Source organism: Mauremys reevesii, linkage group 3 (assembly GCF_016161935.1).
Source record: "Mauremys reevesii isolate NIE-2019 linkage group 3, ASM1616193v1, whole genome shotgun sequence".
In the NCBI taxonomy this organism is placed as follows: Eukaryota; Metazoa; Chordata; order Testudines; family Geoemydidae; genus Mauremys; species Mauremys reevesii.
The window spans coordinates 110654262-110790000 of NC_052625.1; the positions used below are offsets into that span (position 1 = coordinate 110654262).

A 135739-nucleotide genomic window follows, 5' to 3' on the forward strand; every position below is an offset into this window, starting at 1 on the left:
ATTGGGGAAGTGGCTGCAGCTGGGGGCCACGCCCCAAACTGAGGAACAGGGCCTTATAAGAACGCAGGGAAGCCAGAAGCCAGACAGTCAGTCAGTCTCTCTCTCTCTCCCCCCCTCTCCCTCCCTCCCTCCCTCCCGTCTCAAGCTCCTACGCAGCCGGGTCTCTCTCTCTCTCTCGAGAGAGAGAGATGGGCCCGGCTGCTTAGGAGCTTGAGACTAGATACCTGAGTGCAGCAGGGCTGGGGAAGGCTGAGGAGCTGGGGAGCTCCAGCCTAAAAAGCCCCAGGCTGCGACCTAGCAGTGGGCCAATAGGTACTGGGGGTTGCAGAGGGCAACCTAGGGGTAGGCCAAGGCAGCAGGTCCAAACCCAACTTTGCCTGTGATGAGTTGGCTGAGACTGCAGTCTGCCCCAGAGTGTGGGGCTAGACAATGACTGGCAGTAGCCGAAAACTGAGGCAAGGTAGGGATAGAGGGTGAGGGTTCCCTAAGGAGGGGAGACCGAGAGAAAGGGGTTACTGCTAGGGGGCAGCACCCCATGTAGAAGGGCACCGGGTCCAGGGAGGGACACGGGGGGGCCTACGAACAGGTGGATAACCACCCTGCAGAGGGCGCTCAGGGCTGGACTGAGCTAACTTCGCAGAGCAACCAGCGGGAGGCGCCGCAGGGGTGAGTCGACCCGTTTACACCATAGCAAAAATATTCAATATTACTAAATGTTTTTGAGCACCTTAAGATTCAAAATGATTTAGGAAATGATTCAGCCCATTCCTTTTTTTGTTAGCATTGGGCCAAATTCTGCTATCTCTTATACTGGTGTAAGTCTAGAATAACTCCTCTAAAGTAAATGGGAATCATTCTGATTTGATGTTCTTGAAACTGAGAGTAGAATAAGGCCCATTATTTTTAATGTTAGGTGTTAATCAACTAATCTGAAACACAGGTCTGCAGATGTTGCTACTGTTAATGTCACTTTGTTTATTTTTTCTTTTTCCCCAGGACTGGCTGTATTGTAATACTTTTGAAAAAGTTACTGTCGTTGATCTCAGATCATGAATTCATCCAACCTCTGGAGTCCACAGAATGTGCAGTATTGCTTTGACTCTGTTAACAATTCATGTCCTAGAAATGTAAGGTCTACAATAAGTCTTTGGGCTATGTACATTTTCATGGTGGGAGCAATAATGCTCACAATGGGTGGAAATATGCTTGTGATCATTTCCATCGCTCATTTCAAACAGCTTCACTCTCCAACCAACTTCCTGATCTGCTCCATGGCAACTACTGACTTTTTGCTTAGTTTCATGGTTATGCCCTACAGTATGATCAAGTCTATAGACTCATGCTGGTATTTTGGAGACCTCTTCTGCAAAATCCATACTTTTTGTGATATAATGCTCTGTACCACCTCTATTTTCCATCTGTGTTTTATCTCTGTTGACCGTTACTATGCAGTTTGTGACCCACTGCATTATGTCACCAAAATAACTATCCCTGTGATAGTACTATTTTTATTAATTAGCTGGTCTGTCCCATTCTTATTGGCTTTTGGCCTAGTTTTCCCAGAGTTGAATATTGTTGGCACTGAAGAATATGTGACTTCCATTGACTGCTATGGTTTCTGTGCCTTCATACTTAAGAAGCTCTGGGGAGTGATAGCTTCTCTTATAGCCTTCTTTCTCCCAGGCACAGTGATGGTGGGTATCTATGTCCACATATTTACAGTGGCAAGAAAGCATTCAAGACAAATTGCTAAAATCCCCAGTGCAATAAAATGTGTCTCTGCAATGAAAAACAACATCTCCACAAAAAAAGAGAACAAAGCAACTAAAACTTTAAGTATAGTTATGGGGGTGTTTGTTTTTTGTTGGCTGCCTTTCTTTAGTCTTACGATAGCTGATGCTTTTATTAACTTCTCAACACCTGAAGATTTGTACAATGCCTTCCTCTGGCTGGCATACTTCAATTCTACTTGTAATCCAATCATTTATGGTTTATTTTATTCTTGGTTTCGCAAAGCATTTAAAATGATTGTGACTGGTACAATCTTCAGACCAGATTCCTCTACTCTTACTTTATTTCCCTCAAATACTTAGTTAGCCAGGTAGGGCTTTTATGAATGGATTAACATTAATAGATGCATATGCTATTTCTGAAGATCTTTTAGAATAGGTCACATAGGGCCCTATATTGACAACATTTACAAAAATCTGCACATGCTTTTTGGAGAAACAGGGATGTGCTGGCTGCAGCTTCCCGCAGCTCCCACTGGCACAGGAATGGTGAACTACGGCCATGGGGACAACAATGATAAGATAAAATTTAAAAACTGGGAATAAATAAAAAACAGATAAAATATCTGGTATTTAAGGCCCTACTTAATTTGCGATATTGCGGAAATTGCAGATCCTGCAATATTAGGCTTCCCCTGCAATTTTATCAGCCACTGGGGGCTGACAGTGGGAGCCTCGGGCTGCTGATAGCCCCACTGTCAGCCCCCAGAAGCTGGTGACCAGTGTTCCTGTTGTCAGCTCCGCACATGGCAAGGCTTCTGTATAACTCCTCTCCAGAACATCCCCTTTTTTTCCCTGCTGCCCCCGACATGGCCCCTGACACTGGGGAGCTGGGAAGGAATGCAGTGAGGCTGGTTTTACTGGTCTTTCTATACTTAGACATGTAGGGCTTCATTAGAGATAAGACCCACAGGGAGTTGGCTGTAGCTCCCCAATCTGAAGTTGCCCATCTCCAATGCAAGTTTTTTCTGTACAGTGATATTAAGCCACTGGAAGATTGGACATAATGGATCACTGTCCCACCCGCACTGCATCCTCCCTCTCCTTAGGCCGGGCACTGTGGTGTGGGAGCAGTTGGTACAGGAGGCAGCTGTGCTACCCTTGCCAACTTTATGCCAATGCAAAATTTCCTTGTTTAAAGGGAACTCTAGGCTGGCCACTTCCAAAGGCTTTAAGGCCACTTTGTCCTGCTTACACTTATGGAGGACTAAGCAGACTGGAGAATCTGGTCTTTTAGTCTTTGTTATTCAGGAAGTCTACCATTTTGCCTTTAATGTGCCATGCTGCACAACATGTTAGCATCTTCTTTTTTTCCCAGATTCAAAGTGACTTTTTAAAATAATTTCAGTGTTTAGTTTATATAGGGAGTGTGATTTGACAGATGCTTAAACAATGTTTTAAAAAACCTTGAACACTGCGCAAGACATCAGACAGCGCTCAGGGGATAGACCTATGGAAGCTGTTTTTCTTTGAGGGTTCCCATGTGAGATTCACGTTCCCTCAGCAGCAAAATGCAGTAAAACAGCAAAGAGAATGAGTGAACTCTGGGGAGAGGATATAATGGGTCTCTCATTAACAAACATCTTTTTGCAGAGTTTTCATGATCTTAAACACCCATAATTAGTGTGACTCTTCTTAAGAGCTTTTTGACTAAAGCTGTTTCTGGCTCCTAAATAACTGACATAATGAGTACTTTATTATTATACAATAAGGCCTTAAGTCTCAAGAATTGCCTGCAAAAGAAAAAGAATGCTGTATGACAATCTCTCTCCCATATCTTTTGTATTTCCTCTGCTGGTCAGATTTCTGTTGTATTTGTCTAGCTGGTTGCACCCATAGCTGATGTGGAAGCTAACAGGCAATGCCAGTGCACTCATAGGCACCAACTTCCTCGCTCCCTCCCACCACCTGAAGCCCTCCCTCCCTCCACCTCTTCCCCCAAGTCCCCAGCCCCACCCTGCCTCTTTCCACCCCTGCTCCACCACCACCCTGACTGTTTCCGCCCCTCCCCCAAGCGCGCCCCATCCCCACTCATCCCCCACCCTCCCAGTGCTGGGGAACAGCTGATCACAGTGGGCGGGAAACACTGGGATGGAGGCAGAGGAGTTGATCAGTGAGGCCGCCAGCAAGTGAGAAGTGCTGGAGGGAGCGGGAGCCGCTGGCTGCAGGTGGATGCTAAGCACCTGCTAATTTTTTTCCATAGATGTGGAGTTGGAGCCTGTGAGTGGACCGCTACCTCCTCCGCTCTCTGCTTGCAGATTGTTATTTAAAATTGTACTGTTTAAACATACACAACTAAATTATCAACAGAGGGTGTATTGAAAGTGCAGGCAAAAATGTCCATGGATGCAATGCACTCACAAACCTCCCACTCCATTTGCTCAATTAAGTGGATATTTGCATACATAGATCAGGTGATGGCATATCCATGGGCATGATATTGCAAAAACTGTGTAATGTTCTGTTAGGTATTGTGCAGGTGTGTGCACATTTTTGTGGGTGCAGCAGCTGAATCACTCTTTGAAAAACTGACACAAAATGTGCCATATTGACTGCATTCGAAATCAGATGCCTCTATTTGCTCAAGCAAATAAAAAATATATATCAGAAAGTGTAGTCCAAGTCTCACCTTTTCCAGAACATAATGCGCATCTCCTTTTTTGAGAAAAGCTTCTCTCACTGATTAGATGGTTTCCTGTCACATGGCCAGTAGGTGATGAGGAAGCAGAGAGAGAGAGAGAGAGACAGACAGAAATAAAATGGGAGGAAAGAAAAAAAAACCCAAATGTATAATGGTGAAGTGGACAATTGAAGATGCTTTGGTCTTTTAAGACCTGTCTATAGGTTTTATATTTGCTACCTAAATACAATGGTGACAAACACTTTAGAAATATCATATATAGATAATGTGAGGGATCGCGAGCTGCAACACCAGGCCCATGGGCCCCCAGCCAGTACATAGATTGTGGTCACCACCCACCAGCTTATCAGAGCAGCTGAGAAGAGGGCCAGCCAAGCTCTAGCTCACAAAAAGTCCCACTCGTAATGCTCCTAAACTAGGGGAGATGTCTAGCCCTTCTGATTGGCTGGGAAGCACTACTTAACCAGACAGAGGCACGGGAATTTGTATAATCAACTAAGTGATTCACTTGCTGGGTCCTATTACAGACCCTGCTTCCCTGCCTTCCTCCTAAGCCCTTCCTTCCTGCCTGTTCCTGGTTCCTTCCCTCCTCATCCCTAAGCCCCTTCTGTTCCTGGTTCCTGCTTTCCTGCTTCACTCCAAATCCCTGATCATATGCCCTACCCCTGACGATGGCTTATGCCCTACCCCAGGCTTGACTCCTGACTTTGATGAACTGCTGATAAACGTTCATGATAGGTCCTTCTTATCCTCTGGGCCAGTGGACATGGAAATGGTTCTTCTTGAGGTTGATATCCAAGAGCATCGAGAGATTCTATAGTTCGGTGCCATCCATTCCCCACATTTCCCTCTGATTATGGATATTTCATGGCTGACCTGCCACAACCCCCTTATCAGCTGATGTGAACTAAGTTGAATTTTTCTCAGAACTCTGCACTGCTTGACCCCAGGAAATATGCAGTGCGCAGTAGTTCCCCAGCAGTTGCATGCCAGGGAAGCTGGCCTGGCAAAGTCATCTGGTGATGCCAGCACTTAAGTTCTGTCCAAATACAGTGACTACAAAGATGTCTTTAGCAAAAATCCACAGACACCTTGCCCCTACACAGGGACTACAATTGCCCAATCAAACTACAACTGGGGAAAACGTTCCACTCAGCATATATTTGCCATTTCTAGCTGTATTGTGAACCTACCTTCAGGAGAACCTATCCAAGGGCTTTATTCGTAAGTCCACTTTGCCTTCCAAGGCACCACTCCTCTTTATTAAAAAGAAAGATGGAAGCCTTGGACTATGTGTGGAGTATGGGTGCCATGAAGCAGGCCACCATGTCATAGAATCCTAGGGTTCATCGTGTCTCCTACTAGTATCATGATGGACCCACATAAGATAAAGACAGTCTTTAGTGGGCAGTACCATGGAATGTTCATAAACTATAATGTTTCCTGGGGTTCATGAACATTTATCACCGGTTCATCCCGAAATTCTTGGAGTGGATCACTCCTCTCACTGCCCTGCTCCATAAAGGCCCATCAGGTCTTGAGCAGTTAATACTCACATTTATCACTGTTCCCATATTGATCCACCCCAATACCATGCAAGTCTTCATCATTGAAGCAGATGCTTCCAACTTGGGGATCAAAGCAATGTTATCCCAAAAGGCACAGTCCCCAACAATGGCTACATCCATGAGCCTTCTATTCCAGAAAACTCACACCTGTGGAGCAAAATTATGAAAATTTGGACAAAAATCTCCTGGCAATTAAAAAGGCCTTCAAAGAGTGGTGCCACCATCTGAAAGGGGCCCAGTATCCCAGCCAGGTATAAACCAATCATAAGAACTTTGAATATCTGCCAAGACCCTCAATCATTGACAATGTTAGTAGCCATTATTCCTTTTGTATTTTGATTTTGTAATCTCTCATCATTCAGGATTCAAAAAAACAAGGCCGACACATTGTCCCAGAAGGGCAAATATTACGCTGGCCTAAATGACTTGAACCTTAAAACCGCCCGCATCCTCAAGCCTCATAACTTAATGGATATGTCTCCCTGCCAAGATCTTGTCATCCTCATACGATCAGCTTTGGACAATGGAATCCCTCTGTTAGGATATAGATATTCAGGCCTGTCTGCAAAGGCCTATACTTTAAGAATTTAGGTGTATTCTTATCACTTAGCTAGTTATAGAGATATAAAAGAAAGAATCGAAGATCACTGTCTGTGTAATGGCCTTCTCTTATTGTGACAGGCTAAGGCCTTCAGCTAAGATGTAGTTAGGCAGCCATAAGCTGGGAAATATATGGTCACATCCTCACATTCCAAACTAGTCACATTGAAATAAGATGCTATTGGGCTATTAGGAATACTATCCTGCCCTGATATTTCTATCACCTCCAGAGAAACAGAAGAGCCTAGAAAATAGCATCCTGTCTGGCAAGAACTCACTTATCAATAGACACAGCTGGAAAACCCTTATGCCTGTAAAGATGTAGTTCTGAAATCCTCACTTCTGTATTGTTTTGTATGTTTATTTGCATGGTTTCTGTCTGATTCTGTGATTGTTTCTGTCTGCTGTATAATTAATTTTGTTGGGTGTAAACCAATGAAGGTGGTGGAATATAAATGGTTAAATAACCATGTTACAATATGTTAGGATTGGTTAGTTACATTTCAGTAAAATGATTGGTTAAGGAGTAGCTAAGCAAAATTCAGGTTTTACTATATAGTCTGCAGTCACTCAGGAAGGTGGGGGGAATAGGAACAGGGACTGGGGATGGGGGAATTGGGATCATGTTTTGCTAAAGGAGGAATGGGAACAGGGGATGGGAACAGGAACAGGGACACAGGCAAGGCTCTGTGGTGTCAGAGCTTGGAAGGGGGACACTAAGGGTATGTCTACACTACAAGAGTAGTTCGATTTAACTTAGGTCGAATTTGTGGATTCGACCTTATGAATTCGAATTTGTGTATCCACACTAAGGACACTAATTCGACTTTGTGAGTCCACACTAACGGGGCAAGCGTCGACATTGGAAGCGGTGCATTCTGGGCAGCTATCCCACAGTTCCCGCAGTCCCAGCTTCCCATTGGAATGCTGGGTAGAGCCCCCAATGCCTGCTGGGGGAAAAATGTGTCGAGGGTGGTTTTGGGTAACTGTCGTCATTCAACCGTCACTCCCGCCCTCTCTCCCTGAAAGTGCTGGCGGGAAATCTGTTACCGCACTTTTCTGGTCAGTGACAGCGCGGACGCCACAGCACTGTGAGCATGGAGCCCGCTGCGATCATCGCTGCACTTATGGCCGTTGTCAACTCCTCGCACCTTATCGTCCACCTCTTCCACAGTCAGCTGCTGAGAAATCGGGCGAGGAGGCTCCGGCAGTGCGGTGAGGACATGAAGTGTCAGAGTGGCACAGACCTCTCACAAAGCACGGGATCCCGCGCTGCAGAGATCATGGTGGCAATGGGTCACGTTCATGCTATGGGACGGCGATTCTGGGCCCGGGAAACAAGCACGGACTGGTGGGACCGCATAGTGCTGCAGGTCTGGGATGAATCACAGTGGCTGCGAAACTTCAGGATGCGTAAGGGCACTTTCCTTGAACTGTGTGACTTGCTGGCCCCTGCCCTGAAGCACCAGGACACCCGGATGCGAGCAGCCCTGACTGTGCAGAAGCGAGTGGCCCTAGCCCTCTGGAAACTTGCAACGCCAGACAGCTACCGGTCAGTAGCGAACCACTTTGGCGTGGGCAAATCTACCGTGGGGGTTGCTGTGATGCAAATAGCCCACGCAATCGTTGACCTACTGCTCTCAAAGGTAGTGACCCTGGGAAACGTCCAGGTCGTCATAGATGGCTTCACCGCGATGGGATTTCCAAACTGCGGTGGGGCCATAGATGGCACTCACATCCCTATCCTGGGACCGGCCCACCGGGCCAGCCAGTATATTAACCGAAAGGGCTACTTTTCAATGGTGCTGCAAGCACTGGTGGACCATAGGGGACGTTTTACCAACATCTACGTCGGGTGGCCGGGCAAGGTTCATGACACGCGTGTTTTCAGGAACTCTGGTCTGTTTAGATGCCTGCAGGAAGGTAGTTTCTTCCCGGACCACAAAATAAGTGTTGGGGATGTGGAGATGCCTACAATGATCCTCAGGGACCCAGCCTACCCGCTAATGCCCTGGCTCATGAAGCCCTATACAGGCGCCCTGGACAGTGACAAGGAGCTCTTTAACTACCAGCTGAGCAAGTGCAGAATGGTGGTGGAGTGTGCTTTCGGACGTCTCAAGGGGAGATGGAGGAGCTTACTGACTCGCTCGGATCTCAGCGAAACCAATATCCCCATTGTTATTGCAGCTTGCTGTGTGCTCCTCAATCTCTGTGAGAGCAAGGGGGAGACCTTTATGGCGGGATGGGAGGTCAAGGCAAATCGCCTGGCTGCTGATTACGCTCAGCCAGACACCCGTGCGATTAGAAGAGCCCAGCGGGAAGCGCTGTGCATCCGGGAGGCTTTGAAAGTTAGGTTCCTCAGAGAGGGTAACCTATGACTGTCCAGTCTCTTTACAGAGAAGCTGAACCTGCCTCTGTTTCAGTTACTATTCACTTTTTTCAGCGGTTACATACCCCGTTCACCAGGTTTCCCCCCTTCCAACAGACATTTAAAAATAAAGTTATTGGAACATTTTTAATTAACAAAGTTTTCTTTACTATGGTGGGTACGGTGTGCAGTGATGTACAGACCGCTTCTACACTCAAGGACTGACAGGCTCCTGCTCCTACAGTGGTCTCTGGGGGGAGGACGGTTACAGGAGGGTGTGCAGGAAGGGGTGGGTTTGCAGGAAGGGGTGAGGGGTGTGTGGGAAGGGTGAGTAGGTGTAGGGGGATGATGGCTCTGGCTGGGGCTAAGGGCATCGGAGAGGTTCATGGCTAGGGTGGAAGGGCATGGTAAGGGCAGCCTGCCTTGCCATTTGTGGATGCCAGGCGCTCAGACCCTGGGACAGCATACACCTCCCAGACTGATCTGGGGCAGCAGACACCTCCCAGAGTGACCCGGGTGCCTAGTGACTGCACTCTGTGTGTGACCTGCTGTTGATCCTGCCCCCATGTCTGTACCCTGGTAATGGTGGCTGTCCTATGCAATTAACAAACCCCTATCTCCCCTTCACACAAAGTCTTCTGCAAAGAAACATGACGGAAACAGTAATGAACAGCAAACTATTTTTAATACTCAACTACACAGTTGGGGGATGAAACTGGGATTTTGGATCGGGTGAGCCAGGAAGGGAAGCAATTCTCATACTTTAGGGAATGAGAGCTGTTTGGTACATGAGCGCTCTGCTGGGGTGGAGTGACAGTTTTCACGGCCCCTAGCATCCCTCCTTCTTGTGATTTTGGGTGAGGGGGGACAGGACTTTGTGGCGGGGGAGGGCGGTTGCAGATACAGTTCAGGGGGGCTCTCTGCTCCTGCCTGCGGTCCTGCAGAACATCCACAAGGCGCCGGAGCGTGTCCGTTTGCTCCCTCATTAGTCCAAGCAGCGTTTGAGTCGCCTGCTGGTCTTCCTGCCGCCACCTGTCCTCCCGTTTGCTGTGTGAGCGCTGCTGCTGAGAGAGGGTCTCCCTCCACTGGCTCTGCTGGGCCGCCTCGGCTCTGGAGCAGGCCATCAGTTCAGTGAACATCTCGTCCCGAGTCTTTTTCTTTTGCCGCCTAATCTGCGCCAGCCTCTGTGAGGGGGATGCCGGGGCAGTTCGGGAAAGAGCCGCAGCTGTGTGATGGGAAAAAGGAAGTGATTTCCTTGCAAAGATACATGTTTGCGAACACTGAACACAGTCTACTCAGTTTCTGTGAACAAGACCATACAGGGCACCTATCTCATGTGCTCTCAGGACAAGTTTGAATTTTTGGCATTCGCTTTCATTGCCTGGGGTCTTGCACTGGAGATCGGACAAGCAGGGCAGGACAGCAGAATCCGTGTAGCAGCCAGGCCTGGTATGCCGTAAACTTTAGGCTGCTTAACAGTTAATGGATAGCAGTGCCCTCCTGCTGCAGGCAATCTGGAAAGCATAAAGTCTGGCCCTGTTCCAGCCCCTTGCGGCTGTCCCCGGGAAAGATCCCTGTATGCTTTCCCTCTGCAGCCTCCACCACGTGGCTGTTAAACGACGGTCATTGTTATGCAAAGGAAAAGTCAAGCATTCACAATAATAACATTACAGTAATTCCCCTAATTAGATGCAGCAGTCGCCGAGCAAGATCCCCCTGAGGCGGGTCACTAGGAGAGACAGAGAGCGCATGCTGCGTGAATCCCTGCACAGACCAGGGCCCTATGCTGCCATGCTGGTCGAGGCAATGCTCCCACTGTACCTCAGGATGGCCTGGCGCAGAAGAGTGTGCTTCCACAGAGCACCCAATAAGGCACCTCTCCCCAGGAACCTCCTGCGGAGGCTTTTCGAGTACCTCTACGAGAGCTTCGTGGAACTGTCCCAAGAGGATTTCTGTTCGATCCCTATATGTATTGACCTTCTTTTCATATAGTTTTTATTCCTGTTTTTTAAAAAATAAATGTTTACATGTTTATAGCACTTACCGACTGATCCTTCCCCTGATTCAGAGTCCGGGTTAACGGCCGGGGAGGGTTGGTAGGGGATCTCTCTGAGGCTGATGAAGAGATCCTGGCTGTCGGGGAAAGCAGTATTGTAAGCGCTGTTGCCTGCCTCGTCCTCCAGAAACCCTTCCTCATCTTCCCCATCCGCGAACATCGCCGAGAAACTGCCCGTCGACACTATCCCATCCTCAGAGTCCACGGTCACTGGTGGGGCAGTGGTGGCAGACCCACCGAGAATGGCATGCAGTGCCTCGTAGAAGCGGCATGTCTGGGGCTGGGCTCCGGAGCGTCCGTTTGCCGCTTTGATTTTTTGGTAGCCTTGTCTCAGGTCCTTGATTTTCACGTGGCACTTTGTTGCATCCCGGCTGTATCCTCTGAGTGCCATGGCTTTGGAGACCTTCTCGTAGGTCTTTGCATTCCGTTTTTTGGAGCGCAGCTCCGAAAGCACAGACTCATCGCCCCACACAGCGATCAGATCCAAGACTTCCCGGTCAGTCCATGCTGGGGCCCTCTTTCTACTCTGAGATTGCATGGACTCCTCTGCTGGAGAGCTCTGCATTGCTGCCGGTGCTGCTGAGCTCGCCCCGATGTCCAACCAGGAATTGAGATTCAAAATGGCCAGACAGGAAAAGGAATTCAAATTTTCCCGGGGCTTTTCCTGTATGGCTGATCAGAACATCTGAGCTCGGACTGCTGTCCAGAGCGTCAACACAGTGGTGCACTGTGGGATAGCTCCCGGAGCTACTAAGGTCGATTTCCGTCCACACATAGACTAACTCAACATAGCCATGTCGAATTTAGCGCTACTCCCCTCGTCGGGGTGGAGTACCGAATTCGAGCTAAAGAGCCCTCTCGGTCGAACTAATTAGCTTCCTGGTGTGGACGGTTGCACGGTTAAATCGAATTAACTCTGCTAAATTCGACATAAACTCCTAGTATAGACCAGGCCTAAGGAAGGAAACTGGAATCATGCTTGCTGGAAGTTCACCCCAAAAAACATCTAATTGTTTGCGCCTTTGGACTTCGGGTATTGTTGCTCTCTGTTCATGCGAGAAGGACCAGGGAAGTGAGAGGGTGAAGGAATAAGCCCCCTAACACCCTCCTGATGAGCAGGAAGCCATAAGTAAGGAACCCCACAACGTCCAAGATGGGGAAATCTATGTATTAGGGCATATATATGTTTTCCTACCAGGCCTCCAAGGCCTCTAACCCTAAAAATATGTTATGACTCCCACCAGGCAGTTTGGCTGCTTTAAAGCTCAGCTCCTAGTCTCTCATGTCTTCTGGTGGCCTCACATTCAAGCCACATTGCAGGCCTATGTGGCCTCTTGCAATGTATGCCCTGACTCCAACGTGTCACACAATAAACACTTCAGTCTTTTGCAATCCCTCAGGACTCCACCTGGATCCTAGACAGTTACTGCCTTAGATTTTGAAGTGAACTGCCTGAGTCCAGCGGGTTCACAACAATTCAGACAGTAATGGACCACCTCAGAAAGATGGCACACTTCATCCTTTGCACTGGCACCCACTCCTGCCTCTTTGCTGCCTAACATCCTCAGACAAATAGTCAAGTAGAGAGAACCAATGAGATTTGAGAGCAGTATTTTTGGTGCTTCATAAACCTCCACCAGAATGATTGGCCTTGCTTCTAGCTCAGGCAGTGTTTGAATACAATGGTTTGTGTACTAAGTTTGTGTACAAAGCAGAACACGTTTCTATGTGGCAAAACCCTTTTATTTCAAACTATGGGTTCTCCCCAGAGCTACCCACACCTTCCCACAACCCAGGAGCCCTAGACTAGACACAACAGACATGTCACCCCCAAGATAACCTAAAAGTTCACCTGGAGGATGCCAAGAAACCATGTAAGGATCATCAACGACAGGAGGGGTCCACACTTCTGGTAAGCCAGAAGGTATGCCACTTAATGAAAAACCTACACAAGAACAGGCCGTTTCATGCATTTGGTTATCAATCCCTTGGCAGCTATTGAATTTTCTGGCAAATTAACCCAGTTACCTTTGAACAGAAATTACTTCATTCTCTCCAAATACACTCAATTTTCCATGTATCACTCCTGAAGCCCACCATTCCCTCACCACTCCCAAACACCATCCCACCCTCCGCTGGTATGTTTTTAAGACCAGGGTGAGTATATCATCCATGAGATCCTCAGTGCCAGAATCAGGCAAGGTAGACTCTGGTATCGTGTAGACTGGGAAGGCTATGGTCCTGAAGAGTGCTGTTGGGAACAGGCAAGAATATCAAGACTCCTGATCTGGTAAAAGCTTTCCACAAAAAACACCATGGAAAACCCAGACCACTGCCCACATATTTGAAGAGGAGAGGGGTGATGTAAGAGTTTGCAAACCTCAAACCCCTGTGCTCAGACCATGGACGCCATCCAGCCACTCACCTGAGCCAGTGGAAGTCCGGCCAAGCTCTAGCTCACAAAGGCCTTGTCCACAAAGCTCATGACTGGGGGAGTCATCCAGCCTCACTGATTGGCTGGGACACACTACATAAACAGGTCCAGGAAGTTGCCTGAGAAACTAGATGAATCCCTGAATAGCTGCTTGATGGTTTCTGTATACTTGCCTGATTCCTAAGCCCTGTCGTCCAGCCTGGTTCTTGCCCTCCTTATCCCACTTCTGCATCTGTTCCTAGTTTCCGCTTTCCTGCCTTGCTCCACATCCCTGGCTTGACTCCTCACTCTGACTCTAGTTCTGACCTTTGATATGACTCCTGATTCCGTCTCTGGATCTGACCTTTGGGTTGGCATCTGACTCTGATCATGGTTCCAGGCTCCTGATTCTAACAATTAGAAGTAACTGTCCATGCCGTAGTCCCTACATATAGATAGATAGATAGACAGGATTATTATTCTGATGTAGATACATTCACACTTGGAATTGGAAAGAGACCTTGAATTCATTTTATATTAAAACCTAGAAGAATATGAAAATAGTGAAGATGACAAAACAACAAAGACAGATATATCCTATATTAGTAATCTGATAAGCCCATAAAAACCTTTGATAATCTATCTACCTATCTATCTATCTACACTTTTTTGATGAACACACATAAAAATGTCCATTGTTTGGATTGACATTGTAGCAATCTTTTTGTCTAGCAGTTTGTAAAGTTATGCAAAATTCACAGTTTTTTCACTATAATTTTTTATACAGAAGTTTTCATAATGTTGCTAAAACACAACTGTAACATTTTAAAAGACATTGAAAAAATTGTAAGGCCTTGGCCTTGTAGTCTTTATTTAAAAAGTTTTGGGGAAGATTTTTTTCCCACTCAGGTAGAGGACCTAGCATCACTTCTGGAGTTCTGCCATGGAATATGTGTACCAGTTGAAAAAGATAAGAACTGACTCCAACTTCAGCGTAATCCCTTCTTAAAAATCCACATAAAAGATGTGCCTTCCACCTTTGCCATGGCAATCTCTCTGTGGGACCTCTGCACTTCCTTTCCCACTTTTGTTTGCTCTGGCACAGAATGCACTTGGAAAACACTTGGCAGGAGCAGAGGGAATGAGAGGCAAGGGAGCATCAAGGAAATGGGAGATGGGTTCTGGTGAAGAAAGGCTATGTGCAACTGAAGGCGTGTTAGTAAGAAGACCAGACGTAGGGAGGAAGAATGGCAAAGATCTTGTTTAGGGAGCACATAAAGAACCTAGAGCTGCAGGTCAAGGAAGCAGATATTGTGAGGATACTACAGGTGAGAAAAGGTATTTTTGGGAGTCTGTGACAGATTTGTGAGTAGTGATGGGATTATGAAATTGTCATCAGGAGCAGGAAGGGATTCATGAATATGAAGGCTTTTGTCTGGGAGCCAGGAGCCTGTTTTAAAATTCACAGCTATGTTGTGGGAAGCCTGGAGCACATTGCTGGATAGTCTTGAGGAGAGTGTCTAGAGTCACATTAAACCAGGCTATTTTGTGGAACTGGGAGCTTACTCTGAGTCAGATAAAACCAAGAGACTGTCAGAACGTCTATGGGGAGGGAAGGTTATAATAATCACCTTTTCTGGGTGATGGGAAAATCTCAGTTTGCCAGGAACTTCTGAGTTTGAGGGCAAGGCACACTCTCACCAGGAAATATGGAAGATCCTAGGGCATTCTGATTTGTTGCTTGGATTTTGAGGTAAAAGGGATGGATATTGGGAGCCTGTTTGAGCATGGCGGAGGATAGGTCAAAGTGGGCCTGGAACCTGCAGGGAAGAATGGGGATGGAAGGATCCTTCCAAGTGAAAGCTCATCAGCGTCCCCTGAAAGGGGTCTAAAGATTTTATGGGCAAGTGAGCATGAGTGTGTTTAAGACTCATTGTTCTTTAAAAGCAATAATGTTTTCTTGTACAAATAATGTTTTGAGCACTCCCTCAGGCATGTTATTCATCTGAGGGGGACCAATCTCTCCATCTGGATTATATAAGGCATTGACTAATCTCCCACCTCTCAGGTATGCCAATTGATACATTACTAGAAGAGGGATCTACTCACTGTAATATAGATCACATGAGACAACAATAGGTGATTCTGTTTTACTGTCAGTACAAGTGATTTATAAACATAGTTTTATAATTATACTTTATTGAACTTAAGAGAGATCCAGTATCATTCTGTGTGTGTTTGTTCAGAAATTAACTAATTCTGGCTGCAACCTAAGTGATTTTGGAAAAAACAAACAGAAAGTATATATTTAAATACATCTATTATAATGTAGTTTTTAAAAACATAACTAATGTGTGTGTTTAAAATCATATTGGTTAATTATCTGATTCATTAAAATACTCTTTGAAAATTCTCATGTGTACATCTATATTTATTATGGTTACTTTTCCTATTGAATAAGGAGTTACATAGCAATGACATGGGAGAAAAGTAGTGCTAGTGTTTTAGGAAGTCTATTAGTCATTACAGTTGGTTACTTGAGTGTGGAATTTTCAGTCTTATACTGGTTTTCTACATTCATCTCTAACTGAAAGTATATAAAATGAACAATTTGCCCTTTGGAATTTTTCATCTGCCATATGACATAGCTATTTTCATAAGAAAAGATAATTTGTCCATAAGAATCAAACAGTTTGTAGTTAGACTCACAATAAAAATAATTATTTTCATTACCGATTGAAAACTTCTCAAAAACTACTTTAAGGAAACCTGCCAGTGGAAATTCACAAGAACTAATTTGTTATTTTATAGCGTCAGCTGTAAAGATCCATTCATACACCCCAGCTTGCAGAGACTGGGACTCAGTATACTTTTATGGCACAATTTTTGCTCTATCTCCTTTTGGGTTTAACTTTACTATATTTCCTTCATTCATTCCAAGCGATTGCATAAATAAATATTTTTGACTGAGAAAGTAAAGGGAAAATATATATGAAAAACTATGCCTTAAAAGTCATATGCAAATTATCAAAAAACTGGCCTTTTTCATTTGTATTAATAAACATGTGGTTTTCTTTCTTGCCTAACTTACTTTCTTATTATTTTTCGCATAGAAGATAAACTGTCTGAATCTCCGTTAAAAGTCGAATCATTTATTGGAAGTGTGGAAGAGCTGGAGAAGGTGGAGACAGCTAGTAAGGAAGAAATGAGCTCTGTCCAAAAGCCAGGTGCTAATGAAGTGGTGTCCACTCCATTGTACTATGAACGCTTCACCTCTTTGGCATCCAGATGGCCATCTACATGGGGAATCTGATGGTGGTGATTGCAGTTGTCAAAGTTAGAATCAAGACTCACAATTTGTCAGACCACTCTGTTTTTAGAATCAAGACTCACAATTTGTCAGACCACTCTGTTTTTAGAATCAAGACTCACAATTTGTCAGACCACTCTGTTTTTAGAATCAAGACTCACAATTTGTCAGACCACTCTGTTTTTATTAGCGCAGCGCTCCGCCAATAACACTCAGATAATGTGAGTACATGCAAGACACAAACTATCTTATTTATACAGATAAAAGGGTGAGAACTTAACAAGATAACAAAGGAAGCAGCATCAGATAAGTTTACCTGGGCTAGGCATGCATATCTTATTTCCTTACTTAACTATTACCCATCTTCTGTTAATGTTTCGCCATTAGCACCATTGTTTATGCCTAATGTTTCTTTTCCTGGCACCTGTATTTCAACATTTCTTATTTCTGCTTAAAGGTACATACAACATTTCTTTAATCCATTCTTATTTTTACAATATAATTCATTCTACTTTCACAATCCCTCCTTTTGGTCAAGCTCACGCCATGACCAAAATTTTACTGGGTTCCACATATTAACCGTTCTTTATCTTTGTTCATCAGCAATATTCAAAATTATCATATTAGCACTCTGTTCTGGGGCAGTCACCTGAGTGGCATGCCTTACACAATTTTGGGTACAACAGGAGACTAACTGAAAACATACAAAAATTATTAGGATTCCAAACAGGATAGTCAGGGCTCCCTGAAACAACCAGTTTCCTATGCCAGAGAATACTTAGCCACTTCCATAAAGAACTTGGCTCTTCATGGGGAAGATATGTGATTTGTTCTAAGTGGCTAGTGTGATCTATTACCTCATTGGTATTGTCAGGTATAAACACACACAACATTGTTTTCCAATGAGAGCACAGGTCCCTCCTTTGGCCGCCAGCACTATGTACAATGCCTGATGGTTTTGGAGGCCACCTGTCGGATTGCCCCTGTTTCTTTGGCCAGGGCTCAAACTTTCTCCAGTTTTATTTGCCATTATTTTAACTACTTCTTTTAACCTCAGGAGCCTTTTTTTTTTTTTTGCCTGGTGTATTACTCCCCCAAGGGGGTTAAAGGAACTGCCAATAGTCTCTTCCCAGGTGTCATTACTGTTCCATATTGTGTTAAACGGACAAGGTCCTCCAGTGAGGTCTGGGGAATTGAGTGGGATAGCCAGGACAGGAACATCAGTTTGAGAGTGGGCTGGGATGTGGCTGCAGACCCAGCATTTAGAAATATTAAGGGTCTGAGCTATCCACACTTGCTGCTGGATAAAAGAATTGTCATTGTGGACTCCCCAGACCTTCAGACACCAACAGCCGAGGAACAGGCACCACATGTTGGAGGCAGGGCCCTTCTGGTTCTGACAACCTCAACTGAGGGAACTGTAGTCACAGTTTTATGTCCACCAGGCAGCAGGCGCTAGGCTCACTACTGCTTTTTCTTGGGCCTTGCTTTAGGTAGTCGTCTGCTTCTGGCAACCCTTACGAGAACGTAGATTGTAAGGTATTGCAGGCTGTTCCTCTACGTCATCTTCTGGAGTCAAAATTGACTCTGCGTGGTCCTGAGGTGATGATTGGTTCGCTGGGGGTGGTGCATTCTTACACGGCAAAGCATGTATTCATGCTGCGGATGCCAGACAGTTTAACAGCCGTCTGGGTAGTAAGCAGTGCCTGTCTTTTTGCTTCTTTCCTTGACTCTGGCTATAACAATGGCCTTCACACCTTATCTTTTCCTGATGCATTCATTCCTCATTCACACAAACAGATTGAGAATACAAACAGTAGTATTTTATATTGAGCAAAAAGGCATTGCAAATTAAACCTTGCTAAGTTTTACAATTAACCAAGACAATTTACATTGAGACCCAGGCCCAATTTGTAATGCATATGGGAAAACAGAATCTTATAGTCCCAGAGGGTCATTTCTTTCTGCTATTCAAAAAGGGTGGCTGGTAGGATGAAATCAAATTATACATTATAAAGTCCCAGCTCCTACATATCCCCCTTTTGACACTAAGATTATGAATCGCCAGTGTCACTTCTTATGTAGTAAAATACTGGGAGGTGATTTGGGCCTGTGGCTCTAGCTTTGCATACATTTGTTTTATTCACCAGCATATTTTAAACATTTCAGTTAAACACATGCAATTTAAAACCAAAAACAATTAGGGGTAGTAACATTAGTATGCCAGTAGTTGTGGGAGTCCATCCAGATAATATGCATGGTTCTGTTTCCCACATTGTTTTGTTTGTTTGTTTTTAGGAACTATGTTACCTTTTTACCTTTTTAAACAGATAATTGGTAACTGTTTGCCATTTAATGCCAAGACTGATAGAGAACTCAGCTAAATCAGTGCTTACAGTAAGCTGAGACTTTTTGGTTGTGGCAAATAGTAAATGTGATTATTGGTAAACACAGTACTTACATTACATGTACATTTGTCTACTGGTGGGTTGCTAACACTTTTATCCTTTTAAAACACTTCTTTCCAAGAATTAACACACACATTGCCCGTTATACAATACTTTGGCCTAATTATTAATTGTATCCCACATACAGGATCCTAGTGAGATGCCTTTACTACAGGGCTTTGGAGCAACAGGCATGGATAAGCATACCCACTTTTGAGGAGTCCACTTGGTACAACCTCTAGTGTCCAATAGTTTCCCTTCCTCCCCAGCCCACTGGCTTGAGGTCTGAGGTAGCCAGAAGGATCCCAGGTGCAATCTGTGGAGTGGGCTAACTTTCCATATCTTTGCTTCCAGAGCCTGTTGGTGTGCAATTTTAACAACAATTTCTTCACTTAACAAATTTTGTCTTACCGTACTGGAGACATACTGCATCCAGTTATATTGATAGGTATTAAACAATTATCTTTTTTTTTATATTACCCAAAACATTTTATGTTCTAAATATCTGCATTTCAGTACATTTCATAGCTATTGAAGTATGTTTTTTTTTTAACTTATTTGTTTCTGTAATAGGTTGTTCTGTAGCTGGTATTAGCTTTTTCTGATGTTCTGAAAGACAAAAATAACATTTTTCTACCCCTTTCAGGGTGGCATTGATTGTTGCTTAAAATATTCCTTTCTTTTACAAATACCCTTGCTGATTGCAGGCAAAACAGAGGAATTACCCCCATATTTTCCTGTGGTTTTTTTTTTTTTAATATAGGCAGGCCAGGTTTTAATGGATTTTACTTTTTAAGGGTTATGGGGAAATTATTCCACTGTTGAGGTATACCACCTCATGAATTTAATAACTAAAGTTTTTCTTCTTATATAGCAGACCAAGTTTGTAATGTTTTTCCTGCTGTGTGGAGCTTTAAGTTTATTCACAGGTAATAGCTGAGAAGCATCATTACCATATTACCTTAAAGGATTTTTCCAAAAATCATACATACTATACGTTGTTACAGGGGTACTTACTAACATTACATTTATTTCAATGTTTAATATTAACAATAACATTAGCGTCAAATCTATTAAAGATATCTTGTTATACCATGTTTTGTTTTTATTTAGGCAATTTCTTTTGTGCTGGCAGTTTTCACCTTCCTTTATCAGTTAGGTAATTTGCATCAACACAGACTTGGCTTTTGGATTCAAAGCCATCAGTAGAGCTCAGAGACTCTGTCTTAAAAGGGACACAATCAACTTTCACCAGAGTTTTGATTTCTTTCCACTTTCAACTCCTGCTTACAAAACAAACAGAGATCTGAAAAAGAAAACACAATCTATTGCTGCTCTTTTTGGAGCCCTAGTAGGATTTTAATTCAGTAGCATATTTCATTTGTATTTCTTTTACCCCTTTTTACAATATACACTGTACATGTCCTAGGGAAAAAGCGCATTCCTTCTATACTACAACTTTTTTTTTTAAACATTAGCCATATCAATTTTTACATACAATGTAACTGTTTCTTTTTTCTTACAGAGTTTTCATGTACCCTTATCAAAAGTGACAGTCTGATTACACAGAGCCATTTTAAGGCTCAGTATTTTTAACATTGCTTCTTTTTGTTTTTTTGCACCTCACTTCTGCTGTTGCTTCAGAGGGGCACTGTTAATTTTTTTTTCTTTCACTACAGCTCTTATCTGCTATTGTTACAAAAAAACCGAAACAAACAAACAAAAAGACTCCAGAATCTCTCCCTATTCTCCTGATTTTGACTGCCCTATTGCAGCCATGACTTGGTTTTTATTTAAAAAAACATTTTAAATTTTATAAAGAATCAAGTTACCCCTTAAGGGTTAAATGCTAAATCCCAAAGCCAAACAACACTAATTACCTGTGTCTTGAAAAAAGGTCTGTCAGTTTTGCAACTTTGAATTAAGAGTCAAATGAATTTTTAGTGGCATTAAAAACAAAAACAAAACCAATTTATCTTACACCTACAGAACAGGAGTTTTACAACCCAGATGTGCTGGTTTAGCTTCTTAGAACTTTACATATTTTCACAGACAAATAGATACATACACATTTTCTATTCCTTTACACTGCTTTGTTTTTACATAGCTCTATATATATTTGGATTATTTACAGGCATTCTTTTGGAAAAGGGCCCATTTTCCCTTCAGAATGGCTGCAAAGAAACCAAGAATTCTCTCTCTTTAACATGGTCCTTTTTAACATTTCACAAAGTTTAACTGCTTAATTCTCTCCAGCCTTTGTAGAGTTAACTTTTCACTCTCTTTCCTTAAATCACTCCTTTATCTCCCAACATAACACCTTTATCACCTCAGATTTCACCATTTTAAGTATTGTTCCAGGGGTTCATGCCTGCACTTACTGCTTTTCTTACTGCCAACACTATGCCCTTAGGGCTTCCAACCTGTTTTTCAGTTTCTTTATCTGTTGCTTGCCTGCTTTTCTGGGCCCGATCCTGCTTTTTTTTTTTTTTTTTTTATGAACTGTTTGTGAGTGATATTGTGGTCACTTCACAATTTTGAAATAAATGTTTAAGGAAAGGGACCAGGAAGGGTGGGGGCTAGTTGAGGAACTCACCTTCTTTGCTGAATTGGTAGTGGAACACTAAAGAATCATTTTTTTGAGGCAGACAACAAAGGGGAACAGAACAAGGGGCTTTTTGTCCTTTTTACAATGAGATGGGAGTATTAAGGGGGTTGGATCGATCCGGGGTGGGTTTTTGAGAACGGGGTAAAGGGGAGCGCTCGGTCTGGTGGTGGGAGAGGAGGCTTTTAATAAAGCTTTCAACTTATTATTTTAATATTTGAGAGAGGCGAGTTTTTTTTTTATTTTGTCCAGCTACGATTTGCCTCTTCCCACCACTGAATGAAACAATTAACCTCTTCTTTAGCCAATTTAGTTTTAGGTTGGCCGAGTTTGTCCTTTAAGACATCCACTCGGTCTTGTTCCAAGATTTTAACAGTGGCCACTGAGTTTTGGGATCCCCCTGAGTTAGCCTAGACCATTTTTCCAGAAATTTACAGGAGTCCGGACCCTTCCTAAAATGCATAAAATGAGCCGGGGTTCCTTTAGGGAACTGTCCCGACTTAGATGTCTGGTTACCCATACAGGAGGACTTTACACACCAATCACACAAGAAGGAAATTCGGGTTCGTCAGAGCGATGCCCAGTGGCACACACAAAAGGAGCTCACAGGCTACTGCCTCAATCGCCCTTGCTTTCACAGCAAGGGTTTTACCCAAGGTGCGGTGCGGCTGCGATTGTGCAGATTTCACTCACTCAGACCGCGGGGACAGGAACCCCTTGGTCGGCCGATCCCCGGACGGAGACGGCACCCAGACTCAAACACTCCACAGAGAGGACGGATAGACACAGAGACAGGACAGTCCTCAGTCCAGACAAAACACAGAAATAATTACCTGACCAGATTCCTGATGTCAGATCCCGGGATCCCTACCAGAACAGAGTGGGAACCAACAGGTTCAATGGCGTAGACTTCACTGTGGTCGTGCACCTTTCCGTTCTGGTGGAGGACCGCTCGGGACAAATGCCCAGGTGCCGGCTGCCACGGTCATCCTACAAAAACAGTCAGGAATCACACAGCCCCAGTGAAGACGGTTGCCATCTCGGTGGAACCTCCAAATTGTCAAAGTTAGAATCAAGACTCACAATTTGTCAGACCACTCTGTTTTTATTAGCGCAGTGCTCCGCCAATAACACTCAGATAATGTGAGTACCATGCAAGACACAAACTATCTTATTTATACAGATAAAAGGGTGAGAACTTAACAAGATAACAAAGGAAGCAGAATCAGATAAGTTTACCTGGGCTAGGCATGCATATCTTATTTCCTTACTTAACTATTACCCATCTTCTGTTAATGTTTCGCCATTAGCACCATTGTTTATGCCTAATGTTTCTTTTCCTGGCAACTGTATTTCAACATTTCTTATTTCTGCTTAAAGGTACATACAACATTTCTTTAATCCATTCTTATTTTTACAATATAATTCATTCTACTTTCACACAGTCTCCCACTTCAAAACCCTACATACCCCCACCAACTTCTTACTACTCTCCCTGGCCCTTGCAGATCTCCTCCTGTGGATAATGGTGCTGCCCTTCAGCACTAGCCGATCTGTGGAGAGCTGCTGGTATTTTGGAGATGACTTTTGTAGGCTGCATACCTTTCTGGACTCTGTCTTTTGTTTGACCTCTATATTTCATCTGTGTTTTATTTCCACTGATCGTCACTATGCTATCTGTGATCCTTTGCTCTACCCCATTAAGTTTACCGTAAGAGTGGCATGCGTATATATAGCGATAGGGTGGGGGGTCCCCATGATTTATACTTTTGTCTTGCTCTATACCAATGCAATTGAAGAAGAGTTGGGTCATTTCTTACAAGACATGCCCTGTTTTGGTAGATGCCAGCTGCTGTTCAACAAGCTCTGGGGCTGGTTGAACTTCCCTCTCTTCTTCTTCCCCTGCCTCATAATGATAACTTTGTATGTGAAAATATTTATTGTGGCAAACAGACAAGCTAGACAGATAAGCAGCATGAACAAGAGTGCTGGATTTGGGCTACACTTAGGAGCATCAAAGAGGGAAAAAAAGGCAGCTAAAACTCTTGGTATAGCTGTAGGAATCTACCTCCTGTGCTGGCTGCCTTTTACTATAGACACCATGCTAGACTGTCTTCTAGATTTCATTACCCCACCATAGAACCATGGAATCATAGAATATTAGGGTTGGAAGAGACCTCAGGAGATCATCTAGTCCAATCCCCTGCTCAAAGTAGGACCAATACCAACTAAATAATCCCAGCCAGGGCTTTGTCAAGCCTGACCTTAAAAACCTCTAAGGAAGGAGATTCCACCACCTCCCTAGGTAACTAGTTCCAGTGCTTCACCACCCTCCTAGTGAAATCATGTTTCTTAATATCCAACCTAGACCTCCCCCACTGCAACTTGAGACCATTGCTTTTTTTGTTCTGTCATCTTCCACCACTGAGAACAGCCGAGCTCCATCCTCTTTGGAACCCCGTCTTCAGGTAGTTGAAGGCTACTATCAAATCCCCCGTCACTCCTCTCTTCTGCAGGCTAAATAACCCCAGTTCCCTCAGCCTCTCCTCGAAAGTCATGTGCCCCAGCCCACTAATCATTTTCGTTGCCCTCTGCTGGACTCTCTCCAATTTGTCCACATCCCTTCTGTAGTGGGGGAACCAACACTGAAGACAATAGTCCACATGTGGCCTCACCTGTGCCAAATAGAGGGGAATAATCACTTCCCTCGATTTGCTGGCAATGCTCCTACTAATACAACCCAATATGCCATTGGTCTTCTTAGCAACAAGGGCACACTGCTGATTCATATCCAGCTTCTTGTACACTGTAATCCCCAGGTCCTTTTTCTGATTCTGCTCCAACCACTAGGCCAGTACCCCACCACCATGACTCTCCCTTGGTGATAAATAAATTCACTACATAATAGTCTTATTCATACACAATCCCTATACACAAAAAATAACTGTTCATAACCCTCAATGTGTGCTGAACAGAAATCAGCCTATTTCTTCCATGCACCATGTTGTGCCTGATAGTCTGACAACATATCTGTGAATTGTTCTGAAATCATGACTCCTGCTCTGCCTGTCCCAGTAGAGACTGGTGCTGTCTGCAGATCCAACAATTTTTGTTCAAACAAGTGTTCTGTTCATTAACCTTCCTTATTCTGACATACTATAGCTAAAAGATGTAGTAACTCATCAATCCCTGTAGATTTATACAATGCCTGCTTATGGCAAGGATATATTATTTTCGCCTGTAAATACCTCTGCATGGTTTGTATGATCCTCTCACAGTATGAACTGTTCTGGATTGGTGTTTTATATACCTTTCTGGAGTCCACAGATAAACGCAAGTAAAAGTGGGCAGCACATAGCAGCCTTTCTGATACATACTCAGGCTAGAAGAAAATTAAAGAACACCCAAGCAATCCAAATACCTGGGGTCTGAATCCTTAGCTGAAAATCTCACAAGAAACAAGTTTTCTTTTCACCTATGTGTTACTTACTGTTCTGAGTTCTAATTCAGCAGAGCAACTTAAGCATTTGTTTAACTCAGTAGAACCGAACCTTGTGTTCAAAGTGAAGTAAGTGCTTTAGTGCTTTGCTCACTAGGGATGGTCTCCTGAAGTGAGTCCTTGGATAGAGCTAAGGATACAGTGAGAACGGTTTGCCTTGAGGTATTTCACTACTTGTGTGTCTAGTTGTGGCTTGAATTTAGATGTGCAGAGACACATGGTGAGAACGATCATTCAGGACCCTTCATAATGTTTCAGGGGTTGAAATGGTCAAAGGCTGAACTGTGAAATGGAAAAAGGAGAACAAGGCACTCATAATTTCTAGCATATTTTGCCCATCCCTAGATGTAACTGATCATCTTTGGATTCCCTTTCTTTTATGAGGCATTCCCCTGTTTTAGAAGTCATTACACTAGTTGCTTTTTTCATTTATCTCAATTGAGACTTAATTATTATAATTTAACATCTACATTGCAATAGAACATAGAGACCTCTCTGACAGGTTAGGGTCCCATCGACATTAGAAAATAAGGGTTTTTCCCCATGGAAAATATCAATGAAAATGAAAAATCATTCATTTTGGTTGGAAAATGTTTAGGTTCTTTGCTACTTTAATGCCTCCTGGGCGCTCTAGTTCAAGTGCCTCAGGCCCCATTCTCCTCTACAGGCTGTGCTCCCTCATTGGACTATATCTTCTGTGATGTGCCACAGTCTCCCCTCTGGCTGAGTTGAGGTTATATAGAATAGAGTTCCATGGCCATGGTGCATTATGGGAGATGAAGTCTGGCTGTGGAAATTGGAGTGTGTAGAGAGGAGAATTGGAGTGTCAGGCACTCTAATTACAATTCCCATGAAACCCTGTGGCAGCATTTCAGATCTGAAGTATTTTGGACTTGGGATGAAATATTTTCGCTTGTTGCCATTAAGTTTTTGGATGAGAAATTGAAAATTTCCACTGAAAGCAGACACTTATTGCAAAAAATATGTCTTTAGCCAAAAACCGAATTTTCCAACAAAATACAGTTTTGACAGATTTTTTCTATCAGCCCTACTCAGCAGAGTAAATGACAGCCCCGTCCCATAAATCTTATGTTATAATTTAAAAGACCTCCCATGGCTTTATATTTAACATATTTAAGTAGTTGTAAAGTTCATCCTCCCATTTCCAATGTGGCTGTGAACCAAATCAAATAATCTCCTCACTGGATTGTTTGTGCATAATTTTTTTCAGCTGCAGCAGCAGAGAAGAGTTACAGAGTAAATCTGCCAAAGTAAAGACACGATAGGAGACTTGTGAACTCACCAGAGACAGCTACAGGTCTTCTTTGTTGTATATATACTAGCAGCATCCAAGTTAATCTGATAAGAAAAGAGGAAAAAAATCAAATGCATTTTCATTGAGAATTGCCACAAAGGAGTCTCATGGAGAAAAAAGCAACCAAAGAAGCTTTGTAAGGTAATAAGAAAAAAAATTATGCACATTTTACAGATAAACTCTAAAACTGTTCATTGATTTGGATCGGAAGATTTTCTAACTGAAATGAGACTGGAAACAAAAGCAAAAATCACAGCCAAAAATGTTTTCTATGAAGAGATGAATTATAGAGAGATATCAGGTAAACCATCTTTTACTCCCATGTAATGATGTAACCAACTGCATTTTGTAAAGTACTAGAAGAACTGCAATTTATTTGATTTTCCAATCTCAACAATGGAATGACTGTAATGACAAAAAGTTTTCTAGTGTTTCATTCAGAGGAAATGTTTGTCTCTGTATCATAAGAATAACTTGATCCACGATGTGGAATAAAGAAGTCAATTGAATCTTAAAATGTGTGGCAAAATCGTTGAGAAACTGTCTAGAGATGAACAGCTGTATCATCAATAATTTATTTTATTCCAATGACAGATAAAAACATCTGTAAATGGTATTAGTGAGCTGATAATTACCAATGTGAGGACTGCAGGGCTGGACTAGAAAGTTGTTTTTCATGAGATTGCAGTCTCTGAGAGTTTACTTTTACAAAATCTGTTACTGAGCAAACATTGTGATATTTCTTATGCATGTTAATGTCATATATCATTTCAAAGTACTAAAGCAAGATACTATACTAAGATCCTTTTCTGCAAACACTCTTATTCACAGGTGGCTAGACCTACTGATTTCAGTAGCCCTGTTCATTGGAATAAAGTTATACACATGCTTAAATGCTTGTAGGAATAAACTTTATTAGACATAAGGTCTAATATTAATTCCATCAAAGTCATTTTTAAAACTCTCAATGACTTTAATGGGGTAAGGTTTTGGCCTACAATACATACAATACTTTCTATATCTTTGGTGTAAAAAGGAGAAAGATCACAAAATGTTAAGCATACACACAGCATAATTGCCTATTGGGGGCATTCATACTACAGGGTTATTATATAGGATACAGACTATAACAAAGCTACATTTTAGTATCAGCTGGGCATACCTGATGTAAACCTGCAATATGTTTATAATGGCAAATGTTCATGTTCTTATCATACAATTGCGTATCCAATGGATTTTAGAAAAGTATGCCAGAAAGCTTTCATGTGCTCTTTGGTCCAGAAATAGCTTTATATGAACCTGACAAGCTGAGAGAAAGAAAAGAAAAACAGGAATATGTGAGGGACAAATAAAGGGGGATAAATAAAACAGGAGAAGGGATATGGACCTATAGAATTGAAAGGAGGAAGAAATGGGACTTGCAGATGGGGCAGTTTGTTTGATTAAAATCTGTATTCTGTTGAAGAATGAGTCCCTGACGTGTACATACTCTAAGCATCTAATTAAATTTGGAGACCTTGTAGCATGAGAAACTCCCAACAACTTGAGTCTTGTGGTTTATGATGTCGCCAGGAACTCTTGTTGGCGTTACTGGCAGAATACAATTCCTTATTTTACCACTGTGAAACTCCCAAACTCTAATAACATATAGATAACATGTGTACATTTATGTATATATGTGTGTGCACACACTATCACACATAGTCGCCACCTTCAAACTCCATCACTTTAATTCTATTACAGTAGAACCTCAGAGTTACAAACACCAGAGTTACAAACTGCCCAGTCAATCACAAACCTCATTTGGAAATAGAAATACATAAGCAGGTAGCAGAGACCAAAAAAAAAAAGCAAATGTTGTACAGTACAGTACTGTGTTACATGTAAACTACTAAAAACTAAAAGGAAAGATTTAAAAAAAGGGATTTGACAAGGTTTCAATTAAAATGAGAAGATTTAAAGCAACATTTTTCTTCTGTATAATAAAGTTTCAAAGCTGTATTAAGTCAATGTTCAGTTGTAAACTTTTGAAAGAACAATCATAATGTTTTGTTCTGAGAGACAAACATTTCAGAGTTACGAACAACCTCTGTTCCTGAGGTGTTCCTTAACTGAGATTCTGCTGTATACCCTAGGAATTGCGTAGCAGTTTGCCGGCATAAAGAGTAACGTGTAGATGAAAGTGTGCAGACTGTAAGGTGACATATATTGTTTTTTTCTTCTTACACATGTATATCTGTAATAGTAAATACTGGTTAAATAAAAACAGAGTCTTAAATAACAATTATCCATAATAAAGGATTAATACAGTTCACTAAACTGGATGTTGTTTAACCTGTTTTTCAAATCTTTCACTGCTTTGAGGCACAGATTGTTTAGCAAACTCAAATGACTCCTCAGCGGGATGCTATTATATTTCTCTTAATCCTGGCCAAGTATGTGTTGAGGGTAAGCTCCTAAGTGGATTAATATTACAAACAGAAACAAGTCTGCAAGTATACACTCAGTGGCCTACTAGCAAGCATGCTAAAACGAGGAGGCTCTTATGAAGTGTTGCATGTTAAAATCTTTATAGCATCAACCAGTTTGGGTTTCCTGATGCTGTGATGTCTCTCTTGGAAGTATGGGCAATATCTCCAGGAACAAAGATCTCTGAGGTGTTGGGTAGAGCTGTGGAAATCAGGTGAGTATCATGTATTTGAGGCTTTCACTTTACAAAACTCTTATCAAGGTGCTTATAGTGTTGAATGCAAACTCCATAGCAAAAATATCCAATATTACTAAGAGTTTTTGAGCACCTTAAGATTCAAAAGGATTTAGGAAATGATTCAGCCCATTCCTTTTTTGTTAGCATTGGGCCAAATTCTGCTATCTCTTATACTGGTGTAAGTCTAGAGTAACTCCTCTAAAGTAAATGAGAATTATTCTGAATTGACATGAATGCAACTGAGAGCAGAATCAGGCCCATTATTTTTAATTTTAGATGCTAATAAACTAATGTGAAACACAGGTCTGCAAATGTTGCTACTGTTCATATCACTTTTTTATTTTTTTTATTTCGTTTTTCTTTTTCCTCAGAACTGGCTGTATTGTCATACTTTTGAAAAGGTTCCTATCAATGATCCCACATCATGAATTCATCCAACCTCTGGAGTCCACAGAATGTGCAGTATTGCTTTGACTCTGTTAACAATTCATGTCCTAGAAATGTAAGGTCTACAATCAGTCTTTGGGCTATGTACATCTTCATGGTGGGAGCAAGGGAGGAGAAACGGGTTTTCACAGCTCAACTGCTAGAACAGGGCCTCATCCTCCCTGATTGATCTAACCTCGTTATCTCTAGCTTGCTTCTTGCTTGCTTATATATACCTGCCCTTGGAAATTTCCACTACTTGCATCCGAAGAAGTGGGTATTCACCCACGAAAGCTCATGCTGCAAAACGTCTGTTAGTCTATAAGGTGCCACAGGATTCTTTGCTGTTGTGATCCACATAACCCTGCTTGGCTGCCACCTATCCTGCTAGCTGCCTAAATTCACTCAGCACCAACATTTTTGCTATAAAAGGTCCCCTAGGCACATACCTCTGAGCATGAGTACTGCTGCCACGGGCAGGCATCCAGATGCCTGTCTTATGACTAAGCCCCAGTGTGATCCTCAAAGCAGATGAAGAAAGATGGTACAATGTCTATTTTCTCCATGGGGCCCAATTCATTAGGCATGCTCAGAGCACATCTACTGCCACAGAAATTGGCTGTGAGGGAAAGAGGTGGTAAACTCCCTTATAGCCTTTAGCCTAGTGATTAGGGTATTCACCTCTATGTGGGAGATTCTGGTACAATTCCCCATTCTGCCTGATGAGGAGAAGGGATTTGAACAGGTGGGTGCCCTAAGCACTGGATTATAGAGTGATTATCACTCTGTCTTTAGCCTGACTAACATTTAAAGAAAGAACATAACATAAGAACGGCCGTACCGGGTCAAACCAAAGGTCCATCTAGCCCAGTTTCTGTCTACTGACAGTGGCCAATGCCAGGTGCCCCAGAGGGAGTGAACCTAACATGCAATGATCAAGGGTAATGACTCTGGGAAACGTGCAGGTCATAGTGGATGGCTTTGCTGCAATGGGATTCCCTAACTGTGGTGGGGCGATAGACAGAACCCATAGCCCTATCTTGGCACCGGAGCACCAAGGCAGCGAGTATATAAACCGCAAGGGGTACTTCTCGATGGTGCTGCAAGCACTGGTGGATCACAAGGGATGTTTCACCAACATCAACGTGGGATGGCCAGGAAAGGTACATGACGCTTGCATCTTCAGGAACTCTGGTCTGTTTTAAAAGCTGTAGCAAAGGAACTTTCTTCCCAAACCAGAAAATAACCGTTGGGGATGTTGAAATGCCTATAGTTATCCTTGGGGACCCAGCCTACCCTGTGCTGGGTCCCAAAGGATTTGGATGTTAAGCATTTGGATGTTTAAAAGCACGCTGGTGCAGTTTATTGACTCGGATAGACCTCAGTGAAACCAATATTCCCATTGTTATTATTACTTGCTGTGCACTCCACAATATCTGTGAGAGTAAGGGGGAGATGTTTATGGCGGGGTGGGAGGTTGAGGCAAATCACCTGGCCATTGATTACACACAGCCAGATACCAGGGAGTTTAGCAGAGTACAGGAGGGCGTGGTGCGTATCAGAGAAGGTTTGAAAACCAGTTTCATGACTGGCCAGGCTACGGTGTGAAAGTTCTGTTTGTTTCTCCTTGATGACCTCCCCCCCTTGGTTCACGCTACTTCCCTGTAAGCCAACCGCCCTCCCCTCCCCGCTTCAATCACCACTTGCAGAGGCAATAAAGTCATTGTTGCTTCACATTCATTCATTCTTTATTAATTCATCACACAAATAGGGGATAACTGACAAGGTAGCCCGGGCGGTGTGGAGGAGGAGGGAAGGACAAAGCCACACTGCACTTTAAAATGTATTGAATGCCAGCTTTCTGTTGCTTGGGCAGTCCTCTTGGGTGGAGTGGTTGGGTGCCCGGAGGCCCCCCCACCACCACGTTCTTGGGCATCTGGGTGAGGAGGCTATGGAACTTGGGGAGGAGGGTGGTTGGTTACACAAGGGCTGTAGAGGCAGTCTGTGCTCATGTTGCCTTTCCTGAACCTCAACCATATGCCGGAGCATGTCAGTTTGTTCCTCCATTAGCCTCACCATTGCCTCTTGCCTTCTGTCAGCCTGGGGTACTGGCTATAGGTCCAGGGTGAGAAACGGTTCCTGGCTGTCAGGAAAACAGTTTCTCTGCTTCCTTGCTATCTTCAACCTCCTCCTCCTCAACTTCCTCGTTCCCAAAACCCACATCCCTGTTGAGTGCTACTCCATTGATGGAGTCAAAGCACAAGGTTGGGGTAGTGGTGGCTGCACCCCCTAGCATGGCATGCAGCTCATCATAGAAGCAGCATGCTGGGGCTCTCACCCGGGACAGCCGTTTGCCTCTCTGTTTTTTTGGTAGGCTTGCCTCAGCTCCTTAAGTTTCACGTGGCACTGCTGCTGGTCCCTGTTATAGCCTCTGTCCTTCATGCCCTTGGAGATTTTTTCAAATGTTTGGGCATTTCATCTTTTGGAACAGAGTTCTGATAGCATGGATTCCTCTCCCCATACAGTGATCAGATCCTGTACCACCCGTTTGGTTCATGCTGGAGCTTTTTGCGATTCTGGGACTCCATCGTGGTCACCTCTGCTGATGAGATCTGCATTCACCTGCAGATTGCCATGCTGGCCGAACAGGAAATGAGATTAAAAAGTTTGTAGGCTTTTTCCTGTCTTCCTGGCTAGTGCATCTGAGTTGAGAGCGCTGTCCAGAGTGGTCACAATGGAGCATTCTGGGATAGCTCCCGGAGGTCAATAGCGTTGAATTGTGACCACACTACCCCACACTACCCCAAATTCGACCCGGCAAGGTTTCAGTGCTAATCCCCTCGTTGTGGGAGGAGTACAGAAATAGATTTTAAGAGCCCTGTCGTGTGGTCAGGTTCAGGGTTAAATCGATGTAACGCTGCTAAATTCGACCTAAACTTGTAGTGTAGACCAGGGCTAAGGAGTTCTTATATGACCCTCATTATGTTTAGTATTACATTCACTTTAACATTTTTAAAAGAAAAAGAGAGGCTTGTCTTTGTACCTAGCACTTAGTGTAAAGAGCGTGTTTCAGTTGCAGAGCAATTCACTATTGTAACTCAATCCTCACACCCTTTTGTGATGTAGGTAAGTGGCCTCATGCCTGTTTTACAGAGGGGGAGACTAAGGGTCGGTCTACACTAGGAAATTAGATCAGTATAATTACATGGCTTAGGGATGTGAAAAATCTACACCCCTGAGTGATGCAGTTAAACTGACCTAAACTCCAGTGTAGACTGCATTAGGTTGGTGGGAGAATTCACCTCTCAGGGAGATGGATTACCTATGCCGATGGGAGAACCTATGCCCATGGGCTAGGCAACCCTATGGCACGCGTGCCGAAGGCAGCACGCGAGCTGATTTTCAGTGGCACACACACTGCCCCGGTCCTGGCCACTGGTCAGGGGGCTCTGCATTTTAATTTAATTTTAAACATTTAAAATCTTAAACATTTTAAAAAACCTTATTTACTTTACATTCAACAATAGTTTAGTTATATATTATAGACTTATAGAAAGAGCCCTTCTAAAAGTGTTAAAATGTATGACTGGCATGCAAAACCTTAAATCAGAGTGAATAAATGAAGACTCGGCACACCGCTTCTGAAAGGTTGCCAAACCCTGACATAGGTTGTGTCCTCACTGAAGGGCAACAGCTGTGTTGCTGCAATGTTTTAAGTGTAGACAAGCCCTAAGGCAGAAAGGGTAAGTGATTTATCCAAAGTACAGAAAAAGTCAGTGTTAAGAGTATCAATTAGTACTCAGGCAGTCCTGTCAACCTGTCTTCTGTTCTAACACCAGAAACATGCTATTAGCTTTTATACTACACACTGGAGCATAGGACAAAAATGAAGAACAATTGTTACCGAGTCAAATTTCCCTAGTGGTAATGTCTCTGGACATATTCTGTAGGATAGTGAAAAGCAGGACATGACAACATACTATCAATACTGTGGGAAGCAAAGGAAAAGATGATAAATATTTCCTTCCATTCAAAATGATCAGAAAGGCATTTAAACTGATTAACCACAAATGCACCAAAATTCATACATTGTGTACTTTTGTTTAGGAGCAAATCTCGTTTAGTTGTTGCCTTTGCTGCAGATCTACTGTGCACTGTGACCAGAAGACAGTAATTACACTTCATAGAAAAAAATCACCATAATTTTAAAGCCAGAGCAGGGAGTAATTATGTTAACAGAAATCATGGCTTCAAAATGATGGTATTGTCTTAAGAGTCACCTCTAATCAAAAGATTGGAGCCATTTAATTGCTGAAGGTAAAAGAAAAAAGTGGAGGAGGCAAAGGAAGAAAAACCAATGCTGAGATCTGGGGAGAGCAGATTAGTACCACCAAGAGTTTTTCCTTTATTTATTTACTAAAGGCCAAGTAGTTCTAGGGTTTTCCCCCCATTTGGCTCCAAATCTCCTGAGATCTGTTTGGTGTTGTATCCATTGGTAATTCCAGGCAGTCACTCTGAGCAATCTGCCCTTAAAATTCAATATTACCCTTTGCACAAGCACGGGAATAAGAAAGTTGTTTTAAAACCAGTGTGTGATCTATCAAGGCTTTCCCTGGACATGGGCAGGTAAGAGGAGGGAAAATGATGTGTGTGTGAAATGCATGACTGGACTCTTGTATTTCCTATATTTGTGTTTTATTTTTAAGAAGAGCTACTGCAACAGAGATTAGAGCACTGTGAGCTACTCACTGAAATCATAATCTTCTACACTGGCAGACCTCCAACCCCTGCTGAGCTCCACTGATTTCTGTGATGCTCTACTGGGGCTCCTGGGTCTACGCACATGGAGCCACTTCAAGGACCAGCGCCTAAGAATTTATTTCTTTTCTCATTGAAGTTAATGGCAGGGATCCCATTGAGTTCAGTGGTACAGGATCAGGCTCTAAATGCTGCTTTATATGAAAAGTTGAATTAGGCATGAAAGTGATATCAGCTTCTCCTTGTAGGTCTTATTTTAATGTAGAACACTAGTTTCAAATAGGGAAAGCAGAATGATGTCGGTAGTTTCTCCTAGAGACATTGTTACATGGGAGAAAATAGAATCTACCCGCTGTGTGCTCTCCCCAGACCTGAGTGTCTGCAATTCAGAAATAAAGATTAAGGTAAAATATGAACTATGTGGGCATATGGCACATCCTACTTACACTGTGCATGCTGCCATACCAAGGGTTACAAACCAAGGGCATTCAAGGTGAACTGTGAACCCAAAATAAATCCTTGATATTCTTTACTGCTTCTTTATGATGCCCCTTCTCTGCACTGCCTAGGCTAAAACTGAGTATCCTTTCCTCATTCAGTTGGAAATGAGATTAAAGTCAGTTCTTTACCAGATGTCAAGTTCACGCACGGAGGAGAATAACTGATTATATAAATATAAATGTAAAATAAATAGATTGAAGTTCTCCCAACCTCTTGGCTGACCTCTGACCCAGGTTTATAAAAATAGTTCATGAAGTTTTCTTGAAACATCAGGATGGACCAGCAAAGGCCACAAGCAACTTTTAAAATAATTTTATTTCATAGTTTAAAATATGTAATGAGAATAAAAACCACAAGCTGTATTAGTAGCTTTTAATAAGCTGTCGTCCAGACAAAGGTTCCTCAGCCTATGTGCAAAATGCTGCTTCTAATGATTAGCAACAATTTTATTGTTACCCAAAAAGGCAGATACCTAAACACATCCAACCTCACCCAATCTGAATGGTACTATTTGAATAGTGGGTGACCCACTGACTTTGATGGGACTACTCATATAGATTAAGTTATCTACATGCTTAAATGTTGGTAGTATTGTAGTCATAGCTAACAATGCAACAAAATGTTATCAGCTTGTTTCTACCTCATTAATTCTTATTTTCTTATCCTTTAGATGATGCAACTAATCAACTTTTGTCCTAGTTTTCTGATTTATTTCACTCTAATCACTATAAAGGTCTGTACTGAGGACAACTGAAAACTTTGTGACAGACAAAAATGCACCCGATTTCCTGAATATGTTTTCTCTGCAAAACCTTAGTGTGCAGAGAAAACTTGGTCATATTTTCAAAATAAAACTGTATTTCTGTATTTGTGATCAAAATCTGAAATTACTCCTGGGACTGCTGAGGAGGACTGCCTGATTGCTCTAAGAAAATGCCTGGAGAGAATCAACTAGCCCACTACATCCAGTAAAGAGCCTATAACCATGAATGTTTCCAATGGTTGATAAATTACAAGATATATTTTAATCTAATAGTGTCAGTGAAAATCTGGTGACTTTTATGTTAGCGCTTCACTCAGCACATAGGGACCTGGTCTTGTTTGGGATTCAGGGCATTACTGTAATACAAATAATAAATAACTAATCAGTTTATTAAAGCTAATATAAAATAGGGATGAAAAATACATATTTAATTCACTGCTCTTCCATTCCCTCCCTGAATGCTTACTATTTAATCTGTTTAATTTTATCATATTGTTTTACATCAGTTGAGCTCATTAAATAGTTACTGTCAACTAACTGTGTTTTATTCTAATATATGAGCTATATTGCTACAAATATTACAAGTCACATACAAATATTATTGTCTCACCATATTAGCTAAAAGATTATTGTTTCTCCTAATACAACCAAGAACTTTATTCATTGCTCCAATTTTGAAAATGGATCTTGTCCTGAAATGTCCAGGTAATCAGGTGTTCGAGGTGCAGTGTATTTGTTCATGACTAGAGCCATCCTCATCACCGTCTTTGGAAATCTTGCCACAATCATTTCAGTCTCCTATTTCAAACAGCTTTGGTCTCCAACCAACTTCTTGATTCTGTCCATGGCTATTACAGACTTTCTTTTGGGATTCAACATTATGTCCTATAGTAGGGGTGGGCAAACCTTTTGGCCCGAGTGCCACATCAGGGTTCTCCCCAAACAGCCTAGGCCCCACCCCCTCCCACTTCCCATCCCCTGACTGCCCCCTCCCAGTACCCCTGACCTAAATCCCCCCCCCCAGGATCCCACCTCATATCCAACCTCCCCTGCTCCCTGTCCCCTGGGACCTCCTTCCCCTTATCCAACCTCCCCGCCACCACTGCCCCCTTATCATGCTGCTCAGAATAGCAGGAGCTCACAGCCCCGCCGCACAGCGGCATGGCTGAGGGGGAGGAGGGACAGCAGGGAAGGGCCAGGGGCTAGCCTCCTAGGAGCTCAGGGGCCAGGCAGGACAGTCCTGCGGGTGAGATGTGACCCATGGCCCGTAGTTTGCCCACCTCTGCCCTACAGCATGATCGTATCTGTGGAGAACTGCTGGTATTTTGGGATCACCTTCTGCAAACTCCACTATAGTTTTAATCTGATGCTCTGTTTAGTTTCCATCTTCCATCTTCATTCCATTGCTGTTGATCGTTTTTATGCTATCTGTTTGTAACGGTTTTGGGACTTACCACCTGACGCCTCCTGCTGGCTGTCTCTGGGAATTAGCTCTGTCCAGTGGAGTGCCCCTTCCTGGTGGTGTCCCATCCATCGTCCCGCCCTCGGTTGGCGTGTGGACCCACATTGCTCCCAACTCGCGGTGTCCTCTTCAGGACCACTGCCCTACGGTAGTGCCCCTTAGTCTATCCACACACCCTTCCGGGGGGGGAGTTGATCAGCAGTCCTACACCCCAGACACCATGTCCAACCACACCCTCTGAGTCTAGTCCCTCTTGTCAGGGATCTGGCATAGTCTATAATGGCCGCTCCCTACGGCCAAGGGCTGGGTGTACTGCAAGGGGGGGACCCAGGCCCGCCCTCTACTTTGGATCCTGGCCAAGGGACCCTCTGGTGGCAGCCATCCTGCCCTCCTTCTCTCCCTCGTTATAATGGCCGCTCCCTACAGCCAATGGCTGGGTGTATTGCAAGGGGGGAAGGGAGGAACCCAGGCCCGCCCCCTACTCTAGATCCCGGCCCAGGAACCCTCTGGCAGCAGCCATCCTGCCCTCCTTCTCTCCCTCGTCTGTCTGCTTCCCTGGGCCGCTTCTCCTACGGCCCCTTGCACCACCTACTAGGCCCTTCACTTCAGGGCTGGCAGCCTGGCAGGCTACGAGCTAGACCTCCCTTTTGCTCCCCGAGCCTGGCCAGCACTGCGCTGTCCGTGATGCTAGTCTCCTGCCTTTGGAGACTAATTTTCCCCTCTCAGAGGCCTGGGACAGACTGCCTGCTCTCTTCCTGAGCAACCTTCTTATAGGGCTGAGCCTGGCCCTGATTGGCTGTCTCCAAACTGGACCCTGAGTGGCTCACAATAAGGCCTTCTTTAATTGGCTCCCTGTCTGTGCAGATGTCCTGGCTTGTTGCAGCCCATACTCTCAGGGAGTGGAGTCCACCCCACTACACTGTTACCCACTGCATTATTCTAGCAAAATAACTTTTCCTGTGATAAGGCAATTGCTAGCAGTTTATTGGACAGTGCCAGCTGCTTTTGCTTTTGGGATTATTTTTTCAGAAGCATATGTTTCTGGACTACAAGGCTAAGATTTTAGTAGCATGCTCTAGTTTGTATCCTATTGTGTTCAACAAAGTATGGGGAACCGTTTTGTTTACAGTAGATTTGTTTGCTCCTGGCTGAGTCATGATAGGAATATATGCATTTTTTTTTGTAATATCCAAAAAGCATGCGCGTGTTGTGAACAACATGCCTGATGATGCAAACAATGATGTTAGAAGTCAACTTTCCAAGAAAAAGGACAGAAAGGCTGCTACGACTTTGAGTGAAGTTATGGGGATATTCCTAATATGCTGGTTTGCATGTTTCTTTACATTCTTAATTGACCCATTTTTAAATTTCACTACTACTTTAGCTTTATTTGATGCTTTAAACTGGTTTGGTTACTTCAACTCTACCTGCAATTCATTAATATATGGCTTTTTTATTCATGGTTTCAAAAAGCATTGAAATATATCTTAAGAGGTAAAATATTCAATCCACAGTCTCGTACAACTAATCTTTCTGCTAAAAATCAACTACAATAGAATATCTAAAATTGAAAACAAGGTCCAATAGCAAAAACAAAAAAAATCCTTATGAATGACTAGATACTCATTGTTCAGTATATGTGGTCTGAAGGATGCAATATACAGAACACTTTCACCAAACACTTTCACCAAGCACTTTATTTAAAAAAAATACCTTATATTTTATCTTGATTTTAATTTATTCTTTTTTTATATACCTCTTTTCTAGGGTAGTATTTACTTTCTTACTATGGAATATTGAATACATGTCTTTTTAAATTTATGGTTTCAGAAATCATTTGAATATTAGGTAAAATATTTAATCCACGTTCCTGTATGTGTACAGCTAATCTGTTTTCCGAGGCACACTATAAGTGGCTTCTTAGAGCAAACGTAACTGATACTAACTGATACTAACTGTGTAACTCTCTGGCCTCCTCTAGTAGCAGGACCATGTATAGATGTTTGAGTCTGCTATTGCTGCCAAGCAAACAGATCTGGTGTAAAATTCTGGCCCCGCTAAAATCAATGGGAACTTTGCAGTTGAATTCTCTGGAGGCAGAATTTGAACCCAGTTCTTTTAGCTCAGACAATTGAAGCTGATACTTTCTGGACTGAAGGCATGTATTCAGTCCTCACAGATGACCCACTCAGACATGTTGTTATCCAATGGTAATATTTAGTTAATAGAAGCCTCCATTATATTCATGGTAACATATATTGTAGATCTAGATTTAAATTTGACATTAACAATTTAATATAGTGTAAATGCATTGCATTCTGACTGCTAAACTAAAGCATACTTACTTATTTACTGATTTTTTATATTTTTAGTGATCTCTTATTGCTTCAGTACCAATACATTTCTTTGCTGAATTTTTAACACAGGTGGCATGAATAATATCCATTTGAATCTCAGAAGGGGTGGGCTTAAAACCCAAAGTGTCAATTGCTTCCTCAAAAGCAGATGGGACTGAAATAGCAAGGAGATATCTGACAGGCTGGCTGCTTGCAACCCACTGATGAAAGTTAGAGATTCTTAGGTTGGAGTGTGAACAAGTCCCACCTCCCATGAGCAGGTATGGAAACCAAGGGCCTGATCCAGTGCCCTTTAAATCAATTGAACGATGTGCAGTGAATTCAGTGAGCATCGGACCAGACGCCAAAGCAGGGAATGGAGCTCAGAGAAAGAGAGATTTGGCATCTGAAGAGGAAAATGGCAGAAAAAAAATCCATCATCTACATTTTCAGTTGTGAACAATGGCCTCTGAAACCCTTTAAGGGAGGCACTCAGATCCCATGTGCTAAAATTACCTAGATAAATAGTATGGAAAATCTCCTGAGCAATAAGAAGTCAGCAGAGGGCACTGTGATGAAACAGTTCTGGGTGAATCTGCTACTGCTTTTCTGGCTCCTGACCAGATAGAGCAACCAGGAGAGGGAAGGTTCCTTGGCAGCTGGGATGGCTGGAAATCTGTAGCAAAGAGACAAAGGCAGATGTTCATGGCGAGGTCTAGGCATGGCAGAGCTGGGAATGATTGTGGGTGCAGGTGGTGATTTAAGACTGAAAGGGCATGTATGTAAATTGTATAGATAAGGGCTTATGCATCATGTAAATAAACAAATTGCACATAAGATATCTGACTCTGTGATGTTAACTTCTCTCCACCAATGGAAAATGACTTGCTGCAAGGCCTGAAAATTCATCACTCCTCAGCCAAAGGGCAACAATACATTAGATAAAATATCTGGATTTGAAGGCAACAAACTACAAATGTTTCTGATGTTTGTATGTTAAATGGCTTCACTATAGTCGCTGCCAGAATTACTCTGGTTTAATAATAATACACCTCTCCACCCACCCACACACACACAGTTTCAGAATGGTTTTATAGCTTCCTGTTACCTAATTCAGTAGCAACACTGAAATTTTTAAATGTGAAGCCCTAAAGTTCAGTTCCAAAATCCACATTTAAACCCTGCAGAAGCTCATAGTTACCTAAATATGGATTCAGGAGCTAATTTTAGGCACCCAAGTTATTTTAAATATTGATCTGAGTGTGCCATCAACATACCGCACAATTCCTCATGAGTTGGCCCAATACATTGCATGTACTCCAATAACAACCTTGCTTCTTGATTACAAATCCTCAATTCTAGCCATGAACCTCCTATCAAGGTGCTTATAGTGTTGAATGTAAACTCCATAGCAAAAATATCCAATATTACTTAGAATTTTTGAGCACCTTATGATTCAAAAGTATTTAGAAAACGGTCCAGCCCATTTTTTCTTTTTTTCAATCATTGGGACAAATTCTGCTCTCTCTTATAGTGGTGTAAGTTTGGAGTAACTCCTCTAAACTAAATGAGGATTGTTCTGAATTGATCTAATTGCAATTGAGAGTAGAATTAGGCCTATTATTTTTAATGTTAGATGTTAATTAACTAATCTGAAACACAGGCGCAGATGTTGCTACTGTTAATGTCACTTTGTTTATTTTTAATTTTTCCCCAGGACTGGCTGTAATGTAATACTTTAGAAAAAGTTACTGTTGTTGATCTCAGATCATGAATTCATCCAACCTCTGGAGTCCACGGAATGTGCAGTATTGCTTTGACTCTGTTAACAATTCATGTCCTAGAAATGTAAGGTCTACAATCAGTCTTTGGGCTATGTACATCTTCATGGTGGGAGCAATAGTGCTCACAATGGGTGGAAATATGCTTGTGATCATTTCCATCGCTCATTTCAAACAGCTTCACTCTCCAACCAACTTCCTGATCTGCTCCATGGCAACTACCGACTTTTTGCTTAGTTTCATGGTTATGCCCTACAGTATGATCAGGTCTATAGACTCATGCTGGTATTTTGGAGACCTCTTCTGCAAAATCCATACTTGTTGTGATATAATGCTCTGCACCACCTCTATTTTCCATCTGTGTTTTATCTCTGTTGACCGTTACTATGCAGTTTGTGACCCACTGCATTATGTCACCAAAATAACTATCCCTGTGATAGTGCTATTTTTATTAATTAGCTGGTCTGTCCCATTCTTATTTGCCTTTAGCCTAGTCTTTTCACAGCTGAATACTGATGGCATTGAAGTATATGTTGCTTCCATTAACTGCTGTGGTTTCTGTGCACTGATATTTAATAAGTTCTGGGGAGTGATGGCTTCTCTTATAACCTTCTTTTTCCCAGGCACAGTGATGGTGGGTATCTATGTCCACATATTTACAGTGGCAAGAAAGCATTCAAGACAAATTGCTAAAATCCCTAGTGTAATAAAATGTGTCTCTGCAATGAAAAACAAAATCTCCACAAAAAAAGAGAACAAAGCAACTAAAACTTTAAGTATAGTTATGGGGGTGTTTGTTTTTTGTTGGCTGCCTTTCTTTATTCTTACAATAGCTGATCCTTTTATTAACTTCTCAACACCTGAAGACTTGTACAATGCCTTCCTCTGGCTGGGATACTGCAATTCTACTTGTAATCCAATCATTTATGGTTTATTTTATTCTTGGTTTCGCAAAGCATTTAAAATGATTGTGACTGGTAAGATCTTCAGACCAGATTCCTCTACTCTTACTTTGTTTCCCACATATACTTAATTAACCAAGTTGGGCTTTTATGAATAGATTAGCATTAATAGATGCCTATGCTGTTTCTGGAGATCTTTTAGAACAGTTCACATAGGGCCCTCTATGTTGACAATATTTACAAGAATCTGCACTTGCTTTTGGAGTAACTCATTTGTAGCGTGTCTCTATAGGTATTGTTTAAGGATTAGCATGCTATCTTAGTGAGCTGTCTGTCTGGATGATAGGAAGTGAGAGAACAGTCTGACAAACTAGACAGTACATTTTATCCAGCTTTATTCCTGTATATACACTGATCATTTTGGCAACTACCCTACAATGTCATTTCTGTGCAAGTACCAGTTTGAGATTCCAAGTGCAGGATTTAAGTATTAATTTATCTAGTTACCCATATTTGAAAATGGACTCCCCATTGTTGTGGGCCCGATAAAGCTAGCCTTACTCCAACTGAGAGTGTATCTCTTAATTCTCAGCATGAATAAGGGTAACACAACTCAGCCCAAAATGTTTTCTCTGGCTGAATAACTGGTCTTTATCTATATACAATCTACCTAAGCCAGTCTCATATACACCAGTCAATGAGTTATTAAGTCTCTAGCAGTAAAGTGTTCTGAATGTTCATAAAGTCAGTGTTTGTTTTGGGTGTAGCTGCTGCACTTGAGAAATCACCTCCATGCATTACCAAAGTAGCTGAGGTCAGCTGAGAACCTTAGCAGTCCTGACTAACATGTGGGAGTTTGAAGGATGCCAGGGGATGTTGTGAAAGGCCAAAAGTATGACTGGGTTCAAAAAAGAACTAGATAAGTTCCTGGGGGGGATAGGTCCATCAATGGCTATTAGCCAGGATGGGCAGGGATGCAAGATTATGCTCTGAGTATCCCTAGCCTCTGTTTGCCAGAAGCTGGGATTGGACAACAGGGGATGGACCACTTGATATTGCCTGTTCTGTTCATTCTCTCTGAAGCCCCAGGCATTGACCACTGTCAGAAGACTGAATTCTGGGCTAACTGGAACATTGGTCTTATGGAGTGGGGCATTTCTGAGGAGGCGGATAGTGGTGCCTAAGTTTGTTCTCTTTTACAGTCGGATCCAAACTCCACTTGTTTATGCTGGCTCCTGCCAGAGGGACCAAGAAGACCTCTTGTGTTGAAGGGCTAATGCTAGTTCATATTTGCCATACTAATTTTATACTGCTTATGAAACAACAATGATAAGATAAAGTTTAAAATATGGGAATACATAAAGTAACTGATAACATGTCTTATATTTAAGGCCTTACTTAATTTGCGATATTGCAGAAATTGCAGATCAGCCCTGGGCGGTTAACAGCTTGGGCTCCTGCTCTCAGCCCCAGTGTCTGGTGGCCGGGACACCCACTGTCAGCCCCTTGCATTAATAGTTGCCACAAAATGTCTGGTTATCAAAACAATTAGCCGGCATAATATACTTTAGGGTTTATATTGTTCTGGAAATATTTTCTTACACAAATAGGTCTTCTCTGGCTTTTCTAAATTTCCACAATTAATAAAGGTCCATTGTTACTTTTTCAAGATTTTCCACGTCTTGTTTGTGACTCAGCCACGATTATTTGACAATTATCCCACAATTCAAGTAGGGCCTTCCTTATATTACTATACGTCTACATATTTGCCCACCAGCATATATCTGCGATGGTATTTGTTGTGTCTGTTAGAGGGTGGATAGACACTAGCGAAGTCTTAACCTGAGACTGGGTTCCCCTTTCTGGTGACTGGACTCACTATTTTTGAATCATGCACATTACTGGATCTGGGAATCAAACATGAATACTAGTTCAAAAGCAGCTTCTCTATTATGTGAGTATGGGATCCTCTCTTAGCTGAGCCAGTAGGAGCCAGAGTAGGCTTCTCTCAGTTCAAAACTATTCTGCAAATCTAACAACATTATTTACAAAAAGTGCTTTCATATTCACCATTCTATGTGGCCAGAAATCACCAATCTATTCAAGTGCCAGTGCTGACATTGTCAGCAATGGAAGGAAATGGAGATATCTGAAAGGCTTGGTAATGAGCCATGAAGTGCCTCACATTTCAAACCCAGCCCAGTTTGCTAAAACTGCTAACATCTGATGGCTCGTTCAAGAGTTTATGTGAAAAGAGTTGTACTTCCCGATTTTCTGAAAATGGCAATGAACATACAATTGTCTGTTACAGCTCCATTTTGTTTCTTAAAGCTGTCCCCTTACTCCATTTTGTTCTTCTTCTCCTCTGTGGCCGCCCCTCCCTGGCTGTTAAGTTGTTTACCAGGGCCCCTGCCCTTCTCAAAGGGAGGGCCCCCTTAAGTTGTTTAACAAAAGCCATTGCCCTTCTCAAAGGGATGGCCACTTGTGCTAGGTGGGACCACTGCCCTGTTCAAAGGGTTAGTCCTGTTATCACCTTGTTAAAACCTGGGCTTGGTGTAGGGTAGGCTCTATCCAGAGCTGCAAGACTATTGTGTTTTTAAGATCCTGGGCATGAGTCATACCTCTGGGCTCAGGACTAGTCCAAACATGTCTTGGTGGCTGCCTGCAGTTTTTTTTTCCTCTGCCTTCTCTTCTACCTGTAAGAGGGGGAGCCAATCAGAGTTACTGGTGGGAAGCTGCCAGGGTTTGCCTTTATAAACAGACATTTTTTGAACAGACTTCAGAAAGGTTCTTGCATTGCTGCCTGGTCTGATCAACCACGGGTTCTGGGGGTCCTTTCTCCGCTCTCATTTTATTTTTGAGCGTACCCCCGTTTTTGAAACCCCCCCCACGAAGAACGAATTGCTGCCTGAGAGATCTCCTGATTATCAAGATTGTACCGAGCCTTCTGATGTGCTTGCTGTTTCTGCCTCTGTTGCTGCCTTGTGGGATGGTAAGAATCCCTCTGTGAAACTTTCTATACTTTTATTTTATTATTTTAGCTGCTGGCTCTGTCTCCCCAGCACACAGACTCAAGCTAAACCTTGGTCTGTGTCCTAAAACCTCTGTTACACCCTGCCCCCTATCCTGGCTGCTGGCTCTGTCTCCCCAGCACACAGACTCAAGCTAAACCTTGGTCTGTGTCCTAAAACCTCTGTTACCCACCCCCCTATCCTGGCTGCTGGCTCTGTCTCCCCAGCACACAGACTCAAGCTAAACCTTGGTCTGCGTTTTAAAACCTCTCTCTTAAACCCCGTGGCACTCTGCCACTGAAAATAAGTTTGTGCTGCTGCTAAGTTCTGCTCCTGTGGGCTTTGCCTTGGACTGTTTTCAGCTCTATCCACTGCTGCAGTCACCCCCCCGCCCTTTGGAGCTGTGTCCTGGACACACACCACTCAGCCCTCTGGAACTATCCTTAGCATAAGGTGCACCCATTAAGTTAAGTTTAGCATTATACTTTGTAAGTTAGGCTTAGAGAATTGTTGCATTGTGTTTTAATTTGTGTAGTCTTGGTTAAGTTAGCTCATAGATAAGATTTTGCTGTGTTCTGTATAATTGTAATTGTCTGTCTTCCCACTGCAAACACACACACCCCAGCTTCTCTGTGTCTTTCTACCTTGTTACACTCTCTCTGCTGCTTAAGCTTGCAACCTGTTTGCTCTGTCTCACTAAGTTTAAATCTCTAGCATAAAACCCCATTGGTTACTTTCTTCCTTTCTGGTACCCCTCACATTCTACATTTACACCACTGTGACACATTTTTACCTGGAATTGTTTGTTATTTAACACATTTTATCCATAACTGTTAGTTGGTTATATGCTGCTGTGACACACCTTTTTACATAGAAATCGCTAGCTATCTGTTACATTCATACCTCAGTGTTAACTGATTACCCACTGTATTGTATCCTACTGTGTTGTACCTCACTATTGAAACCCCCTTACTGTTTACCAAAAAAGAAACCCCTACCCAATTGTCTACCTTAACAACCCATACCCCTCACTATTGAATTTTCCCTGTTTTTTGTATTTTCTTAATAAAGTTTATTTTGCACCCCACCCGTGTGGTAATTGTTCCCCAAGATCCCATATACTTACCTGGCAGGGACAACAATCAACACTGAAACCTTGTTTAAATGCACTAAAGAAACATTTGGGGTATAATCATCAGCTTGACGCGGCTTATGGGGTAAAGCAACGATGGCTGTCACCCACCTTTCTAAGCCAGGACTGCACAGGGGTAAGCCAGAACAGCCAGCTAGAATGGTCCCATGATACAGACCCCCTCCAAAACATCCCCTTCTTCTCCCAGCTTTCCCCGACATGTGCCCAGACCCTGGGGAGCTGGGAAGGAATGCAGTGAGGCTGGTTATACTGGCCTTTGTATAGTTAGACATGTAGGGCTTCATTAGAGATAAGAACCACAGGGAGTTGGCTGTAGCTCCCCAATCTGAAGTTGCCCATCTCCAATGCAAGTTTTTTCTGTACAGTGATATTAAGCCACTGGAGGATTGGACATAATCAATCACTGTCCCACCCGCACTGCATCCTCCCTCTCTTTAGGCCAGGCACTGTGAGGTGGGAGCAGTTGATGCAGGAGGCAGCTGTGCTACCCTTGCCAGCTTTATGCCAATGCAAAATTTCCTTGTTTAAAGGGAACTCTAGGCTGGCCACCTCCAAAGGCTTTAACGCCACTTTGTCCTGCTTACGCTTCTGGAGGACAAAGCAGACTGGAGACCCTGGTCTTTGAGTCCTTGTTATTCAGGAACTCTACCATTTTGCCCTTAATGTGCCATGCCACACAGCATGGTTGTGGCTTCTTTTTTCCCAGATTCAAAGTGACTTTTTAACATAAATTCAGTGTTTAGTTTTAATATGGAGTGTGATTTGACAGGTGCTTAAACAATGTTATAAAAACCCTGAACACAGAGCAGGACATCAGACAAAGCTCAGGGGAGAGACCTATGGAAGCTGTTTTTATTTGAGAGTTCCCATGTGAGATTCATGTTCTCTCAGCAGCAAACAGCAGCAAAACAGCAAAGGGAATCAGTGAGAGGCTATAAGGGATGTCTCATTAACAGTCTTTTTGCAGAGTATTCATAATCTTAAATGCCCATAATTAATGTGACTCTTCTTAAGAGAACTTTTCAACTAAAGCTGTTTCACATTATTATACAAAGGCCGCAAGTCCCAGGAATTGCCTGGAAAAAAAAAGAGAGAACTCAGCATGACAATCTCTCTCCCATATCTTTTGTATTTCCTCTGCTGGTCAGATTTCTGCAGTGTTCGTCCAGCTGGTTGCATCCACAGCTGATGTGGCAGCGAACAAGCAATGCGAGTGCCCTGCTAGCTCCTCCACTCCTTGTTTGGAGATTGTTTTTTGACATTGTACTATTTAAACTACATGACTAAATCATCAGCAGAGGAAAGTATTGAAAGTGCAGGAAAAATGCCCATGGATGCAATGCACTCGCAACCCCTCACCCCCATTTGCTCAATTAAGTGGGTATTTGCATACATAGATCAGGTGATGGCATATCCACGGGCATATCACAAAAACTGTGTAATGTTCTCTTAGGTATTTTGCAGATGTGTGCACATTTCTGTGGGTACAACAGCTGAGTGACTTTTTGAAAAACTGACACAAAATGGTCTATACTGACTGCACTGGAAATCAAAAGCTGCTGTTCGTTCAATCACACACAAGATATATATAAGATAGGGGGAGTATTCTGATGGAGTTACTGGTACATGTGGATTGGAATGAATTCCTTGCATATTGAGACGATAATGGAGATGGCAAAAAAAAAGGACTAAAATCCAGCAATGAAAATCCTGAAATTATGGGAAACTGATTGCATGGGATATATGCCCACTTCATCCTAATAGATAATCCCTACTCAGTGTTGCAGAGGATGATGAAAGACTCCTAGATAGGCCACAGATGGTTATTAGGCCTTGTCTGCACTACACAGTTTTGTCGACAAAAGTCAGGTTTCATTGACAAAACAGTGGAGATGTACATACTACAATGCTCCTTCTGCTGATAAAACTTTCCTGCTTCCTTGCTGACAAAGTAAAACCACCACAACGTGTGGTGTAGAGCTTTTTGTGGCAAAGTTATATCGACAAATTGTGAGTGTAGACACCGCACTTGGTTATGTCACTGTAAATGGCCTCCAGGAGGTATTGCACAACGCCCATCCTGACAGGGGTGTGCACAAGACTGGGGCAAGCAGGGGCACACACACACACACATACCGTAATCATTGGGCACACATAACTTCTCCCGCCCTGGGGCTGCAGAGGTAGGGAAGAGCAAACTTCTGTCAGGGTGGAGGGAAGAGCGAGGTCCTACCCAGGGCGGGGTGGGGAGGGAAGTTAGAGTGAGTTCCTGCCAGTGCCAGGGCATGGGGGAGGGAAGAGGGAGCTCCTGCCAGGGCTGGGGCTGGGGCAGAGGTGGCAGGGGAGGGGAGAGCGAGCTCCTGCTGGGGTGAGGGAAAGACTGTGTTCCTGCCAGGCCGATGAGGGGTGGGAGTGGGCAGTGAGTGCCTCCTGGGACCAGGTGGGGAGCGGGGAGAGTGAGCTCCTCGGGGTGGTATAGACTCCGTGTGGTATCTACACTGACACTTGGTTGATATAACTTTGCCACTAAAAGCTCTATACCACTCCCAAGCTAACCCATTATATGTCCCTGGACTCAGTAGGCTGGGTTGAGCAGCACTTCCAAGCTGTCACCCTCATATGCCCTTGCATTCAGCAGGCTGGGTCGAACAGCACCTCCAAGCTTTACCCTCATATGCCATGGGCACCGCACTGGAATAGAACACGCGTGAGCAGGCTGGGTCGAGCAGCACTTTCAATCTGCCACATTTATATAGCCCAAGTTCAGCATGTCCCTATCCCCTCTGTCACGTCACAATTGTTCTGGTAGTAACCCATTTGATGAGAAAACCCCACAGGATATTTGGGCGCTGTAGGGATCTTTAGCTTAGGCACGAGGAGTGTTGCTGCAGAGTGAATGAGGAAGCCAAAAAACACTCACGAGAGAGAACGAGAAGCAACCAGCTTAACCATGAAAGTTATTTATTGCCAGTCCATGAAGCTTGAATCGATCGGGGGTTCCAGGTGGTGGTGGTGGTAGCTGAGCATCCAGAGTGTTGGAGACAGACAGAGCCCCCAGCATGATCAGTCAGGAAAAGATAAAGTCCAAATGGAACTGAAGCAGATTTTGGATCCAGGCATCAGAGCACTTACTTGAGCGTGGGTAGGGGGTTTTGTAGGGAAAGAACAATGGTTCAAGGGAGAACACTAGATTTGTTTATGGGTAAACAAATGGCTCAAAGGCATATATCAAAGTTGTTTTGTTCAGGCTAGACAATAGGAACTGCTCATTCCTGGCTATGGGCGGTGTTCCTTCAAGGAAACTCACAGTGCATTTAGGCAGCTTCAGTATTTTGGATACCAATAAAGGATTTATTACTAGAATTGGTCTGATAACCACTGAGTTGGGTGTGTGCAGGCAGGTTCATTAACATCTGGAGCAGAGATCCCCCCCCATCATGCAGTGCTTCCCTGCTTTTCTGGTCCCAGAGTTCCATGCAGTTCTTGCTGTCCAGTCTGTATGCTAATAGAGATGCCTCCCTGTCCCAGCTTCAATGCAAATGAGGCTAGGGGAGTTTCCTTAATCCTGTCACCCTTGTTTGGAGGGGTTTAGGTGTATCTTTCACCGCCTTTTCATTGCTTTTTGTAAGTCTTTCTTCTGATTGGCTTTGCTCAAGCAGAGGCTGGGGCAGGGGGAGTCTTTTGTGAGTCAGACAGGCTGGACGCTGCACTCTGGTTCCCCAAGAACACAGAGCTCATAGGTAACATCAGGCAGAGTTTGTGTACAATGGTTTGTATATAAAGTTTGTGTACAAAGTAGAACAGACTACTATGAGACAAGAACTTTTTTCCCCCAAACTTTTTCCCCCACCCAGAGCAACCCACACCTTCCCACAACCCAGCAGCCCTGGATTTGACACACCAAACATGTCAGACCCAAGATAACCTAAAAGTTCCCCTGGGGAATGCCAAGAACAGCTACAAACAATGTGTGGATTATCAACGATAGAAGACGCCCTCCCTCTTGGTAAGCCAGAAGGTATGGCACTTGATGAAAAACCTACACAAGAACAGGCCGTTTCATAAATTGGGCTATGAGTTCCTTGGCAACTATCAAGTTTCCTGGCAAATTAACCCAATTATCTTTGAACATGAATTACTTCATTCTCTCCATATACACCCAGTTTTCCATATAGCACTCCTGAAGTCCCACATTCCCTCACTACTCCCAACCACCATCACACCCTCCACATGGAAAACCCAAACCATTACCCACGTATATGAAGAGGAGGGGGTGATGTAAGAGATTACAAGCCTCAAACACCAGGGCTCAGACTGTGCCCGCCGCCCCCAAGCCGCTCAGTTGAACCAGTGGAGAGGAGGTCCAGCCAAGCTCTAGCTCACAAAGGCCTTGTCCACAAAGCTCATGATTAGTGGAGTCATCCTGTCCCACTGATTGGCTGGTTTGCACTACTTGAACCATAAAGAGGCACAGGAAGTTGTCTGAGTAAGCAGGTGAATTCCTAGATGACTGATACTATAGACTCTATCTACTTCCTTATTCCTAAACCCCATCTTCCTGCCTGTCCCCCTTATCCCACTCTCCCATCTGCCTCACTCCACATCCCTGCTTCTACATCTTACCCCTGACACTAACTCCAGCTTCGACTCCTGGCTTGACTCCTGACTCCGACTCCATTTTTTTCAGTGAATTTTTTATACAGAACAGACACTTTCATAATGTTGCAAAAACACAACTGGAAAACTTTAAATGCCATTGGAAAAATTGTCCAAGGCCTTAGCCTTAAAGTCTTTATGAAGAAGGCTTTTTGGAACTTTTTCTCTCCTTAGGGTAGATGACCTATCATTACTTTTTGGTTTCTGCATTGGAATGGGTATATCAGTTTAGAAACAACAGGCTCCAACTTCAGTGTAATCCCCTCTTAAAGATCCACAACAAAGATGTGCCTCTCACCTTTGCTATAGCAATCTCTCTGTGGTACCTCCGCACCTCTTTTCCCATCTTTTTTTTTTTTTTTTTTTTGGCTCTGGCACACAGTGCATTTGGAAAACACTTGGCAGGAGCAGAGGGAATGAGAGGCAAGGGAACATCAAGGGAGTGGGAGATGGGTTCTGGTGAAGAAACGCCATATGCAATTGAAGGCGCATTAATGAGGTGACCAGAAGTAAGGAGGAAGAGTGGTAAAGGGCAAAGATCTTGTTTAGGGAGCTCATAAAGAACCTAAAGCTACAGGCCAAGGAAACAGATATTGTGAGGAGAGTCCAGGTGAGAAAGGGTATTTTCGGGAGTCTGTGACAGATTTGTGGGTAGTCATGGAGCCATGAATTTGTCATGAAGTGGAGGAGGGAGAGATTTGTGGATATGAAGGGTTTAGTCTGGGAGCCAGGACCCTGTTTTAAAATTCACAGCTATGTTGTGGGGAGCCTGGAGCACATATCTGGATAGTCTTGGAGGGATTGTCCAGGGTCACATTAAACCAGGCTATATTGTGGTACTGGGAACTTACTCTGAGTCAGAGAAAACCAAGAGACTGTCAGAATGTCTATGGGGAGGGAAGGTTATAATAATCACCTTTTCTGGGTGATGAGAAAATCTCAATTTGCCAGGAACTTGTGAGTTTGAGGGCAAGGCATGCTCTCACTGGGAAATATGGAAGATCCTAATGCATTGTGATTTGTTGCTTGGATTTTGGGGTAAAAGGAATGGACATTGGGAGCCTGTTTGTCAGGAACTCATTGTGGGATTGAGGCCAGGTCAGGATCTCACAGGGAAATATGGAAGATCCTGGGGTGTTGTGATTTGTTGCTTGGTTTTTGGGACCCTATTAGCACATGGTGGAAGGAAAAGTCAAAGGAGGGCTGGAATCTGCAGGAATGAGTGGGGATGGAGGGATGTTACAAGAAGACATGGTCGTGAGCTATTAATACCCTTCCAAGTGAAAGCCACAGGCAAAGAGGTTCATAGGCATCCTCTTAAAGAGGTCTATAGATTTTATGGGCAAGTGAGCATGTGTGTTTTTAAGACTCATTGTTCTTTAAAATAAGTGATGTTCTATTGTACAAATAATGCTTTGGGTATTCCCTCAGGCATATTATTCATCTGAAGGACTCATCTCTCCATCTGGATTATTTAAGGCATTGATTACAATAACAACAAAGGAGCAACTGCGGGAGTAAAAAGAGAATGCAGGCAGAAGTCCAGCAACAGAGTGAGGGCCACCCAGTTTATTGCCCCCAATGCAGCATGTATGATTACCTGCCCTATGGGCGGGTGGCGTATGTGTGCATTCGGTGCAAGGAGCTCCTGGCTCTCAGAGACCATATACAGGCTTTGGAGACTAGGGTAGCTGAGCTGAAGGAACTAAGGGAGAGAGAGAGAGGTATATAGATGGGATTTTCAGGGACACAGTTGAATGGTCCCAACTCTGGTCTGACAGCCTCTGTGCTGTTGAGGAGGATGAAAGCCTCATGGAAGGAGAACATCCAACTGGAGCAGAGGAAACAATCCCATAGTTGGGGCCCTCCTTCCAGATGATGTTGTGGTATCGTCTCGCACTGAGGATACCTCTCTGGGGGAGTGAACTCCAGTTATTAGGAAGAGGCAGGTATTAGTAATGGGCGATTCGAGCATTAGAAACATAGATAGCTGGGTTTGTGATGACCGGGAGAACCACATGGTGACTTGCCTGCCTGGTGCGAAGGTTGCAGATCTCTTGAGACATCTAGATAGGATTATGTGTAGTGCTGGGGAGGAGCCGGTGGTCATGGTACATATAGGTATCAATGACATAGGGAAGGATAGGAGAGAGGTCCTGGAGGCCAAATGTAGGCTGCTAGGTAAGAGATTAAAGTCTAGGATCTTCATGGTAGCATTCTCTGAAATGCTTCCAGTTCCATGCGCAGGGCCAGTTAGATAGGCAGAACTGCACGGTCTCAATGCTTGGATGAGACGATGGTGTAGGGAGGAGGGGTTTAGATTTATTAGGAACTGAGGAAACTTTTGGGAAAGGGGGATCCTATACAGGAAGGATGGGCTCCACCTAAACCAAAATGGAACCAGATTGCTGGCACTTAAATTTAAAAAGGTCGTATAGCAGTTTTTAAACTAAAGGTTGTGGGAAAGCCAACAGGTGTGGAGGAGCATGTGGTTCAGACAGAGACATCCTGAGGAGGATCTACTAATGGGTAGATCCTTTTTTTTAACTACAGAAAGATAGATTTTAAGTGATTGTAAGTGATAGCAAACAGATCAAAGCAGATTACCTACCAAAAAAACAAAGCCGCAAACTAAGCCTAATGTAGTAGATAGGATTTGAATTAGACATGCCAAACCTGTGGGAAAAAACCAACAGATATTTGGCTTGTTTTTAGCTTCATTGGTGTGTTAGTTGCTTGTTGGCTAGTTTTTGGCTTGTAGCTTGTTGCTTCTCTTTTTTGATCGGCTCCCAGCAAGCAGGGGCATGGCGGGGTTAGCAAGGGCAAAGTGGGAAGAGAGTCAGGGGTGCACAGCGGGCCCAGAACAGTCCCAGTTTGCATGCAAGGGGGATCTAGTCACATAGAGTGTTGGGGTTCTTAGGGATTGGCTTGTTTTGAAATGGGATTAGCTTGATTTTTGGTTTATTGTGAAAGTCGGGTGCTTATTTACCACGTGAAAGTTGGCAACTGTGGTTTGAATTAGCAATATTTCACCCTGACGGATGATACAAGCAGGCTTGCAGATTCTTAAGGCACAGGCTGCAATTGCTGTGCAGTGTGAGTTCCCCTCCCCCATTCCAAGTCCTTTGTCTTCCAGAGGTTCTTTCAGGTGTTAAGTTGTGGGGAGAATGAAGACAAATCATGATGTCACTCTCAATGTTATATAGTCTCTCCATATGGTGGGAACCCTTTGTTTTGAGCTAATTTCCCAGGCAGTTTGTGGAAAAATACGAGTACCAAACTGGAGTTTAGTGTCATGTGGTCTGGTCACATGCCCTTGCATATCATGCTGAGTCATAACAGCCATTACTCATAGGCTGGCTGAAATGCTCCCAGGTGAGATAAACCTTTTCCATGGGCCCCCGGCCTTTCCTGATGGACCATTAGCACTGTCTAGCTTCTTCATTGTTGTACCTCAAAGGCTAGCTGAGGGTGTTTTAAACTTCACAACATCTTTCAGTGACAAATACAGAGCAAAACTTTAAAACTTCACATACAATGATAAAACATACAATCCAACAGGTTGTTAATGTTCAACGGATCAAGAATTTTAGAGTGATACCTTATAAGGCATACTTAGTACAAGATGCCACATAATTATATCATAATCATATTACATTGGTGAATATGAGGTGGAGAGTGTCACATCCCTGTTGAAAGCAGAGTCGTTTATTGGGAGTGTGGAAGAGCTGGAGAAGGTGTTGCCAGCTGGTAAGGAAGAAATGAGCTCTGTCCAGAAGCTCGGTGCTAATGAAGTGGTGTCCACTCCATTGTGCTATGAACGCTTCACCCCTTTCGCGTCCAGCTGGCCATCTACATGGGGAATCTGATGATGGTGATTGCAGTCTCCCACTTCAAAACCCTACATACCCCCACCAACTTCTTACTACACTCCCAGGCCATTGCAGATCTCCTCCTGGGGTTAACAGAGCTGCTGGTATTTTGGAGATGACTTTTGTAGGCTGCATACCTTTCTGGACACTGTCTTTTGTTTGACCTCTATATTTCCATTGATCGTCACTATGCTATCTGTGATCCTTTGCTCTACCCCACTAAATTTACCATAAGATTGGCTTGTGTTTATATAGTGATAGGATGGAGGTTCCCCATGGTTTATACTTTTTTCTTGCTTTATACCAATGCAACTGAGGAAGGCTTGGGCCATTACAAGACATACCCTGTGTTGGTAGATGTCGGCTGCTGTTCAACAAATTCTCTTCTTCTTCCCCTGCCTCATAATGATAACTTTGTATGTGAAAATATTTATTGTGGCAAACAGACAAGCTAGACAGATAAGTCGCATGAACAAGAGTGCTGGATCTAGGCTACACTTAGGAGCATCAAAGAGGGAAAGAAAGGCAGCTAAAACACTTGGTACAGCTGTAGGAATATACCTCCTGTGCAGGTTGCCCTTTACTATAGACACCATGCTGGACTGTATTCTAGATTTCATTACCCCACCAGTTCTTATCTGGTTTGCTTACTTTAATTCAGTTTGCAGTCCCTTGTTGTATGTGCTACTGCTGGTTCAGGAAGGCAGTGAAACTAGTTTTAACTCTCAATATCTTTGGTTCTAAGACATCTACCACAGACTTGTACCAGGAATGACCAGAGCTTTTAGCTAACACTGTATGCGAACATAGCTCACAACCATAAACATGGCTCCCAGGAGGAGACCCTTTCTTTTTGTATTAAAGTGGTAAGAAATTACAAGAACTACTGAGACAACGATAAGAAATAAAAACTCTGGGAAATGTTACTGACACAGATTATTTCTGCCCAATGAAAGGGTGAGGTTTTCAAAGCAACCTACAGTGTTGGGATGCCCAATTCATCTAATTTTATTTAGGCATCTTTGAAAATCTGAGCCAAAATCCTGAAAGACAACAACAGAAAAAGTCTAGGAAATATTGAACTACAAATCATCAAAACAGTTCTCATAATGGTTACTGGAACATTCAGTTAGCTGCCATTATTCAACTCAATCTTCATTTTTCTCAAAGCAGTTAGATCTGACAGACCCCTAACTTGACAATACAGCCTTGTCATTTACCTTCCAGAACAATCATAACTGCATCTAAATTGTAAAAGCCTTTTGTTTTATAGAGTTGGTAAACTTTTAAAGCTCTAATATTATCAGTAGACTGCTCTGAATGTACTTACCAGAAATTTTTCTAAAAATCTGTTAAATATAGTAAAATCTCTTTTACAAAAATAAATGAGCAACTAAGTAATGACTTAAGTATTTTTTCTACTTGTTTTCAATTGTTTATTTAGTTGTATATAAACACATTGTTGATATGAAAACTGGTAAAAATTTTAAGTCTGCAGAATTTTTTTAAAATTTAATTGAGACTTAATTATTATAATTTAACATCTATATTGCAATAGAACATAGAGACCTCTCAGACAGGTTAGGGTCCCATCAACACTAGACAATAAGGGTTTACCCCCATGGAAAATATCAATGAAAATGAAAAATCATTCATTTTGGTTGAAAGATGTTTGGGTTCTTTGCTACTTTAATGCCTCCTGGGCGCTCTAGTTCAAGTGCCTCAGGCCCCATTCTCCTCTATAGGCTGCGCTCCCTCGTTAGACTACATCTTCTGTGATGTGTGTACCACAGTCTCCCCTCTGGCTGAGTGGAGGTTATATAGCATGAGAGTTCCATGGCCATGGTGCATTATGAGAGATGAAGTCTGGCGGTGGAAATTGGAATGGAGTGTGGAGAGAGGAGAATTGGAGTGTCAGGCACTCTAATTACAATTCCCATGAGACCCTGTGGCAGCATTTCAGACCTGAAATATTTTGGGTTTGGGATGAAATATTTTGGTTTGTGCCCATTCAGTTTTTGGATGAGAAATTGGAAATTTCCATTGAAAACAGACACTTATTGCAATATGTGTGTGTGTGTGTGTGTGTGTGTTTAGCCAAAAACCCAGTTTTCCAATGAAAAACAGTTTTGACAGAACATTTTCAACAGCCCTACTCAGCAGAGTAAATGACAGCCCCCGTCCTAGAAACTTTCTAAGGTAAAAGACCTTCCATGTCTTTATATTTAACATATTGAAGTAGAGGTAAAGTTCATCCTCCCATTTCCAAGATGGCTGTAAACCAAATCAAATAATATCCTCACTTGGATGTTTGTGCATAATTTTTTTCTGCTGCAGCAGCAGAATGAAGAGTTACAGAGATTTAACTCTCTACAGTAAATCTCTGTAACTCTTCCAAAGCAAATACATGATTGGAGACTTGTGAACTCCTCAGAGACAGCTCCAGGTCTTCTGTGCTGTATATATACTAGCAGCAACCCAGTTAATCTAAGAAAAGAGGAAAAAAACCAAATCCATTTTTATTGAGCATTGCCACAAAGGAGTCATATGGAGAAAAAAAATAAGCAAATGAGCTTTGAAATTTAATAAGAAAAATCAGATTTATACACACTTTACAGGTAAGCTGTAAAACTATTAATTGTTTGAATCAGAAGATTTTCTATCTGAAATTAAAGACTAAAAACAAAAGCAAAAGTCACAGCCAAAAATGTTTTCAGTGAAGAGATGAAATACAGAGAGAGATCAGGTAAAACAACTTCTACTCCAATGTAATGATATACTCAGCTGCATTTTGTAAAGTACTAGAAGAATTGCAATTTGTTTTGATTTTCCAGTCTCAATAGTGGAATGACTGTATGACAGAGTTTTCTAATGATTCTTTCAGAGGACATGTTTGTCTCTGTATGATAAAAATAATTTGAACCACTATGTAGAATAAAGAAATCAATTGAATCTGAAAAAGTTTGGCAAGATCATTTAGAAACTGACTAGAGAAAGACAGCTGGATCATCTTCAAGAATTTATGCTATGTCAATGACAGATAAAAACATCAATAAATGGTATTAATGAGCTGATAATTACCAGTGTGAAGACTGCAGGGCTGGGTTAGAAATGTTGTTTACCATGAGATTGCAGTCTCTTACTGAGCACACACACTATGATATTTCTTATGCATGTTAATGTCATATATCATTTCAAAGTACTAAAGCACGACAATATGGTATAATATACGTATATAGGATCCTTTCCTGCAAATACTCTTATTCACTTCTGGGTAGACCTATTAATTTCAGTGGTGCTACTTGCAGGAGTAAAGTTATATACATGCTTATATGTTTTTGGGAATAAAATTTATTAGACATAAGGTCCAATATTGCTTCCATCAAAATCAGTGTTGAAACTCTCAATTAATTTAAGGGGATAAGGATATAGCTGAAAATAAATCTGATATTTTCTAAATCTTTGGTGTAAAAAATAGAGAGAAGAAAGACTACACAAAGTTAAGCATAAACACAGCATAATTGGCTTTTGGGTGCATTCATATTAGAGGATTATTTATAAAAGATAAAGTACCCTAATATAATGGCTCTACACTTTTATATCAGCCTGGCATACCCGTTGTAAACCTCTAATATGTTTGTAATGGCAAATATTCATATTCTTATCATACAATGGCGTTTCAAATGGATATTAGAAAAGTATGCCAGAAAGCTTTCATGTGCTCTTTGGTCCAGAAATAGCTTTATATGAACCTGACAAGCTGGGAGAAAGAAAGAAACCACAGGAATAGGTGAGGGACAAATAGGGGGGATAGCTAACACCCGAGAAGGGATATGGACCTATAGAATTGAAAGGAGGAAGAAATGGGGCTTGCGGAGGTGGGTAGTTGATTTGATTAAAATCTGTATTCTATTGAAGAACGAGTCCCAGATGTGTACAGAATCTAAGTATCTAATTAAATTTGGGGACCTTGTAGCATGGGAAACCCCAAAACTTGAGTCTTGTGGTTCATGATATTGCTAGAAACTCTTGTTGGCATTACTGGAGGAACACAATTCCTTAGTTTACTACTGTGAAATAATGTAAATTAAACTCCCAAACTCTAACAACATATACATAGCATGTGTATACATTTATGTATATGTTCGTATGCATGCACACATTAGCATATAGGATGTAACTTTTCAGGCCAAACTCCATCACTTTTATTCTATTAGAATAGAACCTCAGACTTATGAACACCAGTTAAGAACTGACCAGTCAACTACACACCTCATTTCCAACCATAAGTATGCAATTTGGTAGTAGAGAGGGGAAAAAAGCAAATAATATACAGTACAGTACTATGTTAAATGTGAACTCAAAAAAAATAAAGAGAAAGTTTTAAAATAGGGATTTGACAAGGTAAGGAAACTGTTTCTGTGCTTGTTTCATTTAAAATAAGAAGGTTAAAAGCAGCAATTTTCTTCTGCATAGTAAAGTTTCAAATATGTATTAAGTCAATATTCATTTGTAAACTTTTGAAAGAACAATCATAATGTTTTGTTCTGAGATACGAACATTTCAGAGTTATGAACAACCTCTGTTCCTGAGGTGTTTATTAACTGAGTTTCTGCTGTATACATAAGGAATTGTGTAGCAGTTTGCTGGTGTAAGGAGTAGCATGTAGATTAGAGTGCGCAGACTGAAAAGTGACATATATGGTTTTTTTTCCTCTTCTTACACATGTATATTTGTAATATTAAATACTGGTTAAATAAAAACAGAGTCTTAAATAACAATTATCCATAATAAAGGATTAATACAGTTCACTAAACTGGGTGTTGTTTAACCTGTTTTTCAAAACTTTAATGCTTTGAGGCACAGATTGTTTAGCAAACCTCAATGACTCCTCAGCACGATGCTATTATATTTCTCTTAATCCTAGCCAAGTATGTGTTGAGGGTATGCACCTCAGTGGATTAATATTACAAAGAGAAACTTGTCTGCAAGTATACACTTGGTAACCTATTGGCAAGCATGCTAAAAAGAAGAAGAGCTCTGAGTTTTTGTCACTCTTTTACCTTGCAGTGTGGCCAGCTCCACAAAGTGTTGCATGTTAAAATCTTTATAGCATCAACAAGTTTGGGTTTTCTGATGCTGAAATGTCTCTCCTGAAAGTATGGTCAGTACCTTCAGGAATAAAGATCTATGAGGTGATGGGTAGAGCTGTGGAAATCTGGTGAGTGTCATGTGTTTGAGGCTTTCATTTTGCAAACCTATCATCATAGCGCTAATAGTGTTGAATGTATAATCCATAGCAAAAATATTCAATATTACTAAATGTTTTTGAGCACCTTAAGATTCAAAATGATTTAGGAAATGATTCAGCCCATTCCTTTTTTGTTAGCATTGGGCCAAATTCTGCTATCTCTTATACTGGTGTAAGTCTAGAATAACTCCTCTAAAGTAAATGGGAATCATTCTGATTTGATGTTCTTGAAACTGAGAGTAGAATAAGGCCCATTATTTTTAATGTTAGGTGTTAATCAACTAATCTGAAACACAGGTCTGCAGATGTTGCTACTGTTAATGTCACTTTGTTTATTTTTTCTTTTTCCCCAGGACTGGCTGTATTGTAATACTTTTGAAAAAGTTACTGTCGTTGATCTCAGATCATGAATTCATCCAACCTCTGGAGTCCACAGAATGTGCAGTATTGCTTTGACTCTGTTAACAATTCATGTCCTAGAAATGTAAGGTCTACAATCAGTCTTTGGGCTATGTACATCTTCATGGTGGGAGCAACAGTGCTCACAATGGGTGGAAATATGCTTGTGATCATTTCCATCGCTCATTTCAAACAGCTTCACTCTCCAACCAACTTCCTGATCTGCTCCATGGCAACTACCGACTTTTTGCTTAGTTTCATGGTTATGCCCTACAGTATGATCAGGTCTATAGAGTCATGCTGGTATTTTGGAGACCTCTTCTGCAAAATCCATACTTGTTGTGATATAATGTTCTGCACCACCTCTATTTTCCATCTCTGTTTTATCTCTGTTGACCGTTACTATGCAGTTTGTGACCCACTGCATTATGTCACCAAAATAACTATCCCTGTGATAGTACTATTTGTATTAATTAGCTGGTCTGTCCCATTCTTATTGGCTTTTGGCTTAGTTTTCTCAGAGTTGAATATTGTTGGCACTGAAGAATGTGTGACTTCCATTGACTGCTGTGGTTTCTGTGCCTTCATACTTAACAAGCTCTGGGGAGTGATGGCTTCTCTTATAGCTTTTTTTTTCCCAGGCACAGTGATGATGGGCATCTATGTCCACATATTTACAGTGGCAAGAAAGCATTCAAGACAAATTGCTAAAATCCCCAGTGCAATAAAATGTGTCTCTGCAATGAAAAACAAAATCTCCACAAAAAAAGAGAACAAAGCAACTAAAACTTTAAGTATAGTTATGGGGGTGTTTGTTTTTTGTTGGCTGCCTTTCTTTATTCTTATGATAGCTGATCCTTTTATTAACTTCTCAACACCTGAAGACTTGTACAATGCCTTCCTCTGGCTGGCATACTTCAATTCTACTTGTAATCCAATCATTTATGGTTTATTTTATTCTTGGTTTCGCAAAGCATTTAAAATGATTGTGACTGGTACAATCTTCAGACCAGATTCCTCTACTCTTACTTTATTTCCCTCAAATACTTAGTTAGCCAGGTAGGGCTTTTATGAATGGATTAACATTAATAGATGCATATGCTATTTCTGGAGATCTTTTAGAATAGGGCACATAGGGCCCTATATTGACAACATTTACAAAAATCTGCACATGCTTTTTGGAGAAACAGGGATGTGCTGGCTGCAGCTTCCCGCAGCTCCCACTGGCACAGGAATGGTGAACTACGGCCATGGGGACAACAATGATAAGATAAAATTTAAAAACTGGGAATAAATAAAAAACAGATAAAATATCTGGTATTTAAGGCCCTACTTAATTTGCGATATTGCGGAAATTGCAGATCCTGCAATATTAGGCTTCCCCTGCAATTTTATCAGCCACTGGGGGCTGACAGTGGGAGCCTCGGGCTGCTGATAGCCCCACTGTCAGCCCCCAGAAGCTGGTGACCAGTGTTCCTGTTGTCAGCTCCGCACATGGCAAGGCTTCTGTATAACTCCTCTCCAGAACATCCCCTTTTTTTCCCTGCTGCCCCCGACATGGCCCCTGACACTGGGGAGCTGGGAAGGAATGCAGTGAGGCTGGTTATACTGGCCTTTCTATACTTAGACATGTAGGGCTTCATTAGAGATAAGACCCACAGGGAGTTGGCTGTAGCTCCCCAATCTGAAGTTGCCCATCTCCAATGCAAGTTATTTCTGTACAGTGATATTAAGCCACTGGAGGATTGGACATAATGGATCACTGTCCCACCCCCACTGCATCCTCCCTCTCTTTAGGCCGGGCACTGTGGTGTGGGAGCAGTTGGTGCAGGAGGCAGCTGTGCTACCCTTGCCAGCTTTATGCCAATGCAAAATTTCCTTGTTTAAAGGGAACTCTAGGCTGGCCACTTCCAAAGGCTTTAAGGCCACTTTGTCCTGCTTACACTTATGGAGGACTAAGCAGACTGGAGAATCTGGTCTTTTAGTCTTTGTTATTCAGGAAGTCTACCATTTTGCCTTTAATGTGCCCATGCTACACAACATGTTAGCATCTTCTTTTTTTCCCAGATTCAAAGTGACTTTTTAAAATAATTTCAGTGTTTAGTTTATATAGGGAGTGTGATTTGACAGATGCTTAAACAATGTTTTAAAAAACCTTGAACACTGCGCAAGACATCAGACAGCGCTCAGGGGATAGACCTATGGAAGCTGTTTTTCTTTGAGGGTTCCCATGTGAGATTCACGTTCCCTCAGCAGCAAAATGCAGTAAAACAGCAAAGAGAATGAGTGAACTCTGGGGAGAGGATATAATGGGTCTCTCATTAACAAACATCTTTTTGCAGAGTTTTCATGATCTTAAACACCCATAATTAGTGTGACTCTTCTTAAGAGCTTTTTGACTAAAGCTGTTTCTGGCTCCTAAATAACTGACAGAATGAGTACTTTATTATTATACAATAAGGCCTTAAGTCTCAAGAATTGCCTGCAAAAGAAAAAGAATGCTGTATGACAATCTCTCTCCCATACCTTTTGTATTTCCTTTGCTGGTCAGATTTCTGTTGTATTTGTCTAGTTGGTTGCACCCATAGCTGATGTGGAAGCTAACAGGCAATGCCAGTGCACTCATAGGCACCAACTTCCTCGCTCCCTCCCACCACCTGAAGCCCTCCCTCCCTCCACCTCTTCCCCCAAGTCCCTAGCCCCACCCTGCCTCTTTCCACCCCTGCTCCACCACCACCCTGACTGTTTCCGCCCCTCCCCCAAGCACGCCCCATCCCCACTCATCCCCCACCCTCCCAGTGCTGGGGAACAGCTGATCACAGTGGGCGGGAAACACTGGGATGGAGGCAGAGGAGTTGATCAGTGAGGCCGCCAGCAAGTGAGAAGCGCTGGAGGGAGCGGGAGCCGCTGGCTGCAGGTGGATGCTAAACACCTGCTAATTTTTTTCCATAGATGTGGAGTTGGAGCCTGTGAGTGGACCGCTACCTCCTCTGCTCTCTGCTTGCAGATTGTTATTTAAAATTGTACTGTTTAAACATACACAACTAAATTATCAACAGAGGGTGTATTGAAAGTGCAGGCAAAAATGTCCATGGATGCAATGCACTCACAAACCTCCCACTCCATTTGCTCAATTAAGTGGATATTTGCATACATAGATCAGGTGATGGCATATCCATGGGCATGATATTGCAAAAACTGTGTAATGTTCTGTTAGGTATTGTGCAGGTGTGTGCACATTTTTGTGGGTGCAGCAGCTGAATCACTCTTTGAAAAACTGACACAAAATGTGCCATATTGACTGCATTCGAAATCAGATGCCTCTGTTTGCTCAAGCAAATAAAAAATATATATAAGAAAGTGTAGTCCAAGTCTCACCTTTTCCAGAACATAATGCACATCTCCTTTTTTGAGAAAAGCTTCTCTCACTGATTAGATGGTTTCCTGTCACATGGCCAGTAGGTGATGAGGAAGCAGAAAGAGAGAGAGACAGACAGAAATAAAATGGGAGGAAAGAAAAAAAAACCCAAATGTATAATGGTGAAGTGGACAATTGAAGTTGCTTTGGTCATTTAAAACCTGTCTATAGGTTTTATATTTGCTACCTAAATACAATGGTGACAAACACTTTAGAAATATCATATATAGATAATGTGAGGGATTGCGAGCTGCAACACCAGGCCCATGGGCCCCCAGCCAGTACATAGATTGTGGTCACCACCCACCAGCTTATCAGAGCAGCTGAGAAGAGGGCCAGCCAAGCTCCAGCTCACAAAAAGTCCCACTCGTAATGCTCCTAAACTAGGGGAGATGTCTAGCCCTTCTGATTGGCTGGGAAGCACTACTTAAACCAGAAAGAGGCATGGGAATTTGTATAATCAACTAAGTGATTCACTTGCTGGCTCCTATTACAGACCCTGCTTCCCTGCCTTCCTCCTAAGCCCTTCCTTCCTGCCTGTTCCTGGTTCCTTCCCTCCTCATCTCTAACCCCCTTCTGTTCCTGGTTCCTGCTTTCCTGCTTCACTCCAAATCCCTGATCTTATGCCCTACCCCTGACGATGGCTTATGCTATACCCCAGGCTTGACTCCTGACTTTGATGAACTGCTGATAAAAGTTCATGATAGGTCCCTCTTATCCTCTGGGCCAGTGGACATGGAAATGGTTCTTCTTGAGGTTGATATCCAAGAGCATCGAGATATTCTATAGTTCGGTGCCATCAATTCCCCGCATTTCCCTCTGATTATGGATATTTAATGGCTGGCCTGCCACAACCCCCTTATCAGCTGATGTGAACTAAGTTGAATTTTTCTCAGAACTCTGCACTGCTTGACCCCAGGAAATATGAAGTGCGCAGTAGTTCCCCAGCAGTTGCATGCCAGGGAAGCTGGCCTGGCAAAGTCATCTGGTGATGCCAGCACTCAGCATATATTTGCCATTTCTAGCTGTATTGTGAACCTACCTTCAGGAGAACCTATCCAAGGGCTTTATTCGTAAGTCCACTTTGCCTTCCAAGGCACCACTCCTCTTTATTAAAAAGAAAGATGGAAGCCTTGGACTATGTGTGGAGTATGGATGCCATGAAGCAGGTCACAATGTCATAGAATCCTAGGGTTCATCATGTCTCCTACTAGTATCATGATGGACCCACATAAGATAAAGACAGTCTTTAGTGGGCCGTACCATGGAATGTTCATAAACTATAATGTTTCCTGGGGTTCATGAACATTTATCACCGGTTCATCCTGAAATTCTTGGAGTGGATCACTCCTCTCACTGGCCTGCTCCATAAAGGCCCATCAGGTCTTGAGCAGTTAATACTCACATTTATCACTGTTCCCATATTGATCCACCCCAATACCATGCAAGTCTTCATCATTGAAGCAGATGCTTCCAACTTGCACAGTCCTCAACAATGGCTACATCCATGAGCCTTCTATTCCAGAAAACTCACACCTGTGGAGCAAAATTATGAAAATTTGGACAAAAATCTCCTGGCAATTAAAAAGGCCTTCAAAGAGTGGTGCCACCATCTGAAAGGGGCCCAGTATCCCAGCCAGGTATAAACCAATCATAAGAACTTTGAATATCTGCCAAGACCCTCAATCATTGACAATGTTAGTAGCCATTATTCCTTTTGTATTTTGATTTTGTAATCTCTCATCATTCAGGATTCAAAAAAACAAGGCCGACACATTGTCCCAGAAGGGCAAATATTACGCTGGCCTAAATGACTTGAACCTTAAAACCGCCCGCATCCTCAAGCCTCATAACTTAATGGATATGTCTCCCTGCCAAGATCCTGTCATCCTCATACGATCAGCTTTGGACAATGGAATCCCTCTGTTAGGATATAGATATTCAGGCCTGTCTGCAAAGGCCTATACTTTAAGAATTTAGGTGTATTCTTATCACTTAGCTAGTTATAGAGATATAAAAGAAAGAATCGAAGATCACTGTCTGTGTAATGGCCTTCTCTTATTGTGACAGGCTAAGGCCTTCAGCTAAGATGTAGTTAGTCAGCCATAAGCTGGGAAATATATGGTCACATCCTCACATTCCAAAGTAGTCACATTGAAATAAGGTGCTATTGGGCTATTAGGAATACAATCCTGCCCTGATATTTCTATCACCTCCAGAGAAACAGAAGAGCCTAGAAAATAGCATCCTGTCTGGCAAGAACTCACTTATCAATAGACACAGCTGGAAAACCCTTATGCCTATATAGATGTAGTTCTGAAATCCTCACTTCTGTATTGTTTTGTATGTTTATTTGCATGGTTTCTGTCTGATTCTGTGATTGTTTCTGTCTGCTGTATAATTAATTTTGTTGGGTGTAAACCAATGAAGGTGGTGGAATATAAATGTTTAAATAACCATGTTACAATATGTTAGGATAGGTTAATTAAATTTCAGTAAAATGATTGGTTAAGGAATAGCTAAGCAAAACTCAGGTTTTACTATATAGTCTGCAGTCACTCAGGAAGGTGGGGGGAATAGGAACAGGGACTGGGGATGGGGGAATTGGGATCATGTTTTGCTAAAGGGGGAATGGGAACAGGGGATGGGAACAGGAACAGGGACACAGGCAAGGCTCTGTGGTGTCAGAGCTGGGAAGGGGGACACTAAGGAAGGAAACTGGAATCATGCTTGCTGGAAGTTCACCCCAAAAAACATCTAATTGTTTGCACCTTTGGACTTCGGGTATTGTTGCTCTCTGTTCATGCGAGAAGGACCAGGGAAGTGAGAGGGTGAAGGAATAAGCCCCCTAACACCCTCCTGATGAGCAGGAAGCCATAAGTAAGGAACCCCACAACGTCCAAGATGGGGAAATCTATGTATTAGGGCATATATATGTTTTCCTACCAGGCCTCCAAGGCCTCTAACCCTAAAAATATGTTATGACTCCCACCAGGCAGTTTGGCTGCTTTAAAGCTCAGCTCCTAGTCTCTCATGTCTTCTGGTGGCCTCACATTCAAGCCACATTGCAGGCCTATGTGGCCTCTTGCAATGTATGCCCTGACTCCAACGTGTCACACAATAAACACTTCAGTCTTTTGCAATCCCTCAGGACTCCACCTGGATCCTAGACAGTCACTGCCTTAGATTTTGAAGTGAACTGCCTGAGTCCAGCGGGTTCACAACAATTCAGTCAGTAATGGACCACCTCAGAAAGATGGCACACTTCATCCTTTGCACTGGCACCCACTCCTGCTTCTTTGCTGCCTAACATCCTCAGACAAATAGTCAAGTAGAGAGAACCAATGAGATTTGAGAGCAGTATTTTTGGTGCTTCATAAACCTCCACCAGAATGATTGGCCTTGCTTCTAGCTCAGGCAGTGTTTGAATACAATGGTTTGTGTACAAAGTTTGTGTACAAAGCAGAACACGTTTCTATGTGGCAAAGACCTTTTGTTTCAAACTATGGGTTCTCCCCAGAGCTACCCACACCTTCCCACAACCCAGGAGCCCTAGACTAGACACAACGACATGTCATCCCCAAGATAACCTAAAAGTTCACCTGGAGGATGCCAAGAAACCATGTAAGGATCATCAACGACAGGAGGGGTCCACACTTCTGGTAAGCCAGAAGGTATGCCACTTGATGAAAAACCTACACAAGAACAGGCTGTTTCATACATTTGGTTATCAATCCCTTGGCAGCTATTGAATTTCCTGGCAAATTAACCCAGTTACCTTTGAACAGAAATTACTTCATTCTCTCCAAATACACTCAATTTTCCATGTATCACTCCTGAAGCCCACCATTCCCTCACCACTCCCAAACACCATCCCACCCTCCGCTGGTATGTTTTTAAGACCAGGGTGAGTATATCATCCATGAGATCCTCAGTGCCAGGATCAGGCAAGGTAGACTCTGGTATCATGTAGACTGGGAAGGCTATGGTCCTGAAGAGTGCTCCTGGGAACAGGCGAGAATATCAAGACTCCTGATCTGGTAAAAGCTTTCCACAAAAAACACCATGGAAAACCCAGACCACTGCCCACATATTTGAAGAGGAGAGGGGTGATGTAAGAGTTTGCAAACCTCAAACCCCAGTGCTCAGACCATGGACGCCATCCAGCCACTCACCTGAGCCAGTGGAAGTCCGGCCAAGCTCTAGCTCACAAAGGCCTTGTCCACAAAGCTCATGACTGGGGGAGTCATCCAGCCTCACTGATTGGCTGGGACGCACTACATAAACAGGTCCAGGAAGTTTCCTGAGAAACTAGATGAATCCCTGAATAGCTGCTTGATGGTTTCTGTGTACTTGCCTGATTCCTAAGCCCTGTCGTCCAGCCTGGTTCTTGCCCTCCTTATCCCACTTCTGCATCTGTTCCTTGTTTCCGCTTTCCTGCCTTGCTCCACATCCCTGGCTTGACTCCTCACTCTGACTCTAGTTCTGACCTTTGATATGACTCCTGATTCCGTCTCTGGATCTGACCTTTGGGTTGGCATCTGACTCTGATCAAGGTTCCAGGCTCCTGATTCTAACAATTAGAAGTAACTGTCCATGCCGTAGTCCCTACATATAGATAGCTAGACAGGATTATTATTCTGATGTAGATACATTCACACTTGGAATTGGAAAGAGACCTTGAATTCATTTTATAGTAAAACCTAGAAGAATATGAAAATAGTGAAGATGACAAAACAACAAAGACAGATATATCCTATATTAGTAATCTGATAAGCCCATAAAAACCTTTGATAATCTATCTACCTATCTATCTATCTACACTTTTTTGATGAACACACATAAAAAAGTCCATTGTTTGGATTGACATTGTAGCAATCTTTTTGTCTAGCAGTTTGTAAAGTTATGCAAAATTCACAATTTTTTCACTATAATTTTTTTATACAGAAGTTTTCATAATGTTGCTAAAACACAACTGTAACATTTTAAAAGACATTGAAAAAATTGTAAGGCCTTGGCCTTTATTTAAAAAGTTTTGGGGAAGATTTTTTTCCCACTCAGGTAGAGGACCTAGCATCACTTCTGGAGTTCTGCCATGGAATATGTGTACCAGTTGAAAAAGATAAGAACTGACTCCAACTTCAGCGTAATCCCTTCTTAAAAATCCACATAAAAGATGTGCCTTCCACCTTTGCCATGGCAATCTCTCTGTGGGACCTCTGCACTTCCTTTCCCACTTTTGTTTGCTCTGGCATAGAGTGCACTTGGAAAACACTTGGCAGGAGCAGAGGGAATGAGAGGCAAGGGAGCATCAAGGAAATGGGAGATGGGTTCTGGTGAAGAAAGGCTATGTGCAATTGAAGGCGTGTTAGTAAGGAGACTAGACGTAGGGAGGAAGAATGGCAAAGATCTTGTTTAGGGAGCACATAAGGAACCTAGAGCTGCAGGTCAAGGAAGCAGATATTGTGAGGATACTCCAGGTGAGAAAAGGTATTTTTGGGAGTCTGTGACAGATTTGTGAGTAGTGATGGGATTATGAAATTGTCATCAGGAGCAGGAAGGGATTTGTGAATATGAAGGGTTTTGTCTGGGAGCCAGAAGCCTGTTTTAAAATTCACAGCTATGTTGTGGGAAGCCTGGAGCACATTGCTGGATAGTCTTGAGGAGAGTGTCTAGAGTCACATTAAACCAGGCTATTTTGTGGAACTGGGAGCTTACTCTGAGTCAGATAAAACCAAGAGACTGTCAGAACGTCTAAGGGGAGGGAAGGTTGTAATAATCACCTTTTCTGGGTGATGAGAAAATCTCAGTTTGCCAGGAACTTGTGAGTTTGAGGGCAAGGCATGCTCTCACTGGGAAATATGGAAGATCCTAGGGCATTGTGATTTGTTGCTTGGATTTTGGGGTAAAAGGGATGGACATTGGGAGTCTGTTTGAGCATGGTGGAGGATAGGTCAAAGCGGGCCTGGAACCTGCAGGGAAGAATGGGGATGGAAGGATCCTTCCAAGTGAAAGCTCATCAGCGTCCCCTGAAAGGGGTCTAAAGATTTTATGGGCAAGTGAGCATGAGTGTGTTTAAGACTCATTGTTCTTTAAAAGCAATAATGTTTTCTTGAACAAATAATGTTTTGAGCACTCCCTCGGGCATGTTATTCATCTGAAGGGGACCAATCTCTCCATCTGGATTATATAAGGCATTGACTAATTTCCCACCTCTCAGGTATGCCAATTTATACATCATTAGAAGAGGGATCTACTCACTGTAATATAGATCACATGAGACAACAATAGGTGATTCTGTTTTACTGTATGTACAACTGATTTATAAACATAGTTTTATAATTATACTTTATTGAACTTAAGAGAGATCCAGTATCATTCTGTGTGTGTTTGTTCAGAAATTAACTAATTCTGGCTGCAACCTAAGTGATTTTGGAAAAAACAAACAAACAGAAAGTATATATTTAAATACATCTATCATAATGTAGTTTTTAAAAACATAACTAATGTGTGTGTTTAAAATCAGATTGGTTAATTATATGATTCATTAAAAATACTCTTTGAAAATTCTCATGTGTACAGATTTATTTATTATGGTTACTTTTCCTATCGAATAAGGAGTTACATAGCAATGACATGGGAGAAAAGTAGTGCTAGTGTTTTAGGAAGTCTATTATTCATTACAGTTGGTTACTTGAGTGTGGAATTTTCAGTCTTATACTGGTTTTCTACATTCATCTCTAACTGGAAGTATATAAAATGAGCAATTTGCCCTTTGGAATTTTTCATCTGCCATATGACATAGCTATTTTCATAAGAAAAGATAATTTGACCATAAGAAGCAAACAGTTTCTAGTTAGACTCACAGTAAAAACAATTATTTTCATTACCGATTGAAAACTTCTCAAAAACTACTTTAAGGAAACCTGCCAGTGGAAATTCACAAGAACTAATTTGTTATTTTATAGCGTCAGCTGAAAGATCTGTTAATACACCCCAGCTTGCAGAGACTGGGACTCAGTATACTTTTATGGCACCATTTTTGCTCTATCTCCTTTTGGGTTTAACTTTACTATATTTCCTTCATTTATTCCAAGTGATTGCATAAATAAATATTTTTGACTGAGAAAGTAAAAGGAAAATATATATGAAAAACTTTGCCTTAAAAGTCATATGCAAATTATCAAAAAACTGGCCTTTTTCATTTGTATTAATAAACATGTGGTTTTCTTTCTTGGCTAACTTACTTTCTTATTATTTTTCGCATAGAAGATAAACTGTCTGAATCTCCGTTAAAAGTCGAATCATTTATTGGAAGTGTGGAAGAGCTGCAGAAGGTGGAGACAGCTGGTAAGGAAGAAATGAGCTCTGTCCAAAAGCCAGGTGCTAATGAAGTGGTGTCCACTCCATTGTGCTATGAACGCTTCACCCCTTTGGCATCCAGCTGGTCATCTACATGGGGAATCTGATGGTGGTGATTGCAGTCTCCCACTTCAAAACCCTACATACCTCCACCAACTTCTTACTACTCTCCCTGGCCCTTGCAGATCTCCTCCTGTGGATAATGGTGCTGCCCTTCAGCACTAGCCGATCTGTGGAGAGCTGCTGGTATTTTGGAGATGACTTTTGTAGGCTGCTTATCTTTCTGGACTCTGTCTTTTGTTTGACCTCTATATTTCATTTGTATTTTATTTCCATTGATCATCACTATGCTATCTGTGATCCTTTGCTCTACCCCACTAAGTTTACCGTAAGAGTGGCATGCGTATATATAGCGATAGGGTGGGGGGTCACCAGGATTTATACTTTTGTCTTGCTCTATACCAATGCAATTGAAGAAGGGTTGGGCCATTTCTTACAAGACATGCCCTGTGTTGGTAGATGTCAGCTGCTGTTCAACAAGCTCTGGGCCTGGTTGAACTTCCCTCTCTTCTTCTTCCCCTGCCTCATAAAGATAACTTTGTATGTGAAAATATTTACTGTGGCAAACAGACAAGCTAGACAGATAAGCAACATGAACAAGAGTACTGGATTTGGGCTACACTTAGGAGCATCAAAGAGGGGAAAAAAGGCAGCTAAAACTCTTGGTACAGATATAGGAATCTATCTCCTTGCTGGCTGCCCTTTACTATAGACACCATGGTAGACTGTCTTCTAGATTTCATTACCCCACCATAGAATTATGGAATCATAGAATATTAGGGTTGGAAGGGACCTCAGGAGGTCATCTAGTCCAATCCCCTGCTCAAAGTAGGACCAATACCAACTAAATCATCCCAGCCAGGGCTTTGTCAAGCCTGACCTTAAAAATGTCTAAGGATGGAGATTCCACCACCTCCCTAGGTAACCCATTCCAATGCTTCACCACCCTCCTAGTGAAATAATGTTTCTTAATATCCAACCTAGACCTCCCCCACTGCAACTTGAGACCATTGCTTTTTTTGTTCTGTCATCTTCCACCACTGAGAACAGCCGAGCTCCATCCTCTTTGGAACCCCGCCTTCAGGTAGTTGAAGGCTGCTATCAAATCCCCCCTCACTCTTCTCTTCTGCAGGCTAAATAACCCCAGTTCCCTCAGCCTCTCCTCGAAAGTCATGTGCCCCTGCCCAGTAATCATTTCCGTTGCCCTCTGCTGGACTCTCTCCAATTTGTCCACATCCCTTCTGTAGTGGGGGAACCAAAACTGAAGACAATAGTCCACATGTGGCCTCACCTGTGCCGAATAGAGGGGAATAATCACTTCCCTCGATCTGTTGGCAATGCTCCTACTAATACAACCCAATATGCCGTTGGTCTTCTTAGCAAAGGGCACACTGCTGATTCATATCCAGCTTCTCATCCACTGTAATCCCCAGTCCTTTTTCTGATTCTGCTCCAACCACTAGGCCAGTACCCCACCACCACGACTCTCCCTTGGTGATAAATAAATTCACTACATAATAGTCTTATTCATACACAATCCCTATACACAAAAAATAACTGTTCATAACCTTCAATGTGTGCTGAACAGAAATCAGCCTATTTCTTCCATGCACCATGTTGTGCCTGATAGTCTGACAACATATCTGTGAATTGTTCTGAAATCATGACTCCTGCTCTGCCTGTCCCAGTAGAGACTGGTGCTGTCTGCAGATCCAACAATTTTTGTTCAAACAAGTGTTCTGTTCATTAACCTTCCTTATTCTGACATACTATAGCTAAAAGATGTAGTAACTCATCAATCCCTGTAGATTTATACAATGCCTGCTTATGGCAAGGATATATTATTTTCGCCTGTAAATACCTCTGCATGGTTTGTATGATCCTCTCACAGTATGAACTGTTCTGGATTGGTGTTTTATATACCTTTCTGGAGTCCACAGATAAACGCAAGTAAAAGTGGGCAGCACATATCAGCCTTTCTGCTACATACTCAGGCTAGAAGAAAATTAAAGAATACCCAAGCAATCCAAATAGCTGGGGTATGAATCCTTAGCTGAAAATCTCACAAGAACAAGTTTTCTTTTCACCTATGTGTTACTTACTGTTCTGAGTTCTAATTCAGCAGAGCAACTTAAGCATTTGTTTAACTCAGTAGAACCGAACCTTGTGTTCAAAGTGAAGTAAGTGCTTTAGTGCTTTGCTCACTAGGGATGGTCTCCTGAAGTGAGGCCTTGGATAGAGCTAAGGATACAGTGAGAATGGTTTGCCTTGTGGTATTTCACTACTTGTGTGTCTAGTTGTGGCTTGAATTTAGATGTGCAGAGACACATGGTGAGAACGATCATTCAGGACCCTTCATAATGTTTCAGGGGTTGAAATGGTCAAAGGTTGAACTGTGAAATGGAAAAAGGAGAACAAGACACTTATAATTTCTAGCATATTTTGCCCATCCCTAGATGTAACTGATCATCTTTGGATTCCCTTTCTTTTATGAGGCATTCCCCTGTTTTAGAAGTCATTACACTAGTTGCTTTTTTTCTTTTATCTCAATTGAGACTTAATTATTATAATTTAACATCTACATTGCAATAGAACATAGAGACCTCTCAGACAGGTTAGGGTCCCATCGACATTAGAAAAGAAGGGTATTTCCCCATGGAAAATATCAATGAAAATGAAAAATCATTCATTTCAGTTGGAAAATGCTTAGGTTCTTTGCTACTTTAATGCCTCCTGGGTGCTCTAGTTCAAGTGCCTCAGGCCCCATTCTCCTCTACAGGCTGTGCTCCCTCATTGGACTATATCTTCTGTGATGTGCCACAGTCTCCCCTCTGGCTGAGTAGAGGTTATATAGAATAGAGTTCCATGGCCATGGTGCATTATGGGAGATGAAGTCTGGCTGTGGAAATTGGAATGGAGTGTGGAGAGAGGAGAATTGGAATGTCAGGCACTCTAATTACAATTCCCATGAAACCCTGTGGCAGCATTTCAGATCTGAAGTATTTTGAACTTGGGATGAAATATTTTCGCTTGTTGCCATTAAGTTTTTGGATGAGAAATTGGAAATTTCCACTGAAAACAGACGCTTATTGCAAAAAAATATGTCTTTAGCCAAAAACCGAATTTTCCAACAAAATACAGTTTTGACAGATTATTTTCTATCAGCCCTACTCAGCAGAGTAAATGACAGCCCCTGTCCCATAAATCTTATGTTATAATTTAAAAGACCTCCCGTGGCTTTATATTTAACATATTTAAGTAGTTGTAAAGTTCATCCTCCCATTTCCAATGTGGCTGTGAACCAAATCAAATAATCTCCTCACTGGATTGTTTGTGCATAATTTTTTTCAGCTGCAGCAGCAGAGAAGAGTTACAGAGTAAATCTGCCAAAGTAAAGACACGATAGGAGACTTGTGAACTCACCAGAGACAGCTACAGGTCTTCTTTGTTGTATATATACTAGCAGCATCCCAGTTAATCTGATAAGAAAAGAGGAAAAAAATCAAATGCATTTTCATTGAGAATTGCCACAAAGGAGTCTAATGGAGAAAAAAGCAACCAAAGAAGCTTTGTAAGGTAATAAGAAAAAAAATTATGCACATTTTACAGATAAACTCTAAAACTGTTCATTGATTTGGATTGGAAGATTTTCTAACTGAAATGAGACTGGAAAGAAAAGCAAAAATCACAGCCAAAAATGTTTTCTATGAAGAGATGAATTATAGAGAGATATCAGGTAAACCATCTTTTACTCCCATGTAATGATGTAACCAACTGCATTTTGTAAAGTACTAGAAGAACTGCAATTTATTTGATTTTCCAATCTCAACAATGGAATGACTGTAATGACAAAAAGTTTTCTAGTGTTTCATTCAGAGGAAATGTTTGTCTCTGTATCATAAGAATAACTTGATCCACAATGTAGAATAAAGAAGTCAATTGAATCTTAAAATGTGTGGCAAGATCGTTGAGAAACTGTCTAGCGATGAACAGCTGTATCATCAATAATTTATGTTATTCCAATGACAGATAAAAACATCTGTAAATGGTATTAGGTGAGCTGATAATTACCAATGTGAGGACTGCAGGGCTGGACTAGAAAGTTGTTTTCATGAGATTGCAGTCTCTGAGAGTTTACTTTTACAAAATCTGTTACTGAGCAAACATTGTGATATTTCTTATGCATGTTAATGTCATATATCATTTCAAAGTACTAAAGCAAGATACTATACTAAGATCCTTTTCTGCAAACACTCTTATTCACAGGTGGCTAGACCTACTGATTTCAGTAGCCCTGTTCATTGGAATAAAGTTATACACATGCTTAAATGCTTGTATGAATAAACTTTATTAGACATAAGGTCTAATATTAATTCCATCAAAGTCATTTTTAAAACTCTCAATGACTTTAATGGGGTAAGGTTTTGGCCTACAATAGATACGATACTTTCTATATCTTTGGTGTAAAAAGGAGAAAGATCACAAAATGTTAAGCATACACACAGCATAATTGCCTATTGGGGCATTCATACTACAGGGTTATTATATAGGATACAGACTATAACAAAGCTACATTTTAGTATCAGCTGGGCATACCTGATGTAAACCTGCAATATGTTTATAATGGCAAATGTTCATGTTCTTATCATACAATGGCGTATCCAATGGATATTAGAAAAGTATGCCAGAAAGCTTTCATGTGCTCTTTGGTCCAGAAATAGCTTTATATGAACCTGACAAGCTGAGAGAAAGAAAAGAAAAACAGGAATATGTGAGGGACAAATAAAGGGGGATAAATAAAACAGGAGAAGGGATATGGACCTATAGAATTGAAAGGAGGAAGAAATGGGACTTGCAGATGGGGCAGTTTGATTAAAATCTGTATTCTGTTGAAGAATGAGTCCCTGACGTATACATACTCTAAGCATCTAATTAAATGTGGAGACCTTGTAGCATGAGAAACTCCCAACAACTTGAGTCTTGTGGTTTATGATGTCGCCAGGAACTCTTGTTGGCATTACTGGCAGAATACAATTCCTTATTTTACCACTGTGAAACTCCCAAACTCTAATAACATATAGATAACATGTGTACATTTATGTATATATGTGTGTGCACACTATCACACATAGTCGCCACCTTCAAACTCCATCACTTTAATTTTATTACAGTAGAACCTCAGAGTTACAAACACCAGAGTTACAAACTGCCCAGTCAATCACAAACCTCATTTGGAACTAGAAATACATAAGCAGCCAGCAGAGACCAAAAAAAAAAAAAAAAGCAAATGTTGTACAGTACAGTACTGTGTTACATGTAAACTACTAAAAACTAAAAGGAAAGATTTAAAAAAAGGGATTTGACAAGGTAAGGAAACTATTTCTGTGCTTGTTTCATTTAAAATAAGAAGATTTAAAGCAACATTTTTCTTCTGTATAATAAAGTTTCAAAGCTGTATTAAGTCAATGTTCAGTTGTAAACTTTTGAAAGAACAATCATAATGTTTTGTTCTGAGATACGAACATTTCAGAGTTATGAACAACCTCTGTTCCTGAGGTGTTCCTTAACTGAGATTCTGCTGTAGCAGTTTGCTGGCATAAAGAGTAGCGTGTAGATGAGAGTGTGCAGACTGTAAGGTGACATATATGGGTTTTTTTCTTCTTACACATGTATATCTGTAATAGTAAATACTGGTTAAATAAAAACAGAGTCTTAAATAACAATTATCCATAATAAAGGATTAATACAGTTCACTAAACTGGATGTTGTTTAACCTGTTTTTCAAATCTTTCACTGCTTTGAGGCACAGATTGTTTAGCAAACTCAAATGACTCCTCAGCACGATGCTATTATATTTCTCTTAATCCTGGCCAAGTATGTGTTGAGGGTAAGCTCCTAAATGGATTAATATTACAAACAGAAATAAGTCTGCAAGTATACACTCAGTGGCCTACTAGCAAGCATGCTAAAACTCTTATGAAGTGTTGCATGTTAAAATCTTTATAGCATCAACCAGTTTGGGTTTCCTGATGCTGTAATGTCTCTCTTGGAAGTATGGGCAATATCTCCAGGAACAAAGATCTCTGAGGTGTTGGGTAGAGCTGTGGAAATCAGGTGAGTATCATGTGTTTGAGGCTTTCACTTTACAAAACTCTTATCAAGGTGCTTATAGTGTTGAATGCAAAGTCCATAGCAAAAATATCCAATATTACTAAGAGTTTTTGAGCACCTTAAGATTCAAAAGGATTTAGGAAATGATTCAGCCCATTCCTTTTTTGTTAGCATTGGGCCAAATTCTGCTATCTCTTATACTGGTGTAAGTCTAGAGTAACTCCTCTAAAGTAAATGAGAATTATTCTGAATTGACATGAATGCAACTGAGAGCAGAATCAGGCCCATTATTTTTAATTTTAGATGCTAATAAACTAATGTGAAACACAGGTCTGCAAATGTTGCTACTGTTCATATCACTTTTTTATTTCGTTTTTCTTTTTCCTCAGAACTGGCTGTATTGTAATACTTTTGAAAAGGTTCCTATCAATGATCCCACGTCATGAATTCATCCAACCTCTGGAGTCCACAGAATGTGCAGTATTGCTTTGACTCTGTTAACAATTCATGTCCTAGAAATGTAAGGTCTACAATCAGTCTTTGGGCTATGTACATCTTCATGGTGGGAGCAAGGGAGGAGAAACGGGTTTTCACACCTCAACTGCTAGAACAGGGCCTCATCCTCCCTGATTGATCTAACCTCGTTATCTCTAGCTTGCTTCTTGCTTGCTTATATATACCTGCCCTTGGAAATTTCCACTACTTGCATCCGAAGAAGTGGGTATTCACCCACGAAAGCTCATGCTGCAAAACGTCTGTTAGTCTATAAGGTGCCACAGAATTCTTTGCTGTTGTGATCCACATAACCCTGCTTGGCTGCCACCTATCCTGCTAGCTGCCTAAATTCACTCAGCACCAACATTTTTGCTATAAAAGGTCCCCTAGGCACATACCTCTGAGCATGAGTACTGCTGCCACGGGTAGGCATCCAGATGCCTGTCTTATGACTAAGCCCCAGTGTGATCCTCAAAGCAGATGAAGAAAGATGGTACAATGTCTATTTTCTCCATGGGGCCCAATTCATTAGGCATGCTCAGAACACATCTACTGCCACAGAAATTGGCTGTGAGGGGAAGAGGTGGTAAACTCCCTTATAGCCTTTAGCCTAGTGATTAGGGTATTCACCTCTATGTGGGAGATTCTGGTACAATTCCCCACTCTGCCTGATGAGGAGAAGGGATTTGAACAGGTGGGTGCCCTAAGCACTGGATTATAGAGTGATTATCACTCTGTCTTTAGCCTGACTAACATTTAAAGAAAGAACATAACATAAGAACGGCCGTACCGGGTCAAACCAAAGGTCCATCTAGCCCAGTTTCTGTCTACTGACAGTGGCCAATGCCAGGTGCCCCAGAGGGAGTGAACCTAACATGCAATGATCAAGGGTAATGACTCTGGGAAACGTGCAGGTCATAGTGGATGGCTTTGCTGCAATGGGATTCCCTAACTGTGGTGGGGCGATAGACAGAACCCATAGCCCTATCTTGGCACCGGAGCACCAAGGCAGCGAGTATATAAACTGCAAGGGGTACTTCTCGATGGTGCTGCAAGCACTGGTGGATCACAAGGGATGTTTCACCAACATCAACGTGGGATGGCCAGGAAAGGTACATGACACTTGCATCTTCAGGAACTCTGGTCTGTTTTAAAAGCTGTAGCAAAGGAACTTTCTTCCCAAACCAGAAAATAACCGTTGGGGATGTTGAAATGCCTATAGTTATCCTTGGGGACCCAGCCTACCCTGTGCTGGGTCCCCAAGGATTTGGATGTTAAGCATTTGGATGTTTAAAAGCACGCTGGTGCAGTTTATTGACTCGGATAGACCTCAGTGAAACCAATATTCCCATTGTTATTATTACTTGCTGTGCACTCCACAATATCTGTGAGAGTAAGGGGGAGATGTTTATGGCGGGGTGGGAGGTTGAGGCAAATCACCTGGCTGTTGATTACACACAGCCAGATACCAGGGAGGTTAGCAGAGTACAGGAGGGCATGGTGCGTATCAGAGAAGGTTTGAAAATCAGTTTCATGACTGGCCAGGCTACGGTGTGAAAGTTCTGTTTGTTTCTCCTTGATGACCTCCCCCCCTTGGTTCACGCTACTTCCCTGTAAGCCAACCGCCCTCCCCTCCCCGCTTCAATCACCACTTGCAGAGGCAATAAAGTCATTGTTGCTTCACATTCATTCATTCTTTATTAATTCATCACACAAATAGGGGATAACTGACAAGGTAGCCCGGGCGGTGTGGAGGAGGAGGGAAGGACAAAGCCACACTGCACTTTAAAATGTATTGAATGCCAGCTTTCTGTTGCTTGGGCAGTCCTCTTGGGTGGAGTGGTTGGGTGCCCGGAGGCCCCCCCACCACCACGTTCTTGGGCATCTGGGTGAGGAGGCTATGGAACTTGGGGAGGAGGGTGGTTGGTTACACATGGGCTGTAGAGGCAGTCTGTGCTCATGTTGCCTTTCCTGAACCTCAACCATATGCCGGAGCATGTCAGTTTGTTCCTCCATTAGCCTCACCATTGCCTCTTGCCTTCTGTCAGCCTGGGATACTGGCTATAGGTCCAGGGTGAGAAACGGTTCCTGACTGTCAGGAAAACAGTTTCTCTGCTTCCTTGCTATCTTCAACCTCCTCCTCCTCAACTTCCTCGTTCCCAAAACCCGCATCCCTGTTGAGTGCTACTCCATTGATGGAGTCAAAGCACAAGGTTGGGGTAGTGGTGGCTGCACCCCCTAGCATGGCATGCAGCTCATCATAGAAGCAGCATGCTGGGGCTCTCACCCGGGACAGCCTTTGCCTCTCTGTTTTTTTGGTAGGCTTGCCTCAGCTCCTTAAGTTTCACGTGGCACTGCTGCTGGTCCCTGTTATAGCCTCTGTCCTTCATGCCCTTGGAGATTTTTTCAAATGTTTGGGCATTTCATCTTTTGGAACAGAGTTCTGATAGCATGGATTCCTCTCCCCATACAGTGATCAGATCCTGTACCACCCGTTTGGTTCATGCTGGAGCTTTTTGCGATTCTGGGACTCCATCGTGGTCACCTCTGCTGATGAGATCTGCATTCACCTGCAGATTGCCATGCTGGCCGAACAGGAAATGAGATTAAAAAGTTCGTAGGCTTTTTCCTGTCTTCCTGGCCAGTGCATCTGAGTTGAGAGCGCTGTCCAGAGTGGTCACAATGGAGCACTCTGGGATAGCTCCCGGAGGTCAATAGCGTTGAATTGTGACCACACTACCACACACTACCCCAAATTCGATCCGGCAAGGTTTCAGTGCTAATCCCCTTGTTGTGGGAGGAGTACAGAAATAGATTTTAAGAGCCTTTTAAGTTGAAAAAAAAACCCGCTTTGTCGTGTGGTCAGGTTCAGGGTTAAATCGATGTAACGCTGCTAAATTCGACCTAAACTTGTAGTGTAGACCAGGGCTAAGGAGTTCTTGTATGACCCTCATTATCTTTAGTATTACATTCACTTTAACATTTTTAAAAGAAAAAGAGAGGCTTGTCTTTGTACCTAGCACTTAGTGTAAAGAGCGTGTTTCAGTTGCAGAGCAATTCACTATTGTAACTCAATCCTCACACCCTTTTGTGATGTAGGTAAGTGGCCTCATGCCTGTTTTACAGAGGGGGAGACTAAGGGTCGGTCTACACTAGGAAATTAGATCAGTATAATTACATGGCTTAGGGATGTGAAAAATCTACACCCCTGAGTGATGCAGTTAAACTGACCTAAACTCCAGTGTAGACTGCATTAGGTTGGTGGGAGAATTCACCTCTCAGGGAGATGGATTACCTATGCCGATGGGAGAACCTATGCCCATGGGCTAGGCAACCCTATGGCACGCGTGCCGAAGGCAGCACGCGAGCTGATTTTCAGTGGCACACACACTGCCCCGGTCCTGGCCACTGGTCAGGGGGCTCTGCATTTTAATTTAATTTTAAACATTTAAAATCTTAAACATTTTAAAAAACCTTATTTACTTTACATTCAACAATAGTTTAGTTATATATTATAGACTTATAGAAAGAGCCCTTCTAAAAGTGTTAAAATGTATGACTGGCATGCAAAACCTTAAATCAGAGTGAATAAATGAAGACTCAGCACACCGCTTCTGAAAGGTTGCCAAATCCTGGCATAGGTTGTGTCCTCACTGAAGGGAAACAGCTGTGTTGCTGCAATGTTTTAAGTGTAGACAAGCCCTAAGGCAGAAAGGGTAAGTGATTTATCCAAAGTACAGAAAAAGTCAGTGTTAAGAGTATCAATTAGTACTCAGGCAGTCCTGTCAACCTGTCTTCAGTTCTAACACCAGAAACATGCTATTAGCTTTTATACTACACACTGGAGCACAGGACAAAAATGAAGAACAATTGTTACCGAGTCAAATTTCCCTAGTGGTAATGTCTCTGGACATATTCTGTAGGATAGTGAAAAGCAGGACATGACAACATACTATCAATACTGTGGGAAGCAAAGGAAAAGATGATAAATATTTCCTTCCATTCAAAATGATCAGAAAGGCATTTAAACTGACTAACCACAAATGCACCAAAATTCATACATTGTGTACTTTTGTTTAGGAGCAAATCTCGTTTAGTTGTTGCCTTTGCTGCAGATCTACTGTGCACTGTGACCAGAAGACAGTAATTACATTTCATAGAAAAAAATCACCATAATTTTAAAGCCAGAGCAGGGAGTAATTATGTTAACAGAAATCATGGCTTCAAAATGATGGTATTGTCTTAAGAGTCACCTCTAATCAAAAGATTGGAGCCATTTAATTGCTGAAGGTAAAAGAAAAAAGTGGAGGAGGCAAAGGAAGAAAAACCAATGCTGAGATCTGGCGAGAGCAGATTAGTACCACCAAGAGTTTTTCCTTTATTTATTTACTAAAGGCCAAGTAGTTCTAGGGTTTTCCCCCCATTTGGCTCCAAATCTCCTGAGATCTGTTTGTAAAGCCATAAAAGCACAGCGTGTTGTATCCATTGGTAATTCCAGGCAGTCACTCTGAGCAATCTGCCCTTAAAATTCAATATTACCCTTTGCACAAGCACGGGAATAAGAAAGTTGTTTTAAAACCAGTGTGTGATCTATCAAGGCTTTCCCTGGACATGGGCAGGTAAGAGGAGGGAAAATGATGTGTGTGTGAAATGCATGACTGGACTCTTGTATTTCCTATATTTGTGTTTTATTTTTAAGAAGAGCTACTGCAACAGAGATTAGAGCACTGTGAGCTACTCACTGAAATCATAATCTTCTACACTGGCAGACCTCCAACCCCTGCTGAGCTCCACTGATTTCTGTGATGCTCTACTGGGGCTCCTGGGTCTACGCACATGGAGCCACTTCAAGGACCAGCGCCTAAGAATTTATTTCTTTTCTCATTGAAGTTAATGGCAGGGATCCCATTGAGTTCAGTGGTACAGGATCAGGCTCTAAATGCTGCTTTATATGAAAAGTTGAATTAGGCATGAAAGTGATATCAGCTTCTCCTTGTAGGTCTTATTTTAATGTAGAACACTAGTTTCAAATAGGGAAAGCAGAATGATGTCGGTAGTTTCTCCTAGAGACATTGTTACATGGGAGAAAATAGAATCTACCCGCTGTGTGCTCTCCCCAGACCTGAGTGTCTGCAATTCAGAAATAAAGATTAAGGTAAAATATGAACTATGTGGGCATATGGCACATCCTACTTACACTGTGCATGCTGCCATACCAAGGGTTACAAACCAAGGGCATTCAAGGTGAACTGTGAACCCAAAATAAATCCTTGATATTCTTTACTGCTTCTTTATGATGCCCCTTCTCTGCACTGCCTAGGCTAAAACTGAGTATCCTTTCCTCATTCAGTTGGAAATGAGATTAAAGTCAGTTCTTTACCAGATGTCAAGTTCACGCAGGGAGGAGAATAACTGATTATATAAATATAAATGTAAAATAAATAGATTGAAGTTCTCCCAACCTCTTGGCTGACCTCTGACCCAGGTTTATAAAAATAGTTCATGAAGTTTTCTTGAAACATCAGGATGGACCAGCAAAGGCCACAAGCAACTTTTAAAATAATTTTATTTCATAGTTTAAAATATGTAATGAGAATAAAAACCACAAGCTGTATTAGTAGCTTTTAATAAGCTGTCGTCCAGACAAAGGTTCCTCAGCCTATGTGCAAAATGCTGCTTGTAATGATTAGCAACAATTTTATTGTTACCCAAAAAGGCAGATGCCTAAACACATCCAACCTCACCCAATCTGAATGGTACTATTTGAATAGTGGGTGACCCACTGACTTTGATGGGACTACTCATATAGATTAAGTTATCTACATGCTTAAATGTTGGTAGTATTGTAGTCATAGCTAACAATGCAACAAAATGTTATCAGCTTGTTTCTACCTCATTAATTCTTATTTTCTTATCCTTTAGATGATGCAACTAATCAACTTTTGTCCTAGTTTTCTGATTTATTTCACTCTAATCACTATAAAGATCTGTACTGAGGACAACTGAAAACTTTGTGACCGACAAAAATGCACCCGATTTCCTGAATATGTTTTCTCTGCAAAACCTTAGTGTGCTGAGAAAACTTGGTCATATTTTCAAAATAAAACTGTATTTCTGTATTTGTGATCAAAATCTGAAATTACTCCTGGGACTGCTGAGGAGGACTGCCTGATTGCTCTAAGAAAATGCCTGGAGAGAATCAACTAGCCCACTACATCCAGTAAAGAGCCTATAACCATGAATGTTTCCAATGGTTGATAAATTACAAGATATATTTTAATCTAATAGTGTCAGTGAAAATCTGGTGACTTTTATGTTAGCGCTTCACTCAGCACATAGGGACCTGGTCTTGTTTGGGATTCAGGGCATTACTGTAATACAAATAATAAATAACTAATCAGTTTATTAAAGCTAATATAAAATAGGGATGAAAAATACATATTTAATTCACTGCTCTTCCATTCCCTCCCTGAATGCTTACTATTTAATCTGTTTAATTTTATCATATTGTTTTACATCAGTTGAGCTCATTAAATAGTTACTGTCAACTAACTGTGTTTTATTCTAATATATGAGCTATATTGCTACAAATATTACAAGTCACATACAAATATTATTGTCTCACCATATTAGCTAAAAGATTATTGTTTCTCCTAATACAACCAAGAACTTTATTGATTGCTCCAATTTTGAAAATGGATCTTGTCCTGAAATGTCCAGGTAATCAGGTGTTCGAGGTGCAGTGTATTTGTTCATGACTAGAGCCATCCTCATCACCGTCTTTGGAAATCTTGCCACAATCATTTCAGTCTCCTATTTCAAACAGCTTTGGTCTCCAACCAACTTCTTGATTCTGTCCATGGCTATTACAGACTTTCTTTTGGGATTCAACATTATGTCCTACAGTAGGGGTGGGCAAACCTTTTGGCCCGAGTGCCACATCAGGGTTCAAAGCTGTGCCTCCCCAAACAGCCTGGGCCCCACCCCCTCCCACTTCCCATCCCCTGACTGCCCCCTCCCAGTACCCCTGACCTAAATCGCCCCCCCCAGGATCCCACCTCATATCCAACCCCCCCTGCTCCCTGTCCCCTGGGACCTCCTTCCCCTTATCCAACCTCCCCGCCACCACTGCCCCCTTATCATGCTGCTCAGAATAGCAGGAGCTCACAGCCCCGCCGCACAGCGGCATGGCTGAGGGGGAGGAGGGACAGCAGGGAAGGGCCAGGGGCTAGCCTCCTAGGAGCTCAGGGGCCAGGCAGGACAGTCCTGCGGGTGAGATGTGACCCATGGCCCGTAGTTTGCCCACCTCTGCCCTACAGCATGATCGTATCTGTGGAGAACTGCTGGTATTTTGGGATCACCTTCTGCAAACTCCACTATAGTTTTAATCTGATGCTCTGTTTAGTTTCCATCTTCCATCTTCATTCCATTGCTGTTGATCGTTTTTATGCTATCTGTTTGTAACGGCTTTGGGACTCACCACCTGACGCCTCCTGCTGGCTGTCTCTGGGAATTAGCTCTGTCCAGTGGAGTGCCCCTTCCTGGTGGTGTCCCATCCATCGTCCCGCCCTCGGTTGGCGTGTGGACCCACATTGCTCCCAACTCGCGGTGTCCTCTTCAGGACCACTGCCCTACGGTAGTGCCCCTTAGTCTATCCACACACCCTTCCGGGGGGGGAGTTGATCAGCAGTCCTACACCCCAGACACCATGTCCAACCACACCCTCTGAGTCTAGTCCCTCTTGTCAGGGATCTGGCATAGTCTATAATGGCCGCTCCCTACGGCCAAGGGCTGGGTGTACTGCAAGGGGGGGACCCAGGCCCGCCCTCTACTTTGGATCCTGGCCAAGGGACCCTCTGGTGGCAGCCATCCTGCCCTCCTTCTCTCCCTCGTTATAATGGCCGCTCCCTACAGCCAATGGCTGGGTGTATTGCAAGGGGGGAAGGGAGGAACCCAGGCCCGCCCCCTACTCTAGATCCCGGCCCAGGAACCCTCTGGCAGCAGCCATCCTGCCCTCCTTCTCTCCCTCGTCTGTCTGCTTCCCTGGGCCGCTTCTCCTACGGCCCCTTGCACCACCTGCTAGGCCCTTCGCTTCAGGGCTGGCAGCCTGGCAGGCTACGAGCTAGACCTCCCTTTTGCTCCCCGAGCCTGGCCAGCACTGCGCTGTCCGTGATGCTAGTCTCCTGCCTTTGGAGACTAATTTTCCCCTCTCAGAGGCCTGGGACAGACTGCCTGCTCTCTTCCTGAGCAACCTTCTTATAGGGCTGAGCCTGGCCCTGATTGGCTGTCTCCAAACTGGACCCTGAGTGGCTCACAATAAGGCCTTCTTTAATTGGCTCCCTGTCTGTGCAGATGTCCTGGCTTGTTGCAGCCCATACTCTCAGGGAGTGGAGTCCACCCCACTACACTGTTACCCACTGCATTATTCTAGCAAAATAACTTTTCCTGTGATAAGGCAATTGCTAGCAGTTTATTGGACAGTGCCAGCTGCTTTTGCTTTTGGGATTATTTTTTCAGAAGCATATGTTTCTGGACTACAAGGCTAAGATTTTAGTAGCATGCTCTAGTTTGTATCCTATTGTGTTCAACAAATTATGGGGAACCGTTTTGTTTACAGTAGATTTGTTTGCTCCCGCCTGAGTCATGATAGGAATATATGCAATTTTTTTTTGTAATATCCAAAAAGCATGCGCGTGTTGTGAACAACATGCCTGATGATGCAAACAATGATGTTAGAAGTCAACTTTCCAAGAAAAAGGACAGAAAGGCTGCTACGACTTTGAGTGAAGTTATGGGGATATTCCTAATATGCTGGTTTGCATGTTTCTTTACATTCTTAATTGACCCATTTTTAAATTTCACTACTACTTTAGCTTTGTTTGATGCTTTAAACTGGTTTGGTTACTTCAATTCTACCTGCAATTCATTAATATATGGCTTTTTTATTCATGGTTTCAAAAAGCATTGAAATATATCTTAAGAGGTAAAATATTCAATCCACAGTCTCGTACAACTAATCTTTCTGCTAAAAATCAACTACAATAGAATATCTGAAATTGAAAACAAGGTCCAATAGCAAAAACAAAAAAAATCCTTATGAATGACTAGATACTCATTGTTCAGTATACGTGATCTGAAGGATGCAATATACAGAACACTTTCACCAAACACTTTCACCAAGCACTTTATTTAAAAAAAATACCTTATATTTTATCTTGATTTTAATTTATTCTTTTTTTATATACCCCTTTTCTAGGGTAGTATTTACTTTCTTACTATGGAATATTGAATACATGTCTTTTTAAACTTATGGTTTCAGAAATCATTTGAATATTAGGTAAAATATTTAATCCACGTTCCTGTATGTGTACAGCTAATCTGTTTTCCGAGGCACACTATAAGTGGCTTCTTAGAGCAAACGTAACTGATACTAACTGATACTAACTGTGTAACTCTCTGGCCTCCTCTAGTAGCAGGACCATGTATAGATGTTTGAGTCTGCTATTGCTGCCAAGCAAACAGATCTGGTGTAAAATTCTGACCCTGCTAAAATCAATGGGAACTTTGCAGTTGAATTCTCTGGAGGCAGAATTTGAACCCAGTTCTTTTAGCTCAGACAATTGAAGCTGATACTTTCTGGACTGAAGGCATGTATTCAGTCCTCACAGATGACCCACTCAGACATGTTGTTATCCAATGGTAATATTTAGTTAATAGAAGACTCCATTATATTCATGGTAACATATATTGTAGATCTAGATTTAAATTTGACATTAACAATTTAATATAGTGTAAATGCATTGCATTCTGACTGCTAAACTAAAGCATACTTACTTATTTACTGATTTTTTATATTTTTAGTGATCTCTTATTGCTTCAGTACCAATACATTTCTTTGCTGAATTTTTAACACAGGTGGCATGAATAATATCCATTTGAATCTCAGAAGGAGTGGGCTTAAAACCCAAAGTGTCAATTGCTTCCTCAAAAGCAGATGGGACTGAAATAGCAAGGAGATATCTGACAGGCTGGCTGCTTGCAACCCACTGATGAAAGTTAGAGATTCTTAGGTTGGAGTGTGAACAAGTCCCACCTCCCATGAGCAGGTATGGAAACCAAGGGCCTGATCCAGTGCCATTTAAATCAATTGAACGATGTGCAGTGAATTCAGTGAGCATCGTACCAGACGCCAAAGCAGGGAATGGAGCTCAGAGAAAGAGAGATTTGGCATCTGAAGAGGAAAATGGCAGAAAAAAAATCCATCATCTACATTTTCAGTTGTGAACAATGGCCTCTGAAACCCTTTAAGGGAGGCACTCAGATCCCATGTGCTAAAATTACCTAGATAAATAGTATGGAAAATCTCCAGAGCAATAAGAAGTCAGCAGAGGGCACTGTGATGAAACAGCTCTGGGTGAATCTGCTACTGCTTTTCTGGCTCCTGACCAGATAGAGCAACCAGGAGAGGGAAGGTTCCTTGACAGCTGGGATGGCTGGAAATCTGTAGCAAAGAGACAAAGGCAGATGTTCATGGCGAGGTCTAGGCATGGCAGAGCTGGGAATGATTGTGGGTGCAGGTGGTGATTTAAGACTGAAAGGGCATGTATGTAAATTGTATAGATAAGGGCTTATGCATCATGTAAATAAACAAATTGCACATAAGATATCTGACTCTGTGATGTTAACTTCTCTCCACCAATGGAAAATGACTTGCTGCAAGGCCTGAAAATTCATCACTCCTCAGCCAAAGGGCAACAATACATTAGATAAAATATCTGGATTTGAAGGCAACAAACTACAAATGTTTCTGATGTTTGTATGTTAAATGGCTTCACTATAGTCGCTGCCAGAATTACTCTGGTTTAATAATAATACACCTCTCCACCCACCCACACACACACAGTTTCAGAATGGTTTTATAGCTTCCTGTTACCTAATTCAGTAGCAACACTGAAATTTTTAAATGTGAAGCCCTAAAGTTCAGTTCCAAAATCCACATTTAAACCCTGCAGAAGCTCATAGTTACCTAAATATGGATTCAGGAGCTAATTTTAGGCACCCAAGTTATTTTAAATATTGATCTGAGTGTGCCATCAACATACCGCACAATTCCTCATGAGTTGGCCCAATACATTGCATGTACTCCAATAAAAACCTTGCTTCTTGATTACAAATCCTCAATTCTAGCCATGAACCTCCTATCAAGGTGCTTATAGTGTTGAATGTAAACTCCATAGCAAAAATATCCAATATTACTTAGAATTTTTGAGCACCTTATGATTCAAAAGTATTTAGAAAACGGTCCAGCCCATTTTTTCTTTTTTTCAATCATTGGGACAAATTCTGCTCTCTCTTATAGTGGTGTAAGTTTGGAGTAACTCCTCTAAACTAAATGAGGATTGTTCTGAATTGATGTAATTGCAATTGAGAGTAGAATTAGGCCCATTATTTTTAATGTTAGATGTTAATCAACTAATCTGAAACACAGGCTGCAGATGTTGCTACTGTTAATGTCACTTTGTTTATTTTTTCTTTTTCCCCAGGACTGGCTGTATTGTAATACTTTAGAAAAAGTTACTGTTGTTGATCTCAGATCATGAATTCATCCAACCTCTGGAGTCCACGGAATGTGCAGTATTGCTTTGCGTCTGTTAACAATTCATGTCCTAGAAATGTAAGGTCTACAATCAGTCTTTGGGCTATGTACATCTTCATGGTGGGAGCAATAGTGCTCACAATGGGTGGAAATATGCTTGTGATCATTTCCATCGCTCATTTCAAACAGCTTCACTCTCCAACCAACTTCCTGATCTGCTCCATGGCAACTACCGACTTTTTGCTTAGTTTCATGGTTATGCCCTACAGTATGATCAGGTCTATAGACTCACGCTGGTATTTTGGAGACCTCTTCTGCAAAATCCATACTTGTTGTGATATAATGCTCTGCACCACCTCTATTTTCCATCTGTGTTTTATATCTGTTGACCGTTACTATGCAGTTTGTGACCCACTGCATTATGTCACCAAAATAACTATCCCTGTGATAGTGCTATTTTTATTAATTAGCTGGTCTGTCCCATTCTTATTTGTCTTTAGCCTAGTTTTTTCACAGCTGAATACTGATGGCATTGAAGTATATGTTGCTTCCATTAACTGCTGTGGTTTCTGTGCACTGATATTTAATAAGTTCTGGGGAGTGATGGCTTCTCTTATAACCTTCTTTTTCCCAGGCACAGTGATGGTGGGTATCTATGTCCACATATTTACAGTGGCAAGAAAGCATTCAAGACAAATTGCTAAAATCCCTAGTGTAATAAAATGTGTCTCTGCAATGAAAAACAAAATCTCCACAAAAAAAGAGAACAAAGCAACTAAAACTTTAAGTATAGTTATGGGGGTGTTTGTTTTTTGTTGGCTGCCTTTCTTTATTCTTACAATAGCTGATCCTTTTATTAACTTCTCAACACCTGAAGACTTGTACAATGCCTTCCTCTGGCTGGGATACTGCAATTCTACTTGTAATCCAATCATTTATGGTTTATTTTATTCTTGGTTTCGCAAAGCATTTAAAATGATTGTGACCGGTAAAATCTTCAGACCAGATTCCTCTACTCTTACTTTGTTTCCCACATATACTTAATTAACCAAGTTGGGCTTTTATGAATGGATTAGCATTAATAGATGCCTATGCTGTTTCTGGAGATCTTTTAGAACAGTTCACATAGGGCCCTCTATGTTGACAATATTTACAAGAATCTGCACTTGCTTTTGGAGTAACTCATTTGTAGCGTGTCTCTATAGGTATTGTTTAAGGATTAGCATGCTATCTTAGTGAGCTGTCTGTCTGGATGATAGGAAGTGAGAGAACAGTCTGACAAACTAGACAGTAGATTTTATCCAGTTTTGTTCCTGTTTATACATTGATCATTTTGGCAACTACCCTACAATGTCATTTCTGTGCAAGTACCAGTTTGAGATTCCAAGTGCAGGATTTAAGTATTAATTTATCTAGTTACCCATGTTTGAAAATGGACTCCCCATTGTTGTGGGCCCGATAAAGCTAGCCTTACTCCAACTGAGAGTGTATCTCTTAATTCTCAGCATGAATAAGGGTAACACAACTCAGCCCAAAATGTTTTCTCTGGCTGAATAACTGGTCTTTATCTATATACAATCTACCTAAGCCAGTCTCATATACACCAGTCAATGAGTTATTAAGTCTCTAGCAGTAAAGTGTTCTGAATGTTCATAAAGTCAGTGTTTGTTTTGGGTGTAGCTGCTGCACTTGAGAAATCACCTCCATGCATTACCAAAGTAGCTGAGGTCAGCTGAGAACCTTAGCAGTCCTGACTAACATGTGGGAGTTTGAAGGATGCCAGGGGATGTTGTGAAAGGCCAAAAGTATGACTGGGTTCAAAAAAGAACTAGATAAGTTCCTGGGGGGGATAGGTCCATCAATGGCTATTAGCCAGGATGGGCAGGGATGCAAGATTATGCTCTGAGTATCCCTAGCCTCTGTTTGCCAGAAGCTGGGATTGGACAACAGGGGATGGACCACTTGATATTGCCTGTTCTGTTCATTCTCTCTGAAGCCCCAGGCATTGACCACTGTCAGAAGACCGAATTCTGGGCTAACTGGAACATTGGTCTTATGGAGTGGGGCATTTCTGAGGGAGGGCGGATAGTGGTGCCTAAGTTTGTTCTCTTTTACAGTCGGATCCAAACTCCACTTGTTTATGCTGGCTCCTGCCAGAGGGACCAAGAAGACCTCTTGTGTTGAAGGGCTAATGCTAGTTCATATTTGCCATACTAATTTTATACTGCTTATGAAACAACAATGATAAGATAAAGTTTAAAATATGGGAATACATAAAGTAACTGATAACATGTCTTATATTTAAGGCCTTACTTAATTTGCGATATTGCAGAAATTGCAGATCCCACAATATTAGCTTCCCCTGCAATTTTGCCAGACACCGGGGACTGACAGCGGGAGCCCTGGGCGGTTAACAGCTTGGGCTCCTGCTCTCAGCCCCCAGTGTCTGGTGGCCGGGACACCCACTGTCAGCCCCTTGCATTAATAGTTGCCACAAAATGTCTGGTTATCAAAACAATTAGCCGGCATAATATACTTTAGGGTTTATATTGTTCTGGAAAAATTTTCTTACACAAATAGGTCTTCTCTGGCTTTTCTAAATTTCCACAATTAATAAAGGTCCATTGTTACTTTTTCAAGATTTTCCACGTCTTGTTTGTGACTCAGCCACGATTATTTGACAATTATCCCACAATTCAAGTAGGGCCTTCCTTATATTACTATACGTCTACATATTTGCCCACCAGCATATATCTGCGATGGTATTTGTTGTGTCTGTTAGAGGGTGGATAGACACTAGCGAAGTCTTAACCTGAGACTGGGTTCCCCTTTCTGGTGACTGGACTCACTATTTTTGAATCATGCACATTACTGGATCTGGGAATCAAACATGAATACTAGTTCAAAAGCAGCTTCTCTATTATGTGAGTATGGGATCCTCTCTTAGCTGAGCCAGTAGGAGCCAGAGTAGGCTTCTCTCAGTTCAAAACTATTCTGCAAATCTAACAACATTATTTACAAAAAGTGCTTTCATATTCACCATTCTATGTGGCCAGAAATCACCAATCTATTCAAGTGCCAGTGCTGACATTGTCAGCAATGGAAGGAAATGGAGATATCTGAAAGGCCTGGTAATGAGCCATGAAGTGCCTCACATTTCAAACCCAGCCCAGTTTGCTAAAGCTGCTAACATCTGATGGCTCATTCAAGAGTTTATGTGAAAAGAGTTGTACTTCCCGATTTTCTGAAAATGGCAATGAACATACAATTGTCTGTTACAGCTCCATTTTGTTTCTTAAAGCTGTCCCCTTACTCCATTTTGTTCTTGTTCTCCTCTGTGGCCGCCCCTCCCTGGCTGTTAAGTTGTTTACCAGGGCCTCTGCCCTTCTCAAAGGGAGGGCCCCCTTAAGTTGTTTAACAAAAGCCATTGCCCTTCTCAAAGGGATGGCCACTTGTGCTAGGTGGGACCACTGCCCTGTTCAAAGGGTTAGTCCTGTTATTACCTTGTTAAAACCTGGGCTTGGTGTAGGGTAGGCTCTATCCAGAGCTGCAAGACTATTGTGTTTTTAAGATCCTGGGCATGAATCATACCTCTGGGCTCAGGACTAGTCCAAACATGTCTTGGTGGCTGCCTGCAGTTTTTTTTCCCTCTGCCTTCTCTCCTACCTGTAAGAGGGGGAGCCAATCAGAGTTACTGGTGGGAAGCTGCCAGGGTTTGCCTTTATAAACAGACATTTTTTGAACAGACTTCAGAAAGGTTCTTGCATTGCTGCCTGGTCTGATCAACCACGGGTTCTGGGGGTCCTTTCTCCGCTCTCGTTTTATTTTTGACCGTACCCCCGTTTTTGAACCCCCCCCCACCACGAAGAACGAATTGCTGCCTGAGAGATCTCCTGATTATCAAGATTGTACCGAGCCTTCTGATGTGCTTGCTGTTTCTGCCTCTGTTGCTGCCTTGTGGGATGGTAAGAATCCCTCTGTGAAACTTTCTATACTTTTATTTTATTATTTTAGCTGCTGGCTCTGTCTCCCCAGCACACAGACTCAAGCTAAACCTTGGTCTGTGTCCTAAAACCTCTGTTACCCACCCCCCTATCCTGGCTGCTGGCTCTGTCTCCCCAGCACACAGACTCAAGCTAAACCTTGGTCTGCGTTTTAAAACCTCTCTCTTAAACCCCGTGGCACTCTGCCACTGAAAATAAGTTTGTGCTGCTGCTAAGTTCTGCTCCTGTGGGCTTTGCCTTGGACTGTTTTCAGCTCTATCCACTGCTGCAGTCACCCCCCCCCCCTTTGGAGCTGTGTCCTGGACACACACCACTCAGCCCTCTGGAACTATCCTTAGCATAAGGTGCACCCATTAAGCCTATACTTTGTAAGTTAGGCTTAGAGAATTGTTGCATTGTGTTTTAATTTGTGTAGTCTTGGTTAAGTTAGCTCATAGATAAGATTTTGCTGTGTTCTGTATAATTGTAATTGTCTGTCTTCCCACTGCAAACACACACCCCCCAGCTTCTCTGTGTCTTTCTACCTTGTTACACTCTCTCTGCTGCTTAAGCTTGCAACCTGTTTGCTCTGTCTCACTAAGTTTAAATCTCTAGCATAAAACCCCATTGATTACTTTCTTCCTTTCTGGTACCCCGCACATTCTACATTTACGCCACTGTGACACATTTTTACCTGGAATTGTTTGTTATTTAACACATTTTATCCATAACTGTTAGTTGGTTACAGGGGCGGCTCTACAAAGTAGGCTGCCCCAAGCAGCGCGGAGCGCTGCGCCGCCCTTCCCCGGTCCCGCGGTGGGTCCCCTCTGTGCTCGGTTGAGCTCCGCCCCGGCATGCCTGCGGCAGGTCCACCGGAGCCCGGACGAGCGGACCTGCCGCAGTCGCGCTCGCGGGAGCTCAACCGAGCCGGGAAGCGGGACCCGCCGCAGTCACGCCTGCGGCAGGTCTGCTCGCCGGCTCGTGGACCTGGACCTGCCAGGCATGCCGGGCGGAGCTCCACCGAGCCAAAGCCGCCCTCCCAGGACGCCCAAGCTCTGGGCGCGCTGCCCGCTGGTGCCTAGAGCCGCCCCTGGTTGGTTATATGCTGCTGTGACACACCTTTTTACATAGAAATCGCTAGCTACCTGTTACATTCATACCTCAGTGTTAACTGATTACCCACTGTATTGTATCCTACTGTGTTGTACCCCACTATTGAAACCCCCTTACTGTTTACCAAAATGAACCCCCTGCCCAATTGTCTACCTTAACAACCCATACCCCTCACTATTGAATTTTCCCTGTTTTTTGTATTTTCTTAATAAAGTTTATTTTGCACCCCACCCGTGTGGTAATTGTTCCCCAAGATCCCATATACTTACCTGGCAGGGACAACAATCAACACTGAAACCTTGTTTAAATGCACTAAAGAAACATTTGGGGTATAATCATCAGCTTGACGCGGCTTATGGGGTAAAGCAACGATGGCTGTCACCCACCTTTCTAAGCCAGGACTGCACAGGGGTAAGCCAGAACAGCCAGCTAGAATGGTCCCATGATACAGACCCCCTCCAAAACATCCCCTTCTTCTCCCAGCTGTCCCCGACATGTGCCCAGACCCTGGGGAGCTGGGAAGGAATGCAGTGAGGCTGGTTATACTGGCCTTTGTATAGTTAGACATGTAGGGCTTCATTAGAGATAAGAACCACAGGGAGTTGGCTGTAGCTCCCCAATCTGAAGCTGCCCATCTCCAATGCAAGTTTTTTCTGTACAGTGATATTAAGCCACTGGAGGATTGGACATAATGGATCACTCTCCCACCCCCACTGCATCCTCCCTCTCTTTAGGCCGGGCACTGTGGGGTGGGAGCAGTTGATGCAGGAGGCAGCTGTGCTACCCTTGCCAGCTTTATGCCAATGCAAAATTTCCTTGTTTAAAGGGAACTCTAGGCTGGCCACCTCCAAAGGCTTTAACGCCACTTTGTCCTGCTTACGCTTCTGGAGGACAAAGCAGACTGGAGACCCTGGTCTTTGAGTCCTTGTTATTCAGGAACTCTACCATTTTGCCCTTAATGTGCCATGCCACACAGCATGGTTGTGGCTTCTTTTTTCCCAGATTCAAAGTGACTTTTTAACATAAATTCAGTGTTTAGTTTTAATATGGAGTGTGATTTGACAGGTGCTTAAACAATGTTATAAAAACCCTGAACACAGAGCAGGACATCAGACAAAGCTCAGGGGAGAGACCTATGGAAGCTGTTTTTATTTGAGAGTTCCCATGTGAGATTCATGTTCTCTCAGCAGCAAAACAGCAAAGGGAATCAGTGAGAGGCTATAAGGGATGTCTCATTAACAGTCTTTTTGCAGAGTATTCATAATCTTAAATGCCCATAATTAATGTGACTCTTCTTAAGAGAACTTTTCAACTAAAGCTGTTTCACATAGAACTCTTTGTTACATTCTGGCTCCCAAATAATTGGCAGAATGAGTAATTTGTTATTATACAAAGGCCGCAAGTCCCAGGAATTGCCTGGGAAAAAAAAGAGAGAACTCAGCATGACAATCTCTCTCCCATATCTTTTGTATTTCCTCTGCTGGTCAGATTTCTGCAGTGTTCGTCCAGCTGGTTGCATCCACAGCTGATGTGGCAGCGAACAAGCAATGCGAGTGCACTGCTAGCTCCTCCACTCCTTGTTTGGAGATTGTTTTTTGACATTGTACTATTTAAACTACATGACTAAATCATCAGCAGAGGGCGTATTGAAAGTGCAGGAAAAATGCCCATGGATGCAATGCACTCGCAACCCCTCACCCCCATTTGCTCAATTAAGTGGGTATTTGCATACATAGATCAGGTGATGGCATATCCACGGGCATATCACAAAAACTGTGTAATGTTCTCTTAGGTATTTTGCAGATGTGTGCACATTTCTGTGGGTACAACAGCTGAGTGACTTTTTGAAAAACTGACACAAAATGGTCTATACTGACTGCACTGGAAATCAAAAGCTGCTGTTCGTTCAATCACACACAAGATATATATAAGATAGGGGGAGTATTCTGATGGAGATACTGGTACATGTGGATTGGAATGAATTCCTTGCATATTGAGACGATAATGGAGATGGCAAAAAAAAAGGACTAAAATCCAGCAATGAAAATCCTGAAATTATGGGAAACTGATTGCATGGGATATATGCCCACTTCATCCTAATAGATAATCCCTACTCAGTGTTGCAGAGGATGATGAAAGACTCCTAGATAGGCCACAGATGGTTATTAGGCCTTGTCTGCACTACACAGTTTTGTCGACAAAAGTCAGGTTTCATTGACAAAACAGTGGAGATGTACATACTACAATGCTCCTTCTGCTGATAAAACTCTCCTGCTTCCTTGCTGACAAAGTAAAACCACCACAACGTGTGGTGTAGAGCTTTTTGTGGCAAAGTTATATCGACAAATTGTGAGTGTAGACACCGCACTTGGTTAAGTCACTGTAAATGGCCTCCAGGAGGTATTGCACAACGCCCATCCTGACAGGGGTGTGCACAAGACTGGGGCAAGCAGGGGCACACACATACACACACATACCGTAATCATTGGGCACACATAACTTCTCCCGCCCTGGGGCTGCAGAGGTAGGGAAGAGCAAACTCCTGTCAGGGTGGAGGGAAGAGCGAGGTCCTACCCAGGGCGGGGTGGGGAGGGAAGTTAGAGTGAGTTCCTGCCAGTGCCAGGGCATGGGGGAGGGAAGAGGGAGCTCCTGCCAGGGCTGGGGCTGGGGCAGAGGTGGCAGGGGAGGGGAGAGCGAGCTCCTGCTGGGGTGAGGGAAAGACTGTGTTCCTGCCAGGCCGATGAGGGGTGGGAGTGGGCAGTGAGTGCCTCGTGGGGCCAGGTGGGGAGAGTGAGCTCCTCGGGGTGGTATAGACTCCGTGTGGTATCTACACTGACACTTGGTTGATATAACTTTGCCACTAAAAGCTCTATACCACTCCCAAGCTAACCCATTATATGTCCCTGGACTCAGTAGGCTGGGTTGAGCAGCACTTCCAAGCTGTCACCCTCATATGCCCTTGCATTCAGCAGGCTGGGTCGAACAGCACCTCCAAGCTTTACCCTCATATGCCATGGGCACCGCACTGGAATAGAGGAAGCCAAAAAACACTCACGAGAGAGAACGAGAAGCAACCAGCTTAACCATGAAAGTTATTTATTGCCAGTCCATGAAGCTTGAATCGATCGGGGGTTCCAGGTGGTGGTGGTGGTAGCTGAGCATCCAGAGTGTTGGAGACAGACAGAGCCCCCAGCATGATCAGTCAGGAAAAGATAAAGTCCAAATGGAACTGAAGCAGATTTTGGATCCAGGCATCAGAGCACTTACTTGAGCGTGGGTAGGGGGTTTTGTAGGGAAAGAACAATGGTTCAAGGGAGAACACTAGATTTGTTTATGGGTAAACAAATGGCTCAAAGGCATATATCAAAGTTGTTTTGTTCAGGCTAGACAATAGGAACTGCTCATTCCTGGCTATGGGCGGTGTTCCTTCAAGGAAACTCACAATGCAGTTAGGCAGCTTCAGTATTTTGGATACCAATAAAGGATTTATTACTAGAATTGGTCTGATAACCACTGAGCTGGGTGTGTGCAGGCGGGTTCATTAACATCTGGAGCAGAGACCCCCCCATCATGCAGTGCTTCCCTGCTTTTCTGGTCCCAGAGTTCCATGCAGTTCTTGCTGTCCAGTCTGTATGCTAATAGAGATGCCTCCCTGTCCCAGCTTCAATGCAAATGAGGCTAGGGGAGTTTCCTTAATCCTGTCACCCTTGTTTGGAGGGGTTTAGGTGTATCTTTCACCGCCTTTTCATTGCTTTTTGTAAGTCTTTCTTCTGATTGGCTTTGCTCAAGCAGAGGCTGGGGCAGGGGGAGTCTTTTGTGAGTCAGACAGGCTGGACGCTGCACTCTGGTTCCCCAAGAACACAGAGCTCATAGGTAACATCAGGCAGAGTTTGTGTACAATGGTTTGTATATAAAGTTTGTGTACAAAGTAGAACAGACTACTATGAGACAAGAACTTTTTTCCCCCAAACTTTTTCCCCCACCCAGAGCAACCCACACCTTCCCACAACCCAGCAGCCCTGGATTTGACACACCAAACATGTCAGACCCAAGATAACCTAAAAGTTCCCCTGGGGAATGCCAAGAACAGCTACAAACAATGTGTGGATTATCAACGATAGAAGACGCCCTCCCTCTTGGTAAGCCAGAAGGTATGGCACTTGATGAAAAACCTACACAAGAACAGGCCGTTTCATAAATTGGGCTATGAGTTCCTTGGCAACTATCAAGTTTCCTGGCAAATTAACCCAATTATCTTTGAACATGAATTACTTCATTCTCTCCATATACACCCAGTTTTCCATATAGCACTCCTGAAGTCCCACATTCCCTCACTACTCCCAACCACCATCACACCCTCCACATGGAAAACCCAAACCATTGCCCACGTATATGAAGAGGAGGGGGTGATGTAAGAGATTACAAGCCTCGAACACCAGGGCTCAGACTGTGCCCCCCGCCCCCAAGCCGCTCAGTTGAACCAGTGGAGAGGAGGTCCAGCCAAGCTCTAGCTCACAAAGGCCTTGTCCACAAAGCTCATGATTAGTGGACTCATCCTGTCCCACTGATTGGCTGGTTTGCACTACTTGAACCATAAAGAGGCACAGGAAGTTGTCTGAGTAAGCAGGTGAATTCCTGGATGACTGATACTATAGACTCTATCTACTTCCTTATTCCTAAACCCCATCTTCCTGCCTGTCCCCCTTATCCCACTCTCCCATCTGCCTCACTCCACATCCCTGCTTCTACATCTTACCCCTGACACTAACTCCAGCTTCGACTCCTGGCTTGACTCCTGACTCCGACTCCATTTTTTTCAGTGAATTTTTTATACAGAACAGACACTTTCATAATGTTGCAAAAACACAACTGGAAAACTTTAAATGCCATTGGAAAAATTGTCCAAGGCCTTAGCCTTAAAGACTTTATGAAGAAGGCTTTTTGGAACTTTTTCTCTCCTTAGGGTAGATGACCTATCATTACTTTTTGGTTTCTGCATTGGAATGGGTATATCAGTTTAGAAACAACAGGCTCCAACTTCAGTGTAATCCCCTCTTAAAGATCCACAACAAAGATGTGCCTCTCACCTTTGCTATAGCAATCTCTCTGTGGTACCTCCGCACCTCTTTCCCCATCTTTTTTTTTTTTTTTTTTTTTTTTTTTTGGCTCTGGCACACAGTGCATTTGGAAAACACTTGGCAGGAGCAGAGGGAATGAGAGGCAAGGGAACATCAAGGGAGTGGGAGATGGGTTCTGGTGAAGAAACGCCATATGCAATTGAAGGCGCATTAATGAGGTGACCAGAAGTAAGGAGGAAGAGTGGTAAAGGGCAAAGATCTTGTTTAGGGAGCTCATAAAGAACCTAAAGCTACAGGCCAAGGAAACAGATATTGTGAGGAGAGTCCAGGTGAGAAAGGGTATTTTCGGGAGTCTGTGACAGATTTGTGGGTAGTCATGGAGCCATGAATTTGTCATGAAGTGGAGGAGGGAGAGATTTGTGGATATGAAGGGTTTAGTCTGGGAGCCAGGACCCTGTTTTAAAATTCACAGCTATGTTGTGGGGAGCCTGGAGCACATATCTGGATAGTCTTGGAGGGATTGTCCAGGGTCACATTAAACCAGGCTATATTGTGGTACTGGGAACTTACTCTGAGTCAGAGAAAACCAAGAGACTGTCAGAATGTCTATGGGGAGGGAAGGTTATAATAATCACCTTTTCTGGGTGATGAGAAAATCTCAATTTGCCAGGAACTTGTGAGTTTGAGGGCAAGGCATGCTCTCACTGGGAAATATGGAAGATCCTAATGCATTGTGATTTGTTGCTTGGATTTTGGGGTAAAAGGAATGGACATTGGGAGCCTGTTTGTCAGGAACTCATTGTGGGATTGAGGCCAGGTCAGGATCTCACAGGGAAATATGGAAGATCCTGGGGTGTTGTGATTTGTTGCTTGGTTTTTGGGACCCTATTAGCACATGGTGGAAGGAAAAGTCAAAGGAGGGCTGGAATCTGCAGGAATGAGTGGGGATGGAGGGATGTTACAAGAAGACATGGTCGTGAGCTATTAATACCCTTCCAAGTGAAAGCCACAGGCAAAGAGGTTCATAGGCATCCTCTTAAAGAGGTCTATAGATTTTATGGGCAAGTGAGCATGTGTGTTTTTAAGACTCATTGTTCTTTAAAATAAGTGATGTTCTATTGTACAAATAATGCTTTGGGTATTCCCTCAGGCATATTATTCATCTGAAGGACTCATCTCTCCATCTGGATTATTTAAGGCATTGATTACAATAACAACAAAGGAGCAACTGCGGGAGTAAAAAGAGAATGCAGGCAGAAGTCCAGCAACAGAGTGAGGGCCACCCAGTTTATTGCCCCAATGCAGCATGTATGATTACCTGCCCTATGGGCGGGTGGCGTATGTGTGCATTCAGTGCAAGGAGCTCCTGGCTCTCAGAGACCGTATACAGGCTTTGGAGACTAGGGTAGCTGAGCTGAAGGAACTAAGGGAGAGAGAGAGAGGTATATAGATGGGACTTTCAGGGACACAGTTGAATGGTCCCACCTCTGGTCTGACAGCCTCTGTGCTGTTGAGGAGGATGAAAGCCTCATGGAAGGAGAACATCCAACTGGAGCAGAGGAAACAATCCCATAGTTGGGGCCCTCCTTCCAGATGATGTTGTGGTATCGTCTCGCACCGAGGATACCTCTCTGGGGGAGTGAACTCCAGTTATTAGGAAGAGGCAGGTATTAGTAATGGGCGATTCGAGCATTAGAAACATAGATAGCTGGGTTTGTGATGACCGGGAGAACCACATGGTGACTTGCCTGCCTGGTGCGAAGGTTGCAGATCTCTTGAGACATCTAGATAGGATTATGTGTAGTGCTGGGGAGGAGCCAGTGGTCATGGTACATATAGGTATCAATGACATAGGGAAGGATAGGAGAGAGGTCCTGGAGGCCAAATGTAGGCTGCTAGGTAAGAGATTAAAGTCTAGGATCTTCATGGTAGCATTCTCTGAAATGCTTCCAGTTCCATGCGCAGGGCCAGTTAGATAGGCAGAACTGCACGGTCTCAATGCTTGGATGAGACGATGGTGTAGGGAGGAGGGGTTTAGATTTATTAGGAACTGAGGAAACTTTTGGGAAAGGGGGATCCTATACAGGAAGGATGGGCTCCACCTAAACCAAAATGGAACCAGATTGCTGGCACTTAAATTTAAAAAGGTCGTATAGCAGTTTTTAAACTAAAGGTTGTGGGAAAGCCAACAGGTGTGGAGGAGCATGTGGTTCAGACAGAGACATCCCTGAGGGGAGGATCTACTAATGGGTAGATCCTTTTTTTTAACTACAGAAAGATAGATTTTAAGTGATTGTAAGTGATAGCAAACAGATCAAAGCAGATTACCTACCAAAAAAACAAAGCCGCAAACTAAGCCTAATGTAGTAGATAGGATTTGAATCAGACATGCCAAACCTGTGGAAAAAACCAACAGATATTTGGCTTGTTTTTGGCTTCATTGGTGTGTGAGTTGCTTGTTGGCTAGTTTTTGGCTTGTAGCTTGTTGCTTCTCTTTTTTGATCGGCTCCCAGCAAGCAGGGGCATGGCGGGGTTAGCAAGGGCAAAGTGGGAAGAGAGTCAGGGGTGCACAGCGGGCCCAGAACAGTCCCAGTTTGCATGCAAGGGGGATCTAGTCACATAGAGTGTTGGGGTTCTTAGGGATTGGCTTGTTTTGAAATGGGATTAGCTTGATTTTTGGTTTATTGTGAAAGTTGGGTGCTTATTTACCACGTGAAAGTTGGCAACTGTGGTTTGAATTAGCAATATTTCACCCTGACGGATGATACAAGCAGGCTTGCAGATTCTTAAGGCACAGGCTGCAATTGCTGTGCAGTGTGGGTTCCCCTCCCCCATTCCAAGTCCTTTGTCTTCCAGAGGTTCTTTCAGGTGTTAAGTTGTGGGGAGAATGAAGACAAATCATGATGTCACTCTCAATGTTATATAGTCTCTCCATATGGTGGGAACCCTTTGTTTTGAGCTAATTTCCCAGGCAGTTTGTGGAAAAATACGAGTACCAAACTGGAGTTTAGTGTCATGTGGTCTGGTCACATGCCCTTGCATATCATGCTGAGTCATAACAGCCATTACTCATAGGCTGGCTGAAATGCTCCCAGGTGAGATAAACCTTTTCCATGGGCCCCCGGCCTTTCCTGATGGACCATTAGCACTGTCTAGCTTCTTCATTGTTGTACCTCAAAGGCTAGCTGAGGGTGTTTTAAACTTCACAACATCTTTCAGTGACAAATACAGAGCAAAACTTTAAAACTTCACATACAATGATAAAACATACAATCCAACAGGTTGTTAATGTTCAACGGATCAAGAATTTTAGAGTGATACCTTATAAGGCATACTTAGTACAAGATGCCACATAATTATATCATAATCATATTACATTGGTGAATATGAGGTGGAGAGTGTCACATCCCTGTTGAAAGCAGAGTCGTTTATTGGGAGTGTGGAAGAGCTGGAGAAGGTGTTGCCAGCTGGTAAGGAAGAAATGAGCTCTGTCCAGAAGCTCGGTGCTAATGAAGTGGTGTCCACTCCATTGTGCTATGAACGCTTCACCCCTTTCGCATCCAGCTGGCCATCTACATGGGGAATCTGATGGTGGTGATTGCAGTCTCCTACTTCAAAACCCTACATACCCCCACCAACTTCTTACGACACTCCCAGGCCATTGCAGATCTCCTCCTGGGGTTAACAGAGCTGCTGGTATTTTGGAGATGACTTTTGTAGGCTGCATACCTTTCTGGACACTGTCTTTTGTTTGACCTCTATATTTCCATTGATCGTCACTATGCTATCTGTGATCCTTTGCTCTACCCCACTAAATTTACCATAAGATTGGCTTGTGTTTATATAGTGATAGGATGGAGGTTCCCCATGGTTTATACTTTTTTCTTGCTTTATACCAATGCAACTGAGGAAGGCTTGGGCCATTACAAGACATACCCTGTGTTGGTAGATGTCGGCTGCTGTTCAACAAATTCTCTTCTTCTTCCCCTGCCTCATAATGATAACTTTGTATGTGAAAATATTTATTGTGGCAAACAGACAAGCTAGACAGATAAGTCGCATGAACAAGAGTGCTGGATCTAGGCTACACTTAGGAGCATCAAAGAGGGAAAGAAAGGCAGCTAAAACACTTGGTACAGCTGTAGGAATATACCTCCTGTGCAGGTTGCCCTTTACTATAGACACCATGCTGGACTGTATTCTAGATTTCATTACCCCACCAGTTCTTATCTGGTTTGCTTACTTTAATTCAGTTTGCAGTCCCATGTTGTATGTGCTACTGCTGGTTCAGGAAGGCAGTGAAACTAGTTTTAACTCTCAATATCTTTGGTTCTAAGACATCTACCACAGACTTGTACCAGGAATGACCGGAGCTTTTAGCTAACACTGTATGCGAACATAGCTCACAACCATAAACATGGCTCCCAGGAGGAGACCCTTTCTTTTTGTATTAAAGTGGTAAGAAATTAGAAGAAATACTGAGACAACGATAAGAAATAAAAACTCTGGGAAATGTTACTGACACAGATTATTTCTGCCCAATGAAAGGGTGAGGTTTTCAAAGCAACCTACAGTGTTGGGATGCCAGTATTTAACATATTGAAGTAGAGGTAAAGTTCATCCTCCCATTTCCAAGATGGCTGTAAACCAAATCAAATAATATCCTCACTTGGATGTTTGTGCATAATTTTTTTCTGCTGCAGCAGCAGAATGAAGAGTTACAGAGATTTAACTCTCTACAGTAAATCTCTGTAACTCTTCCAAAGCAAATACATGATTGGAGACTTGTGAACTCCTCAGAGACAGCTACAGGTCTTCTGTGCTGTATATATACTAGCAGCAACCCAGTTAATCTAAGAAAAGAGGAAAAAAATCAAATCCATTTTTATTGAGCATTGCCACAAAGGAGTCATATGGAGAAAAAAAATAAGCAAATGAGCTTTGAAATTTAATAAGAAAAATCAGATTTATACACACTTTACAGGTAAGCTGTAAAACTATTAATTGTTTGAATCAGAAGATTTTCTATCTGAAATTAAAGACTAAAAACAAAAGCAAAAGTCACAGCCAAAAATGTTTTCAGTGAAGAGATGAAATACAGAGAGAGATCAGGTAAAACAACTTCTACTCCAATGTAATGATATACTCAGCTGCATTTTGTAAAGTACTAGAAGAATTGCAATTTGTTTTGATTTTCCAGTCTCAATAGTGGAATGACTGTATGACAGAGTTTTCTAATGATTCTTTCAGAGGACATGTTTGTCTCTGTATGATAAAAATAATTTGAACCACTATGTAGAATAAAGAAATCAATTGAATCTGAAAAAGTTTGGCAAGATCATTTAGAAACTGACTAGAGAAAGACAGCTGGATCATCTGACAGATAAAAACATCAATAAATGGTATTAATGAGCTGATAATTACCAGTGTGAAGACTGCAGGGCTGGGTTAGAAATGTTGTTTACCATGAGATTGCAGTCTCTTACTGAGCACACACACTATGATATTTCTTATGCATGTTAATGTCATATATCATTTCAAAGTACTAAAGCACGACAATATGGTATAATATACGTATATAGGATCCTTTCCTGCAAATACTCTTATTCACTTCTGGGTAGACCTATTAATTTCAGTGGTGCTACTTGCAGGAGTAAAGTTATATACATGCTTATATGTTTTTGGGAATAAAATTTATTAGACATAAGGTCCAATATTGCTTCCATCAAAATCAGTGTTGAAACTCTCAATTAATTTAAGGGGATAAGGATATAGCTGAAAATAAATCTGATATTTTCTAAATCTTTGGTGTAAAAAATAGAGAGAAGAAAGACTACACAAAGTTAAGCATAAACACAGCATAATTGGCTTTTGGGTGCATTCATATTAGAGGATTATTTATAAAAGATAAAGTACCCTAATATAATGGCTCTACATTTTTATATCAGCCTGGCATACCCGTTGTAAACCTCTAATATGTTTGTAATGGCAAATATTCATATTCTTATCATACAATGGCGTTTCAAATGGATATTAGAAAAGTATGCCAGAAAGCTTTCATGTGCTCTTTGGTCCAGAAATAGCTTTATATGAACCAGACAAGCTGGGAGAAAGAAAGAAACCACAGGAATAGGTGAGGGACAAATAGGGGGGATAGATAACACCCGAGAAGGGATATGGACCTATAGAATTGAAAGGAGGAAGAAATGGGGCTTGCGGAGGTGGGTAGTTGATTTGATTAAAATCTGTATTCTATTGAAGAACGAGTCCCTGATGTGTACAGAATCTAAGTATCTAATTAAATTTGGGGACCTTGTAGCATGGGAAACCCCAAAACTTGAGTCTTGTGGTTCATGATATTGCTAGAAACTCTTGTTGGCATTACTGGAGGAACACAATTCCTTAGTTTACTACTGTGAAATAATGTAAATTAAACTCCCAAACTCTAACAACATATACATAGCATGTGTATACATTTATGTATATGTTCGTATGCATGCACACATTAGCATATAGGATGTAACTTTTCAGGCCAAACTCCATCACTTTTATTCTATTAGAATAGAACCTCAGACTTATGAACACCAGTTAAGAACTGACCAGTCAACTACACACCTCATTTCCAACCATAAGTATGCAATTTGGTAGTAGAGAGGGGAAAAAAGCAAATAATATACAGTACAGTACTATGTTAAATGTGAACTCAAAAAAAATAAAGAGAAAGTTTTAAAATAGGGATTTGACAAGGTAAGGAAACTGTTTCTGTGCTTGTTTCATTTAAAATAAGAAGGTTAAAAGCAGCAATTTTCTTCTGCATAGTAAAGTTTCAAATATGTATTAAGTCAATATTCATTTGTAAACTTTTGAAAGAACAATCATAATGTTTTGTTCTGAGATACGAACATTTCAGAGTTATGAACAACCTCTGTTCCTGAGGTGTTTATTAACTGAGTTTCTGCTGTATACATAAGGAATTGTGTAGCAGTTTGCTGGTGTAAGGAGTAGCATGTAGATTAGAGTGCAGACTGAAAAGTGACATATATGGTTTTTTTTCCTCTTCTTACACATGTATATTTGTAATATTAAATACTGGTTAAATAAAAACAGAGTCTTAAATAACAATTATCCATAATAAAGGATTAATACAGTTCACTAAACTGGGTGTTGTTTAACCTGTTTTTCAAAACTTTAATGCTTTGAGGCACAGATTGTTTAGCAAACCTCAATGACTCCTCAGCACGATGCTATTATATTTCTCTTAATCCTAGCCAAGTATGTGTTGAGGGTATGCACCTCAGTGGATTAATATTACAAAGAGAAACTTGTCTGCAAGTATACACTTGGTAACCTATTGGCAAGCATGCTAAAAAGAAGAAGAGCTCTGAGTTTTTGTCACTCTTTTACCTTGCAGTGTGGCCAGCTCCACAAAGTGTTGCATGTTAAAATCTTTATAGCATCAACAAGTTTGGGTTTTCTGATGCTGAAATGTCTCTCCTGAAAGTATGGTCAGTACCTTCAGGAATAAAGATCTATGAGGTGATGGGTAGAGCTGTGGAAATCTGGTGAGTGTCATGTGTTTGAGGCTTTCATTTTGCAAACCTATCATCATAGCGCTAATAGTGTTGAATGTATAATCCATAGCAAAAATATTCAATATTACTAAATGTTTTTGAGCACCTTAAGATTCAAAATGATTTAGGAAATGATTCAGCCCATTCCTTTTTTGTTAGCATTGGGCCAAATTCTGCTATCTCTTATACTGGTGTAAGTCTAGAATAACTCCTCTAAAGTAAATGGGAATCATTCTGATTTGATGTTCTTGAAACTGAGAGTAGAATAAGGCCCATTATTTTTAATGTTAGGTGTTAATCAACTAATCTGAAACACAGGTCTGCAGATGTTGCTACTGTTAATGTCACTTTGTTTATTTTTTCTTTTTCCCCAGGACTGGCTGTATTGTAATACTTTTGAAAAAGTTACTGTCGTTGATCTCAGATCATGAATTCATCCAACCTCTGGAGTCCACAGAATGTGCAGTATTGCTTTGACTCTGTTAACAATTCATGTCCTAGAAATGTAAGGTCTACAATCAGTCTTTGGGCTATGTACATCTTCATGGTGGGAACAATAGTGCTCACAATGGGTGGAAATATGCTTGTGATCATTTCCATCGCTCATTTCAAACAGCTTCACTCTCCAACCAACTTCCTGATCTGCTCCATGGCAACTACCGACTTTTTGCTTGGTTTCATGGTTATGCCCTACAGTATGATCAGGTCTATAGAGTCATGCTGGTATTTTGGAGACCTCTTCTGCAAAATCCATACTTGTTGTGATATAATGCTCTGTACCACCTCTATTTTCCATCTGTGTTTTATCTCTGTTGACCGTTACTATGCAGTTTGTGACCCACTGCATTATGTCACCAAAATAACTATCCCTGTGATAGTGCTATTTTTATTAATTAGCTGGTCTGTCCCATTCTTATTGTCTTTTGGCCTAGTTTTCTCAGAGTTGAATATTGTTGGCACTGAAGAATGTGTGACTTCCATTGACTGCTGTGGTTTCTGTGCCTTCATACTTAACAAGCTCTGGGGAGTGATGGCTTCTCTTATAGCCTTCTTTTTCCCAGGCACAGTGATGATGGGCATCTATGTCCACATATTTATAGTGGCAAGAAAGCATTCAAGACAAATTGCTAAAATCCCCAGTGCAATAAAATGTGTCTCTGCAATAAAGAACAAAATCTCCAGAAAAAAAGAGAACAAAGCAACTAAAACTTTAAGTATAGTTATGGGGGTATTTGTTTTTTGTTGGCTGCCTTTCTTTATTCTTATGATAGCTGATCCTTTTATTAACTTCTCAACACCTGAAGACTTGTACAATGCCTTCTTCTGGCTGGCATACTTCAATTCTACTTGTAATCCAATCATTTATGGTTTATTTTATTCTTGGTTTCGCAAAGCATTTAAAATGATTGTGACTGGTACAATCTTCAGACCAGATTCCTCTACTCTTACTTTATTTCCCTCAAATACTTAGTTAGCCAGGTAGGGCTTTTATGAATGGATTAACATTAATAGATGCATATGCTATTTCTGGAGATCTTTTAGAATAGGTCACATAGGGCCCTATATTGACAACATTTACAAAAATCTGCACATGCTTTTTGGAGAAACAGGGATGTGCTGGCTGCAGCTTCCCGCAGCTCCCACTGGCACAGGAATGGTGAACTACAGCCATGGGGACAACAATGATAAGATAAAATTTAAAAACTGGGAATAAATAAAAAACAGATAAAATATCTGGTATTTAAGGCCCTACTTAATTTGCGATATTGCGGAAATTGCAGATCCTGCAATATTAGGCTTCCCCTGCAATTTTATCAGCCACTGGGGGCTGACAGTGGGAACCTCGGGCTGCTGATAGCCCCACTGTCAGCCCCCAGAAGCTGGTGACCAGTGTTCCTGTTGTCAGCTCCGCACATGGCAAGGCTTCTGTATAACTCCTCTCCAGAACATCCCCTTTTTTTCCCTGCTGCCCCCGACATGGCCCCTGACACTGGGGAGCTGGGAAGGAATGCAGTGAGGCTGGTTATACTGGCCTTTCTATACTTAGACATGTAGGGCTTCATTAGAGATAAGACCCACAGGGAGTTGGCTGTAGCTCCCCAATCTGAAGTTGCCCATCTCCACTGCAAGTTATTTCTGTACAGTGATATTAAGCCACTGGAAGATTGGACATAATGGATCACTGTCCCACCCGCACTGCATCCTCCCTCTCCTTAGGCCGGGCACTGTGGTGTGGGAGCAGTTGGTGCAGGAGGCAGCTGTGCTACCCTTGCCAGCTTTATGCCAATGCAAAATTTCCTTGTTTAAAGGGAACTCTAGGCTGGCCACTTCCAAAGGCTTTAAGGCCACTTTGTCCTGCTTACACTTACGGAGGACAAAGCAGACTGGAGACCCTGGTCTTTGAGACCTTGTTATTCAGGAACTCTACCATTTTGCCCTTAATGTGCCATGCCACACAGCATGGTTGTGGCTTCTTTTTTCCCAGATTCAAAGTGACTTTTTAACATAATTTCAGTGTTTAGTTTATATAGGGAGTGTGATTTGACAGATGCTTAAACAATGTTTTAAAAAACCTTGAACACTGCGCAAGACATCAGACAGCGCTCAGGGGATAGACCTATGGAAGCTGTTTTTCTTTGAGGGTTCCCATGTGAGATTCACGTTCCCTCAGCAGCAAAATGCAGTAAAACAGCAAAGAGAATGAGTGAACTCTGGGGAGAGGATATAATGGGTCTCTCATTAACAAACATCTTTTTGCAGAGTTTTCATGATCTTAAACACCCATAATTAGTGTGACTCTTCTTAAGAGCTTTTTGACTAAAGCTGTTTCTGGCTCCTAAATAACTGACAGAATGAGTACTTTATTATTATACAATAAGGCCTTAAGTCTCAAGAATTGCCTGCAAAAGAAAAAGAATGCTGTATGACAATCTCTCTCCCATATCTTTTGTATTTCCTTTGCTGGTCAGATTTCTGTTGTATTTGTCTAGTTGGTTGCACCCATAGCTGATGTGGAAGCTAACAGGCAATGCCAGTGCACTCATAGGCACCAACTTCCTCGCTCCCTCCCACCACCTGAAGCCCTCCCTCCCTCCACCTCTTCCCCCAAGTCCCCAGCCCCACCCTGCCTCTTTCCACCCCTGCTCCACCACCACCCTGACTGTTTCCGCCCCTCCCCCAAGCGCCCCCCATCCCCACTCATCCCCCACCCTCCCAGTGCTGGGGAACAGCTGATCACAGTGGGCGGGAAACACTGGGATGGAGGCAGAGGAGTTGATCAGTGAGGCCGCCAGCAAGTGAGAAGCGCTGGAGGGAGTGGGAGCCGCTGGCTGCAGGTGGATGCTAAGCACCTGCTAATTTTTTTCCATAGATGTGGAGTTGGAGCCTGTGAGTGGACCGCTACCTCCTCCTCTCTCTGCTTGCAGATTGTTATTTAAAATTGTACTGTTTAAACATACACAACTAAATTATCAACAGAGGGTGTATTGAAAGTGCAGGCAAAAATGTCCATGGATGCAATGCACTCACAAACCTCCCACTCCATTTGCTCAATTAAGTGGATATTTGCATACATAGATCAGGTGACGGCATATCCATGGGCATGATATTGCAAAAACTGTGTAATGTTCTGTTAGGTATTGTGCAGGTGGGTGCACATTTTTGTGGGTGCAGCAGCTGAATCACTCTTTGAAAAACTGACACAAAATGTGCCATATTGACTGCATTCGAAATCAGATGCCTCTATTTGCTCAAGCAAATAAAAAATATATATAAGAAAGTGTAGTCCAAGTCTCACCTTTTCCAGAACATAATGCACATCTCCTTTTTTGAGAAAAGCTTCTCTCACTGATTAGATGGTTTCCTGTCACATGGCCAGTAGGTGATGAGGAAGCAGAGAGAGAGAGAGAGACAGACAGAAATAAAATGGGAGGAAAGAAAAAAAAACCCAAATGTATAATGGTGAAGTGGACAATTGAAGTTGCTTTGGTCATTTAAGACCTGTCTATAGGTTTTATATTTGCTACCTAAATACAATGGTGACAAACACTTTAGAAATATCATATATAGATAATGTGAGGGATCGCGAGCTGCAACACCAGGCCCATGGGCCCCCAGCCAGTACATAGATTGTGGTCACCACCCACCAGCTTATCAGAGCAGCTGAGAAGAGGGCCAGCCAAGCTCTAGCTCACAAAAAGTCCCACTCGTAATGCTCCTAAACTAGGGGAGATGTCTAGCCCTTCTGATTGACTGGGAAGCACTACTTAACCAGAAAGAGGCACGGGAATTTGTATAATCAACTAAGTGATTCACTTGCTGGCTCCTATTACAGACCCTGCTTCCCTGCCTTCCTCCTAAGCCCTTCCTTCCTGCCTGTTCCTGGTTCCTTCCCTCCTCATCTCTAACCCCCTTCTGTTCCTGGTTCCTGCTTTCCTGCTTCACTCCAAATCCCTGATCTTATGCCCTACCCCTGACGATGGCTTATGCCCTACCCCAGGCTTGACTCCTGACTTTGATGAACTGCTGATAAAAGTTCATGATAGGTCCCTCTTATCCTCCGGGCCGGTGGACATGGAAATGGTTCTTCTTGAGGTTGATATCCAAGAGCATCGAGAGATTCTATAGTTCGGTGCCATCCATTCCCCACATTTCCCTCTGATTATGGATATTTCATGGCTGACCTGCCACAACCCCCTTATCAGCTGATGTGAACTAAGTTGAATTTTTCTCAGAACTCTGCACTGCTTGACCCCAGGAAATATGCAGTGCGCAGTAGTTCCCCAGCAGTTGCATGCCAGGGAAGCTGGCCTGGCACAGTCATCTGGTGATGCCAGCACTTAAGTTCTGTCCAAATACAGTGACTACAAAGATGTCTTTAGCAAAAATCCACAGACACCTTGCCCCTACACAGGGACTACAATTGCCCAATCAAACTACAACTGGGGAAAACGTTCCACTCAGCATATATTTGCCATTTCTAGCTGTATTGTGAACCTACCTTCAGGAGAACCTATCCAAGGGCTTTATTCGTAAGTCCACTTTGCCTTCCAAGGCACCACTCCTCTTTATTAAAAAGAAAGATGGAAGCCTTGGACTATGTGTGGAGTATGGGTGCCATGAAGCAGGTCACCATGTCATAGAATCCTAGGGTTCATCGTGTCTCCTACTAGTATCATGATGGACCCACATAAGATAAAGACAGTCTTTAGTGGGCAGTACCATGGAATGTTCATAAACTATAATGTTTCCTGGGGTTCATGAACATTTATCACCGGTTCATCCCGAAATTCTTGGAGTGGATCACTCCTCTCACTGCCTGCTCCATAAAGGCCCATCAGGTCTTGAGCAGTTAATACTCACATTTATCACTGTTCCCATATTGATCCACCCCAATACCATGCAAGTCTTCATCATTGAAGCAGATGCTTCCAACTTGGGGATCAAAGCAGTGTTATCCCAAAAGGCACAGTCCCCAACAATGGCTACATCCATGAGCCTTCTATTCCAGAAAACTCACACCTGTGGAGCAAAATTATGAAATTTTGGACAAAAATCTCCTGGCAATTAAAAAGGCCTTCAAAGAGTGGTGCCACCATCTGAAAGGGGCCCAGTATCCCAGCCAGGTATAAACCAATCATAAGAACTTTGAATATCTGCCAAGACCCTCAATCATTGACAATGTTAGTAGCCATTATTCCTTTTGTATTTTGATTTTGTAATCTCTCATCATTCAGGATTCAAAAAAACAAGGCTGACACATTGTCCCAGAAGGGCAAATATTACGCTGGCCTAAATGACTTGAACCTTAAAACCGCCCGCATCCTCAAGCCTCATAACTTAATGGATATGTCTCCCTGCCAAGATCTTGTCATCCTCATACGATCAGCTTTGGACAATGGAATCCCTCTGTTAGGATATAGATATTCAGGCCTGTCTGCAAAGGCCTATACTTTAAGAATTTAGGTGTATTCTTATCACTTAGCTAGTTATAGAGATATAAAAGAAAGAATTGAAGATCACTGTCTGTGTAATGGCCTTCTCTTATTGTGACAGGCTAAGGCCTTCAGCTAAGATGTAGTTAGGCAGCCATAAGCCATAAGATGTAGTTAGGCAACCATGGGAAATATATGGTCACATCCTCACATTCCAAACTAGTCACATTGAAATAAGATGCTATTGGGCTATTAGGAATACAATCCTGCCCTGATATTTCTATCACCTCCAGAGAAACAGAAGAGCCTAGAAAATAGCATCCTGTCTGGCAAGAACTCACTTATCAATAGACACAGCTGGAAAACCCTTATGCCTGTAAAGATGTAGTTCTGAAATCCTCACTTCTGTATTGTTTTGTATGTTTATTTGCATGGTTTCTATCTGATTCTGTGATTGTTTCTGTCTGCTGTATAATTAATTTTGTTGGGTGTAAACCAATGAAGGTGGTGGAATATAAATGGTTAAATAACCATGTTACAATATGTTAGGATTGGTTAGTTAAATTTCAGTAAAATGATTGGTTAAGGAATAGCTAAGCAAAACTCAGGTTTTACTATATAGTCTGCAGTCACTCAGGAAGGTGGGGGGAATAGAAACAGGGACTGGGGATGGGGGAATTGGGATCATGTTTTGCTAAAGGAGGAATGGGAACAGGGGATGGGAACAGGAACAGGAACACAGGCAAGGCTCTGTGGTGTCAGAGCTTGGAAGGGGGACACTAAGGGTATGTCTACACTACAAGAGTAGTTCGATTTAACTTAGGTTGAATTTGTGGATTCGACCTTATGAATTCGAATTTGTGTATCCACACTAAGGACACTAATTCGACTTTGTGAGTCCACACTAACGGGGCAAGCGTCGACATTGGAAGCGGTGCATTCTGGGCAGCTATCCCACAGTTCCCGCAGTCCCCGCTTCCCATTGGAATGCTGGGTAGAGCCCCCAATGCCTGCTGGGGGAAAAATGTGTCGAGGGTGGTTTTGGGTAACTGTCGTCATTCAACCGTCACTCCCGCCCTCTCTCCCTGAAAGTGCTGGCGGGAAATCTGTTACCGCACTTTTCTGGTCAGTGACAGCGCGGACGCCACAGCACTGCGAACATGGAGCCCGCTGCGATCATCGCTGCACTTATGGCCGTTGTCAACTCCTCGCACCTTATCGTCCACCTCTTCCACAGTCAGCTGCTGAGAAATCGGGCGAGGAGGCTCCGGCAGCGCGGTGAGGACATGAAGTGTCAGAGTGGCACAGACCTCTCACAAAGCACGGGATCCCGCGCCGCGGAGATCATGGTGGCAATGGGTCACGTTCATGCTATGGGACGGCAATTCTGGGCCCGGGAAACAAGCACGGACTGGTGGGACCGCATAGTGCTGCAGGTCTGGGATGAATCACAGTGGCTGCGAAACTTCAGGATGCGTAAGGGCACTTTCCTTGAACTCTGTGACATGCTGGCCCCTGCCCTGAAGCACCAGGACACCCGGATGTGAGCAGCCCTGAGTGTACAGAAGCGAGTGGCCATAGCCCTCTGGAAACTTGCAACGCCAGACAGCTACCAGTCAGTAGCGAACCACTTTGGCGTGGGCAAATCTACCGTGGGGGTTGCTGTGATGCAAGTAGCCCACGCAATCGTTGACCTACTGCTCTCAAAGGTAGTGACCCTGGGAAACGTCCAGGTCGTCATAGATGGCTTCGCCGCGACGGGATTCCCAAACTGCGGTGGGGCCATAGATGGCACTCACATCCCTATCCTGGGACCGGCCCACCGGGCCAGCCAGTATATTAACCGAAAGGGCTACTTTTCAATGGTGCTGCAAGCACTGGTGGACCATAGGGGACGTTTTACCAACATCTACGTCGGGTGGCCGGGCAAGGTTCATGACGCGCGTGTTTTCAGGAACTCTGGTCTGTTTAGACACCTGCAGGAAGGTAGTTTCTTCCCGGACCACAAAATAAGTGTTGGGGATGTGGAGATGCCTACAGTGATCCTCAGGGACCCAGCCTACCCGCTAATGCCCTGGCTCATGAAGCCCTATACAGGCGCCCTGGACAGTGACAAGGAGCTCTTCAACTACCGGCTGAGCAAGTGCAGAATGGTGGTGGAGTGTGCTTTCGGACGTCTCAAGGGGAGATGGAGGAGCTTACTGACTGGCTAGAAGAAAATTAAAGAACACCCAAGCAATCCAAATACCTGGGGTCTGAATCCCTAGCTGAAAATCTCACAAGAAACAAGTTTTCTTTTCACCTATGTGTTACTTACTGTTCTGAGTTCTAATTCAGCAGAGCAACTTAAGCATTTGTTTAACTCAGTAGAACCGAACCTTGTGTTCAAAGTGAAGTAAGTGCTTTAGTGCTTTGCTCACTAGGGATGGTCTCCTGAAGTGAGGCCTTGGATAGAGCTAAGGATACAGTGAGAATGGTTTGCCTTGTGGTATTTCACTACTTGTGTGTCTAGTTGTGGCTTGAATTTAGATGTGCAGAGACACATGGTGAGAACGATCATTCAGGACCCTTCATAATGTTTCAGGGGTTGAAATGGTCAAAGGCTGAACTGTGAAATGGAAAAAGGAGAACAAGACACTTATAATTTCTAGCATATTTTGCCCATCCCTAGATGTAACTGATCATCTTTGGATTCCCTTTCTTTTATGAGGCATTCCCCTGTTTTAGAAGTCATTACACTAGTTGCTTTTTTCATTTATCTCAATTGAGACTTAATTATTATAATTTAACATCTACATTGCAATAGAACATAGAGACCTCTCTGACAGGTTAGGGTCCCATCGACATTAGAAAATAAGGGTTTTTCCCCATGGAAAATATCAATGAAAATGAAAAATCATTCATTTTGGTTGGAAAATGTTTAGGTTCTTTGCTACTTTAATGCCTCCTGGGCGCTCTAGTTCAAGTGCCTCAGGCCCCATTCTCCTCTACAGGCTGTGCTCCCTCATTGGACTATATCTTCTGTGATGTGCCACAGTCTCCCCTCTGGCTGAGTTGAGGTTATATAGAATAGAGTTCCATGGCCATGGTGCATTATGGGAGATGAAGTCTGGCTGTGGAAATTGGAATGGAGTGTGGAGAGAGGAGAATTGGAGTGTCAGGCACTCTAATTACAATTCCCATGAAACCCTGTGGCAGCATTTCAGATCTGAAGTATTTTGGACTTGGGATGAAATATTTTCGCTTGTTGCCATTAAGTTTTTGGATGAGAAATTGAAAATTTCCACTGAAAGCAGACACTTATTGCAAAAAATATGTCTTTAGCCAAAAACCGAATTTTCCAACAAAATACAGTTTTGACAGATTATTTTCTATCAGCCCTACTCAGCAGAGTAAATGACAGCCCCTGTCCCATAAATCTTATGTTATAATTTAAAAGACCTCCCATGGCTTTATATTTAACATATTTAAGTAGTTGTACAGTTCATCCTCCCATTTCCAATGTGGCTGTGAACCAAATCAAATAATCTCCTCACTGGATTGTTTGTGCATAATTTTTTTCAGCTGCAGCAGCAGAGAAGAGTTACAGAGTAAATCTGCCAAAGTAAAGACACGATAGGAGACTTGTGAACTCACCAGAGACAGCTACAGGTCTTCTTTGTTGTATATATACTAGCAGCATCCCAGTTAATCTGATAAGAAAAGAGGAAAAAAATCAAATGCATTTTCATTGAGAATTGCCACAAAGGAGTCTCATGGAGAAAAAAGCAACCAAAGAAGCTTTGTAAGGTAATAAGAAAAAAAATTATGCACATTTTACAGATAAACTCTAAAACTGTTCATTGATTTGGATCGGAAGATTTTCTAACTGAAATGAGACTGGAAAGAAAAGCAAAAATCACAGCCAAAAATGTTTTCTTTGAAGAGATGAATTATAGAGAGATATCAGGTAAACCATCTTTTACTCCCATGTAATGATGTAACCAACTGCATTTTGTAAAGTACTAGAAGAACTGCAATTTATTTGATTTTCCAATCTCAACAATGGAATGACTGTAATGACAAAAAGTTTTCTAGTGTTTCATTCAGAGGAAATGTTTGTCTCTATATCATAAGAATAACTTGATCCACGATGTGGAATAAAGAAGTCAATTGAATCTTAAAATGTGTGGCAAGATCGTTGAGAAACTGTCTAGAGATGAACAGCTGTATCATCAATAATTTATTTTATTCCAATGACAGATAAAAACATCTGTAAATGGTATTTGTGAGCTGATAATTACCAATGTGAGGACTGCAGGGCTGTACTAGAAAGTTGTTTTTCATGAGATTGCAGTCTCTGAGAGTTTACTTTTACAAAATCTGTTACTGAGCAAACATTGTGATATTTCTTATGCATGTTAATGTCATATATCATTTCAAAGTATTAAAGCAAGATACTATACTAAGATCCTTTTCTGCAAACACTCTTATTCACAGGTGGCTAGACCTACTGATTTCAGTAGCCCTGTTCATTGGAATAAAGTTATACACATGCTTAAATGCTTGTAGGAATAAATGTTATTAGACATAAGGTCTAATATTAATTCCATCAAAGTCATTTTTAAAACTCTCAATGACTTTAATAGGGTAAGGTTTTGGCCTACAACAGATACGATACTTTCTATATCTTTGGTGTAAAAAGGAGAAAGATCACAAAATGTTAAGCATACACACAGCATAATTGCCTATTGGGGGCATTCATACTACAGGGTTATTAATAGGATACAGACTATAACAAAGCTACATTTTAGTATCAGCTGGGCATACCTGATGTAAACCTGCAATATGTTTATAATGGCAAATGTTCATGTTCTTATCATACAATGGCGTATCCAATGGATTTTAGAAAAGTATGCCAGAAAGCTTTCATGTGCTCTTTGGTCCAGAAATAGCTTTATATGAACCTGACAAGCTGAGAGAAAGAAAAGAAAAACAGGAATATGTGAGGGACAAATAAAGGGGGATAAATAAAACAGGAGAAGGGATATGGACCTATAGAATTGAAAGGAGGAAGAAATGGGACTTGCAGATGGGGCAGTTTGTTTGATTAAAATCTGTATTCTGTTGAAGAATGAGTCCCTGACATATACATACTCTAAGCATCTAATTAAATTTGGAGACCTTGTAGCATGAGAAACTCCCAACAACTTGAGTCTTGTGGTTTATGATGTCGCCAGGAACTCTTGTTGGCGTTACTGGCAGAATACAATTCCTTATTTTACCACTGTGAAACTCCCAAACTCTAATAACATATAGATAACATGTGTACATTTATGTATATATGTGTGTGCACACACTATCACACATAGTCGCCACCTTCAAACTCCATCACTTTAATTCTATTACAGTAGAACCTCAGAGTTACAAACACCAGAGTTACAAACTGCCCAGTCAATCACAAACCTCATTTGGAACTAGAAATACATAAGCAGGCAGCAGAGACCAAAAAAAAAAAAAAAAAAAAAGCAAATGTTGTACAGTACAGTACTGTGTTACATGTAAACTACTAAAAACTAAAAGGAAAGATTTAAAAAAAGGGATTTGAGAAGGTAAGGAAACTATTTCTGTGCTTGTTTCATTTAAAATAAGAAGATTTAAAGCAACATTTTTCTTCTGTATAATAAAGTTTCAAAGCTGTATTAAGTCAATGTTCAGTTGTAAACTTTTGAAAGAACAATCATAATGTTTTGTTCTGAGATACGAACATTTCAGAGTTATGAACAACCTCTGTTCCTGAGGTGTTCCTTAACTGAGATTCTGCTGTATACCCTAGGAATTGCGTAGCAGTTTGCTGGCATAAAGAGTAGCGTGTAGATGAGAGTGTGCAAACTGTAAGGTGACATATATGGGTTTTTTTCTTCTTACACATGTATATCTGTAATAGTAAATACTGGTTAAATAAAAACAGAGTCTTAAATAACAATTATCCATAATAAAGGATTAATACAGTTCACTAAACTGGATGTTGTTTAACCTGTTTTTCAAATCTTTCACTGCTTTGAGGCACAGATTGTTTAGCAAACTCAAATGACTCCTCAGCACGATGCTATTATATTTCTCTTAATCCTGGCCAAGTATGTGTTGAGGGTAAGCTCCTAAGTGGATTAATATTACAAACAGAAACAAGTCTGCAAGTATACACTCAACTGCTAGAACAGGGCCTCATCCTCCCTGATTGAACTAACCTCGTTATCTCTAGCTTGCTTCTTGCTTGCATATATAAACCTGCCCCTGGAAATTTCCACTATTTGCATCCGAAGAAGTGGGTATTCACCCACGAAAGCTCATGCTGCAAAACATCTGTTAGTCTATAAGGTGCTACAGGATTCTTTGCTGCTTCAAGTATACACTCAGTGGCCTACTGGCAACCATGCTAAAACGAGGAGGCTCTTATGAAGTGTTGCATGTTAAAATCTTTATAGCATCAACCAGTTTGGGTTTCCTGATGCTGTAATGTCTCTCTTGGAAGTATGGGCAATATCTCCAGGAACAAAGATCTCTGAGGTGATGGGTAGAGCTGTGGAAATCAGGTGAGTGTCATGTGTTTGAGGCTTTCACTTTACAAAACTCTTATCAAGGTGCTTATAGTGTTGAATGCAAACTCCATAGCAAAAATATCCAATATTACTAAGAAGCAGCAAAGAATCCTGTGGCACCTTATAGACTAACAGAAGTTTTGCAGCATGAGCTTTCGTGGGTGAATACCCACTTCTTCGGATGCAAGCAGTCCGAAGAACTGCTTGCATCCGAAGAAGTGGGTATTCACCCACGAAAGCTCATGCTGCAAAACTTCTGTTAGTCTATAAGGTGCCACAGGATTCTTTGCTGCTTCTACAGAACCAGACTAACACGGCTACCCCTCTGATACTTGACAATATTACTAAGAGTTTTTGAGCACCTTAAGATTCAAAAGGATTTAGGAAATGATTCAGTCCATACCTTTTTTGTTAGCATTGGGCCAAATTCTGCTATCTCTTATACTGGTGTAAGTCTAGAGTAACTCCTCTAAAGTAAATGAGAATTATTCTGAATTGAAATGAAAGCAACTGAGAGCAGAATCAGGCCCATTATTTTTAATTTTAGATGTTAATAAACTAATGTGAAACACAGGTCTGCAAATGTTGCTACTGTTTATATCACTTTTTTATTTCATTTTTCTTTTTCCTCAGAACTGGCTGTATTGTAATACTTTTGAAAAGGTTCCTGTCAATGATCCCACGTCATGAATTCATCCAACCTCTGGAGTCCACAGAATATGCAGTATTGCTTTGACTTTGTTAACAATTCATGTCCTAGAAATGTAAGGTCTACAATCAGTCTTTGGGTGATGTACATCTTCATGGTGGGAGCAATAGTGCTCACAATGGGTGGAAATATGCTTGTGATCATTTCCATCGCTCATTTCAAACAGCTTCACTCTCCAACCAACTTCCTGATCTGCTCCATGGCAACTACCGACTTTTTGCTTAGTTTCATGGTTATGCCCTACAGTATGATCAGGTCTATAGAGTCATGCTGGTATTTTGGAGACCTTTTTTGCAAAATCCATACTTGTTGTGATATAATGCTCTGTACCACCTCTATTTTCCATCTGTGTTTTATCTCTGTTGACCGTTACTATGCAGTTTGTGACCCACTGCATTATGTCACCAAAATAACTATCCCTGTGATAGTGCTATTTTTATTAATTAGCTGGTCTGTCCCATTCTTATTTGCCTTTGGCTTAGTTTTCTCAGAGTTGAATATTGTTGGCATTGAAGAATATGTGACTTCTATTGACTGCAGTGGTTTCTGTGCACTCATATTTAACAAGCTCTGGGGAGTGATGGTTTCTCTTATAGCCTTCTTTTTCCCAGGCACAGTGATGGTGGGTATCTATGTCCACATATTTACTGTGGCAAGAAAACATGCCAGACAAATTGCTAAAATCCCCAGTGCAATAAAATGTGTCTCTGCAATAAAGAACAAAATCTCCACAAAAAAAGAGAACAAAGCAACTAAAACTTTAAGTATAGTTATGGGGGTGTTTGTTTTTTGTTGGCTGCCTTTCTTTATTCTTACGATAGCTGATCCTTTTATTAACTTCTCAACACCTGAAGACTTGTACAATGCCTTCCTCTGGCTGGGATACTGCAATTCTACTTGTAATCCAATCATTTATGGTTTATTTTATTCTTGGTTTCGCAAAGCATTTAAAATGATTGTGACTGGTACAATCTTCAGACCAGATTCCTCTACTCTTACTTTGTTTCCCACATATACTTAATTAACCAAGTAGGGCTTTTATGAATGGATTAGCATTAATAGATGCATATGCTCTTTCTGGAGATCTTTTAGAACAGTTCACATAGGGCCTTATATATTGACAATATTTACAAGAATCTGCACGGTCTTTTGAAGAAACTCATTTGTAGTGTGTCTCTATAGGTATTGTTTAAGGATTAGCATGCTATTTTAGTGAGCTGTCTTTCTATATAGTTGAAAGTGAGAGAACAATCTGGGAAATTATACAGTACATTCTATCCAGCTATGTTCCTGTATACACAGTGATCATTTTAACAACTACTCTACAATGTCATTTCTCTCCAAGTCCAGTATCTAAGCACTAATTTATCTAGTTGCCTCTTTTAAAAAATGTTCTCCCCAACATTTTGGGCCCATTAACTCCACCTTTCATCCACTTGAGAGTATCTTTCTCTAATTCTCAGCATGTATAAGGGTAACAGAACTAAGCCCAAAATATTTTCTCTGGCTGAATAACTGATCTTTATCTACATGCAAGCTATACAAGCCAGTCTCATACATGCCAATCAATGAGTAATTAAGTCTCTAATGAGAAAGTGTTCTGAATGTTCATTGATTCAGTGTTCTGTTTGGATTGTAGCTGCTGAGAAATCACCTCTGTCTCCATGTATTGTCAAAGTAGCTGAGATCAGATGAGATGGTCCCAAAGACTATGTGGGAGCTCAGAGGATGCAAGGGGATGTTGTGAAAGGCCAAAAGTATTACTGGGTTCATAAAAGGAACTCGATATGTTCCTAGGTGTTGTGTCCATCAATGGCTATTAGCCAGGATGGGCAGGGATGCAACACTCTGCTCTGAGGGTCCCTAGCCTCTGTTTTCCACAAGATGGGATTGGACAACAGGGGATGGACCACTTGATTATCTGTTCTGTTCATACCCTCTGAAGCACCTGAAATTGGCCACTCTTGGAAGACCAGATACAGGACTAGATGGATTCTTGGTCTGACACAGTATGGCTGCATTTTTGAAAAAGGACAGATGGTGGTGCCTAAGTTTGTTCACTTTTATGGTCCAATCCAAACTCCACCTCTTTATGCTGGCTCCTGTCGGTGGGACAAAGAAGACAAAGAAGATGTCTTGTGGTGAAGAGCTAGTGCTACTTCATATTTGTCACACTAATTTTGTACTGCTTATGAAACTATGTACCTTCATCCAGACAGATCAATGATAAGATGAAGTTTAGACACTGGGAGTAAATAAAAAATTAATAAAATGTCTTATATATAATGCCCTACTGAATTTGCAATAGTGCGGAAATTGCAGATCCCACAATTTTAGGCTTCCCTGCAATTTTCTCAGACACCAGGAGTCCCAGGCTGCTTACAGCTGGGGGTCTCCCTGTCAGCCCCCGGTGGCTGGTGACTGTGTCTTCCACTTTCAGCTCCATGCATTGCGGGGCTCCCGGAAGAGCCTCTCTCCAGAACATCACTTTCTTTTCCCTGCTGCCTCCTAACATGCCCCCTGACCCTAGGGAGCTGAGAAGGAGTGAAATGAGCCTGGTTATACTGGCCTTTGTATACTTTACTCCTCAGGGAATTCTGCACACACAAAAAAAGAAAAATTCTGTGCACAATATTTTAAAATTCTGCAAAATTCTTCAAATTTTATTTGTCAATAAATAATGTGGAGACTTCAGCATGGCAGTGGGGAGCACATGCCACTGGCTACATGGAAGTGGGAGATCACCCTTCAGCCCCACCCCAACCCAGGACATGAACTCGATGGTGAGGCTGTACCTGATCCTGAAATAGTGCAAGGGCTGGGCCTTCCACAGAAACACCCCGAGGTTCTGTCCCTATTTGCTAGGCACACCATGTGTAGGCAGACAGGCAGGATCCAAGTGGGAAGGGGCTTAGTGTGGGGGGATCAAGGTGTGCAGTAAACTGGATGTGGGCAGCTCAGTGGGGGAGTCCAGGTGCAGGGGGATCTGGATGCACAAGGGCTGATGGTGGGGAGTCTGAGTGCAGAGGCAATGGGACAGGTTGGGCAGATGGGGGAGCAGCTCCCAGTACAGTGACCCCTCCCCTGGTGGCTGAGGAGCGATGGGGCAGGAAGCAGGGTAGCGGGGTCTGGAGACAGGTCAGTTTTCTGAAGGTGGATTTGACTCAGGCCCAGCTGCTCTGTGTAGGAGAAGTGCACTCCTCCCCCAACCCCAGCCCAGCTGGGACCAGCAGCTGAGCCAGACACAGGGTAGGAGCCACTGGCTGTGGCTGGGAAGGGCCAGGTGTCGGAGGTGTGAGGCTCAGCAGAGGGCTTGGTGGGGGGGATTTTGGTGTGTGGGGGGAGACAGCAGTGGGGGCCTGGATGCAGGGGCGGCTCTACCTGTTTGGCCGCCCCAAGCAGTCATGTGCGGGAGGCGCCCCGGAGCCGCGGGAGCAGCGGACCTCCCGCGGGCATGACTGCAGAGGGACCGCTGGTCCCGCGTGGCTCGGCTGGACCTCCCGCGGCTGCGGACGGTTCGCGGGTCCGGCAGCTCTGCTTGAGCTCCCGCAGTCATGCCTGCGGGAGGTCCAGCCGAGCCACGGGACGAGCGCCCTCTCCGCAGTCATGCCTGCGGCAGGTCCGGTCGTCCCAGGGCTCCGGTGGACCTCCCGCAGGCATGACTGCGGCAGGTCCGCCGGCCCAGCCTGCCGCCCCCTAGATTTTGCCGCCCTAGGCACCAGCTTGTTTTGCTGGTGCCTAGAGCCGCCCCTGCCTGGATGCACCACAGTGATTTGCTGCACCACCAGCTGCTCCAGGTGCCCAAAACTATGTGTCCATGCTTAGGGGAGGGGTACATGACTGCTCTTGTGGCTTCCATTTGCTTCCCCATCAGAAAGTCATTTTTTCTGAGGGGAAGCAAAGAAATCTGTGGGAGGACACAAATTCTGCATGTGTGCAGTGGTGCAGAATTCCCCCAGGAGTAATACTTAGACATAAAGGGCTTGATTAGAGGTTGGAGCCACAGAGAATTGGCTGTAGCTACCTGATTTGAAGTTGCCTAGCTCCAGTGCAAGTTATTTCTGCACAGTTATATTAAGCAATGGAGAACTGGACATAACAGATCACTGTCCCGGCCCACATTGCACCATCCCTCTTCTTATGCTGGCCGCTTTGGGGTGGGAGCAGTTGGTGCAGGAGGCAGCTGTCAACTTTATGCTGATGAAACATTTCCTTGTTTAAAGGGAACTCTAGGCTGGCCACCTCCAGAGGTTTTAAGGCCACTTTGTGCTGCTTACACTTATGGAGGACAAAGCAGACTGGAGAATCTGATCTTTCAGTCTTTGTTATTCAGGAAGTCTACCATTTTGCCCTTCATGTACCATGCCATTCAGCATGTTAGTGGCTTCTTTTTCCCAGTTTAAATGTGACTTTTTGAAATAATTTCAGTGTTTAGTTTTGCTATGGAGTGCGATTTCACAGGTGCTTAAAGAATGTTTTTAAAAAACTTGAACACTGAGCAGGCCATCAGACAGAGCTCAGGGAATAAACCTATAGAAGCTGTTTTTCTTTGAGGGTTCCCGTGTGAGATTCATGTTCAGTCAGCCGCAAAATGCAGCAAAACAGCAAAAGGAATGAGTGAGCTCTGGGGAGAAGCTATAACAGGTGTCTCATTAGCAGTCTTTTTGCAGAGTTTTCATGATCTTAAACACCCATAATTAGTGTGAGTCTTCTTAAGAACTTTTTGACTAAAGCTGTTTCAGATAGAGCTCTTTGTTAAATTTTGGCTCCCAAATAATGGATAGAATATGTACTTTCTTATTATACAGTAAGGCCTTGAGTCCCAAGAATTGCCTGTAAAAGAACGAGAATACTGCATGACAATCTCTCTCCCATATCTTTTGTATTTCCTCTGCTGGTCAGATTTCTGCAGTGTTCGTCTAACTGGTTGCATCCACAGCTAACAGGCAATGCCAATGCACTGCTAAGTCCTCCGCTCCCCGCTTGGAGATTGTTTTTTAAAATAACACTGTTTAAACATACATGACTAAATCATCAACAGAGAGTGTATTGAAAGTGCTGGCAAAAATGCCTGTGGATGCAATGCACGCACAGCCTCTCCCCCTGCACACCATTTGCTCAATTAAGTAGATATTTGCATACATCAGGTGATGGCATATACATGGGCATGATATTGCAAAAACTGTATAATGTTCGGTTATGTATTTTGCATGTGTGTGCAGATTTTTGTGGGCTCAGCAGCTGAGTCACTCTTTGAAAAACTGACACAAAATATGCTATATTGACTGCACTGGAAATCAGATGCCTTTGTTTGCTCAAGCAAAAAAAAGATATATATATATAAGAAATGTGTAGACCAAGTCTCGCCTTTTCCAGAACATAATGCACACTTCCTCTTTTGTGAAAACCTTCTGTCATAAATATAAAGGGAAGGCTAACAACCTTTACGTATGCAGTAACAGAAAATACCTCCCAGCCAGAGTTACAGAATCACTTTACCTGTAAGGGGTTAAGAAGCTCAACTAACCTGGTTGGTACCTGACCAAAAGGGCCAATAAGTAAAAAAGATACTTTCAAAACTGGAGGGTGAGCAAGAAGTTTTGTTCGTGCTCTCTTTGTTTGTTCTCTCTCTGAATAGAGGGAGCGAGACCAAGCAGGTAAATCATCTCTTGAAAAGATACCTGAAATAATACATCTAAAATTACAGAAATTGTAAGTAAAGGCAAGGAAATGCATTAGATTATCTTTTGTTTTAGCTTGTGAATTTTCCCTATGCTAAGAGGGAGTTTTATTCCTGTTTTTGTTTTGTTTTGTTTTGTAACTTTGAAGCTAAGCCTAAAGGGGAATCCTCTGTGTTTTAAATCTTTTTATTTACCCTGTAAAGTTAACTTCCATCCTGATTTTGCAGGTGTGATTCTTTCACTTTTTTTTTTTAATTATTTTAAGAACCTGATTGATTTCCACTGTCCTAAAAACCCAGGTGTTTGGTCTGTGCTCACTTTGTAACCAATTGGTTAGTATATTATTCTCAAGCCTCCCCAGGAAAGGGGGTCAAGAGGCTTGGGGGAATATTTTGGGGAAATAGGGACTCCAAGTGGGCCTTTTTTCCTGGATTTTTGTTGAAATCACTTAGTGGTGGCAGCAATACCATCCAAGGACAAGGATATGATTGTGCCTTGGGGAAGTTTTAACCTAAGCTGGTAGAAATAAGCTTAAGGGGGCCTTTCATGCGGGTCCCCCCATCTGTACCCCAGAGTTCAGAATGGGGAGGGAACCTTGACACCTTCTCTCACTGATTAGATGGTGTCTTATCACATGGCCAGTAGGTGATGAGGAAGTAAAGAGAGAAAGAAAGAAAAGGGGTGGGAGGGAGAAAAACCCAAATGTATAATGGTGAAGTGGACAACTGAAGTTGCTTTGGACAGTTAAGACCTATCTATAGTTTTGATATTTGCTACCTAAATACAATGGTGATGACCACTTTATAAATATCATATATAGATAATGTGAGGGATCGCGAGCTGCAAAACCAGGCCCATGGGCCCCCAGCCAGTACGCAGACTGTGGTCACCACCCACCAGCTTACCAGAGCAGTTGAGAAGAGGGCCAGCCAAGCTCTAGCTCACAAAATCCCCACCCACAATGCTTCTAAACTGGGGGACTCATCTAGCCCCTCTGATTGGCTGGGAAGCAATTCTTAAACCAGAAAGAGGCACAGGAATCTGTCTAAGCCACTAGGTGATTCCCTGGCTGGCTCATATTATGCACACTGCCTACTTGCCTGACTCCTAAGCCCTGCCTTCCTGCCTGTTTCTGAAGCCCCACATTTCCTCACAACTTCCAACCACTATCCTGGTAGATTGGGAAGGCTATGGTCCTGAAGAGTGCTTCTGGGAATAGGCGAGAATGTCCAGGCTCCTCACCTGGTAAATTCTTTCCACAAAAAAAGCCATGGAAAACCCACATATTTTGGAAAACCCATGGAAAACCCACAAGAGGAGGGGGGTGATATAAGTGTTTGCAAGCCTCAAACCCCGGTGCTCAGACCATGGACGCCATCCAGCAGCTCATCTGAAACAGTGGAGAAGAAGTCCAGCCAAGCTCTAGCTCACAAAGGCCTTATCCACAAAGCTCATAACTGGGGGAGTCATCCAGCCCCATTGATTGACTGGCTCGTACTACATAAACCATAAATAGGCCCAGGAAGCTGTCTGAGAAACTAGTTGAATCCTGGATGGCTGCTACTATGGACTCTGTATACTTGCCTGATTCCTAAGCCCTACCGTCCACTCTGGTTTTGGTTCTTGCCCTTCTTATCCCATTCCCCCATCTGTTCCTTGTTCTTGATTTCCTGCCTTGCTCACCATCCTTGCTTCTACATCTTACCCCAACACTGACTCCGGCTTCAATCCGTGGCTTGACTCCTCACTCTGACTTCAGTTCTAACCTTTGGTTTGACTCCTGACTCATCTCTGGATCTGACCTTTGAGTTGGCATCTGACTCTGATCAAGGTGCCAGGCACCTGAGTAACCATTAGACATAACTTCCCATGCTGTTGTTTCTACGGATAGATATATACTTAGATAGACAGGATTATTATTCTGATGTAGATACATTCATTCTTGGAATTGGAAAGAGACCTTGAATTCATTTTATATTAAAATGTAGAAGAATATGAAGATAGTGAAGATGATGAAACAACAAAGACAGATAGATACTATATTAGTAATCTGATGAGCTATTCAATGCCCATAAAAACCTTTGATATTCTAAACATAATCTCTCTCTCTCTCTCTCTCTCTCTCTGTATATATGTCCAGTGTTTGGAATTGACATGGCAGCAACCTTTTTCTCTGGAAGTTTGTTATGCAAAATTCACCATTTTTTATTATGTTTTTTTATATAGGGCAGAAATTTTCATTATGTTGCAAAAACACAAGTGGAATACTTCAAATATCGTTGGAAAAATTGTCCAAGGCCTTGCTCTTATAGTCTTTATGAAGAAAGTTTTTGGGAAGTTTTTTTCCACTCAAGGTAGAGGACCTAGTATCACTTCCTCAGATCTGCCATGGAATGTATACCAGTTTAGAAAGATAAGAACTGGCTCCAACTTCAGCATAATCCCCTCTTAAAGATCCATATAAAAGGTGTGCCTCCCACTTTTGCCATGGCAATCTCTCTGCGGGACCTCCACACTTCCTTTCCCATTTTTGTTTGCTCTGCTACACTGTTCATTTGGAAAACACTTGGCAGGAGTAGAGGGAATGGGAGGCAAGGGAACATCAAGGGAGTGGGAGATGGAAGCGTGATGTTGTCGAATTAAAATATAACCATGCAAATTATTATTGCTACCACTGTTATATAATTGCAACGAATCTTCTACAAAGTGTGACACATGGCCAGAAAGGGTTAAGCATCCTGCAGGCTAATTGACCCAGGGTCAACCTATAGAGACATGTTAGAAATGGTAATTAGGTCATTCCATGGTAGATAGGCTAGAACTTTGAAGTGCAAACCTGTATTATTAGAGAATTAGAGGTGACACTAATTGTATGTGTTTACTTATATCTTAAATGCTAGTCATGTAAACAGATAGTTCCTGTCTGTCACTATAGCTCTTGATTCAGACATCAACAGGGAATATTAACATTTATATGAATCTTGGGTGAAATAATGTCATTGTCTATATGTCAGTTTAAAGTTTGTGATAGACTGCCTAATGGATAAATTGCCTTATGTAAATCCATGTAGTTAATTACCAGCAATGCTTAGGAAATGAATCTACTTCAAAAGTCCCCATTATTGCCTATTGTTCAACGAAGAACTCCGAACTGTCACAAGAAGGCCTGAAACTGTATAAAGATGTTTGGGTCCCAATCCTTTTTATCTCAGGTCCGCTTGATGCTTCATGCAGGGGAAGCTTAAGCCACAAGTCTGAGATCCCAGTTCTGACTGGACCACCCTGAGTATAAACATTGGACTATAGCCTATGAACTAATTCTGAAAGAACTCTGAATCTATAAAGCTCACCATCTCTGCTATGAATCTGAATCTCAAGAATTGTACTCATGTCTGCATATATACTGATCTTTTAACCAATACTCTCTTTTCTTTTTTAATACATTTTAGTTTATTTCATAAGAATTGTCCGTAAGTATGTATTTGGGCAAGATCTGGAATATTCAGTTAACCTGTATCAGAGGGGTAGCCGTGTTAGTCTGGATCTGTAAAAGCAACAAAGAATCCTGTAGCACCTTATAGACTAACAAACGTTTTGCAGGTAATGCGTCCGATCCTTTGGGATTGGTAGAACTTTTTTATACGATGAATAAGATTTTCATTGATCCTCATCATATTTGACTTGGGTGTCTGGGTGGAGGCCTGAGGCTGGGTTGCTTTAACGGAACTGTGTTGTTGGCTTCTGGGTAATCAGTGAGGTATTATAGAGGCTGTTTTGTGCCGGCTGGGTAAATCTAAGTATTGGAATATCCACCAGCTTTGGGGATTGTCTGCCCCATTATTTGCAGTTCACACTTATTGAGTGACCTCAGCTAGCTCCCCTGGGACACCAGTCACAATGGGTTCTGGTGAGGAAAGACCATGGACAATTGAAGGTGTGTTAGTGAGGGGACCAGAAGTAGGGAGGAAGTGTGGCAAAGGGCAAAGATCTTGTTTAGGGAGCACATAAAGAACCTAGAGCTGCAGTTCAAGGCAGCAGATATTGTGAGGAGATTCCAGGTGAGAAAGAGTATTTTCAGGGAGTCTTTAACAGATTTGTGGGTAGTCAGAGGGTCATGAATTTGAGATCAAAAAAGGAGGGAGGGATTTGTGGATATGAAGGGTTTAGTCTGGGAGCCAGGAGCCTGTTTTAAAATTCACCGCAAGTCTATTGGGAGGGAAGATTGTAATAATCACCTTTTCTGGGTGATGAGAAAATCTTAGTTGGTCAGGAACTTCTTGTGGGATTGAGGGCGGGACAGGCTCTCACAATGAAATATGGAAGATCATGGGGCGTTGTGATTTCTTGCTTGGTTTTTGAGGTAAAAGGGATGGGCATTGGGAGCCTATTACCATGTGGTGGAGGAAAAGTCAAAGGAGGGCTGGAATCTGCAGGAATGAGTGGGGATGGAGGGATGTTACAAGAAGACATGGTCGTGTGCTATTAGTACCCTTCCAAGTGAAAGCCATAGGCAAGGAGGTTCATGGGCATCCTCTTAAAGGGGTCCATAGATTCTATGGGCAAGTGAGCATGAGCATGTTTAAGATTCATTGTTCTTTAAAACAGGTGACATTCTGTTGTACAAATAATGCTTTGTGCATTCCCTCAGGCATGTTATTCATCTGAGGGACCCATCTCTCCATCTGGATTATATAAGGCGTTGATTAATCTCACATCTCCCAGGTATGCCAATAGATACATCGTTAGAAGAGGGATCCACTCACTGTAATATAGATCACGTGAGACAAGAATAGGTGATTCTGTTTTACTGTAAGTACCACTGATTTATAAGCATAGTTTTATAATTATATTTTATTTCAGTTAAGAGAGATCCAGCATCATTGTGTGTGTGTGTTTGTTCAGAAATTAACTTCCTTCACTAATTCTGGCTGCAACCTTAGTGATTATTAAACAATGAAATAAAATAAAGGAAAATATATATTTAAGTACATCTGTCTAAATGTAACTTTCAAGGCACATAATTAATATGTGTTTAAAATCATATTGGTTAATTATCTGATTAGTTAAAAATACTCATTGAAAATTCTCATGTGTACATCTTTATTTATTATGGTTACTTTTCCTATCGAATAAGGAGTTACATAGCAATGACATGGGAGAAAAGTAGTGCTAGTGTTTTAGGAAGTCTATTAGTCATAGTTTTCTACATTGATCTCTGTAACTGGAAGAATACAAAAATGAACAATTTGCCCTTTTGTATTTTCCATCTGCAATATGGCATGGCTTTTTTTGTAAGAAAAGATCATTTGTCCATAAGAAGCAAACACAGTTTCTAGTAAGTCTCACAATAAAAATAATTATTTTCATTACTGATTGCAAACTTCTCAAAAAATTAATTGAAGGAAAATATCACTACCAGTGGAAATTCACAAGAACTAATTCATTATTATCTAGGGTTAGCTGTAAAGACCCGTTCACACACTCCAGCTTCCAGAGACTTGTACTCAATATACTTCCATGACAGAATGTTTACTCAATCTCCCTTTCAGTTTACTTTGCTATATTTCCTTCATTTATTCCAAGTGGTGGCATAAATAAATGTTTTTGACCGAGAAAGTAAATGGAATATATATATAAAAATATGCCTTAAAAAATTAAGGGCAAATTCATCCAAAAAATGGCCTTTTTCATTTGAAAGATAGAAATTCTCCAATGTATTCATGAACATGTGATCTTCTTTCCCTCCTACCTTATTTCTTATTCTTTTTAAACATAGAAGATAAAGCATCTGGATCCCCATTAAAAGCAGAGTCATTTATTGGAAGTGTGGAAGAGCTGGAGAAGGTGGAGACAGCTGGTAAGGAAGAAATGAGCTCTGTCCAGAAGCCAGGTGCTAATGAAGTGGTGTCCACTCCATTGTGCTATGAAGTGAATGGTTCCTGCTCCAGAACACTTCACTCCTTTGGCATCCAGCTGGCCATCTACATAGCCTGTGCCATGGGCATGCTGCTCACCATACTGGGGAACCTGATGGTGGTGATTGCAGTCTCCCACTTCAATACCCTACATACGCCCACCAACTTCTTACTACTCTCCCTGGCCCTTGCAGATCTCCTCCTGGGGATAATGGTGCTGCCCTTCAGCACTATCCGATCTGTGGAGAGCTGCTGGTATTTTGGAGATGACTTTTGTAGGCTGCATACCTTTCTGGACACTGTCTTTTGTTTGACCTCTATATTTCATCTGTGTTTTATTTCCATTGATCGTCACTATGCTATCTGTGATCCTTTGCTCTACCCCACTAAGTTTACCGTAAGAGTGGCATGCGTATATATAGCAATAGGGTGGGGGGTCCCCATGATTTATACTTTTGTCTTGCTCTATACCAGTGCAGTTGAAGAAAGGTTGGGCCATTTCTTACAAGACATGCCCTGTGTTGGTAGATGTCAGCTGCTGTTCAACAAGCTTTGGGGCTGGTTGAATTTTCCTCTCTTCTTCTTCCCCTGCCTCATAATGATAACTTTGTATGTGAAAATATTTATTGTGGCAAACAGACAAGCTAGACAGATAAGCAGCATGAACAAGAGTGCTGGATTTGGGCTACACTTAGGAGCATCAAAGAGGGAAAAAAAGGCAGCTAAAACTCTTGGTATAGCTGTAGGAATCTACCTCCTGTGCTGGCTGCCTTTTACTATAGACACCATGCTAGACTGTCTTCTAAATTTCATTACCCCACCAGTTCTCTTTGATGTCTTTATCTGGTTTGCTTACTTTAATTCAGCCTGCAATCCCTTGATTTATGTGTTTTCCTACCGTTGGTTCAGGAAGGCAGTGAAACTAATTTTAACTCGCAACATCTTTGATTCTGGGACATCTACTGTTGACTTGTACCAGGAATGACCAGAGCTTTTAAATAACACTGTACCTGAACATAGCTCACAACATAAAAACTCTGGGAAATGATACTGACAGCTTATTTCTGCCCAATGGAAAGGTGAGGTTTTCAAAGCAACAAACAGAGTTGGGAGGCCCAATTCCTGCCAATTTTATTTAGTCAGCTTTGAAAATCTGAACCAAAATCCTGAAAGACAACAACAGAAAAATACTGAACTACAAATTATCAAAGCAGTTCTCATAATGATTTTTGGAACATTCAGTGAGCTGTCATTATTCAACTCAATGTCCATCTTTCTCAAAGCAGCTAGATTGGGCAGACTCAAACTTGGTTTCACATACTAGACACACTTGTTACTTACCTTCCAGAACAATCATATCTGCATATAAATTGTCAACGCCTTTTTTTTTTAATTGTGTTAGTAAACTTTTAAAGCACTAATATTATTGGTTTGTGCCGAATAACATAACCACCCTACTGTAAGGATAGCAATCTGATTCTGAAATAGAATTGTTTTTGCATTCCTGCTTTCCCGATGTTCCTGAATGAGAAAAATGCTGTTTGATTAAAATCAAAGGTAAATTGTTTCCTCTTCTCTCATCACCAAGTTAATCATCATTTTTCTGTGTGGCATGTGATATAAAATCAGCACTATATTAAAAAAAAAACATGATAGCTTACAGCTTACCTTGTAATCACACATAATTGTCATGTTCTTAAGCAAAATTTTAGGCCCTGATTTAGCAAGGTACTTGAGCATATTCAGAATTTTAAGCACAATTAGTCCCAAAGAAGTCAAAGAGACTGTTTACATGCTTAAAGTTACATGTATGATTAAATATCATGCTGAATGTGGACTCAGTCTATACTCCCAGTTTTTTTCTGGCTATGATTATATGCTTTTACAGTGTAAATGTTAATAAAAGGGTCAGAAAATGCTGAGACATTTGGTCTGCTGCAAGTTCTACAATACAACTTTCTAATCAGACCTATGGGAATTATCTTGCCACATCTCTAGTCTCCTATGAATGTGCTTACCAGAAAATGTCCTTTTTTTAAAACTTCCAGATATAGTAAAATCTCTTTATAAAATAAATGAGCAACTAAATAATTACTTAAGTATTTTTTCTACTTGTTTTCTATTATTTATTTATTTGTATATAAACACATTGTTAGATATGAAAACTGGTCTGTAGCATAGTGCTTTTTTAAAAATCACTGCACGTCACTCAGATTGTACATATGTTTTTGCGTCACAAACAAGATGAAGTACGAAGTGTGGTGTAGGATTGTACAGTTACAGTTAAAGAACAGATTGCTTATAGGTAACAGTAAAATAATCTGTGTGAGCCTGATCCAAAACCCACTGAAGTCAATAGGAAGCTTTTAATTGACTTAACAAATGAGGGCTTATATGTAAAAATACAACAAAAGGAGTTCACACTAGCAAGCATACATATGAAATCAGTACTGTATAAAGTATGAACTGAGTGACATAGTTGCTTGAATACTATAATCAGCATATTTAACAAAACAAAGCCAAATAACATAATGTTTTGCCCCCAACAGAGTTACATATTAGTATACTTTTTCCACGACAAGAATACACTATGTTTAATGAACTTTCCAATCCAGGTACACATGAGGTATGTTATTGGACAGTAGCAGTAAGTATGTTCCCAGCATCTGAATATTTCACTATGCATGACTTTTTCATTAATCTAAGAAGTCCACAATCTCTGTCCTCAATTCAGGAAAACAGTTGTATTCAAGACAGCCCTAAAGCACATGTTTATGGGCTGTCCTGAATAGAGATGCACTTAAGAATGTGTATAAGTGTTTTTTCTCAATCAGTGCATCTATGATACTCACTACTTCTATCGACAGTGACATTCAACTTCACTTCATTCATTCAACATCTGTTGTTTCTTCAGTTTTATTTTGGAAACTGCTGTAGTATTAGAGCAAGCCACTCTAATTTCAGGAAAAAAAGAAAAACTAACAGTGCAGGAATTATTTCTTCCAACTATCAAGAATCACAGTTAACTGGGTTGAGAGGGGATTGAATAAACCTTACACTTTTATCCCAGCAACAGGGGAGAGAAAAAAATCTCATGATGGGGTCATCTGGGAGGTGACATCAACTTCTCTGAATTCTCCATCGGAAGAAGGACTGATAGTATATCAAACCCAAGTACATTAGACAAGCTATCATGCTAGATTGAGTCTTTCTGTTGCCTCGGGCAGAAATAAAAAATTCTAACCACATCCTCCTGTCCACTCCATCCATCAGTAGAAAGTGAAAACATTACCCCCATCACAAGTGTGCAGATTGCCTATAGTGTGAGCATCAAACTTAACAACCAGGCAAAACTTCAAATAAGCAAAAGAATGCATTGGACACAGTGTCCGAGTGATCAGAGAGGTATATAGTGGGCCACAATGAAGCATAGAACTGAATCAAATTTAAATACATCTGGGAAACATTATGAACAAAAATTCCATTTATATCCTCAGTACAGTTTCGCCTACGCAAGTTTCTAGTGTAGACAAGCACAAAGTCTGA

The 135739-nt window shown here is 42.2% G+C and overlaps 7 protein-coding genes and 6 pseudogenes across 7 annotated transcripts; all 13 read left to right on the forward strand.

Moving 5' to 3' along the window:
* Positions 1 to 453: 453 nt before the first annotated feature.
* Positions 454 to 2639, forward strand: LOC120401306 (trace amine-associated receptor 4-like). The gene is made up of 2 exons (XM_039531099.1): positions 454 to 666; positions 997 to 2639. The coding sequence occupies exon 2, from the start codon at positions 1050 to 1052 to the stop codon at positions 2091 to 2093; it is 1044 nt and encodes a 347-aa protein (XP_039387033.1). The 5' UTR covers positions 454 to 666; positions 997 to 1049; the 3' UTR covers positions 2094 to 2639.
* Positions 2640 to 16641: 14002 nt separating this feature from the next.
* Positions 16642 to 23938, forward strand: LOC120401583 (annotated as a pseudogene).
* A 12509-nt stretch (positions 23939 to 36447) lies between these two features.
* On the forward strand, positions 36448 to 38785 carry LOC120401146 (annotated as a pseudogene).
* Positions 38786 to 41332: 2547 nt separating this feature from the next.
* On the forward strand, positions 41333 to 42379 carry LOC120401397 (trace amine-associated receptor 4-like). The gene has a single exon (XM_039531332.1). It carries the CDS (start codon positions 41336 to 41338, stop codon positions 42377 to 42379), a length of 1044 nt encoding a protein of 347 aa, XP_039387266.1. The 5' UTR covers positions 41333 to 41335.
* Positions 42380 to 54829: 12450 nt separating this feature from the next.
* LOC120401252 lies at positions 54830 to 55715 on the forward strand (annotated as a pseudogene).
* Positions 55716 to 60554: 4839 nt separating this feature from the next.
* On the forward strand, positions 60555 to 62332 carry LOC120401251 (trace amine-associated receptor 4-like). The gene has a single exon (XM_039530954.1). The coding sequence runs from the start codon at positions 60598 to 60600 to the stop codon at positions 61639 to 61641; it is 1044 nt and encodes a 347-aa protein (XP_039386888.1). The 5' UTR covers positions 60555 to 60597; the 3' UTR covers positions 61642 to 62332.
* A 9037-nt stretch (positions 62333 to 71369) lies between these two features.
* Positions 71370 to 72186, forward strand: LOC120401219 (annotated as a pseudogene).
* Positions 72187 to 77983: 5797 nt separating this feature from the next.
* LOC120401147 lies at positions 77984 to 87081 on the forward strand (annotated as a pseudogene).
* A 2548-nt stretch (positions 87082 to 89629) lies between these two features.
* Positions 89630 to 90676, forward strand: LOC120401332 (trace amine-associated receptor 4-like). Its single transcript, XM_039531180.1, has one exon. It carries the CDS (start codon positions 89633 to 89635, stop codon positions 90674 to 90676), a length of 1044 nt encoding a protein of 347 aa, XP_039387114.1. The 5' UTR covers positions 89630 to 89632.
* A 12611-nt stretch (positions 90677 to 103287) lies between these two features.
* LOC120401119 lies at positions 103288 to 104173 on the forward strand (annotated as a pseudogene).
* A 3588-nt stretch (positions 104174 to 107761) lies between these two features.
* LOC120401118 (trace amine-associated receptor 4-like) lies at positions 107762 to 109195 on the forward strand. Its single transcript, XM_039530784.1, has one exon. It carries the CDS (start codon positions 107805 to 107807, stop codon positions 108846 to 108848), a length of 1044 nt encoding a protein of 347 aa, XP_039386718.1. The 5' UTR covers positions 107762 to 107804; the 3' UTR covers positions 108849 to 109195.
* Positions 109196 to 117237: 8042 nt separating this feature from the next.
* On the forward strand, positions 117238 to 121618 carry LOC120401323 (trace amine-associated receptor 4-like). The gene is given in 2 exon segments (XM_039531147.1): positions 117238 to 117259; positions 120522 to 121618. Coding segments are annotated over 2 exon segments (1119 nt in total).
* Positions 121619 to 132080: 10462 nt separating this feature from the next.
* TAAR5 (trace amine associated receptor 5) lies at positions 132081 to 133178 on the forward strand. The gene has a single exon (XM_039530774.1). The coding sequence runs from the start codon at positions 132147 to 132149 to the stop codon at positions 133176 to 133178; it is 1032 nt and encodes a 343-aa protein (XP_039386708.1). The 5' UTR covers positions 132081 to 132146.
* The last annotated feature ends 2561 nt before the right edge of the window (positions 133179 to 135739 follow it).

Excerpts from the sequence above, each read along its gene's own strand:
- LOC120401306 (XM_039531099.1), top strand. The coding sequence starts at position 1,050 with ATGAATTCATCCAACCTCTGGAGTCCACAGAATGTGCAGTATTGCTTT.
- LOC120401397 (XM_039531332.1), top strand. The coding sequence starts at position 41,336 with ATGAATTCATCCAACCTCTGGAGTCCACGGAATGTGCAGTATTGCTTT.
- LOC120401251 (XM_039530954.1), top strand. The coding sequence starts at position 60,598 with ATGAATTCATCCAACCTCTGGAGTCCACAGAATGTGCAGTATTGCTTT.
- LOC120401332 (XM_039531180.1), top strand. The coding sequence starts at position 89,633 with ATGAATTCATCCAACCTCTGGAGTCCACGGAATGTGCAGTATTGCTTT.
- LOC120401118 (XM_039530784.1), top strand. The coding sequence starts at position 107,805 with ATGAATTCATCCAACCTCTGGAGTCCACAGAATGTGCAGTATTGCTTT.
- TAAR5 (XM_039530774.1), top strand. The coding sequence starts at position 132,147 with ATGAGCTCTGTCCAGAAGCCAGGTGCTAATGAAGTGGTGTCCACTCCA.